The sequence below is a fragment of the Silurus meridionalis genome, chromosome 14 (assembly GCF_014805685.1).
Source record: "Silurus meridionalis isolate SWU-2019-XX chromosome 14, ASM1480568v1, whole genome shotgun sequence".
Classification (NCBI taxonomy): Eukaryota; Metazoa; Chordata; class Actinopteri; order Siluriformes; family Siluridae; genus Silurus; species Silurus meridionalis.
Genome location: NC_060897.1, coordinates 3,941,891 through 4,086,069, shown reverse-complemented (window position 1 = coordinate 4,086,069; position 144,179 = coordinate 3,941,891). Strand labels below are relative to the sequence as shown.

Genomic DNA, 144,179 nt, shown 5'->3' with positions numbered 1-144,179 from the left:
TCTTTTCCCCTTACTTTTTTTCACTCTCTAACCCTTTTTTCTTTTAAAATTCCAGCTTCTGTGGCTCTTTGTCTTTTGTTCTTTTGCACTGCCTGTCTTCCTATCAATTTCTCTCTCTCTCTCTCTCTCTCTCTCTCTCTCTCTCTCTCTCTCTCTTCTGTCTATCTCACATTATGTTCATGTCTCTCTCTTTACAATGTCTCTCTCTCTCTCGTTTTTTATCTCTGCTCCTTATTTTTTTTTTTTTCTGTACATCCTCTGTATGATTATCTTCCACTCCTCACTAGTGACTGTCCTTTCCTTCATAGAACAGGCTATGCTTACACTCAGTCCACCTAATCACCGACAAGGCTACTGTGTGTGTGTGTATGTGTGTGTGTGTGTGTGTGTGTGTGTGTGTGTGTGTGTGTGTGTGTGTGTGTGTGTGTGTGTGTGTGTGTGTGTGTTGGTTTTGTGGTTTATGTGGACATTTGACCTGATTACGTACCGACATTATGGGGACATTTGGGATTATGGGGACAGGACAGGTGTCCTCATAATTCCCGCACTGTGGCTATATATATCTATACTAGAGAAGCTGAAATTCAAAATTTCAGTCCATGTCCATTATACCACAAACACCGAAACTGACTTAACACAGTGTAACTTTGGAATTTCGTAGTGCGCCCTGTAGCCCGGAGCCGGTACTGCAATCCGTTCACACATGTGTGAAAATTTGAGCCTTCTGATTGGCTAGCGCTGATTGCCATTTTTCGTTCTGTGATTGGCTGAGACCTACGTCAATTATCCTACGTGTTCCTTTTAAGGCGGAGTTTCATTAGACTCGGTTTGCCAACACATTGAACAGCCATTATCCAGCCCTTTAAAAGCCAGGTATGATTATAAAGTTCATAAACTTAATGAGTAGACTATTGATATATTCCAAGAGCTCGGTTCCTTGTTGTAAATTAATGTTGTAAGAAATATTTCATTGGAATCTGGAGATTGGGGTGAATTTAGCCTTAAGAAGGCATAAATTAAAGCTGGCTAGTTAGCAACATTATCAATGGTTAGTTTTAAAACCTGAGTTGAATAACTAATTACTGATAAATCTTGTACCGAATGCGCACTGTATAAATTTGGGTTTAGTGCGTTTGGCCGAATTAAAATGAAGGGGAAATGTCTGTATGTTAGCATGGATGCTAGCTAATAATAGTCAGTGCTGATAGCCGCTAGCTGATAGCCGCGCGCATCCTCGCGGCTCTTTAAACGCGTTCGCTCCGGCCACAGAGCGCGTGCAGTGTTGTAAGGTGAGCTGCTGGGCATACAGCACCCGGACTGCTTATAAACTACTGAGAACTGCTTTTAATTATTTTATTTATTATAAGGCTGTATGCTATTTAATGTCGCTAGAACATCACTTCCGGTTAGCGCGTGCAGTGTTGTAAGGTGAGCTGTTGTACACACAGCACCCGGACTGCTTACAAACTACTCAGAACTGCTTTTAATTGTTATTATTTTGTTTATTATAAGGCTGTATGCTATTTAATGTCACTAGAACATCACTTCCGGTTAGCGCGTGCGACCGGAAACAGCTGAGTGCGTGCGGCGCGGGAGTTACATGGCTGAGTTTGGAGCGGTGGTGAGGGTCTGAGTGTGAGAGAGATGATGGTACAGTGTGTAAACACTGCTGTATCACTGTGAGGGTGTAAATAACCCCTGATACTCTTCACTCATAACTCAGTAATACTGTAGTCAGAAGTAAAGCAGAATGAACACATCAGAAGTCTGATATCTTTGAGTGTCAGTGTGATGGAGAGTTTAAATCCCAGCTCTCCTCAGCATTGTCCCATGCTCTATCACTGGACATGTTTTACATAAACACCACTTATATTAACAATTTAAGGTTTTAGTTTAAATAAACACTCATTTCTGTGGGGAAGAACAGCATCATTTTAACATGGCTGAGATGAAGCGCAGAAGGAGAAAAGAACATCAAAGCAGGAGACGGAGTATTACACATCTGCTGGGAAAGACAAACCTGGAAATATATAAATTCAGATAAAGGTAAGGGTCCATTCACACATGCCATCCTATGTTCCTTTTGACCTAGACTGCTTTCATTAACAGACAGGGCATTAGGATAAAACTGGTGTGAAGTTCACGACTGGATTAATATTTCATTTTTCTTATTCAGGTGTGGAGTATTCAGTTCAGTCCCTTTTGATGAGGAGACCTCTTTAACCTCGCAACAGCAGACACTCTGGCAATCATCGAACACAGTAAACAGGTAATATATATTTTTTTTACAGTTGTGAAATTATATTGAGCTCTTATTATATCTTATAAATCTGTATGTAGTGTGTATGCCTGAGACCTGTTTCATTGTATATCAGGGCTTTAGTGATTTACATGTGTTTTGTGTTTATTGGCGTGTGTATGTAACAGACATGGTTTAGCAGTACACTGGGTATATGGGGACGTTGTTGTAATGTGATAGTCAATGTACATAAGCAGCTGTGTGTATAGTGTCTGACAGAAACCTGGTCTCGAGGGACTTCACTTTATAAAGTTATTGTATGAGCACCATATACTTTATTAAATTAATTTCTCTTAAATTTGCATCTTATAGATGTAGACTTACTGACTATTGTACTTCCTCATCCCTCAGAGGTAAGGGTTTGTTACAGAAGCACCACATAGCAGATTTGTTGTACCTTGTAGTAATGTGATAGTCAATGTACATCAGCAGCTGTGTGTATAGTGTCTGACAGAAACCTGGTCTCGAGGACTTCACTATAAAGTTATTGTATGAGCACCATTAACTTTATTAAATTAATTTCTCTTAAATTTGCATCTTATAGATGTAGACTTACTGACTATTGTACTTCCTTATCCCTCAGAGGTAAGGGTTTGTTACAGAAGCACCAAATAGCAGATGTGACCTGGGTGATTGTATATCATGAGAACAAAAGTGACCCAAATATTATAGTATAGTTAAGGCAGCAATGTTCTTGCTGGGTGTAAATAATATACCATATATACAGTGTGCTTTGCTAATGTACTGTATATACAGTGCATAAAATCACCCCAAAAGCCTGACATAGACCTTATAGAGTATCTGTAAAATGCAATAGTAAAGGAAGTGGCAGATTGTTGTTGCTCTAATAAAAATAAAAGGAATATTTGTTGATTCAATCTTGGTGGAAACTACGAATTTTCACAGAAACAGTTTTATGCATAGTCATTTGTAGAACTAGCAGTTCTGCAAAACCTAGTATGTCGGACTAAATACTAAGACCTTGTTTGCGATTGTTAATAATACAATTGCTGGTGATCCAAATGCTTTTTTTAAATATTTCTAAACATACCAATCTGTTTTAAATTAAATGTTTTGTGTAAAACTTAGTTTTATGTATCTTTTGAAATTAATGTCTTGGTTTGATATGGTTGCTAATGCAGTAAAATTAATTGCATTAAAATGTGACTTAAGTATCAAATACATTCTAGGGCTACTTAATGTTTATAACAAATGTGAGAAAGATTTCTTGTTTCTGTTTTTAGAATGTAGCTGAAAACATTAGAGGTTACTGCAGTAGATGAGTTGGAGGCTGCTGATCCAGGAGAAGAGTGAGAAAAGGTAATTTATAAAAATCATATTCTGATTATTTATTCCCAAAATGTTGCAGGTACTTTGCATTGTTTTAGTATGTTTTTATCAGTACGTATTGTCTCTCTTAGTCACTGGGAGAGATTGACTGGATGGGTGAACACTATCTGTGAACCATGTCTTGAGATCAAAATGACTGAGATTTTGTGTGCAGTTTTAGGTGCTGGGGTTAGGATTGAGTTAGTCTGTGTGTATGTAGTGTGTATGGCTGAGACCTGTTTTATGAGAACACTGTGTCTAATAAGGACATGCATAGACCATCATGTAAGAGTCCTCTACCAAAGGAGTATTAGTGTGTCCGTGTGTTTGACAAATACATGGTATATCAGGGCTTTAGTGATGTACATGTTTAGTGTTTATCTGAGTGTATATGGAACAGACATGGTTTAGCAGTACACTGGGTATATGGGGACGTTGTCAATGTACATAAGCAGCTGTGTGTATAGTGTCTGACAGAAACCTGGTCTCGAGGGACTTCACTTTATAAAGTTATTTTATGAGCACCATTAACTTTATTAAATTAATTTCTCTTAAATTTGCATCTTATAGATGTAGACTTACTGACTATTGTACTTCCTTATCCCTCAGAGGTAAGGGTTTGTTACAGAAGCGCCACATAGCAGATTTGTTGTACCTTGTAGTAATGTGATAGTCAATGTACATCATCAGCTGTGTGTATAGTGTCTGACAGAAACCTGGTCTCGAGGACTTCACTATAAAGTTATTTTATGAGCACCATTAACTTTATTAAATTAATTTCTCTTAAATTTGCATCTTATAGATGTAGACTTACTGACTATTGTACTTCCTTATCCCTCAGAGGTAAGGGTTTGTTACAGAAGCACCACATAGCAGATGTGACCTGGGTGATTGTATATCATGAGAACAAAAGTGACCCAAATAGATTATAGTTAATGCATCATGCGTATTATTATATTGCTGGGTGTCAATTATATGGGTGCAAATCAATAGAGAGCCAAAAGATTATGAAAAGTAAAAAAATATTTATATATTGTTAATTATGTCCAAATGATAGTCCAAATGTGTTAACCTGGTTAAGAAGATGCTACAGCCAGGCTTACATTGTCTGATTTTTGGAATAACTCCAATATTTTACTGCTGTCTGTACATCAGATAGTCAGTGGAATGCGAGCGTAAATTTGAAACGTTAGTGAAGCTAAATGTATGTTTAAAATCAAAAATGCTTTGAGAATCTAATTGGTTTGTGTCCAGCCTAAAGGGAGGTAATAGCCATTAAAATATCCCTGGACAGGTCCATATAAAAGCATTTAGTTTTGTCTATTTTAGATTACCATTGTAAAGGGCCAATCTAAGCCTAAGAAACAGGATTCAAAAGAACTTTGTGAAAAGACAAAAAAAGTAAGGTTGCCTGATAGACATTATTTTTGTCATAAGAAATTCTGTTAAATAATTATAAACTGAGTATTTGTTTTGGTTATGTTTTTAAATATGTACTGAACAGTATCTTACAATAACAAAAACAGTTCTTGAACAAAAAGAAAATATGACAAAGGTTTATATTGATAATTTGTATATCATATTACTGTTCAGTAGAATATACAAAAACCTTGCTATTTTATCACCTCAGCTTTGAAATTAAAGGTATGCATTTAAATTGTAAAATTATGAGTCCTTGATATGTCCTGTGTAGAATTAGGCTAGTATTAAGGCATCAAGATAAATTGGTGAAAATCTTTAATGTTATGATTATTCAAATCGATGAGCTTTTAGTTACAAACGAAACATACAGTAGTATTAATTTTTGCATCTGCTTTTAAGATAAACTCAACATTGATGCTAGTGATGGAAGTGACTCTGAGAGTGGGGCTGATGCTGCAATTTGGATGCTTCCTGAAGACACCAGCACAGATCAGTAGGTTTTCTAACCTGTTCTAACCATGTTTAATATGCCATAATATGTCAGTCCACACTGCTAATGTACTCAATGATGATTTCTTTTTTACAGGGATGTGAAGCAATCGGACACCAGAAGAGGAAAATGGTTTGCGTTGCATTTTTTTAGGTTATGATTTTTCAGGATTTTTCAGGACACTTTTTTCAATATATTAATTAGCAATAAGAATTTATATTACAAAAGGTAACATTATTCACATTTATTTGCTATTTATAATCCTAAACAAACCTCTGCCATCATACCTCTTTCACTTACTGTCTGTGGTTATGTTTGCATACACTCATTGATACAATTGAGTTCTTCGATGTCCCATCTACATTTATGGCAATAGCAAACTCCCATTCCCAGGCGGCGTAGAAAAAGCTTTGGAGTTCCCATCAAGAAATGTACACACCAGGCATAACGTTATGATCTTATAACGTTATGACTAGTGATTGAATAACACTAGCTCTTTATTATGGCAGCTGATCGTGGGTGGGATTTATTAGGATTGTAATTAGCTTTACAATTTTCCTCATTTTAAATTGGTTTAAGTGTCTTTATGTAATTCATTTGTATATCTAGCTCTCTGCAAGCTTTATATAACACTGAGCATTTTGGAGATTTCACTATGCACTAAACATTCAAATATCTAAACATCTTGGTTATCAAATTTCATTTATAATGGGTTTTTGGTTAGTTTGTTTATGAATATTTTGCAGAGACTAAAAAACTCTAAAAAGAAGTCCCGAAAACTACAAGGAAAGGACTTGTTCTTTTAAGTCACTGATGTCTTGATAGTGCACCATGCTGTCAAGTCTGTGTTTGTGTGTGTCAGAGGGCCAATAAAACATGCCTGTCCCTTCAATACTGTGTGATGTCTTGTTTGTGTATTGTTAAAACCAATGTCCTGATAAAGCCCGTATGTCCTTACAAACACTATTTTTGTCAGAAGGCGGGACATTCCGAGCAGGTCCTCATATACAACCATAATGTCAGGTCTTTATATAAATTGTTTAAATTTGTGTAAAGTAATTCTGAAGTGAAATTTGTTTTCCTCAGAGCTGATTAGATTTTTTGACATTTGTAGCATCACTGTAGCACAAGGGGAAGGGTGGGTACCTTTAAACCATGGTACAACTTGTTTACCAGGCAAAGTCCACCTAATACATAAAAACCAGTATAGGGGTGTGTGTGTGTGTGTGTGTGTGTGTGTGTGCGTGACATACACACCCTGTGTTCACATCTTTCATTCCCTCTTCTGCAATCCTCCAGACTCTTTCTTTCTTTCTTTCTTTCTTTCTTTCTTTCTTTCTTTCTTTCTTTCTTTCTTTCTTTCTTTCTTTCTTTCTTTCTTTCTTTCTTTCACTCATCTGGAATCCTCCAGACTCTTTCTTTCTTTCTTTCTTTCTTTCTTTCTTTCTTTCTTTCTTTCTTTCTTTCTTTCTTTCTTTCACTCATCTGGAATCCTCCAGACTCTTTCTTTCTTTCTTTCTTTCTTTCTTTCTTTCTTTCTTTCTTTCTTTCTTTCTTTCTTTCACTTATCTGGAATCCTCCAGACTCTTTCTTTCTTTCTTTCTTTCTTTCTTTCTTTCTTTCTTTCTTTCTTTCTTTTCCACTCTTCTGCAATTCCACTGACTCTTTCTTTCTTTCTTTCTTTCTTTCTTTCTTTCTTTCTTTCTTTCTTTCTTTCTTTCTTTCTTTCTTTCTTTCCTTCTTTCTTTTCCACTCTTCTGCAATTCCACTGACTCTTTCTTTCTTTCTTTCTTTCTTTCTTTCTTTCTTTCTTTCTTTCTTTCTTTCTTTCTTTCTTTCTTTCTTTATTCCTTTCTTTCTTTCTTTCTTTTTCTTTCTTTCTTTCACTCTTCTGCAATCCCACTGACTTTCTTTCTTTCTTTCTTTCTTTCTTTCTTTCTTTCTTTCTTTCTTTCTTTCTTTCTTTCTTTCTTTCTTTCTTTCTTTCTTTCACTTTTCTGCAATCCCACTGACTTTCCTTCTTTCTTTCTTTCTTTCTTTCTTTCTTTCTTTCTTTCTTTCTTTCTTTCTTTCACTCTTCTGCAATCCCACTGACTTTCCTTCTTTCTTTCTTTCTTTCTTTCTTTCTTTCTTTCTTTCTTTCTTTCTTTCTTTCTTTCTTTCACTTTTCTGCAATCCCACACTCTTACACTTAAACTTTCTTTCTTTCTTTTTTCTTTTTTTCTATAAATGTAAAAATGTTATACATGTGTTATTATGTTGACCCTATCAGGGCCCTTAAGTGGAACATTTATTTTTTTCAGCCCCTCAAATGAAGCCCAGGCCTAAAAATGTAAGAAATCGAAACTCAAAGCCACCTGTTTGGTTTTTATGTCAGGATGCACACGCTAAACACATTCCAGTTGTACACACACACAGGCACACACACACACACACACACACACACACACACACACACACATACACACACACACACTCTCCGTTTTCCCTTCCTCGTTATCATTTAGTCACGCATCCTGCTTTTTTTCAGCCGATGTTTCCTGTGTCCGTGACCGTGAGGAGATTTGCATTCAGGACGGTGCGGCACTTTGCTGCTGTTGCTATGGGAGACGAACAATCCGGCCAATATTGCTGAGTCAGGGTGATGAAAGACAGACACATGCTTCTGTGGCTGTCTCTCATCTGTTTAACCTCATCTCTCTCTCCTTCGCTCCCTCTCTCCCTCTCCCTCTCTCTCTCTGTATCCTGATATGAAATTCATTCACACCCGTTTTCTTTACTCACTTTTACTGTTTTTTATTCCATTCTTACTTTTTCAACTCTCTCTCTCTCTCTCTCTCTCTCTCTCTCTCTCTCTCTCTCTCTCTCTCTCTCTCTCTCTCGTTCATTTTTCTCTCTTTCTCTATCTTGTGCTTTTCATTTTCTTTCTCTCTCACTCTCAGTGTTCTGTTCTCTCTCTCTCTCTCTCTCTCTCTCTTTCTCTCATATTTTCTCTCTTTCTTTCAGGTTTTTGTATTCCTGCTATTTCCTTCCTTGCTGCCTCTCTTTCACTTTACCTGCAGTTCATTTTTATTCTTTCTAACCTACTTTCTATTTTTCTTGCTTACTATCACACAAACACACGCACACACGCAAACACACCACCTTTTTTTAATTCTTAGGTTGTTTCTTTAACTAATGTTCTATCTATCTATCTATCTATCTATCTATCTATCTATCTATCTATCTATCTATCTATCTCATTCTTCTGCAATCCCTCACACTTTCTTTCTTTCTTCTTTCTTTCTTTCTTTCTTTCTTTCTTTCTTTCTTTCTTTCTTTCTTTCTTTCTTTTTTCCTTTTTCCCCTTACTTTTCACTCTCTAATCCCTTTTTATTCTTCTGATTCTTTCTGCTTTTTTCGTTTCATATTTTAGCTTCTGTGTCTCTTTGTCCCTCTCTCTCTTTTGCAGTGTCTGTCTTCATATATATTTATTTCTCTCTCTCTCTCTCTCTCTCTCTCTCTCTCTTCTGTCTATCTCACATTATGCTCATGTCTCTCTTTTACAATGTCTCTCTTTCTCTTTCTCTCTCTCTCGTTGTTTTTTTTTATCTCTGCTCCTTATTTTTTATTTTTTTTTTCTGTACATCCTCTGTATGATTATCTTCCACTCCTCACTAGTGACTGTCTTTTCCTTCATAGAACAGGCTATGCTTACACTTAGTCCACCTAATCCACGATAAGGCCACTGCGTGTGTGTGTGTGTGTGTGTGTGTGTGTGTGTGTGTGTGTGTGTGTGTGTGTGTGACATACACACCCTGTGTTCACATCGCCGACGCCTGTGCGGTTTGAGACTAATAGGAAATCCTCAAACCCCTACTGTAAGTCGTTACACAGATCAGGCGTCCCAAAGCCCTTCATCAGTGTCTGAGAGGAAGAAACAGCAGAGGGAAGAGCAGGAAAGAAAGGGGGATGGAAAGAAGAGAAGGAGGGAGAAGGAGGGGGGTGAGTGTCACGCAGAGGGCACCAAGGGGGGAAAATCAAGCCTCCTTAAACTTCTGACCCCCTTCTCCATTTCCCTCTTTGCCTGCTGCCTTTTCTCGCACCTCCTGTCATCAGCTCGCTCTTGCTATCTTTATCCTCACCTCTCCTCTCCTCTCTCCAGCTCTCCTCTCTCCTCACTTCTCTCCAGATCCATCATCCCTCGTTCTTGCTGTCTTGAATCCTCGCAAGACTCTGCGGTGCTGCATGGCTGCATGTTGCACATAGCGCAGATCCTGTTAACCCACACCTCATTTCACATACAGTTCACTCTCCCCTCACCTCCTTTCACCCCCTGTCCCTATTCCCCTCTCTCTTACCCCTGTCCCTCTTTCCCCTTTCACCCCCCATATTTAATTTCATAGTATTATACTGGCATGATTGCTTACATACACTCGTGCCAGAGTTCCAGTATAAAATAATGGATACAAAAGTATAATAAAAAGACAAAATGTAGATAAAGTAAATGTAAAATTAAAATTAATATTATTTTTGTTTTTTTACTAATTTATAATCAACTTTTTATTTTATTTTATTTTATATTGTACAGAATGAATCTCCGTCTCCCTGTTTGTCTCACTCTTTCTCTCTGTTTGTCCCCCTCACTCCTGTGTGGCTTTCTCTGTCCTTCTGTTTTTTCTATTCCTGTCTCTCTTTCTTGATGTTTTGTCTGACACACACAGATACAGAGAGACTGAGGGAGACAGAGACAGAAAGAGAGAAGAAGACAGAGACACAGAGAGAGAAGAAGACAGAGACACATAATGACAGCTATTATAAGGCAAAGGTATAAGGGTTTGAGTAGTACTGTGAATCCATCACACTCTCTCTGTCTCTCTGTCTATCTCTCTCTCTCTCTTTCTCGCACTCTATCACACACTCTCTCTCTCTCTCTCTCTCTCTCTCTCTCTATCTTTTATTCACTTCTCTCTTCACTATATATATATATAACTCACTTAAGTGTGTATATATATATATATATATATATATATATATATATATATATATATATATATATATATATAAAACACCCTGCTATTTTGCAAGTTCTCCCACTTATAAAATCATATATTGTGATTTCTGGATTTTTTTTAGATTATGTCTCTCACAGTGGACATGCACCTCGATGACAATTTCAGACCCTCCATGATTTCTAAGTGGGAGAACTTGCAAAATAGCAGGGTGTTCAAATACTTATTTTCCTCACTGTATATATAGTGCATATTGGAAACACACATTGAAAAACTCTCCAATGTGGCTAAATAAGAACACTTTGTGGGCCAAAATTCCTCCACAGCGATAGGAAAAGTGCCAAGTGCCAGTGCCAGTTATCGCAAAAGCTCGATCGCAGTTGTTGCTGCCAAGGGTGACACAGCCAGTTATTAGGTTTAGGGGCAATTACTTTTCACCAAAAACAGGCAGGTTTGGACTTTTTTCCTTAAAAAAAAAAATCATCATTTAAAAATAGCGTTTTGTATTTACTCATGTTACCTTTGTGTAATATCAAAATTTGCTTGATAATCTGAATAATTTAAGTGCAACAAAATGCATTTTTCCTAATAAATATGCAGGTCTCTGTGATCAGAGCTCCGAAAGAAAAGTTTAGGATAATGGATAAGAATCGACAGATAGATCCCTCTCTGATGATGTTTATTTCAGACTGATCAGAGTGAAATGGGTCTCTTTTCTACTCTTTCTTTTCAGGTGCTTTATTGGCAAATAATTGTGATTTTTAAATTGACCAATCAAGTATAAAGGAAAGTTAATACAAACAAACAATTAAACAAATGTATTAATTAATAAATTAAGCACAGAAATGATGTCAAATATTAATAGATTAGGTTAGATTAGGTTAAACTAAATGCAAATAATGTAACCTATGTGCATAAATTAAGAAATATAAAAATACACTACATAAACAACATGTGAAGAGAAATTATGAATAGGTAGAGAAAAAAATAAAGAAGAGCATTTCTTCTCTCTCTCTCTTTCTCGCACTCTATCACACACTCTCTCTCTCTCTCTCTCTATATATATATAAAACACCCTGCTATTTTGCAAGTTCTCCCACTTATAAAATCATATATTGTGATTTCTGGATTTTTTTTAGATTATGTCTCTCACAGTGGACATGCACCTACGATGACAATTTCAGACCCTCCATGATTTCTAAGTGGGAGAACTTGCAAAATAGCAGGGTGTTCAAATACTTATTTTCCTCACTGTATATATAGTGCATATTGGAAACACACATTGAAAAACTCTCCAATGTGGCTAAATAAGAACACTTTGTGGGCCAAAATTCCTCCACAGCGATAGGAAAAGTGCCAAGTGCCAGTGCCAGTTATCGCAAAAGCTCGATCGCAGTTGTTGCTGCCAAGGGTGACACAGCCAGTTATTAGGTTTAGGGGCAATTACTTTTCACCAAAAACAGGCAGGTTTGGACTTTTTTCCTTAAAAAAAAAAATCATCATTTAAAAATAGCGTTTTGTATTTACTCATGTTACCTTTGTGTAATATCAAAATTTGCTTGATAATCTGAATAATTTAAGTGCAACAAAAATGCATTTTTTCCCTAATAAATATGCAGGTCTCTGTGATCAGAGCTCCGAAAGAAAAAGTTTAGGATAATGGATAAGAATCGACAGATAGATCCCTCTCTGATGATGTTTATTTCAGACTGATCAGAGTGAAATGGGTCTCTTTTCTACTCTTTCTTTTCAGGTGCTTTATTGGCAAATAATTGTGATTTTTAAATTGACCAATCAAGTATAAAGGAAAGTTAATACAAACAAACAATTAAACAAATGTATTAATTAATAAATTAAGCACAGAAATGATGTCAAATATTAATAGATTAGGTTAGATTAGGTTAAACTAAATGCAAATAATGTAACCTATGTGCATAAATTAAGAAATATAAAAATACACTACATAAACAACATGTGAAGAGAAATTATGAATAGGTAGAGAAAAAAATAAAGAAGAGCATTTCTTCTCTCTCTCTCTATATATATATAACTCACTTAAGTGTGTATATATATATATAACTCACTTAAGTGTGTATATATATATATAAAACTCACTTAAGTGTGTATATATATATATAACTCACTTAAGTGTGTATAAATATATATATATATATATATATATATATAACTCACTTAAGTGTGTATATATATATATATAAAACTCACTTAAGTGTGTATATATATATATATATATATATATATATATAACTCACTTAAGTGTGTATATATATATATAAAACTCACTTAAGTGTGTATAAATATATATATATATATAACTCACTTAAGTGTGTATATATATATATAAAACTCACTTAAGTGTGTATATATATATATAACTCACTTAAGTGTGTATAAATATATATATATATATATAAAACTCACTTAAGTGTGTATAAATATATATATATATATATATATATAACTCACTTAAGTGTGTATAAATATATATATATAACTCACTTAAGTGTGTATATATATATATAACTCACTTAAGTGTGTATATATATATATAACTCACTTAAGTGTGTATAAATATATATATATATATATATATATATATATATAACTCACTTAAGTGTGTATAAATATATATATATATATATATATATATATAAAACACCCTGCTATTTTGCAAGTTCTCCCACTTATAAAATCATATATTGTGATTTCTGGATTTTTTTTAGATTATGTCTCTCACAGTGGACATGCACCTCGATGACAATTTCAGACCCTCCATGATTTCTAAGTGGGAGAACTTGCAAAATAGCAGGGTGTTCAAATACTTATTTTCCTCACTGTATATATAGTGCATATTGGAAACACACATTGAAAAACTCTCCAATGTGGCTAAATAAGAACACTTTGTGGGCCAAAATTCCTCCACAGCGATAGGAAAAGTGCCAAGTGCCAGTGCCAGTTATCGCAAAAGCTCGATCGCAGTTGTTGCTGCCAAGGGTGACACAGCCAGTTATTAGGTTTAGGGGCAATTACTTTTTCACCAAAAAAACAGGCAGGTTTGGACTTTTTTTCCCTTAAAAAAAAAAAAAATCATCATTTAAAAATAGCGTTTTGTATTTACTCATGTTACCTTTGTGTAATATCAAAATTTGCTTGATAATCTGAATAATTTAAGTGCAACAAAATGCATTTTTCCTAATAAATATGCAGGTCTCTGTGATCAGAGCTCCGAAAGAAAAGTTTAGGATAATGGATAAGAATCGACAGATAGATCCCTCTCTGATGATGTTTATTTCAGACTGATCAGAGTGAAATGGGTCTCTTTTCTACTCTTTCTTTTCGGGTGCTTTATTGGCAAATAATTGTGATTTTTAAATTGACCAATCAAGTATAAAGGAAAGTTAATACAAACAAACAATTAAACAAATGTATTAATTAATAAATTAAGCACAGAAATGATGTCAAATATTAATAGATTAGGTTAGATTAGGTTAAACTAAATGCAAATAATGTAACCTATGTGCATAAATTAAGAAATATAAAAATACACTACATAAACAACATGTGAAGAGAAATTATGAATAGGTAAAGAAAAAAATAAAGAAGAGCATTTCTTCTCTCTCTCTCTTTCTCGCACTCTATCACACACTCTCTCTCTCTCTCTCTCTATATATATATATAAAACACCCTGCTATTTTGCAAGTTCTCCCACTTATAAAATCATATATTGTGATTTCTGGATTTTTTTTAGATTATGTCTCTCACAGTGGACATGCACCTACGATGACAATTTCAGACCCTCCATGATTTCTAAGTGGGAGAACTTGCAAAATAGCAGGGTGTTCAAATACTTATTTTCCTCACTGTATATATAGTGCATATTGGAAACACACATTGAAAAACTCTCCAATGTGGCTAAATAAGAACACTTTGTGGGCCAAAATTCCTCCACAGCGATAGGAAAAGTGCCAAGTGCCAGTGCCAGTTATCGCAAAAGCTCGATCGCAGTTGTTGCTGCCAAGGGTGACACAGCCAGTTATTAGGTTTAGGGGGCAATTACTTTTTCACCAAAAAAACAGGCAGGTTTGGACTTTTTTTCCCTTAAAAAAAAAAAAAATCATCATTTAAAAATAGCGTTTTGTATTTACTCATGTTACCTTTGTGTAATATCAAAATTTGCTTGATAATCTGAATAATTTAAGTGCAACAAAAATGCATTTTTTCCCTAATAAATATGCAGGTCTCTGTGATCAGAGCTCCGAAAGAAAAAGTTTAGGATAATGGATAAGAATCGACAGATAGATCCCTCTCTGATGATGTTTATTTCAGACTGATCAGAGTGAAATGGGTCTCTTTTCTACTCTTTCTTTTCAGGTGCTTTATTGGCAAATAATTGTGATTTTTTTAAATTGACCAATCAAGTATAAAGGAAAGTTAATACAAACAAACAATTAAACAAATGTATTAATTAATAAATTAAGCACAGAAATGATGTCAAATATTAATAGATTAGGTTAGATTAGGTTAAACTAAATGCAAATAATGTAACCTATGTGCATAAATTAAGAAATATAAAAATACACTACATAAACAACATGTGAAGAGAAATTATGAATAGGTAAAGAAAAAAATAAAGAAGAGCATTTCTTCTCTCTCTCTCTATCTTTTATTCACTTCTCTTCACTATATATATATATAAAACACCCTGCTATTTTGCAAGTTCTCCCACTTATAAAATCATATATTGTGATTTCTGGATTTTTTTTTTTAGATTATGTCTCTCACAGTGGACATGCACCTACGATGACAATTTCAGACCCCTCCATGATTTCTAAGTGGGAGAACTTGCAAAATAGCAGGGTGTTCAAATACTTATTTTCCTCACTGTATATATAGTGCATATTGGAAACACACATTGAAAAACTCTCCAATGTGGCTAAATAAGAACACTTTGTGGGCCAAAATTCCTCCACAGCGATAGGAAAAGTGCCAAGTGCCAGTGCCAGTTATCGCAAAAGCTCGATCGCAGTTGTTGCTGCCAAGGGTGACACAGCCAGTTATTAGGTTTAGGGGGCAATTACTTTTTCACCAAAAAAACAGGCAGGTTTGGACTTTTTTTCCCTTAAAAAAAAAAAAAATCATCATTTAAAAATAGCGTTTTGTATTTACTCATGTTACCTTTGTGTAATATCAAAATTTGCTTGATAATCTGAATAATTTAAGTGCAACAAAATGCATTTTTCCTAATAAATATGCAGGTCTCTGTGATCAGAGCTCCGAAAGAAAAGTTTAGGATAATGGATAAGAATCGACAGATAGATCCTCTCTGATGATGTTTATTTCAGACTGATCAGAGTGAAATGGGTCTCTTTTCTACTCTTTCTTTTCAGGTGCTTTATTGGCAAATAATTGTGATTTTTTTAAATTGACCAATCAAGTATAAAGGAAAGTTAATACAAACAAACAATTAAACAAATGTATTAATTAATAAATTAAGCACAGAAATGATGTCAAATATTAATAGATTAGGTTAGATTAGGTTAAACTAAATGCAAATAATGTAACCTATGTGCATAAATTAAGAAATATAAAAATACACTACATAAACAACATGTGAAGAGAAATTATGAATAGGTAAAGAAAAAAAATAAAGAAGAGCATTTCTTCTCTCTCTCTCTCTCTCTCTCTCTCTCTCTCTCTCTCTCTCTCTCTCTCTCTCTCTCTCTCTCTCTCTATATATATATATATATATATATATATATACTGTATATTATAAAAGTAAATACGAATCTCATGATCAGGTGTCCACAAACTTTTGGCCACATCATTTAGCTGGCTAGCTCACCCTCTAGAATTAGTCCCAGATTTCTGTATGTGAATCTGTTAAGGTTTTGTGGCAATAAAGGATAAAAAAACCGTCTAGTATGACCCTCAGGGAGATTTTTGAAGCAAAGACCTGGGAAACACTTGGTGTTTTTAATGCCTGAATTGGTTTTGGATTCGAGTTCTGAGAAAAGGCTCTGTTAGAAATTGAAAGAAAAAAAAATACATCAAAAGGCAATATGGAAATTCAGCAATACTGACTCACGCGTTTATGAGTGCAGGGGAATTTAAAAGAAAAAAGAAAAAAGATCTAAGCGTCTGACTCAGAGGACGGGCAGATCGCCATCAGCTGATGAAAACCCTCCACATGAGGAGAAAACATTCTGAGAGGAATACAAATGACACTGAGACAAAACACCAGTGCTCTTATCGATATCATACATCGGGGTCGCAGCAGTAAATGAGAGGAAACACTCACACACACACACACACACACACACACACACACACACACACACACATGGACCGTGATGAAATTAGGCAGTGAGGTTGGAAAAAGGCAAAACATTGACTCAGTAGACAAGGAGAGAAAAAGATAAAGACAGTAAAAGAGACACTTGCGGACACAGACAGACTGAGGGAGACAAACAGATAGAGAAAGAGTGAAGGAAGAGGGAGACAAAGAAAGAAACAGGAGAAATAGGGGACAGAGGTGAGGTAGACAGAGACAAAAGATAGAGAGAGACACCCAGAGAGGAAGAGAGACAGAAAGATAGACAGAGACAAAAAGGAGACAGAAAGAAACAGAAAGATAGACAGCAAATCATAGAAAATGGAGAGTGACAGAGGTAGAAAGATAGACAGAGACACATGGACAGAGAGCGAGAGAGAGAGAGAGACAGAGTGAGAGAAATAGGGAGACAGAGAGAAACAGAGAGACACTAAAAAGGAGACAGACGCATCCAAGAGAGAGTGAGAGAGAGACAGAAAGAAAAACAGGGGAAGACAGACAGAAAAAGAAACACACACACACACACACACACACACACACACACACGCATGCTGAAACACACACACACACACACACGCACACGCACATGCACTCACAAACTCAGTATACTTTGTCACTTGCAGTAAACATACACATTTGTTGTTTGTAGTGTGTGTGTGCTTGTGTGTATTGAAATGTTGTGTGTGTGTGTGTGTGTGTGTGTGTGTGTGTGTGTGTTCAGAATCAGTGGGACTGTTTATTAAGGGTTAAGCAGGCGTGGGCGTCTCTATGGAGGCCTTGCTCTATTTTTAGCCTGCAGACTGTGTGAAAGTACTCTGAACTCCCAAACCGCTGCCAAACCTCTGGATCACACTGCGTGCATGCGTGCGTGAGTGTGTGTGTGTGTGTGTGTGTGTGTGTGTGTGTGTGTGTGTAAAGACAGAAACATTCAGACCGATGTTACATCACAGTTTGGATTCTGTGAATAAATTAATTCGCTCTACTAGGAAAAGTTTGGTGTATGGAGATCTTTGAACTGTGAGGGCTGTCCAGTGTGTTCTGTGGAACCCGGTGTGTGTGTATTTGTGTGTGTGTGTGTGTGTGTGTGTTTGTCTTTCACAGAGCCCCTAATTACCTTTTAGATAGAATTTCGGCATTTCTAAAGAATCTTTTGTAATTAGATAACCAGGCTGACTCAGATGGGGTGCTTACTATGGAAAACTCAGGGAAGCGATTTCAACTGGAAATATCCGGACGTCTCAGCAGAAAAAAGACATATCATGAGACAAGTGCAAATGTGGATCTAGTTTAGTGTCCTGAACGCTCAGTCTGATAGACCGGGCTGTTTTTTTTTTTTTTGATGTTGAACACAACAATTCGTTCATTCATCATTCATCATCAGTAAGCACTTTGTCCTAGTTGGAGTCTGGGGGTGAGGGGGCAACTAGAGGGAGTTGGTAATGCCACTTACATTCCATCAAAAGGCACTGTTTATACATTCATTCACACTCAGGCCACTTACTGGCATAATCCTGAGAGCTGAGAGGAAAACCGAGAATAAACCCAAAATGAGCATGGAGAGAACAGAAAGTACAAGCAGCTCCTTCCTTTTTTCCAATACACAAACGACTCTTCATTTATAAGCTACTTTAGTTATTTTCATTGTTGCACAGGGCATTTCGAATAGATTCTTCTGAAAAACAAAAATAATCATCAGGAGTCACACACTTGGGTTATGTAGAGTTTACAATTTATTTTGAACCTGTAATGGTAAAAGCTTGTTGCACACCACTCCACTGCTCCATTATAACTAATAGCAAGGGGTTCTAAACGTGCTCACATTGGTTCCAAAGAATCGCTGATGCCCCAGGGTTGCCAACTCCTAGTTCTCAAATTCCCAGAGTTATAATATTTTTGACTCCTGATTTTTCGATTTTACATTGATCATGGCGATGCAACAACATTGTCAAAATATTGTCAAATACAGGCAAACGTAGCAGCGTATGCTCCGCCTTCCACTTGCAAACCACCATTTGTCCACATGCCCACTGCTACAAACATCTAAAATAAAAGAATACTATCCCATCAACATTTTTTAAGACTTCTGGGTATGTCTCAACTTATGATATTTTCAAGTTATGTCTCCAGAGGCTACCTGTATACATCACAACATAGTAAAATTCTTTTTTCACATAACCCAGTGATGTTAGGAAGCAGGGGCCAGAGCTCAAAAACAGCCATGATACAGTGCCACTGGAGTCAAAGGGTTAAGGGCCCTGCTCAAGGGCCAAGAGTGTCAGCTTGATGATACTGAGGCTTGAAACCCCAGTCTTTTAATGAGTAACCCAGAGCCTTAACCATTGAGCTACCAGTTCCCTATACCTGTGAGCCATTTTAAATGGTCCCTTCCAATCAGACGTCGCAAAACCCCCTCAAAAATGATTACAAATGGCTGCCAACGTAATGTCACTACATTCTGCTCCACACTGGAGTTTCTCCTCATATTCACAGGTATAAGCAACTTGCTAAATCCTGCTCCAGCCTAAAACTGCTACAGAAAGTCGCAATAATAAACCCCCCCCCAGAAAAGTCCAAAGATGTCACGGCAGATGGGAGGAAAATTGTGTATGTCTGAAGACTTCTGAAGATGCGATCCAGAGGATAAGTGGATAAAGATCAGCTGAACGCTCGCTCGGAATGAAGCGGAAAGGGAAGAAAAAAGCGGAAAGAAGCATAAATCACATTGAGGGGAATAGAAAAAGCGTGGCGATCTTATCGATTTCATGCATCAGAGTGACGACAATAACCAGGAAGAAGAAAAAGAGGGAACGGTAGGCCACACACACACACACACACACACACACACACACACACACACACACACACACAGACACACACACACACAAATGTGACACAGACACAAGTCTGATATGAAGATCCAAAAGTAAGATGAAGATCCAAAAGTAATTGTGGGAACTGCCATCTCTGCTCCATACACACACACACACACACACACACACACACACACACACACACACATTAGAAATGAGGCTCTGTTTAAGGCTTTAGCTGGGTTTCAACCCGTGACCTTCAGTTAGAGCTCTCGGATTAAAGGAACACTGTGGTGCTTCTCTGATCCACAGCCGTATTGAGTTACTGCGCTGGCCACTACACAAACACAACTGATCCAGAAAGCCTCAATGTACACACTTTACACACACACACATACCCCAACACACACTCTGCACTCAACCATTCACGAACACTACACTTACATATACTCTCTCACCCACACACACACAAACAAACATATACACACATTAAACATGCACACATACACATATCAGCAGTAAACACTACACACACACACACACACACACACACACACACACACACAATATACATTTGCTCTGCTATCCTCCTACTACTTATTTAATTAAGATGTGCATGTTTCTCTCAGGGTCACTCCTCATGGCTTTGTGAGGAGATAAGGTCCCCATTTGGATATAAACACATTCCCTAACACACACATATATACAGTTCACACACCCTCTTTCTACAATCCCCCATCCTGATCTCCTGCCCACATGCCAGACGAGCCACAGAAGTTTAGTCTACATGATCATTTGTTTATGTAACAGAGTATGGAACTTCACAGTGTGTGCCAGTGCCCTGTTTCTTATGTGTGTGTGTGTGTGTGTGTGTGTGTGTGTGTGTGTGTGTGTGTGTGTGTGCGTGTGTGTATATACAGATTTCAAAACAGGATTATACATTTTGTCATGTGTCTGGTTGCACAGTTTTACACAGGTAAAGAAAGAAACACAAACAGCCATCCATTCAACTTGAAATCAACCACAACACGCATGACCATCTCCATCTTGACTGGTGAACCGTATAGCCAAAGTGCACACAACTTTCCCAGCCATATGTGGTTTTCCAAACTGTTTCCACAAACTCGGAAGCACACAAATGTATAAAATGTCTTTGCATGCTGTAGAATTAAACTTTTCCTTCACTTGAACTAAGAGACCCAAACTTGATCCAGCATGGCGATGCCCCCATGCACAAAGCCAGCTCCATGAAGATATGCTTCACATGGTTTGAAGTGGAAGATCTCTTGCTATAGAGCTCTCAACCCTATTAGACACCTGAACGCTGACTGCACCCCAGGCCTCCTCACCCCACCTACATCATCACCCGATTTTACTAACACCCTACACAAAATCTCCACAAGCACACTTTAAAATCCTGTGGAACATCTGTGGAAGATTATTATGTTGAGGTTATTATAAGAGCAAATGCAGAATAAATGTTGAATGGGATGTTTAGAAAACTCATCAATCTTGTGGTCAGGTGTCAAGATTGATACCAAATTTCAATAGCGTCATTCTGGAACAAGTTTGGGTCTCTTAGTTCAAGTGAAGGGACATTTAATTTTCTTGCATCCAAAGACATGTAGTAAAATGAAATGATGGATGAGGATGAAGGGGTTTTGAACTTTATTTCTGAGTACAAAACATGAACTAGCGCAAGCAAATTAGTGCTAGTGAGATTAGAAATACCTGAATTAAGTCGATGACCTAATTTTCTTTACACCTTAAGTCAAGGATTAAAATGTCTGTGGCCTCACCCACTGAACATGCCTGGACAAGTTCTGTTAAAATGAGGGAACACATGGCATGAATTTTGATATAAAACATGTTTCAAGGCGAGTATGACTTTGTTTTTAAGTAAAATATGTAAAAACAATGTAAAAAGTAATATTTTCAATTGTTTTAGGACAAAGCTTGATTTAGCTTATAGTGGTTTGGCTACACTGCTAAAACACTTGCTGCTAGTCACCTTTAGCAGTTTTAATTTGATCTTTCGTATGTTTATCATATAAGTAGGAATAGTTCATATGATCTGACTGTGCAGCTTGAGATGTTTTATTTTGTGCAGCGGAGTTAGTATGTAACAATTTTTACTTATTTTACTGGCTGTAAACTACTGCACTGTAATGTGATTAAATTAGCAATTTCACAATCAAGGACTTCATAGAGAGCTGGCCTGCATTTTTTGATGCAACAGATGTATCTACTAATAGGTACCAATTAATACAGTTAATCTCTTTCATGGTCCACAGATAAATAAAGAATCCAAGAAAATAATCACAGTAAGCTTTAAATCAAGTCAAGTAATGTTTATTTCTATAGCGCTTTTCACAGCGGACATTGTCTCAAAGCAGCTTTACAGAATTTTAACAGTGAAGGTGAACGATGTGTATTTATCCCTGATAAACAGCCATGGTGACTGTTATAGATGTTATAAGGAAGAAACCTTGAGAGGAACCAGACTCAAAATACTAAATCTACTTAATAGACATAAAATTTAAATCTACTTGATAGACATACAAAAGTAACAACAAATGGTGAAACTGAAAAAGCCAGAATCAGGCAGATCAAGGAAATGCTTTTTAAGGTATGAATGTTACCAAGATTAAAATAAAATACAAAAAAATAATACAATTACTTTTGCATAGACAAAAACAGAAGTCAGCAGGTGACAGAAGGTCTGAAATTAATTTATTTAGTTATTGCATTAAACCAACAAAACAATTTGCCTTGACTTTTAAAATGTCAAAAATTGCTTCATGTAAAATTTCTATTCATTGATGTTTCACGGTTTTTAGATCTTAATGGTATCAGTTTGTTAATAACCTTATAATCCCACCGTATTATTTCACTGTGAAAATTGTGGTGAATGAAAAACTGGTACTTTTCTTTTCTTTCTGTTATCATAGTTTAATCAAACAATACAGATGCTCCCCACTTTACGAGCATTCACTTTACGAACTTTCTCGTATACGAACAAACCTGTTCTCAAAATGAAATTTGTTTGGAGTCGAAAAAATTCAAAACGGAGGGGAGCCGCCGCTAGCTAGTCGTCGATTTTTTATAATTTTTTTATTACTAAATACAAACTATTGTATACAGTATTTTGATTATTTCAATTTGTTTTAGTATATTTTATTGTTTGTTTTTATAGCTCTTACATCATTAGGAGATATGCGTAGTCAATAACGAACACAGTAACAGCTTATGAACAAATTCATGCTACGAACGGTCGTTTGGAATGTAACTCGTTCGTGAGGTGGGGAGCGTCTGTATAGCTGGATTGATAAACTGAATTAAAAAGACTGACAGTTTAAAAAGCATTCTCTAGTTTAACCTAATGATCTCTTAAATACATATCTCTAAAAATACAGCTAACTTTTATTATTATTTATTTTACAAAGACATTAAAGAGTTTGAGCAAAGCCTGGATAAGCAGTGATGCAGATTGCCTTCGTCAGTGACTACACTCCCAGATATGCAGCCACTGTGGTTAAATGGGCTACAATCATGGAGAGAACAGACGTCCCAAGATGCTGTGCTCAGCTAATAGGCATAATATATATCCAAAGGAACTCAAATTTACATGTGAGGTCTTTCAGAAGCTGTTCTTTAAAATGTATAGAATAAAAACTTTTAGTTTTAAGCTTAAGTAACCGTATTTTCATAACACAATCATATAGTTTTTAAAAGTTTAAGTTTTTGGAAGATCACTGTTTGAACGTCTTTACTGTTTTTAGACAATGTTTATAAAAGACTAACATAAGAATTTTATTGGCACTGTTGTTTTAAAGCCTTAAGACTATAGCTATAGTATGTCTGAAACATGCAGGTCATGATTTTATTTGTTGTTATTGTGTCAAGATTTTACATATTGTGTATTGTAAAGGTGCTGTTTAATAAAAAAAGTTAATTGTGTTAATTGAATTACTTTATTTATTCAAGCTACATGAATGTAAAGACAATATAATGTTAATACACACACTGAAATGGAACAACTTTTTAAAATGGTGTCAACTTAAAAAAATATTTGTTTGAATTAATTGTAATTAAGCACAAAAATATTTCTTTAAATAATATTAAGAAGATATTTGGGACAACTTAATTTTATGAATCATCAAACAGAAAACATTACCTTTGTGTCATCCAATATCAAGTAGGCCACATTTTAAAATAGTGCTGACTGTATAAGAAAATCTAATACAAAATATAGTTTGCTGGTTAAAAACAAGTTGGCGGAATTCATAAAAATTAATGGAAAAGTTTGCGTAGATTTTTTTATGTTGAGCCAAAATATTACTTTTTAGAGTGTACATAGAGTTACTGGATTACTTGTACCTATTTGTCTCACCTTTCACAACCAGATCTGTCCCACGTTTGTCTTTCCATGGTGGTTGTTATTTACTCACAGCCCTTGAGTGCTTGCTCAGGTAATGGTTTCTTGTTACTTTACGTTTTGTTGGTTGCATTTGTTTTATTTACTTTGAGGTTTCTGAACTGGGAACTCATTCACACAATTATTCAGTTCTACATTAGCACATCCAGTCCACATACTGCCATGTGAAAGGAAGCTAAAGTTTTGTAAGAACTTTAGTTTGTAAAACAAAAGTATGTGTAGGAAACCAGCATTGTGGGAAAAGGTGACAATCTATACATACAGTGAGGTATAGTCTGAGGTAGGATCATCATTGAGAGACAGTAACACAGTGTCATACACTTCCTGCAATGCCACTTTGTAAAGCTATTTAATAGTTAATGCAATAGTTTTATGTAATATTAAGTAGATACTACAGAAGTCCTAAAAGGAGATGCATTATAATATATTTTTTTCAATTTCTTATTTTCTCGTAATCACAACTTAATTTTCTCACATAACAAAAATTGTTTTCCCATGATCTCAACATAACATCTTGTGATCACAGCTTAAATTTCTTTTGATCTCAACACAAGTAAAGTTGTGTTCTCATGATCATGACTTAATTGTCCCACATAACAAAAGTGATTTTCTCCTGATTTTGGCATAACATGTTTTCTTGTGATCACAACATACAGATGTGTTTATGTTATCACGACTTAATTTTCTCGTGATCTTGATATAATAGATGTTGTTGACTTTCTTGTGATCTCGGCATAAAAACAGTCTTCTTAGGACGTAATTGTAATGCGAGAAATCTCATGCCTTGTGAATGTTTCTGGTGTATAGCAGACCTGACAGCCTGCTTCTTAAGTGTCGGACATCTATGTTTAAATTGTCAATCACTAAGAGACACTATTTCATTTTGAGTGAGTCCCTGATGAAAAGTAAAACCAAATGTGACCATCCATGATGCTGCGATGCTGCTGCTATGATGCTGCCTCTAGCACATGCCAAATACATAGAAAAAATTTGTAGTGATCATAAAGAAACAATTATAGTTATGCCCTTTTAAGAACTTGAGCTGCGTTGAAACACTTTGGGAACGTTGTCCATGCGCTAAAATAATGTGTTCAATCAGTCACAAGCTGAGTTCCAGTTCCTGGGGTTTACAAATGAACCTCACAGATGGTTTGGAGATGCTTTCTCGTACCTCACATGCCGAGTCCAGCTTCGGAAGCAGGTCTTTTGGTGGTTTCTTCCCCCTTCCATGAGAGCATGCAGCTCCGCCTCTCTTCCCCTGGGGGTGCAGTTCCTCAGCAGGTCAGGCCATTGGATGTCTGCACACCATGGCAGTCTTACAGGCATACCAAGCCAACCTGCTGCGGCAGCTGGATGTGGGAAACATCATGGGTGGCCAGATACAAGAGCTCCGCCATACGGTGGACCCGGCCATGCAAACCAGAAAAGAGACCACTAAGGCCATTGGCTGGTCTATTGCCGCCCAGACAGCCGGAGCGAGACTGTGGCTCACCCTGTCCGAAATGTCTGACAGGGACAAAGCCATGCTGCTGGATGCCCCACTCTCGCCCTCAGGCCTTTTCAGAAAGGTTTCAGGAAGCGAATAAACTGTCGGCGGTGTTCCAGCGGTACCTCCCACGCCGCTCTCATTAGAGTGTTTGGCGGGCGCAGCGCTAGAGTGTCGCGACAGCTCCGGTTTAAAATGCTGACCCTCAAGCAGGTTTGTCACGGTAGATCTAAAGAATGCGTACTTTATGTACCCATCCTCCCTTCTGACAGGAAGTTCCTGAGGTTCACTTTTGGGGTCGATGCGTACCAATATCGGGTCCTTCCACCCTGCACCATTATGAATTGTGTCGATGCGGCTTTGGCTTCCCTATATAATTCAGGGCATCTGCATCCTGAATTATATAGATGTTTGGTTGATATTAGCTCGATCAGAGCAGTTAGCGGTCTGGCATCGAGATGTAGTTCTTGCTTACATGAAGGAACTGGGGTTTCGGCTGAATGCCAGGAAAAGTGTGTTTTCTCTATCACAGAGAATCACCTATCTCGGCGTCATATGGGAGCTTTCCTCAGTTACTCACTGTCAAGCAGCTTTAGAGACTTGCTCAGGCTCATAGCAACAGCATCCAATGTCATTCCACTTGGGCTCCTGTACATGAGATTCATTAGGTGGTGGCTCAGGGCCCATGGGTTCTCAGGGAAGGGCAATCCCCTCTTTATAATTAAGGTCATGCTGCAATGCCTACATGCCTAAGATGTTTGACGAGATCCTGGGTTCCTATCTCAAGGCCCCGTGTTGGGAGTCCAGGTCATTGCGTAGTTCTAACGACAGATGCGCCCCTCACGGGGCCATGAGTGGCCGCTCCATGCAAGGTCTATGGGAGAGGCCCCATCTACTATGGCATATCAATTGCCTAGAGAGCAGCTTGCATCCCAGGCCGGTTGAACAAAGCAGCCGACACCCTGTCGAGGCAGGAGTCCAGACCTGGGGAATGGTGCCTCCACCCACCATGAAATGTGGGAGAGGTTTGGCAAAACCCAAGTAGACAGTTTGCATCTAGAGAGACTTTATACTGTCTCCGCGGCTGCTGGTTGCCTTTCCCTGGGGGTTCTGGCGAGAGTTCACTAGGAGTCCATCTCCTCCTGGTAGACCCACGGTGGACCGCCCATGGAAGATTCCTTTAAAGGAGGGATATCCTCTCTCAATCAGGGGGCTCAATAGCTATGGAGCCCAGAGCTATGGAGACGGTGGTAAAGACCATTCTCCAATCCAGAGCTCCCTCCACGAGGAGGTCAAATGCCGCAAAACGGCATCTGTTCACTGTGTGGTGCGCTCATCACCAATTTGACTCAGTCCACTGCCCAGTTGGTTCAGTGCTGGAGTTCCTGCAGGAATAGTTTGCAAAAGGATTGGCTCCGTCCACCATTAAAGTTTACGCGTCCGCCCTTTCGGCATATCACGCCCCTGTGTCGGGGCATTCACTGGGCAGAAACCCACTCCTGACGTAATTTTTCTTCGCAGCACCCGGAGGCTAAGGGTGATACCAAGAGTGCCTGGGTGAGACCTGCCCCCTTGTGCTTTCTGAGCCCCCCTTCGAGCCTTTGGTCGAGACCATTTGTCTATTAAGACTGCTTTCTTGCTGGCTATTTGAGGAGAGTAGGTGATCTACAGGCCCTCTCTGTTTCCCCCTCCTTTCTGGCGTTCACTCCAGGCATGGCCTTCAGGGACTGGTCAGTGTGGCAGTATTGGACTCTCATTCCTAAAGCGTTCCGACGAAGCTCGATTCATGAAAGGGAATGTCTCTAGGTTACATATGTAGCCATAGTTCCCTGAGGGAACGAGATGCTGCATCTCTAAGCCACACCTCCGGCATCCCTTCAGCGCTTTCTGTTTTGTTACAGAAGCTGGTGCTGGCTTTACTCCATGTGTGTTTTATATTTCCTTGTTGTGATGTCACCTGGCCGGTGACAGCCTGCCTCCAATTTAGACTAATTGCACATATTATTTCAGAGCATTGACAACCGTGTCCCCAAAGATTTTGGATGCAGCATCTCGTTCCCTCAGGGAACTAGGGTTACAAACGTTGTTATGTTGAAATGACAAGAAAACAACTTTTGTTATGGTGAGAAAATAATGGCATGATCACGAGAAAATAAAAAATAGAAATTGAAGAAAATTAGCAAACTCTATGAGATGAATTGTTTGACTTGTTCCAAATGAATTAATCGTTCATGAACATCCCATCACTAAGTCATATACTAGGGAATAGCAAATCTTTTCCATGGACATCATTAAAAAATGATGTAGTTATACTTGTGTAATAATGTTCTTGAATAGATCCGATTCCTAAATCCACATAAAAGAGGCTTATTAAGCTGTGATTTTGGCTGCAGATCCGGATATGAGCTCTTTCTGGCTAACTGTTTATTTCGACAGTGAAAATTGTTGTAAAAAATGTGCTGAGTGTTCAAATGCTTGTATCCTGGACAGGATATTAAAGGCCTGAGGAAGTGTTTCAGTGCCGGCTTTGGCTTTGGCTTTGATTACTAAAATAACACACAGAGCCGGGAATTGGTTATGCTCTGGTGTGAAGTTAACCTGGTCCCTGGCCTCATCAAGAGTCAAGATTAATGACTTCAGACTTTCTAAGGAAAAAAAAATATTTGAATTTTGGTTTGAATTGACATCAGTGAGAAAGGAAATGCTTGCTCAATTTTAGTAGCTGTTGCCTTTAATATAGCAAATTTCACACCAGGGGATGCATTAAGGACTATTCTTTCTTAGAATGCAGCCAGAGATAGGTGGTGTGTGTGTGTGTGTGTGTGTGTGTGTGTGTGTGTGTGTGTGTGTGTGTATGTGTGTGTGTGGATAACAGTAGAGTCACACTTCCATGAAACGGTATGTGTTTTGTCACCAGAATTGTAATTTATAATATGTAGTGCTGTCACAATGAATTTGTTCCAGTCAAGTTGAGGAAATATGTTGAATAAAACCACAGTGTGATCTGTTCCACAGTTAAACAGGAGTAAAAAAAAAGGGTTGAGAAAATGATACTTTCATGAACATGTGTCAAAATTAGATTCACTTAAAAGTAGCCAAAAGTAATACACTATATAGTCAAAAGTTTGTGAACATCTGACTATATGATTCTAATGCTTTTTGAATGTTCCATTTCACATTTAGTCCTCATTTGCTGTTATAATAATATCGTCCACTCCTCTGGGAAGATGTTCCACTAGATTTTAGAGTGTGATTATAAAGATTTGTGATCATTCAAGGGTTTTTAGTAAAGTTAGGTACCGACGTAGGTGAGGCAAGGAGGCCTGGGGTGCAGTCAGCGTTCCAATTCATCCAAAGGTGTTCAATAGGGTTAAAGGTCAGAGCTCTGTAGCAGGAGATCTTCCACTCCAAACCCTTTAAAGCATATCTTTATTGAGCTGGCTTTGGTCTCCTAGTACTGGTAAAATGTAATTTTAACGCATCTAATTGACATCCTGTACAATTGTGTGCTACCAATTTTGTGGTAAACGTTTTCCGGAAGGCTTTACAATAATTTTGTACACATATTGTACAAGACTGAGTGAAAGAATGCCTTCTTGTTTGTATGATGATGTATGAGGAAACAGTTCCTATTCACATTCAACTCAGAAAAATCCCTTGTAGGACCAATATTTGAACATGAGAGCTGATCGATGGATCTTTATACAACAACAGTATCGAAGGCATGCTAAGTAATACGCAAATGGGGTCTAGATGTGGAATGAAATGTTAAAAAATCAGATGGTCAGATGTTCACAAACCTTTTTTCATATAGTGTAGCTTCCAAAAAACATTTTTTCAAAAAACAGGAAAATCACTCAGTCAAAGAAAAAAAGGCTCAACTGGAAAACCTGTCAAAAGGAATATATAAATAGTACACGTTTTGTTAAAAGTTTGTTTGCAATTAAATGATGAATGACTTTTTAAACTAAAGAGAACAAAATAGATGTGCAGTCTCCACTGCAGTCTATTCAACACCGGTGGGTTGTGCATTTCACACCAATGCCTTCAGGGGTGTCCTACCTGAATCAATCCACCTCTTAATACCATCTTTATAACACCATGGCTACAGAAAAAAAAAAATCAATATTATAGAGAAACGCAGTTTAACAGAGCTCTGCATCAGAGACTGGAATTTCATACAGTGTAAATTAATGTCATTTCCACAGCAACAAAACCAATGAACACAATTCAACAAGTCTCCTTTCACTGCAGCCACAACTGCACCACAAACATACTTCATCTCTAACAGAAGCATCGATATTCACCTCATCAAATGATCCTGGGTTTGCATTTTTTTCAGACACTTGGTTCTGGCAGCATTGCAACCAAAAGAAACTATATAATAAAGAGAAAAGATTATTTGGAATAATTGAGTACATATTCATGAACAAAAAATGCATTAAAACATAAGCCAGAATCACTGGCTTATGTTTTAATGCATTTTTGTTCATGAATATGAATATTGTTCCTAAAATCGATATTGTTCATGAATATTCATTATTATTATTGATTTATTCAAATTCAAAAATATTGTTATTACACTGTATCTAGCTGAGTAGTAGAAGAAAAGCATAAATGCAAAATCCTGATTGGTTAATACTGTTTCTCATTATAGCAGCTAGTATTTGCTTAACATTTAGGAATGAAATTTAGAATATGGTTCTGGGGAAACATTGATTCATTGATTGATTTACCCATGTACTGTACTGCACATGGTTGGAATGACTACTTGAATTGTTTGTAATGATTGTAATGCACAAGCTAGGGCCCAAGGTTCAAAGTTGGCCTTCCATGCCATATACATGAGAGGAAGAAAACAAGAAACCACTGACAAAAATCTTTAATGCTACTTACATATTAAATATAACATATTTGGATTTATTTTTTGAGCTGCATAAATGTACATTTTAATGAAAAGTAAAGCATATAAGTAAATTCGAAGTAGGCCAACTTGGAAAACCCTTTAGAAATAAGCAGCAGCTTTATGTCCCTCATTAGATTTCTCTGATTGCCTGAATAACGGAATTAGGCATTGACTCTCCAGTACTATATCACTCTATTGTACTATAAATAGGATTGTATCTATGTTTATATTGTACTATGTATAGGTTTTATTGAACTAGAAACTTTAAAATGTAAAACTGCATTAGTTAAGCAGATTCTAAAGTAACGCTTTATTTTTTATTTATACAAATAAGTAAAATGAATAGTAAATGTCCTGTCCTTTACATCTGCCTCTTTCAATCCATCCCTGTGCATGTCTTCCTTCACCACATCCCCTTTTCCTCCTCCTATTCCATCCTCAGCATTCTTTTATCGATATAGCCCATGTCTCTCTTCTGCACACGATCAAACCTTCTGAATCATCTCAAAAATGTCCCTACCTGCATGTTCCTCTAATAAACTCATTTCTCATTTCTCATTTCTCCGTCTCCTTTCAGTGCTACTGTCTCTAAACCATACAACATTGCAGGTCTCAGCACCATCTTATAAACTTCCCTTTCACTCTTGCACATACTCTTCTATCACTTTTGCATGAACCATGGCAACTTTTATTTTATTTTAAATTAATCAAGTTTGATTTCTGGTCCTTCTTCGTCTCTGATCTAAATAAACGTCATAAGCACATCTAAAAGCTTAAATCGTGTCTTGCAAGAGCGACATTTATTCATCTTATTTATCCACTGAGTAAATGAGGGTTAAGGGCCTTGCTCAAAGGCCCACGAGGGGGATGCTGGGTGGTGCTGGGATTTAAACTCACAACCTTACAATCAGAAGGCCAACTTCTTAACTACTGAGCTTTCCATTTGCATTGGATTGGATTCTCCACACACTAATATGGTACCGAAGAGTTTCAAGTTCTTTCCCCCCCCCATTATATTATTTCATCATGCTACTAACATTATCCTATAAAAGTGAGGCGGGTGTAAGCCTGTTTATTTGGCAAGAGATAACGCTCTTTTGAAGCCAACAAAGCATGGTTATCTTCTAATTAAAGGACCTTGAAGATTGTAAAGCTTCCCTTATTTCTGGATGAGATTTAATATTTTATCACAGGAATTCAAAATTTACATCCTGCCTCCCTCCCGCTCTCTCTCTCTCTCTCTCTCTCTCTCTCTCACACACACACACACACACACACACACACACACACACACACACACACACACACACACACACACACACCCCACTAGTAGTTGAAATGAATGACGATGACGATCTCATTACAATGGTACCTGTCGGGGGGTTGGATATATTAAGCAGTAAGTGAACAGTCTATTCTTATTATTGTGTTGGATTGGCAAACTTTGGCAAATTTTGTTCCCCAAATGTCTTTATTGGTTTAATTCATTAGAACAATGTACATAGACCAAAAAGACATAACATTCTAACATTATGAACAGTGAAGTGAAAAACACTGATTATCTCTTCATCATGGCACTTGATAGTATGTGGGATATATTTTCAACAATTGATTATTTTGTCCTCAAAGTTGATGTGTTAGAAGCAGGGAAAATGGGTGAACGTAGGGATTTCAGCGAGTTTGATGAGGCCAAATTGTGATGGTTAGACGACTGGGTCAAAGCATCTCCACCTCTGTTCCCTTTACCTACATGCCCATTAAAGTCTGCCCCAATCACCAATCGTTCCTAGGTTCACCTTCTTCCACTTCATCTAACTCACTCCAGAATTTTTACTTCTCCTTCATCTCACAGCCCACTTGTGAAACATAAGCACTAATGATATTTATCATCACCCCCTTTCAATTTCCAGTTTCATGTTCATCACCCTATCAGAAACTCCCTTCACCTCCACTACACTCATACTGTACTCTTCCTTCAGGATCACCCCTACACCATTTCTCTTTCCTTTCACACTATGATAGAACAGTTTAAACCCAACTCCAATGTTCCTGCCATTACTCCCTTTCCACTTGGTCTCCTGAACCCACAACATATCTATCTTTCTCCTCTCCATCATATCAGCTCCCTCTCTCCCTTTTCTATTCATAGTGCCAACATTTAAATTACCAACGCGAACCACCACTCTCCTACACTGCTCCTTTCCCTGCCGTCTCTGTAGACGTCTTCCTCCTCTCCTTTTCCTCCTTCAGCCAACAGCAGCCCAATTTCCACTGGTACCCTGTTGGCTAACGATATCTGTGATGGTCGTTGGTAACCTGGGCCTCGACTGATCTGGTATGAAATTCCAGTTTGTGATTTACATATTTGATTTGGCACAAGTTTTATGATTGATGTTCTTCCTAACGCAACCCTCCCCATTTATCGGGTCTTGGGACCAGCACTAAGAGTGCACTGGCTTGTGCAACCCTAATGACTGAGTTAAAAATAAATAAATAAATTTATTATAAATTACATTTATTCAAATACTTTATGAGGGCAATTTACAACTAGTTGATATTTTTACAATTGAGAACCATGCTCAGGGGTCCAGCAGTGGCAGCTTTGCAATGTTGGGATTTAAACGCACAACATTCCAGTTAAAAATACAACATTTTAAACAGACAATTACCACTTTACCATCATAAGGAGGAAAATGTACAGAATGTAGTCTGCATATTGTAGCAATAGATATTATTTTTAGACACCATGTGATTTGGTGGGCAGGAGGGTTTTGGAGAATTAGTTTGAAATTCCTTTTTACAATGCATTATTATTAACACATCATTTGACACATTCTGTTGTTTTTATATATTTTCCCAATTAATTATTTAGAATATTTATTACTAAATTCATGGTAAAAAGAAATCTGGCAGCGGTATTTTATTTACTAGTACTCTATTGTAAAAAGTATGGTTGCACTGGTTATTAAAATACACCGTGTTTATTTTGTGAAAAAGCTTTAATATACAAAAATGTAATCAATATTATTATCAATACTTTAGCAATACTTATAAACTGCAAACCATTTTTGCTGTTTTTTTTCACATTTTTTATTTCATAAAAAATAAATAAACATGGTTTATGCAAAACAAAAGGAATTACACTGCCATCACATTTATATTTATATTTCAAATATATACTGAAAATGGTGATGTCTTTGGAGTAATACAGGGCTAAAAATAGAAGGAAATCAATGCTGATTTGAGAGAAGAGGGTTCCAATAAACTAGCCGACAGCATCTAATCAGTGCCTATAATAAAGAACAGGTGGGAAAGATTACAACCATAAATCCCCTGATTGCATTCTGAATTTTTTGACTACAGCTTTACAGAAGAAGTTAAAGCCTCTGAACCGTGTTTCTGCCTATGTTTAAATTTTTTGAAAAACATGAGTATTATGAAAAAGCTTCAATCTGAACTGATTAAAAAAACCGCAGCACAAATCCTGAGCTGGATGCCTGTATTGCCTGTACTGCAACCGAGCCCATGCCATGCATGCATCTGGCCTACAAACCCACTTCTTAAAGCCAAAGCTGTTTATATAATCATGTCATGGACAAAATGTGACACTTTTTGGGTGGCTTTTTCGCTCATCACTGAAACACAGTCTGACGTGCTGTTATAGGAACATCAACTAGTATTAATATTACTATTGCTAATAAGAACATGTGCACAAGGTAAACCGGTTTTGGTCCTGGTTCTGATTGGACAGCAGGAGTTCAGTACTTCTGTGACAGTAGTGTGGGTCGTTATAAAATCTAACATCTGTGGATCTGTGGTAAGAATGTCTTGGTGATTTAGTACTGCAAATGTTCATCAGTTTGTAATAATGACGGATTACATTTCTTCAGCACAGAACAGATAGACAGACATAGAGACAGACAGACAGACATAGAGACAGACATAGAGACAGACAGACAGACAGACAGACAGACAGACAGACATATAGACAGACAGACAGACTAATTTAAAATTACATTTACATTTACATTTGTGTCCAGAGCGAGAAACAAAAGAAAGATAGATAGATAGATAGATAGATAGATAGATAGATAGATAGATAGATAGATAGATAGATAGATAGATAGATTCATTTGAATTTAGGTTGTAGTGCAGCACAGAGAGACAGACATAGAGACATAGAGACATAGAGACATAGAGACAGACAGACAGACAGACAGACAGACAGACAGACAGACAGACTAATTTAAAATTACATTTACATTTGTGTTCAGAGCGAGCAAAAAAATGCTTTGAGTCTCTAGTAATATATAAATCCACCCTTGTATGCTAAATTACAAACTTAAGATAAATAAGACTACAATTCTTGATTTTTACAAAAAAAACTTGGAAAGTGCTAATTGAAGTGTTTCAGGAAGAGGTAGGTCTTCAGTCGTCACTTGAAGATAGTCAGGGACTCCACTGTACAGACATTTATGGTAAGTTCATTCCACCACATCAGTGCCAGAACATAGAAAAGCCTTGAAGTATAGTTACCTCTCATTCTGAGAGAAGGAGGTACCAGTCGAGCAGTGCTGGAGGATCTCAGACAGCGTGGTGCAGTGCGAGATGTGATGAGGTCTCTGAGGTAAGATGGTGCTGGTCCATTTTTGGCCTTGTAGGCAAGCATCAGTGTTTTGAATCTGATACGTGCAGCTACTGGAAGCCAGTGAAGGAGCAGCAGTGGGGTGGTGTGGGAGAACTTGGGCAGACTGAACACAAGTCGTGCAGCTGCGTTTGGATCATTTGCAGTGGACGAAGGAAGGACGGAGGAAGACCTGCCAGCAGAGAGCTGCAGTGGTCCAGGCTCGAAATAACAAGAAACTGGACAAGCACCTGGGCAGCCTGTGTGGACAGAAATAATTGAATCCTTCAGATGTTGGAGCAAAGAAATAGACAAGAACAAGCCACATTAGCAACATGTGAGGAGAAGGACAATTGATTGTCCATAGTAACCCAAGGTTACGAGCAGTGGCTGAAGGGAAGAGCAGAGAGTCAAGAAGAGTTATTCTAAGATCTTGACCTGGAGATCAATCACCTGGGATGACCAGCAGTTCTGTTTTTCTGGGGTTGAGTTTTAATTGATGAGCACTCATCCACAAAGATATGTCCCATGATAGATATATCTATGATGAAATGAATTTGTAGTGCAGCATAGTCAGGTAGATAGATTAGCATTAGATGGTAGAAGACTCTCACAGATGTAAACATCACACCTCCTCAGGGCATAGAGACTAAGACACACAGTTGAGTTATACTCCAGCATTACTCAACTGTGCTCTGAAATCAGACCATTATTTGTCTGATAGATAGATAGATAGATAGATAGATAGATAGATAGATAGATAGATAGATAGATAGATAGATAGATAGATAGATAGATAGATAGATGTGTCACACACACACACACACACACACACACACACACACACACACACACACACACACACACAGCTATCTCTGCATGCCAAAAGTCCCAACCCCTTTTCATCTTTTTTTTTTTTTCATTTCTCTTTCACTTCTAGTTCACAAAAGAGCATCATCTTTCTTTCAGTTACTACAATTATTTATCCTCCCTCCCTGCGACTCATTCTCTCTCTCTCTCTCTCTCTCTCTCTCTCTCTCTCTCTCTCTCTCTTCTCTCTTTCTCTTTCTCTCTGTCCCTGTGTTTTTGTGTCCTGTCTTCATGATTTCTTTAGCCCTCACATGATAGATAGACAGTAACAGTTTATTCAGCATTAGAAGTGTTAATTCAGCTTCCAGCTCCCTGCACTTGTATTACAGTGTGATTGTGTGCGCGCTCCCGCTAAGTCGCAGCATCAGCACCGTGCGCGCGTCCGGCGGGCAGAGCACCTGGAACAGCGCGAGTTAAAGTTAGCGGAAAACGGGAGCGCGGGGAGAAAGAGGGGAGAAAGCCGGTCCTCGCTGCCCCGTTGCCTCCCACCATTACTGTTCTAATCATCGGGGGCGAGCCGTCGTGGGAATCCGACCCCAGAGCGCCGGGAGAGGAAGATGATGGAGCTCAGAAACGTGCGCTTTCTGTTTCCCGGCCTTTTGCTCTTATTCGCGCTGCATCGCTGCTCATCACGTAAGTGTCGCAAGATGCAATGCAATGCAATGCACGGGTTTGGGCGCGTGCTTAGAGGGGAGATTAAATGCTATAAAAGAGCGTAGAGTAACACACCTCTCACACATCTGTCTTCTCATTTCATACAAAAAAAAGTGTTTTAATTTTATTCTATTTATTTTTCTTTAAGATTTGATTTTCGCTTTTGAAGGAATTGGGGATTGTAACATGGCGCGAGATCAAAAGTATAAGGAGAGAGATGAAGGAGGGAGAGAGAGAGAGAGAGAGAGAGAGAGAGAGGGAGCTATCCTGCGGTGGGGCACGCGCGGGGCTCTTTTCTGCATTGCGGTGCTTTCTCGCGCCCGCACACAACTTTCCGCGGAGCGCATCCTACACCAGGAAGGACGCCGTGCACCTCCTTTCCGTGCACCGTCATAAAGTACCAGACATTAGTGTTCAGATAGAAAAGACAAACAATATACATTGGATTAACACTACAATCTGAATATATAATTGCGTTTTTAATCGCGTTTCCCCCGAACGCGCGCGCGGCGTCACCTGTACCACGAGGACGGGCTCGTGCATTGACGTGTATTGCAGAGGAATCCTCTCGCTGCAAACTTTGCAGTATGCACGGAAATGCTGAAGGATGAAAGGGTTGGACTGGTAGAAATGGCTGTAATTTAAGGCTGACATCATGCCATCTTGCATATTTAAGCATTTGAAAGTGTGTGTGTGTGGGATGGATATTATAGGGGAGTGGCGATATGACAAAAATCTACATATTTATATATATGTCATGTTCTGGCAACTTTTAGAAATGTTCCTAAGAGAGGAATAAATGTATTGCAGTGCATGACCAAGAACATTGCTGTGCTTCAAAAAAAGCACCTCTTCCTGACCAGGGTCATGGTGGAGCTCAGGAACACACCCTGACATCATGGGGCATAACGCTCATTCATACCATAGCAATTTGGAGCAGCCAGTTCACCTTTTGAGTTGTGTTTGGGAAGAAACCTCTCGGGAGCACATGCAGAGAAGAAACCTGAGGTCAGGGCTGAACCAAGTGACCTTGGACCTGTTCATATAACTCCATTGATTTTTTTTCTCCTTAACTCTGCTTCTCAAGCTAGCATTTTCTCAACCCTTATAGTAGCCTGGATCGTGCATCACGTTATACACACGTGGAAAGTGAATTGTTGTCTGGATTTTGTTGTGGACATCTAAGCAGAAGATCGATGCATGCTTCTTTTTGAACATTCTATCCCACATTTAGTCCCCATTTGCCCTTATAATAAGCTTCACTCTTCTGGGAAGATGAGTTTTTGAGATTTGTGGAGATTGCATTCGGCTACAAGGGTGTTATTAAAGTTAGGTACTGTTGAAGGTGAGGTGAGAAGGTTTGGGGTGCAGCCAGAGTTCAAATTCATTCCAAAGGGTTGAGGGTCAGAGCTTTATGGAAGGAGATCTTCCTCTTCAACCCATGTAAAGTATATCTTTGAGAGCTGGCTTTGTGCACAGGGGCATTGTCTTGCTGGAGCAGGTTTGCATCTGCTAGCTTCATGGTTCCACATTCAAATACATTCTGTACAATTGTGGGCTTTCAGGATTGTGGTAATGTCGTGGGGACGAACAACATTTGGATGGATAAGTCACTTGTTCTTATAATTGTGTCCTTGTAGTGTATATTGTTAGCTATAGACTATATGAAAAACATGAAAGAAATCAAATTTTATGCTTTTATTGCACAGGAGGATTTAATTATTATTGTCTTCTTGTCACTCAAATTGAGTCAAACAGGGTTCTCTAGAAACATGATGGTGTCCTGCCAGTGGAGAATTTAGGAATAAAAAGCAATATGGCTCCAATAAGTGGTAAAAAAATACATATAAAATATTATTATACCTGAAATGTATTTGATCGTTTGGCTTTTCTGGATACAAAAATGGGTAAATGGTTAAAAAAATCCTGAGTAACAAAATAAGAATATTGACTTATATATGCAGATTTAAAAAAATAACATGTACATTTGTCTTATTGCGAGGTGACTAAGTGCTCTGGGTTGAGTAGTTTACGTAACAGAGTGAAATGAGGTGAAACAAAAGTCCATCAGAAGATCTGTTTCGGAGACTAATGGCCTGTGGGAAGGAATGACTCACAAATTCAGTAGATTTGGCCCAAATGCTTTGCATTAAGGGTGTCTGAATCTGTGTAGCATTTTAATGCCAAGGTGGGTGTGGCTTAAAACTGACTACAAAAATATAGGCAAAAATATTGGAACACTTGTCATTTTTCAACCATTTGTGGTTCTTCTCCAAATTGTTACTGCACACTTGCACAGGGTGTTTTCAGACATTCTAGCATTGAATTTTCCCTTCACTTGAACATGCTTTACATCAGTTGGAGTGGAAGATCTTCCATTCTAAACGCTATTAAACAGATTTTGGCTGAATGTGAATGCTGACTGCACCCCAGGCCTCCTCACCTCATCTACATCAGTACCTGACTTTACTAACACCCTTATGTCTAAATTAGCGCAAACCACAAAATCTAAAAATCTTTCCAGAAGAGTGGAGGTCATTATAAGGGCAAATAGAAACTAAATATAGAATGGGATGTTCAACAATCACATAAGAACCTTATGATCAGGTGTTCACAAACATTTGTTCATATATTGTCCAAACTCGTATTATGTTGCCACTGTAAACACAAACTAACACAAATTAACTACCTGCATGTCTTCCCTCACCACATCCTTAAACCTCCTCCTTGGTCTTCCTCTTTTGCTCCTTCCTGGTGGCTCCATCTTCAGCATTCTCCTACTGATATACCCCATGTCCCTCCTCTGAACATGTCCAAACCATCTCAATCTCACCTCCCTCACTTTGTCTCCAAAATGTCCTACATGAGATGTCCCTCTATAAACTAATTTCTAATCCTGTCCATCGTCGTCACTCCCAACGAATACCTCAACATCTTCAGCTCTGCTACCTCCAGCTCCACCTCCTGTCTTTTACTCAATGCCACTCCATTTTCATTCTAAATTATGATATATACTACAATTTCTTTCACATCAAATTCGCAACAAATGTTTACTATGAGCAGGATCATGCGAGTATATGACTTTCAAACTTCACAAGATTGCGTTATATTATTACTCTTATACACTATTAATCATCATTTGAGCTACATTGTATATGTATTCAGTTTTTCCGCTATATATTGATGTACAAATATTCTGACCTGGTCAGATGATGTGCCTGAAGCTCAACTAAAGAATCTTATTAGGATCTTAGCTTCAGCCTCAGCATTATCAGCTGCTCACATCTGACAGTGTAAAGAAACAGTAATATAGTGCTGAAATGAACAGCACACACTCACACACCATTATATTTTGAGATTGAATATTTGTGAAAATAGAATAAATAAAATAAAGGGAAAATATCCTATATAATCCTATATAATTGATTGTGTCCAACTTTGTAGGAACTTTTTTGAGAAGAACCACAGTTGTTCGGAAAAATCCGGTATCCATTCGATAAGTAAATCAATAGTCAAGACATGGCCTAGCCTACCCAGGAATCTTAAAGAATGGTAACCAGTAGTACCATGGTAGAGGGCATGTGGATGAGTGCTGGTTCAAGTGTTTTCTAACATCATTGTAAGATTGAAAAATCATAAGTCGAACCATCACGTCAATGCATTACACCTCTACTACGAAGCTTCTGAAAATCTACCAAATTTCCCACAGACCACTATTCTTCACAACAGATCTCCTGATGGACTCATTTATGCAAAATACTGAACCCAAAGCACTCATTCGCTTCACACTAATACAAATGTACTACTAGTTCTGATATTGTAAATGTTCTATGCAGTAGCTATACAAGCAGGGTAAGCCCATGGGGTTTGGAGGTTACCTCTTACATATATATCTCATACTATATGGGCAAACATATGTGTACATCTGATGACTATCACACACTAGATGTAGCTTTAAGAAACACAAAATTGTCCTTGCATGCTGTAGCTTTACAATACTCCTTTCACCGGACGTGACGACGTAGTTTAAAGTAGGAGAACACAAGAACCTGGAGCTCAACCTCTTACACATTTGATATAACCTGGAACAGGATGTTCTCCAGATGTCCTCACCAGCATCAGCATCACCATCTGAGCTCAGCAATGCTTTTGCAAAAGCGTGCAAACATCCAATCCCAAAAATCTAGAGAAAATCCTTCTTAGAAGATTGGACTTATGAGTGGCAATGGGTGTGATGGTCAGGTGTCCTAAAAATCTTTGTCTTTATAATGTACCTGATGTTATTAAATATCGAGGGAGTTAAATAGGTTTTGGTTTATTTTATACTGTCATCATAGTTCTAGTAAAAAAAAATCCCAAAAGGAAATGGATGTTTGAACGTCCTGGAACATTCTAGATAACAGAGCTGCATTTATTACATGCTCTGTCAGAGAGATTTTTGGGCCATGGTGGGCTTTTATGGATAAGTGGGTGTGTGTATGTGTGTGTTTGTAAGAGATAGATAGAGACCCTTGCAGCGTGTGACAGTACGAATCACTGGCAGATTGAATGGTCTGTGTGAGAAATGAGAGTGCACCTGTGTGGATTTGTCATATCTAGAGGTTTATTTTGGGTGTTCCTGTGTCCTGTATCCTCATTGGCTGATGCCGTTCTGAATTATTCATAATTATGTGACAGATTTAAAAAGAAACTGCATAATATCCTGATATGTGAAGGGAAAGTATATACCTAAGACATCCTCCAGGGACAGAAACGCTCGGCTGAAAGACATTGTGCTGTGAGTTCATGTGAGGCAGCTAATGTGGTATGCAGACGCACACTCAGAGCAAAAGTGCTGCGTCAGCCTGGATCGGTGGGGGAGATTGCGTGTGTGTGTGTGTGTATACGTGTGTGTGTGTGTGTGTGTGTGTGTGTGTGTGTGTGTGTGTGTGTGTGTATGTGTGTGTACGTGTGAGCTTGCACATGCTTGTGGATGCAGGATCCTAGGATTCTCCTTCACAGTAATGTTATCCCCTTGGATTTGACGGTGAGGGCTAAAAAAATCACGACGACAGGACACACAACCACAAAGAGAGAGAGAGAGAGAGAGAGAGAGAGAGAGAGAGAGAGAGAGAAATAATGAGTCGCAGGGAGGGGGGATGAATAATTGTAGTAACTGAAAGAAAGATGATGCTCTTTTGTGAACTATAAGTGAAAGAGAACGATGAAAAGGGGTTGGGATTTTTGGCATGCAGAGATAGCTGTGTGTGTGTGTGTGTGTGTGTGTGTGTGTGTGTGATCTATCTATCTATCTATCTATCTATCTATCTATCTATCTATCTATCTATCTATCTATCTATCTATCTATCTATCTATCTATCTATCTATCTATTTTATTTGTCTTCTAGCTGGAAATACTGTCTGATCTGCTGTTATGGACAAATAATTGTCTGATTTCAGAGATACTTCAGGAGACTCTGCATGGAACTAGTGATTCCTAACACACCTGATATCTTCTATAAGTCACTGAAAGGTTGTTGAATAAAATCTATTGAAAAATGATTCAGCTTTATTTGTATGGTATTTAGGAGAAAAGGCTGAATATTAATATATACAGAGTTACAGAGGTCTAAAGAGTTATTCAGGATTAATGAATGAAACAGAGATGATTCCTATGAACACGCTTTCCGTATATAATCAATTCATTTTAATACAACAGAGAATCAACAGCGTGAAGAATTGGTTACCATGGGCCAGCTGTGAATCAGTGGGCCAAAGACAGACAGACAAACACACACACACACACACACACACACACACACACACACACACACACACACTCTTCTGTCCTCTATTATTGCTTCTGAATGTCAAGCACTGGCCACTCAGACCTTTGTAATTGTTTTCCACTTAAAATGACACTGAAACACATCACTGCTATTAGGTGTAGTCATTTTGTGTAGTCACTGAATGTTTGCTATCATCATCCTATTATCCATTCATTCATCCATCCATCCATCCATCCATCCATCCATCCATCTATTCATCCATCCATCCACCCATCTTATACAAAATCTGTTTTCTTTCTGTTTATTCATTGGTCTATCCATCCATCCATCCATCCATCCATCCATCCATCCATCCATCCATCCATCCATTCATCCATCCACCTATCCATCCGTCCATCCATCCGTCCATCCATCCATCCATCCATCCATCCATCCATCTACATGCCTCTTATTCCTGAATTCATAAACATGTATCCCACATGTACCACCCTTAATAGTCAGCTTTTTCTAGCAATTTCTTTGCTATCATCTGTCCATCCATTCTTCCATCTACTTTATTTACACTTGGTTTTTCTTTGAGTCATTGGTTCAGTCAATTTATCTATGCATTGGTTCCATCCATCTTATCCATCCACTCACCCAGAATGCATCCACCGACCTATATCTTCAACTGTCAGCCAATTTATCTATCTTACCCCTCTCTGTTCATCCATCCATTCTTCCATCTGTCAATCCACCCAGACAGCCAACCTTAAGCCTTCTTTCATCTATCTATTCCTTTAATCAGCTAATCATTCTTTAATAATTTGGTCTTGCTCTGTTTATTTAAATTCTCAGCTATATTGAGATTAAAGGCTGCTAAACGGCGCTGATTAGATGCTGTTTATTCATGATGGAATAAACAAATGTTCTTTATCAGACACTACTGTTTAGATTAAGCTGAATTGTGGCTGCTTCTAATGAAACCTGAGATTGATACTGTATGAGGGAGGAAGTGATGCTATGCTATGGAACAGAAACAGCATAGGATATGGTCCTGAATTACTGCATACCCATAATCCTGCACTGTTTTACAGACAAGGCAAAGATTTTGGACGTTAACATTATTGGCCTTAATACAGATGAATGAATTGAGAATGGAAATTTGACTGCCTTAGACAGATGTACAAGGATTCCTGTGGAAACGTAGGAATGATTTGTGATTAAGGTTAGATTCATTTCAGCCCATGTTATGACAAAAAAGTAGGTCGTTTACTTGAAGCGGTAATAGCAACATTTCATCACACGCAGGTTTAATGCTAAGGAGGAAGTGTCACCATGGATCTGGATCGATTTTTCTCCATAACTGTCTACTAAAAGGAAGGACATTAACATTCAGTCAGCATTAGAGAGCAGTGCAGCTAAGTGTTCTATAGCCTTTTGTATTGGACGGACACAAAAATTGACCCTCTCTCAAGTCTTAAATATTGAGCAAGACAATAGGCTGGTTATCATATATAGACAATGATATGGACCATTAGACTCATGTAATGTCTACTAGTGTTAACCCTGTAAATGCTTTATTTGGAGAAATCCAGACAAACATCAAGGATACCAGAACAAAGGCTGGAAAACTAACTTAACAAAATCATCTGAAAGATATAGTTTTGTTTGTCATCCAACTCATCTATCTCCTTACCCATCTGCTAATTTCATCTGTTTTTTACCAATTTACAGTACAATTGCATCCAGCAATCCATCAGTTATCCAGTTGACAATCACTTTCTCTGTCTGAAAAGCTGTTACTGTTCATTTCTGTTCATTTATTAGTCTATCCATCCATATTTCCATTTATTCATCCATTCCTCATTTATCTACCTGTCAATCTATGACTACATATTATATACAAACCCAATCCCGAAAAAATTGGTACATTGTGTAAAATTTACATAAAAACAGCCTGCATAAACAACCCATATATTATTCACAATAGTAAATTGAGAAAATTTACTTTTTTAAAAATTTTTTTTAGAAAAAATAAGATAATTGTGAAATTGATTGTAGCAACACGTCTCATGTTTTCCATGGTGTAGCATCCCCTCATCTTTAACAACTGTCTGTAAATGTCTGGGAAACCTGTTGCTGGCATTTTGGAGAGAAGAATATTGTCCTATTCTTGCCTGATATAGGATTCTAACAGCTCACCAGTCCTGGGTCTTCTTTGTTGTATTTTTTGTTACATGATGTACCGAACATTTTCAATTGGTGAAAGCCAAGCCACTAGAAAGCCATGCTGTTGTCATAGAATTAGTATACATCAGTATACGTATAGAATCAGTATGCAGTTTAGCATTGTCCTGCGGAAATAGGCATAGCCTTCCTTGGAAAAGTCATCACCTAGATGCAAACATTTGTTGCTCTTAAACCTGTATATATCATTGACCACTGATGGAGCCATTCCATATGAGCAAACTGCCCATTCCATAGGCACTAATGCACTCCTATACCAGCAGAGATGCAGCTTTTGAACTGAGCACTGAGAGCCAGAAGGTCCCTCTCCTCATGGGCATCCAATATTGTGTTTTGGCATTGTCCCTTGATTTCTGAGATTTCCCCAGATTTTCTAAAGCTTTTAATAATATGTACTGTAGATGATGATATATTTGAAGTCTTTGCAATTTCAGGTTGAGGAACATTGGTGAAGCTCTGACCATCTTTATTTCTGACTCGTACTCTCTAAGATGCCCTTTTTATACCCAATCATGTTACTGACGTTGCCAATTAAACTAATTAGTTGCAAAATGTTCTTCCAGCACTTCCTTGTTAGTATCACTTACATTTTAAACCTTTTCTTGTTTCTGTAACCTTTTGTTATCTTTTTTTTCAGTTTAAACATTTGATATGCTTTCTATGTTCTACTGTGAATAAAATATGGGTTTATGAGATCATTGCATTCCATTTTCATTTACATTCTACACATTGTCCCAACTTTTTGGGGGGGGTTTGTATCTCTATTCAGCTACACATTCAAACATCCATCCATCCATCCATCCATCCATTCATTACCATGTGTCTTATCCTATTGATTATTTGATTTATCTCTGTTCATCCACTAGTTTTCCATTTTTTACTTAATTTTCTAGCTGTCCATATATGTGCATTTAATCTTTATCGCTCTATTCGTTTGTCCCTCAATCTAATAACTTACCATTCATCCATTAATCCATCTAGCTTGGCTTCTATTTATGCATTCCTCCATCCGATCACATAGTTGATCCATTCAGTTTCTGTCTGGATCAGTTTAAAAATTTCATTGAGTCATGTCCCTTATTCTTATCCATGTCTGCTCGAATATGATGACTATTTATACATTTCTGAGTGACACATTATCTACTCTGTAGCCGCTGGACTGCTTTTTTAGTTAACACAGTGTGAAAGGGGTTCTCCGTTCCCTGCTAAATATTAATATGTTGTTATAATTATTTTTTAATCAAATGGAAAACCCAGAAAATCATGTCATGGTGATGTCTAAATCTATTAAAATCATAAGTAATTCTCTCTCTCTCTCTCTCTCTCTCTCTCTCTTTTCAGGACCGTGTTTAGATTCAATTATTTCACCACTCTATGCCTCCTCTTTCTGGGCCTCCTCCAGATACAATTTTCTCTACTCTGCTCATTTTGCCAAACTCCACGGTAAGCTGTCAGATCAGAGGCTAATTAAATTTCCTGTGCATATTACCAATACATTTTTGAAGCCTAAAATAAAGATTGCAAAATAAATGCATTGTTTTATGTTCATAATGTGTTCTGTAGGAAGTAGTGGCTGGTCTCCAGCCCCTGGAGATGCACAGCCATGGCTGCAGATCAATCTGGGTAGGAAGTATCGCATCGTTGCAATCGCCACACAGGGTACCTTCAACTCCTACGACTGGGTAACGAAGTACACCCTCCTCTACGGAGACCGCTTTGATGCATGGACTCCTTACGTCATGAAAGGAGGCAACATGGTAAAGCAAAGCATGTTTTAATGTTGGAGTCTTGGTCATCTTTCATAGTATCTGATGGTACTTTGTGCCTGGAGGGCTTCCTTCTAACCAAATTGAAGCATTAAGTCACTTACTTACAGTTATTACTCAGTTGCTTTGGAGCGTTTCTCAGATCAGAAATTCAATTGTTCAACCTCCACATCATGGAGTTACTTGTGCACATCATAAATCAGCAATTTCTTGTTGCTTTGAACAAATTGCGAATGCTTTGGTACTGTACATTCATTTAATTGATTGTATAAGATTGTCTGCTGTTTTCTACATCATCATTCGTTTATACTGAACACAATATACTACACCAGTTTCACCTGAATAGCCCCTAAAACATCTCATTATCACTTCATTACATGTCATTGAATGCATAATGGGTAAAACGTTTCTCATAATCTGTCATTTATCTTCATTTTCTTTGTTGTAAATATGTCTTGAATTGCTAAGTAAGGCACGAGATCAACCAATAAAAAACAGTTTAGTTTACATCAGGAAATACTGAAACTGTGTGCTGTCATAAAGATGAATTTTGAGAAACGTACAGGGTTTTGTAAGAAATCCAATGTGTTGTAATGTTTTACAAACTGATTTAAAAACGCGCTTACTGATTTACAAATATTAAGGATGATTCGAGACATGCTCCGAAGCAACTGAGAAAAACTGTAATGCTTATGTTAATTGTGACATTTTAAACCTAAGTATATTCCAGCATCCTAATGCACCTGTACAAAGCAAGCTCCAAGAAGACATGATCTGAGAAGGATGGTATACAGGAACTAGAGTGTCCTGCACAAAGTCCCCAACCTCACTGACAACATTTGGTGTAAACTGGAATCGTATTTGGTGTTTAACGAAACAAACATTCCCACAGCCACACTTCAAAGTCTTGTGCAGAAGCTTTAGAAAAGTGGAGGTTAATAGCCGAGCAAAGGGCAAGGTGTCCACAAACCTTTATATCTTATGTGTACTATTATTCCTACCGGAAACATCTACATAAGTGCACATTAAATTGCTTGTACTTGTAGAGGATGCTTTGTTTTAAATAGAAAGTTCATTAACAAATCAATAGGTTGGGATTAAAGCTAACAATCAGTCTGGATCTAGCTCTGTTTAGAGTTGAGTTTAATGGAATTCCTGCAAGTACTTTTGATACAAATGCCTGCATTGTTCAGACATCATAGATTTGTTGTAAACTCTAGGTTTGGAAATATAGGTTGTCTTCTTTCCATTATTTTCTCTCCCTTAGACTTTGCCTGGAAATTGGAACTACTACCAGGTGAAGAGAAACGTCTTTCACTATGCTTTTACTGCTAAACACTTGCGCCTCCTACCTATGGGCTGGAACACGGAAAACGGTGGAAAGATTGGCGTACGGCTCGAAGTCTATGGCTGTCCTTATGGTAAAGAGGGCTGCATGTTTATATAAGATGTATGAGATGTTGTTCAATATTTAAATGTACGAGGAGCGTTCAAGTCAAACTGGGAGTTTTCATGTTACAGGTATAAAAATGGATGCTATTGTGGCGGTACTAGACGCAGTAGTAAATGGCTAGTGTGTCCTCTTATCGATTGGCTCGCACATGTTGCGGGCTGGTCCAGCGACCATTAATCAAGATGGCAGACAACAGTGTTAGTGCGTGCATGGAACAACGTGTGGTGATGAAATTTCTTGTAAACGAAGGCGTTGAATCGTGTAAACATTTTAAAGATGGCCATAGGTCCATCAGTGACGATCCCATGGTGGTCGTGGTGGTTCCCAGCCCACAGCAGTCATTCCTGTGATCCAGAGTAACAGACCTTAAAAGAGTTTCTCAGAGGTCAGCATTTCAGCGTCTTAAGATGGTACAGGCATACTAAAAATCTTTCTATGGTGAATCTTTCTAGGTGTTAGTTAAACACTGGGATAAGTGTATAAATGTAGCAGGGGAGGACGTAAACTTTTTGGAATTTGTTCTTTATTTTATGAACTTAAAACTCCCTGTTTAACTTGTTTCACCCCTAGATTCAGATGCACTAAATTTCATTTCTGGTAATTGCATTTTTTCAAAAACATGTCTGTTTGCCTTTTTCACCTTTAACCTCCAGACTCATACGTGATGCATTTTGAGGGGGACGACATGGTGGCATACTCGTTACCCGGTGGTAGTCTAAGAACCTTGCAGGATCATTATGCTTTGAACTTTAAGACGCTTGAGAAAGATGGCGTGCTGCTGTACAGCGAGGGAATCCAGGGAGACTCGATATTGCTAGAGCTAAAGACCGGACGGCTCTACCTGCATATAAGCCTGGGTAAAAAATCATGAGGCATATGGATGTAATAAAGTTGTGAGGAAAAAAATCAATATTGTGTTGATATATCATGGTCTGATTTTACAGGAAGCAGTACAGTGCATAACGTCGACGGCATGACCACAGTGAGGCTGGGAAATCTACTAGACACACAGCACTGGCATTACGTCACCATCAAACGCTACGGCCAAGACCTCAATTTCACGCTAGACAGCCAGACAGAGAGAGTCCTCCTCAATGGCGAGTTTAACTACCTAGACCTTGACAATCAGGTGAGTTCACTAGGCAGGAGAAAATGTAAATGGCTGATATCAGAAACTAGAAAAAACAAACACCAAACAACAAGTTTAATTGTAAGTAAAAAGAAAAGTAGAGAATACAGATGAACCAGCATTGGTTAATCAGATGATGGAGACCTCCAGTGATGTGGAATTGAAATCTCAGATAAACCAATGACGCCTGGGACATTTTGTTAGAATAAGTGTCAGCTCATTCATTGGCCATTTTGTCTTCAGATATACGTAGGTGGTGTGATTGAGAAAGACTCACCTCACCTCCCAGGTAAATTCAACTTCCGTGGCTGCTTGGAGAACGTCTTCATCAATGGGGTCAACATCATTTACAAGACCCAATACCAAGATCCTGATGTCCGGTTTGCTCCCAAAAAGGTACTATTTTATATCAGTAGTCATTAATGATATACGTTAGCTGGATGCTTGATTTTGTTATCCCAACTGTGCCTCAAACCCTTTCTTCATGTCATCCCATCATAGAAAAAGATGCACTACACATGTCGTGACCTCCTTTGGAGACCCATGACTTTTGCAGGGCCCAACAACTACCTCCAGTTGCCTGGGTTTTTTCGAAAGAGCCGACTGGCAGTGAAGTTTAAGTTCCGGTCTTGGGATTACACCGGATTGCTGATGTTCACCAGGTTTGCTGATGATCTGGGCTCTTTGGAGCTTGGTTTGAGTGAAGGTCAAGTCAACATCACCCTTACACAGCCAGGGAACAAGAGACTGCGCTTTGCTGCAGGTACCACTCACATTTGACCGCTGATCCATGTAATGTCCAATGTTCATTTTATTCATTCAAAGAGTTTCTGGAAAGTCTGAGCAAGACTTTAGAAACCTCATGAGAGAAATACTGCTGGTTAGGTTGTCAATGAATAAACGACATCCTTTCATATGGGGATTTTTGTATTTGTGGGTTTGGGCCTTATGTTTCCAGAAAACATACATACAAGTTGCATTTCTAATGTTCTTGAGAAGTATTTCAGAGTTTAGGAGTAAAGCAAGGAAAAGGTTTTTCTTTGGTTGATCCTTGTGAGTAACAGCTATAATACCTCAGCTATACTGTATATCAAAGCTAAACAGTTTAAAGCAGGACATTGCAGTCCATGATGAAATTGTTGGAAACTTTGTATAGAATGAGACTGTAGTAATGTGCTTTGTCATTTATTTCCTAGTACTAATGTTATTTTATGTTCCAATAACCTCCACACTTCAGGGGAGATGTTCTACTTGATTTTGGAGTGTACTTGTGAAGAATTTCAGTCACAAGGGTGTTAATAAAGCCAGGTTCTGATGTAGGTGAGGACAAATGGGGTGCAGTTAACGTTCCAATTCATCCCAAAGGTGTTTAGTAGTAAATTCCAAACTGAAAATGTTGATCAGACAATTAGAAATTCTCTGTGCATAAAAGCTTCATAATGCTGTTTATAAATGCAATTGAAAGTGCACAATTGTATAGCCAATGCTTTCCCTTCACTAAAACCAAGAGCTTTTTAATGCTTTTTTGTGGTTGAATGTGCACAAATCCTTACAGCACCACACAAAAATCTAGTGAAAACATTTCCAGAAGAATCATATAGTGGGCATATAGTGAATATTCACGTAACTGGAGTATCAGCATGACTGTTATTTCTGATTTCTATGAATTGAAGTTACATAAATACTAAATCTAAAATCTTCAAACTTGTGTGTCTGATGTGTGTCTCATTTTGTGTGGCTTGTGTGAAGGGTATCGGTTAAATGATGGTTTCTGGCACACGGTGGATCTGGCTGCCAGAGATAATCTGCTCTCAGTCACTATTGATGAGGATGAGAGCTCACCGTTAAAGATCAGCAACCCGTTCATGGTTCGCACTGGAAACACCTACTTCTTTGGAGGTAATGACAGTAATATATATTAGGGATGGTAAGATTTACCGATTTGTATCAGTGCATTGGCATAAAATCTTTGTAATGCATTGATTTTTTACAATTTTGTACAAAGGCCTATATGTGAAAGGGCCATATATTAGAAGTCAAAAGTCACTGAATAAATGTATTATTTGTTGTCTGTCTGAACCAAAGAAATAAAAGGGAACTGTTCCAATCTGTACCATATTGAATTGCACAGCATTATATATTTTTAACATTGCATCGTAAAGCATTGAATCGTATTGTGTTAAATGAAATCGAAATCGGATCATATTTTTTGACATCGGTAGCTGCTTCATATGTAGCTTTAATGTATCGTATCATTAGCTATGCATCTCTCTCTCTCTCTCTCTCTCTCTCTCATATATATATATATATATATATATATATATATATATATATATATATATATATATATATATATATATACTGTATATAGCATGGTTGGGGGCATGGTTGTGATTAGTTTTGTTCATGTCTCAGGCTGTCCTAAGACCAACAACACTGCACGCTGCGTGACCAAGCTGGCACGCTTCCACGGCTGCATGCAGCAGATCTTTATTGATGATGAGCCTGTGGACATCGACGTGATGCTGCAGAGGAAATGGGGCCGATACACAGAGCTACTCTTGGGGACATGTGGGATCACTGACAGGTGTGTGATACTGGATATACAGTATATACACAGTATATATACACACACCCACACAGACACTGTATTACCAAAACTATGCAGTCACCTGGTCATAAGGATAGTATGCGCTTTTTGAGCATCGCATTCCACATTTGGTCAAAATTTGATCTTCCTCCCTCCACTGTTCTGGGAAGATGTTCCAATAGATTTTGGAGTGTTCCTGTGGACCTTTGTGTTTATCAGCCACAAGGGTGTTAGTAAAGACAGTGCAGTCAGTGTTCCAATTCATTCCAAATGTGTTCAGTAGGGTTGAGATCAGAGTTCTTTAGCAGGCCACTCAAGATCTTTCACTCCAAGTCATATAAAGCATATCTTCATGGAACTCGAGTTGTGCCATTGCCATACTGGAACAGCTTTGGGTTTCCAAGTTCAACTGAACACAAAATATTATTATTATGTATCCATGTACAGTTGTGTGCCTCCAGCTTTGTGATAAAAGTTTGGAGAAGAACTAAATATGACAGAAGAGGTCAGGTGTCCCTGTGTCACTGTTATTACATGTACAGTACATGACTAATATAAAGATACCTGGTAGTTCTTTGCCACTCATTATATAGATGGATTATACTTGCTGTTTTTTATATACACATGATAGAAGTCTACTCTATAATATGCGACAGGGGCCATGACATAGCCAAGCAATGTTTTCATCATTGTGCAGTAAAAGTGAAACTATAATTATGCAGGTTATGAATGCCATTGATGCTGCTGTGTCTGCGCTTTTTATTCATATTTCCACGAGGTTTTCATGGTAGCAGTTTGATTAAATGACACTGCAGGAATTAAGGTGCTACCTATGTCACTACCACGACTGGTATAAATATATATGCCTGATGGCTGAGCTGACTCATTATTCATTACTGGTAGCATATTCTGTGCACGACAGTTTCACGGATTTGTGTGTATGCATGTGTGTGTAATCTTCCAGAATTCCTAATACAAATAGTGTATTTTTTCAAAGAACTGAAAAACTTGAAAAAATTTCTTGTCGTCCTCAGTAATAATAAAAGAAAAGCTTCCATCGGCACCCTCAGAATCATGGTTATTCATCGTTTTTTACGCTTTCTTGTGGAAATACTGATTTGGTGTACAGCTCTGAAGATAAATGATTGATTTCCATGCCTTCCTGAGCTTACTGCTATTTTAGACAAAGCTGTAGTGGATGATTTATTGCTGGGTGTTTTGCAGGTGCTCACCAAACCCATGCGAACACGAGGGCAGGTGCATTCAGTCCTGGAATGACTTCCTGTGCATTTGCAACAACACGGGCTACAAAGGGGAAGTGTGCCACAACTGTACGTTTTTTTTTTTTGTCAGGTTGTACTTTTTAATGAAATGTTATTGTCATTTTCTTGTCCTCATCGCATCCTTCCCTTCTCAGCCGTCTATCGGGAGTCGTGCGAGGCGTATAGACTGAATGGAAAGTACTGGTCAGGCAACTACACCATAGACCCGGACCTGAGCGGCCCATTCAAGCCATTCACAGTCTATTGCAAGATGAAGTGTAAGACCACATTCTCTTTGTCACCATGCAGTCAGTGTTCAAAATAATTAGCATTGCAATGTCTAGACCACAATTCTAGTTACAAATATCAACTAAACAAAGCTAAACTATGTTACACAATGTAATGTAACTTTGGTTTCAAGACTTTGGGGTCCAGCATAGATTTGTGGGTCCAAAATTCAATTCTGTAGTCTGTCTACTGCCTGAGCCAAGCTGTATATTAGAAGACTGGATTGGGATTGGGATCCCACGGGTCTGACGGGACCAAACACAAATCTCAAGGGGACGGGTGGTTTTACCTTTGCGGCCGGCAGGAGTGGGCAGTCAAACAAATATGGCGCGAGTCCCGCCATCCTGCAGATCCCGCTAGTTGTCATGGTTTGTTTGAAAGATATTCTTACGTTTTTTTAAGGCTAATTAAAAAATTCACTAAAATCCCATGGTGTTTGTCAAGTGTTCAGATCAGTGTAGATCAGAGTTTTTCCACACAATTCACACATAAAACATTAACACGGATTCTTTTTTTTTTTTAAATGCTTTCAATACAAAGTTAGACCGAATCCCAAATTTGTAGCTTCATAGTCATTACACTGTACGAGGTGGTATCAAGTTTCAAGACTAGTTTTGTAACACACAAACAGATGGCAGCACAAACAGATGTTGCATGTACGGTCACAGGGAGCACCGACCTTAATAAGTCAATGTGCCAAAAGACATCGTCCTGTGTACATCGGGAGCTGTGCAACTGGTGCTATTCTGACCATGTGTGTTCCCACATCTGCGATTTCATTATGGACAGTTAGAAAAAAGAGCAAACATTAAATTCTATCTGAAATGGGGCGAATCTTCCACAGAGACATTTGACATAATTCAGCAGGTTTACGATGCTGCTGCAATTAGTTCAAGGTGTTTTGAGTGGACTTTACCCTCTTCCTGAAGATGAAGATCCAGCTCAAAGGTCACTGTTTCCAGAACATATTTCAGAGGTGGCAGCAACAGTGGGAGCACTGTATTGCTGTGTTAGGGGACTATTTTAAAGGTGATAGTGTGTATAAGCAGATAACTAAAGTTCTTTGTTGAAAACAGAGCTCGTCTCAAAACTTTTTAATACCACCTTGTACATGCTCACTAGATGGGGTGCAACCTACAATAAGAGTTATAGAACCTAGTACACAATATTAGATAATGTTGAAATCTCAATCACTATCATCCATCTTTACTCTACCCATTTGCTCTCCATTTACTTCTTTTTTTCTTAGTTCAATAATAATTTGTTGTACACTTGCATAAGTAATTTATTCACACTTTTGATATCCTGAAGATGTCTGTGCATCAAGTGTGATTTGTGCTGCGCTTTTTTATCTGTTCTTAACTAGATGAGAAAACCTTAAGCTATTTTCTGTGGAAGAGTCTGTAACGAGCTGTAATCAAATAAAGCCCAAATGGAAATCAGATAATGAGGTGCCTCAGTCCTATTGCAAACTAGATTTCAAACTTTGATTACTTTTTACTCAAACGTTTGTTTGTTTTTGGAAAATTTTACTTTTAAGAGTAATTTAAACTGGTCTCACTTGTACTCTTACTCGAGTTTCAGCTGTTACTGCTTAATAGTAAAGAACAATATGCGGTCTCACTATATACTGCAGGAGTCTTTTTGGTGTGCTCAGTTCTGAAAGATAATGGCCGATGTATTGGTAGAAGTGAGCTTGTCACCTCAGATAATTTTATATGTCAGCTATGTAAGTATTATCCATTTACGCTGACATAAAATGCTTAAGCATACTTATATTTTATTAAATATTTCAATCAAAAGCTGGAAATAAATTTCTTGACTCATTAAGTCTGTTTCTTGCTTCTCAGTAAACAAAGCCTGGACGATTATTGAGCACAACCGTCTCGAGAGAGTCAAGGTGACTGGCTCCAGCTTGAATAATCCTTATATAGGGGACGTCAAGTATGTAAACGCATCGTGGGACGAGGTCACTGCTTTAGCCAACACATCGCTATACTGCGAACAGTGGATCGAGTTCTCATGCTACAAGTCCCGCCTTCTAAACACTCCACGTAAGTATATTATAGTAGGCTGATATTGATGGAGCAGTTTAAAATTGTGACATTTATATAACTGTTTGCATTTCAGAATTACCCAAATATACCCAAATATACATAGTCACAGGCTAATCACTGATTATCTGATTGCCTCTTTCCTCAGTTTGTGCTAAATTTCAGTTACATCATTACACGTTACAGTAAAACGTGCTATCTATGCAGATTTTGGAATCAGGTCTGAATTCTAGTGAAAGAAAACTAATTAGACATCAAATTTAACACAAAGAACTGAGCAAATATTTCTCCACAAACACCACTCTGCTTCTTAACGTCCTGTTTCCTGTTTTAGATGGAAGACCTTATACTTTTTGGATTGGTCGGCACAACGAGAGTCATGAATACTGGGGCGGGTCTTTCTCTGAGAGTGGAAAATGTGGCTGTGCCATCAATCAAACCTGCACCGACTCCAAGTTCTGGTGCAACTGCGACGCCGACTATCGTCAATGGTAAAAAAGAGTGAAGGAATTAGAAGGCATGAATAGATACGTGAATGAACAAGTAAATGTAATTATATACAGAAGAATCACTTGTAGAGAGCACTTGTAGGACCATTAGACATCACTGAATTGTATTTAGAGAGGTTATTTAAAAGTAGAATACTCGCAAGGGCTTTTGAGTCATCGCACATGCTAATTACCTTTCATTTCTGTTAAACAGGTATGCAGATAAGGGCTACCTGATGTTCCGGGACCATCTACCTGTCAGGAGAATTGTAGTTGGGGACACAAACCGGCCCGGCTCAGAGGCCCAGTACAGCCTTGGACCACTGCGTTGTTCTGGAGACAGTGAGTTGTCTGCACTATGATCTACAAATATTTAAAGTATGACTATTTTAGATGTTTATTGCCTAAAAAAACCATTCACCAATTGCAACACTTCCATGTACACCAATCAGGCGTACAGTATAATATATCCCACCCCTGTTAGTGGGTGGGATATATTATTCAGCAAGTGAACATTTTGTCCTTTAAGTTGATGTGATAGAAGCAGAAAAAATAGACAAGCGAAAGGATTTGAGTGAGTTTGACAAGGGCCAAATTGTGATGTCTAGACTACTGCAGTGTTCAGCATCCATCAAAAGTGGTCCAAGGTAGGAACAGTGGTGAACTGGTGACAGGGTCATGGGCTGTAGCTCAAATTGCTAAAGAAGTTAATGCTGTTAATGCTCAACTAGTCAAGAGTTTTTGCAGCAAAAGGGGGACCCTTTTTGATCGGTGGCCCTAAAGTTAGTGTATATTGGCACACCTTGAAGAATGTACCATGCAACCAGATTCTATTGACCAGAGATAGTTTTGTGTAACATGGGTATGATCCAGAAACCTGTTAATCGACATGGTCAAGTCTGCCAGTGTATCATAATAGATATTTCAAAAGCTCAGAGATTTACAAGCTTAAATTGGTAGCTCAGTTGTTAAGGTTCTGTTACTGATCTGCAGGTCAGGATTCTAAGCCCTAGTAAAGCCAAATGGAAACTCTTGGGCCCTTGAGCAAACCCCTGTGCTCAAGGGGTGCTGTATCATGGCTGACCCCAGCTTCTGAATATTTACATTTACAATTGCGGCATTTAGCAGATGCCCTTGTCCAGAGCGACGTACAGAATATTTTTGGGATATGCAAAAAACTATTTCACTAGGCATGTGACATGTTTGAAAGCCCATTTTCCTTTAATTTGTGTTTAATCAAATGGCCACTGGGTACTTATTGTTCTTATTTAGTGACAAAGACCTTTGTGTCCTTTGTGACTTTTGTACATATTCCCATCATTATTGTCCATCACTATTGTTTATAAAACACCCAATACTTAAAATCTGTAACTATTTGATTTGTATTTTTGAACTTTGATATCCATAAACAAGCACCACTTGATTGTTTGAATGAAAAGAGAATTCATGTACTGCACATTTTACTATCATTATTGTTTACCACCAAATAATTAACACATATGACTGAATGGCCATTTAAAACAAGAGAGTGACTCTACCTTCAAGTCTGGATTTACATCTATGGTATTTGGCAAACTGCCCAGGAGTGGAAGTTTAATAAGCTCACAACTTTTGGTGCTAAAGTCCAAGGCCTTATCCACATAGCTACTTCCTCCCATGGTTGTGCCCTCAGTCAGTGGGCTATAACAAACACTCTCAAGATGCTCGTGGCATCTTTAGCTCACAGGATTTGTGCTGTTAATAGTGCAGGGGAAAGCATTAGGAAAGTAGAAGCACAATATATTAATTAATTTCTAAAAACTGTTTAGTGTTTGTGTCTTGCTTTTATAGGGAGTATCTGGAATACGGTAGCTATTACAAAGCCCACGTTTATGACCTTCCCCACCTTTAAACCCGGCACCAGCGCTGACATCACCTTCCACTTCAGGACCTATCGCACCAACGGGGTCTTCCTAGAAAACTCAGATGACCATCTGCGCAACTTCATCAGGATCGAGCTAAACTGTGAGGTTCCAAACCAAACAAAAGCCATAAAAAAAAATTAGAATTACAACAACAAAAAAGAATCACATGGCAGAAATTCACAGCTCTTGTTTGTTGTTTCATTTTTTTTCTTTTTCAGCCACCACTGAGGTAGTTTTCGTCTTTATGGTGGGCGACGGGATTCGTAACGTAACCCTGCACACCCCCAAACATCTCAATGATAACGAGTGGCACTACGTCGAGGCCGAGATCAATGTCAAAATGGCAAGGCTCAAAGTGGACTTCTATCCTCCAGCTATCCACAAGTTCCCTGAACAAACCTATATCAACATGCAGTTCACTCAACCCCTGCTCGTAGGTATGAAAACAAGTTATGAATTAGCGTCAGTATGAAGGGTATCACTTAGGAAGCTTCAGTTCCTCAGAGTAGGGGTGTTCAGTTTAGTATATGGCTGCAGGCTGTCCTTCCAACAAAGCAGATTTTATGCTTGAGCGACCTACCAGTGGACCAAAACCCCTTTCGCTGTCTCTCTCAATGCTGAACAACTAAAAAATGGCCAGGATATATTTCAAATGTTATCCAGCCATTACGTTTCTGAAGATGTATTTTCTTTGCACTCCGTGTGTGTGTTCAGGCGCAGCAAATCACACCCTGAGGCCCTTCTTGGGTTGCTTGCGTGGCCTGAGAATGAACGGCGTCCCTGTGGATCTGGAGGGGAAGGTAGATGAGCGCACTGGGATCCGGAGGAACTGCACTGGAGCTTGTCTTAATGCCTCCATCCCCTGCAGGAATGGAGGGCAGTGCATCGATGGCTACGCTTCATACACCTGCGACTGCAACAACACAGCCTTTGATGGTTATTATTGCCAGTTAGGTGCGTTTTCAGAGGTCCAGACTACTTAGGGGAACCAACTAAGAACACATTTGTCTGACTGCAATTCTGTTCCATCACTACTCTTTTGTTCACTTGCAGATATCGGGGCGTTCTTTGATGTGGGAGCTTGGCTCCGCTACGACATCCGGAAAGAGCCTATTTCGGAGGACGCCTGGTGGGCTAACTTCTGGATCGAACCGCACTGGCACAACTTCACGCTGGGCTACAACACCACCACAGATGATATCGAGTTCAGTTTCAGCACCCTGCAGACACCAGCCGTACTGCTGTACATCAGCTCCTTCCACAAAGACTACATCGCTGTGCTGCTCAAGAAAGATGGTATCCACATTCACAATGGCAAATCATGCTCGTACAAGCTTCAATCAACTATTAGGATAGCTAGTTCATTGTGGCTGCTAATGGTGTCACTTCCTGTCCAGGTACCCTCTCCCTGAGATATCGTCTGGGTTTGTTAACACATAAAATTCTGCTGACCTCCAGGAATCTGGCTGATGGCTTTCCTCATTTTGTCAACATCACCAGGCACAACTACACCGTATGGACACAGGTATGATTTTATAATGCAACACAAACATTTAACTTGAAAGGAAACAAAAAACTGAAATGTACCTGACTTTTAGGTGGATTACATGGAGCCATGGGTTGAGAGATTAACTCTTGGGGAGATTCCCAGATTTGACTCACCGAAGAGTATCTTTCTAGGGCGCGTCATGGGTAAGATGGGTCTATTTATTGACTACTCACGTTCTGCAAAATAATAAACAAATTTTGCAATATTTTCTTGCAATAATTATGTTTTTCAACCTTGTAATCAAATTGTATTATACCACAGCACTATTGCACTATGGCCCCTTAATAGATTAGATTAGATCAGATAAAATTCAACTTTATTGTGCAAAGCCAATGAAATGCAAGCAGTTGGCATTTAATCAGAAGTGCAAATAGCTATATGCATGCATGCAGACATAGTATTATATATTATGTAAGGTATGAGGTAATGAAGTATGATAAAATTTGCAAATATTAAGGTGCATTGTCCAGAGAAACAAACTAAAAATATAATAATCAGAAGACTACAGTACACAGTAAGGTATAAAGAATAATGAGGCAATAGAAAGTTATATAAGGAAGTACTAAGAGGCCATGCATTCAAATTTTTTCTTCTCATGATCTTGACAGCATCATGAATGATCGCATTTGCTTTTACTTTGATCAGAGACTTAAAGGGCATTTTTGTGGATGGTCCACAATGTTAAATGTAACTACAAATACTAAGAAACATAATGAGTCATTCATATATGAATTCAAATTCAGGCAATTTGTTGGACTATAACAGAAAGTAAACCATTGGCGATGTGCTTTTTTTGGAAAGTAATCAAACTCAAGGTAGTAATGTCATTTTTTAGGTATTTTTCTTCTTTTGGCAGATCATTCGTCTCCACACCCCCCTGTTCTCTACAGCTGTCGCTTTCAAACCCATGTCTTCCCTCACCACATCCATAAATCTTTTCCTTGGCCTATCTCAGTTTCTCCTTCCTGGTGGCTCCATCCTCAGCATTCTCCTACCCATATACCCCATGTCTCTCCTCTGCACATGACCAAACCATCTCAATCGTGCATCCCTCACCTTGTCTTCAAAATGTCCTACATGCACACCCTCTAATAAACTCGTTTCTAATTCCGTCCATCCTCTCTATGACAATCGCAGCATCTTCAACTCTGCTACTTCCAGCACTGCCTCCTGCCTTTTAGTCGAAATGATTCAATTCTTTAGGCACTAATGTATAAAGTTGCATACTGCTGTTTTAAGGGACTCATTTGTTGACTGAATTAGCAGAGAAAATGTGTGGTTTGATTTATAACACTGATTATGTTTGATAATGTGGCGGTTTTTCCTCAGAGGTTGGTGATATCGATTATGACGTTCAGAGACACAACAGTCCGGGTTTGGTGGGCTGCATATCGGGGGTCCGCTATAACATCTTTGCGCCGCTGAAGGCGTATTTTCGGCCCAACGTCACCAATCCACCCATCACCACTCAAGGCTACGTGGTGGAGTCTAACTGTGGCGCATTTCCTCCAGTCTTAGGCTACGTACCTTGGGAGGACGACCCCTGGTTCACTGGACTGTGTAAGTCTACCAATTTTGTGTTTCGCTTTGTGTTTAACAATTTTTCTCTCTGTGAATTAAATTACAAACACAAACATGCTTCTGTCTATTTTATTGAGTATTTTACAATTTTGCTGTTTGTTTTAGCGAAAAATAAAGAATACAATTAATTTTTGCAACATTTAATGTAAAATGTAAAAACCTCAATATGCTACAGTCAAATATGAGTTTGACTAATGTATATAAAAATAAATTAATGGCTTTCACTGTCTATTGGTTTAATAAATATAGACATACAAACAAACAAACAAACAAACAAACAAACAAACAAACAAACAAATTGTTAAAAAAATCCTTATATTTATTGGCAAATATAAATAACTAACCACCAAAGTATACAATAATGTATTTAAATACATTATATAATAATAATAATATTAATAATAATAATAATAATAATAGCAATAATGGTATTTTAAACTAAGTAAACAGGTTATTATTATTATATATTTATATATATATTTTATCTTTTTTCAGTCTTCTATTATATTCATGATGACGTGACTCCACCCTGGATGACATGTAAGTGTTTATAATTCCCAGAATGTTTACTAATTATTTATATGTATGTATTTTAAAATATCTCTGTCCTTTTTCATCAGTTTGCTCTCTCTCTCTCTCTCTCTCTCTCTCTCTCTCTCTCACTCTCATTTATATGTATAATTATGGTATTTGACAGATGCCCTTATCTAGAGCAACTTACAGCTGAGCAGTTGAGGGTTAAGGGCCTTGCACAAGGGCCCAGCAGTGGTAGCTTGATGGTGCCAGGATTTGAACTCTTGACTTTCCGATCTAAGGTCGAAGCCTTAACCACTGAGCTACCACATCACTAAAACTCTGCGAGTCATGCTAGTTTCTTCCTCTCGACACATACATTTATAGCATTTGTAATGATGCCCTCACCCAGACATACAGCACTGACATCTTGGTGATGCTGGGATTTAACTCACAACCTTCTGATCCAAAAGCTAACACCTAAACCACCTAAACCACTGAGCTACCACTTTTCTTTCTCCCTATTTCTCTTGTTTTTTCTTTCTCAGCCTCTCATTTGCTGATATCGGTATCCATTTATTTTAATAAAAGCTAGAAATGAGGAACACATCAAACTAACATATAGTTTAATTTCTATCAGGAATGTATAAAACAATTATTTTGACCAAAAAACTAATAAGGTTTTCAAATTGCCAATATACAGTACAATGTATGATATTTCGCTTTCCAAGCTGACAGATGACCAACATGAAAAACTCGTGGTGATGTCTTACTCAAAGACAATTTAAAGATGTTCAGTGTCAGAATTCTATGATTTATGCATATTGACTAGCCAATAAAAATACAACATAGTTTGCATCATAGTCTACAATTTAATAGGTGTGACCATCGTACAGGCTACCCACATGCCCAAGTTTATTAGAACCATTAATCTTAAAAATTGCTAAATTTACAGTCTGTCAATATTGTTAATTTGAATCTACCTGCCACTATGAAACAATTTTTATAGTAAGAAAAAAATAATATATATATTTATCACTTCAGTGATATTTTTTATTAACGGAGAATGTTATAATGTAATTTTAATAACAACAATGCTGTGTATATGTGTTTTTGTGTGTCTGTCTCCCTAGTGATTGTCACCGTGTCTCTGATGCTGCTCTTCCTCATGCTGTATGGTATGTACATTTACCTGTACAAATATAAAGGCAGCTATCATACGAACGAGCCGAAAAACCTGGAGTCGCCCAGTTCTGCTCGTCCCCTCACCGAAACACTGCGCAAAGATAAGAAGAACCTGCCGGAAATACAGGAGGAAGCGATGCGTGAATAACGCCAGCAAGAAACAGGGTCCGAGGGAAAGGGGGGTGGGACACACAAGGTGAGCGAAACATAGGGAGCGAAACATAGGGAAGAGGAAATGATGAAACGGATGGGCGAAACGGGTTACATTATGTGATTCTAAAACACATCTATATTTTTGCTTTATATTTATATTTTTCTTAATTTCTATTCTGTTTGTTTATTTTTGCCCCCTGGTGTTAATTGATGGTAATTGGGTGTTAATTCGACATCTGGTGCTTTTTTGGCTAAACTTTTGCAGGGTTCAGATCCCACATTGCAATGTTGGCCAAAGCAAGTGCCTCAGGAATCTAAATATTTGGAATTAAATCAACAGGCTTGCATGTGTGTGTGTGTATGTGTGTGTGTGTGTGTGTGTGTGTGTGTTTGCATAAACACTGTGTCGTATCCAATTTTCTTAAAAAAAAGAAGACAAAAAAAAAAAGCATTTTGCTAATGTACATGTTTACAAAGATTGTATCTATTTCTGGTAAACTATATAGGGTTGCTTGCAAATGTTTGTGCACCCCTGGCCAAATTACATACACATTGTTGATTTAATTTGACAATGAAGTCAAAATATATATTTATATATCCATCCATCCATGCATACATACATACATACATTTTATATATATATATAAAAACAATACCAGTGTAACCAAAAGTTTGGACACACCTTCTTATTCAATAGTTTTTCAATTTGGTTTCAACACAATATTAAAACATTGAAATTATGACAGAAGAAATATGGAACTATGTATATAACAATAATTGACTGAAGGAGATATAGATTAGATTACAGAATATATAATATATTACATTACATTTTCTGCAACAATGAACGCATGTTCACTTCATATGATTTATCTGCTGAATTGTTTACCCGCTCTTCCTTTCAGAATGGTTGTAGCTCTGAGATATCCTCAGGCACGTTTAAGATCTGAACACAGATTTGCAATGATGTAAGGATTCCTTTTGCAGATCATGGTAATCTTTTTAACTGGTATATACTGCTATACTTTTTTATATTTATTTAATCCTTTTTACCAAAAAAAAAATGTAAATAAAATGTATACATTTGGCCAGGAGGATCCAAACCTTTGCAATACAATAGTAAGGCTTTTAGTGGACATATTTGAAATCTTCATGAGAGCTGATGGGTTAGAAATCTATATTTGTTATATTACTTGCCTTCACCAGTGATTAGTGCTCGCATATACTGCAGGATCATATATACACTGTTTGAGCTTTAAGTGTATTAAGCACTTACAATCACTGTAATTAAAGAAATAGTATTTAGAAGTGAAACTAGGTATATATAAGGTAAATATATGTTCCCATACCGACCACAGTTTTGTTTATATATGTATAAGTATGGAGGAGAGCCATAGTGAGCTTGGTCATACCCGTGCTATATGTTCTCTCATAAGTCTTCCTGATTTTAACAAAAGTGAAATACAAACCTCAACTTTTACGAATCCTGCCCTGTGAAATAAGTATGAGAAAACTGTCCTGTGTTTCATGTGAGTAAACTTTGACTCAGGGTTGAAAGATTCCTCTCACTGTCTCCACCCAAACGTATCATACAGTCAAGACTAAAAGTCTTATTCCATTCATTTTTGAGACAATATATGACTTGACTCAACCCGATTGTTAAAAAAAACATTACTAAATACTAAATTTGAGCTGCCAGAGAAATCTCACACCATGTACTTTACCTTTCTTTATCATTTTTTTGTATCTCTTTATTGAAAGACATCACCCCCAGACATTGGTTAACAGATTTAACAGGAGTCTAAGTATAGTTGTTTTATGCATTTTTACTTAACCCTTTCTTCATGAATGGTTCTGAGATATTATGTTGTTGTATATATATATATATATATCAGTGATATTACTGTTTAATTATTTACTGTTAGCATTAAAGGGAGTTTACAGTATGTATTCCAAAGCATTCTGAGGTTGTGTTTAAATACTTTTCACTTACAAAAAAAACATTACAGGTAGTCACAGAGTTTTTCTTTTGTTTTTAACGGATTTTACGATGATGATAGCCATAAGACATAAGATTTTTTGTGCGACATTTAAATTTTTGCACGATACTGTATGTTGTCATTCTGCATGCTTTGGAATGCATACTGTAAACTCCCTTTAATGGGTTTGTTAACAGTAAATAATTAAACAGAAATATCACTGATATATTTTAATCAGTCTCTCTTTATACATTATGGATCCCTTCCTCCTAGTTTTGGAATCTATTTTCAAATACAATCTTACGGTTTTCTTAACCGAAAAGACCTTCGGACTCGACTGTAAAGTTTTCACCGACCACCATTTTTACCTGTCTTGTAATCATCCAAGCCGATTTCTATGAGCTCGGATTTCCAACAAACCTTTTAAAATTGAGTGGAAGCATTGAGAGGAATCTTTGCGATGAATTCATGCGAATTTGTGTGTTCGGATCTGAGTGCAATCTAGAACCTGATATGTATATTGTATGTGGACAAGCAATTATTATAACAGCCTACCTAAGCACCCACACACACACACACACACACACACACTATTTTGTTTAGTTATCAGGAATGGTGTCAAAATGATTTTGAAAGTTTTTCTTTCTCTCACTGCTTTTTTTTGTTGCTCGCAATGCTTCATAAAATCCATGCAGCATATCATATATTTGATCGCTAACTTTTTTTTTAATGATCTTTTTTAATCACCATTTCTTTTTAACCAAATATATAAATGAAGTAGTTGAACATTGAAGTAGAGTGTTTGCAATACAGTCATCCAGTTTGATATTGGGTTTAAAGGGAAACTCCACCATGGGCAACATTTTTATAATGAACCTGTAACTTACACAAGATTTGGTGCATTTTTTATTGAAATGATGCAGTGGTGCTTTAATGCTTAAGTCCTTCCAGCTTCCTCATGTGGAGAGGCGACAGTTCTGTGTATGGAGGCGGTAATTCAGTGGTTACTAATCAGAAGCTTGAGGGTTTAAGCCCTTGTTTCACCAAGCTGCCACTATTGGGCCTTTAAACAAGGCGCTTAACCCTCTGTGCTCCAGGGGTGCTGTATCGTGTCAGACCCCAGCTTTCTAACATCATTCTGATATGTGAAGAACGAATTTTGGCACCTTTACCTTTTACTCATCTGTACACACTGCTCAAAGTTTTGCTTTCATCCTAAAGCCACTGGCATTGAAAATCACTAACTGGTCAGACTGATTAAGTGCCATAACTCAGAATTGTATAACTGCATTGCATTCTGGTATTTTAAGTCCAGAATTTGCACCATAAATTTTACATTTATGGCATTTGGCATCCTGATGCTGGTTCATTAGTCTAAGAATAGCATCAATATTGATTGCTACAGCTATAGGACGTCAGTGGAGGGCGTACAGGGAGAGCTTTTAACAATGGACACTGTCTCAAAGCAACTTTACAGAGATGAGATGTATGAAAAAATGTTGTATAAGAATGTAAAGGTTTAGTGCCTATAAGTTTGTTCTTTATAAGTTTATCTCTAATAAGTGAGCCAGTGGTGACTGTGGCAAGGAAAAGCAAGTGAGACTTGAAAAGAATCAGATTCAAAAGAGAAGCCATCCTCATCCGGATGACACCGAATGTCCATTTATTACAGTTCCAAAACAATGCATTTCATGGTGGAGTTTTCCTTTAATCTAAGCATTAAGACTTTAGGATTTCTTTGCTGTTGCACTGAATTTGGCAAAGAAATTAAAATGCTGCTCCTTCCAGACAGCCCAGTCTCACGCCAATTTGTGATCTGTGTTCACAGACACGAATTTCCCTCTTTTTTCACGTCACTGAGGACCACTTTCTATGTAATGTATTTTAAAAGGAAGTATTTTTGGTGCCTCCGCCAAAGTTTTCTTTATCCCACTGGATAGATTTTTCTCGTTTGATATGGATCATTTAATGTTCAAGCACTATTACTCAACATTTAAGCAAATTTTATCCTTGTTTTTATTGTTTTATATTCAATAAGCTACTCGTTATTGTATCATCAGTGGTTCCTTACAGTCAAAATACGGTGAATATTTTCTCCCGGTTAATTAAGGAGACTGTGTTAATTAGAGACACACATTTATTACAGTATAACTCTTACCTTTTTTCCCTAACTATATATTTTCTGCCTTATTCTCTGATAAAAATGGAGAAAAAAGATGACCTTTGGTATTTCTGTCAGCATTAATCATGATCCTCTGCTTCCGTTGCTACGGAGACGATGCCAGACGGATTCGATAGATTAAAGTTTGCGACTATATCAGAAATGCCGTGAGAATGTATTGTTCCAGAACATGGACAATTGTTTCTACGTTTCCCAAAGTGAATAATACAGTAAGGTGAGACACTTTTTAAGATCTGAACACATAATCGTATTATTTTTATAATTGTATTAGTAATTTGTATGCTAAAAACTAGCAGCGACTCCATAATTATGTATGTTAACAGTCATTTCAACTTTAACACCATACCGATTTCTTTAATTAAGATTTAAAGATCTTAAAAATCGTGCTATTTTTCAATTCTGGTATTAGGCCACAAAATATATATACAGTACTGTACAAAAGTCCTAGGCCACCATTAGATTTCTTGTATACATAATTATTTCTCAGTCTTTTAAGTAGAAAACAACCAAGAAACTTGTATACAGTATTATAAATCAGAGACATCAGTTTCTTTAGGCGTAAGTGGGAAGTATTTGGCGGTACCTTCTATTACACTTGAGCAATAGCAGGAACCTGGTTCTCACAAACCTACATGAAATGGAACTTTAAGTAATGTCATTGCTAACATCTGTATTTGTCCTACTATTTCATGTCAAAATGAAAATGCTGTGAAAAAAATCTACCGGTCTAAACCCTTTTACCAGGGTTTGTGAAAGACATGCTTAAACTTTATATGCATTTGTTAAATGAGTTTAATCCATTGAAAGATTGGCAAAATTTGCTAATAAGATTCCATCATTCCATTCAGAATGGCACAGAGTTTTACAGACATATCATACAAATCATACTTTAGCATCAGAAAGGCCACTTAGCATAAAAGCTAGTGGTGGCTTTTGCACAGTACTGTCTTTTGTTTAGGGTTTAAATTAGTTTGTCATACGAATCATAAGTACACCTTTTTTAAATTCAGTGATTTGTTCGCAGTTTATAACAAGAAATTAAAGGACCTATGTAGGGGAAGTGGTGTTGTAGCTTCATTGATTGTAGTAGGAATTAAAGACGCTAATTAACAGACAGGTGCTGATAATAAAAGCCACATGATTGGGTAAATGGCAGGACATGTGACCACCTTTATTGTTCAGAACTGCTAATTCAGCTCTTTTTTTTACATTGTTTTACAACCAATAAATCAGCGTGAAAGGGATAATTTAGGATTACTTAAGAATTATTAACAAATTGGTAACATTCAAGCTTCCTTCCTGTCTTGTAAATTCGTCAGACCAGAAAGAAATTGTTTTTTATAATGTTGAGAAATTGCAAAAACCTCAACTTTTATACTATATATATATATATATATATATCACAGGAAGCTAATGTGATTCTAAATTGGGAATAATATGATCACTAGTCCCTTCCCAAGTTAGGATTCTAGTTAACGTTTGAACATATTGTATTTTTTTTGTACAGCGAAGGAAAAAACATAGGACGAAAAATAAGTGAACTGATCATGTGCGTGTAAACAGGGTATAACCCTGCAGTGACTCCTCACTATGCCACAGAATCCAAGGTACAATAATACTAATAACTAAAAGTAATAATAATATTAATAATAATAATAATAATAATACCACAAAATAATTTAAGGCAAGACAGAATAAACATTCAATAAATCTAATAAACAAAAGCTAAACCATAATCCAACCATGCAGATGTAAGCTAATGTTCCAACCAGCAAAACCAAAATACTGAATTTAGATAATGGACGAATTATGGAATATGAGGACTTGTTTGCAGCAGCCTTGACATGTTCACAAGTTCACGGGTACTGCATTTCTTGTGTGAATGCTCCAAATTTCTAAGTAAATTTCTCTAAATCCAGGTACAGGGTTTCAGTAATTGCAAATGATCAGTTCGCTTGTTGCTATGGTTCCATCAAACTGCTTTTTTGAATAAATGGATTCTGCGCAGAATGAGTTGATATAGAAAGATCTATTTCTGATATATAAAACTGAACCATAGAATTTAAGAAGGGTGTACTTGATTGTAAATTTATCAAATATATTTAGTTCCTTTCACTGGGTATATAAACTAGGAGCTAGAGAGGATCAACTAAGAGGTGCTACAAACCAAGTCGGAAGTAGAATAAATCTTGCAAGTAAGGTTCTTCTAGTAAACATCAGAGTCTTTGTATGAGGATTACAGGACGTAAATGCACGTTTCGAATCCGATTCATTCAAAGCCATTGTCATCACTGCTGCTGCTTTCTAGATGCTTCTGACGATCATGTTGAGGTTTAGATGATCACCACCATCACTGTATGATTCTCTCTGAGGTCTCCCTAGGAGCAGTGCTTTAATAGGAAAAAAAATAAACTCAAGTAGAACATCGTAAAGCTATGCATTCTGCATGACGGCACTTTTTATTAAAATGCAATAACAAACAAAAAAATAATAATCAGCTGCTTCCAATGCTAGTGCTAATCTCATCGCTTAAGTAGCATTAGCATATTTTTAATAAAGTTTGGAAACACAGAGTCTTTTATGTTTTTTGATACACAGGCATGTTTCTATGTAACAGTTATAAGGCAAAACACAAGGATTGGACAGTGAATGACTGGAAGAAAGTTCTATGGACAGATGAGTCTTGACATTTTTGGTTCTAACAGAACTTATATGAGACAGAGAACAGGAGAGAACATGTTAGCAGACTGTCTCACCCCCACAGTCAAACATGGACGTGAAAACTTTATGGTTTGGAGTTGTTTTGGAGCAGGAAATATTGGAGTCTTTTTCCAGGTGAAAAGAACAAACATGGCTCCCATTCCATACTTCATCACCATGTAATTCCATCTGGACTGCAGCTCATTGGAACGGACTTCACTGTACAACAAGATGATGAGCCAAAGCGACCAATACGTCTGAACTTTATAAGCATTATTTATAGAGAAAGTGAAACTTCTGTACATTTATACATCTGTTTGGTCAAAGTAATTATTTATACTGGTACCGAGTTTGTTGCTTAGAAATGAAAGGAACATGCATGTGTCTTTAAAAAAACATAAAACACTACGTGACTCCGAACTTGACAGACACTGTATACTTGTGTATTAAAATAGGCATGTGAAACTATACTGATCAGTACAAGTGTAGAGCGTGTACATGGCCGTGTTTCTTACTCTCTCTGCCATTCGTTCTTATCGTTCACGTTTCTCTCGCTTTTCGCTCACTCAGGATGAAATGACTGCCAATCGAATGTCCAGTTGAGGATGAAAAAAGTCCGAGTGAATGAGGGTTTTTGTGAATGAATGTAAAATCAGGTGACGTTTAAAGTACTGTACTAAGCACCAGGAGGTTTTGAGTTCAAATCCCAGAGATGCTGCTACTGATAATGTTTTGCGTAATGCTGCGTAATTTGTATTGCAAACTTGTAATTCCCAGTTTGAAAAAAAAACAACAACACAGTGTCTAGTTGTATGTGATTTATTGTATTCGGATTGCTGGAAGCAGGGAATGTGTGTGTGGAAAAGATGTTTTTATTGATATCCAATGCATTAGTGTTTTTTTTAAGCAGGTCCACCGACTAGCCACTGTCTAGACCATTATCTAGACCATTATAAGACTCACAAAATAATAATAACAAATAATAAAAAATATATTATATATATATATATATATATATATATATATATATATATATATATATATATATATATATATATATATAATAGTAGTAATAATAATAATAATAATAATAATGTGATCGAATTACTGTGGACTTTTCACTGTTTATTTCAGACTTTAATGCTTTTCTGCCCACCATGAATGTCAAGATTCCTTGATCATTGTCCTTCATCACCAACACACGGTTTTCAGCGAGCATTAAACCAAGACACTGTTGCATCATGTTGCAATGAAATATTTGAAAGAAATTTAGAGGAAAGATTTTCTCGTAACGTTTTTCTTGCAATTTTTTTACGATGCGCTCTTATCTTATAAGTTTAGGGTTAGATAGAGGAAGCTGAGGATCACTTAGGAGTGGAGTTTGCTTAAATAAGAAGCAGATGAATAATGTAGAGGACATGGGCATGTTCATGTCTCTTGCAATTCAAACACAATTTGGATACAAATACAGGAAAACTTCTAAAAAGTGTGCGGGGTGCAAAAGTATTGCATAAACTATTTCACTTTTAAGACTACGCACTGTATCGACTTTACAATATATGAAGCACTCACACGCCTATACTTACATTTTAAAGGCGCTTTGAGAACGTTTTATTTCCCCAAAAAATACAAGGCTTGTTATAGGTCCAGGTACATTGCGTTCATTTGTTTTTGTTGTTCAAATACTACAATAATTATGTTTTAAAACCTTCTCAAATTGTACAATATTTAAAATACGTCCCAGTTTTTTTGCCATCTTATTCTTTGATTTTGAATTATTTGGATTTGGACTGGGAGACTCGTACATGGTCTCTCATTACAGAAATGGTCTTGCATTTGAAATAAAGGCACCAGAGTGAACATTTCATCCAAGAAAAAACTCTAATTAAATTCCCTTGGACTTCCAGATAAGGATGTTAAATTGAAAAATTGTGCAGTTTAGGGCATCGATCATTTTTGGTATTGTGAGATTTCTGGACTTTTAAACAAATAGAGAAAATGTATACATACAGTATGTCATTTTCTCATTTATTTTATGTGCTCACAAACAATACAAAACTGTTTTTCTTCTTTTTATGCTTTCAATATTCAACCGAAAAAGCAATGACGGCGCCATAATTTGCGTTTTGTTTATCGATTGCGAATCAAAAAAACAAATGAACGCCTTGAATGAATGACTTTTTTCTCGATTAGTTTAAAAGCTTGTGTTTTCGAGCTCTGTGGTTTTGTCATGAGTGCAGCATGAACCTGTGCCCTACCAAAGGAATCAATGTCAATCTCAAATCTTGAGCTTCCTAATACAGAGATGTAACTACCAAGCAAATCAGAAGGCACTTAATAATCTGAGATGTTCACGTTTTCCTCCCTTTACCTCGTGATTTTCTCATGCAACACCATGTATGTGGCACTTCCAAAGTCAGTGTGGTATCTGTTATAAATAGGAATCTTGATAAAAAATAATAATTTGCGTCTGGTGAAGTTTTTGTGTGTTTGACAGGATGGTGTTCATCCGACGCCACCTTTGACTTTGCAGCCGTCAAATTCCTACTCTGCATAGACATGTGCATCGAAAACAAAGTAGTGTGCTTTCAATTTGATCAAATCCTCTGTAGATCCTGCATGAAGAAATCCAGTGGTGTACAGCAGTGAGTAACCAAAGTGAGCGGTGAGGGTCAAAGTACAGCCGAGATGGTTTAGAAAGCCAGTGATGTGGAAAAACAATCTTAAAAGGAAAATTTGCTGATTAAAAAGAAATAAATCAGTGTCCCCCAATGTCTTTGCTCACCAGAGTTGGGAAGAGTGGGTATTTGAGCTGCTTTAACCGCCTCTTTATCTTGAACCAGTCTAGGCATTAATAAGTCATTTCCATTGGCAGAAATGTCGCTGATTGGATTTTATCCCCCTTCTCTTTGCTTTATTGTACATTTATCAGAGACTGTGAGATTGAACTCAAACCCACACACTAAACAGATGTTTTTGAAATACTCAATTTAGCTAATTTTGGTCCAACAACCATTGGGTCACTGAAATCATATTTTCCCCGATGTGAACATTTCCTGAGGCTCTGGATTTCTATATGCATGATTTTTTAAAAATTTTATTCAGTGGTGGACCAAATACACAAACCATGTATTAATCCAGTAAAAGTAAAAGTGTCCCTTTAAACTTTCACTTGAGTAAAAGTACAAAAGTTTTTGCCTTCAAATGTACTTAAGTATCCAATTTACTGTGATTTATTATCTATATAATGTTGCTTTAATCATTTTTGCCGCAAGACTCTTTGTTTGAAAGACTAATACTTGACTTATAGCAAAACTCCAATCTATTCACAGAATGATATTACTGAGCCAAACACTGATTGAGATCTATTACAATTATCATGAGCCCAAAACCTTAACGTCTTAAAAAAACGGGTGTTGTGGCAAGTTAAAGTCAGAAGTTTCTTCCAGCATTTATTTCTCTCGAAATGTACTTCTTTGCTGTTGAAGAAAAACTGACGCTGAACTGTATGTTTGCAGTTATGCTAAGCAGATAGCACCCTGATTGGTAGCTCCACTCTGATCAGTAGCTCTACCCTGGTTGGTGGCTTGCTTTGTGCTTGACCAGTTACGTTTTTTATTCACTCATAAAAAAAAAAAAAAAAAAAGGAATGTGTAAGTAAATAAAAAGTACGATATTCTACTACTTTTGACTTTTCTAAAGTAAAAGTCTCCCCAAATGGAAATACTTCAGTAAGATACAGATACGCGAAAAGCTGCTTATGTACAGTAACGAATTAAATTTACTTCACTACTGGGCACCACTGATTCTGTCGCTTCTTAAGATTTCTCATTTTTGCTGATAGACTTGGTGTCACAGAAGAACTCTTATTGGTTTAATAATGTAATATACAGTACTGATACTTCTATTGGATTATAATAGTTTAAATCGGATTTTATTGTCATTCTGCAAAGTACAAGCACAGAGCCAATGGAAAACAGTACAGTAGTGTTTTTTTAACAATAAAAAAAAAAAGTGGAAATGTACAATTCAGTATCTGAGATCAGGATGAGGTCATAATGGTTACATTATAAGTCTTCTGATAATATATATATATATATATATATATATATATATATATATATATATATATATATATGTACAATGTACATACAGGTCCTGGTTACTAAACCATGCTGGACTTTGGCCCTTGAGCTCTATAACTGGTCACTCAGCCATCTTGCAGGATTTTAGAATAACGCAGTCTAATAGAAATGTATTTCTTCTGTGTCTATGAAGTGTATTTGTGATTTAAATTTTTTCATGTATTTATTTATTTTCACTTAATTTGGCTCATGCAGTCATCAAATTGACAGTGTGTGAATATCCAGTAACAACAGTCTGGGGAATGTGTGTACGTGTGTGTAATAGAATTAAACGTGTGTAAGGTCAAAGGTTATTACTTTTCATTTAGACTGGATAACTGTAGATCATTTTTCCAGTAAGAGATGAGATATTTAGTCTCTGCTTCCAGGGAGCAGGTCTGTTCAGTAACACAATTTCACTAGAATGCTAAAGTCTCTCCCCCCAACACCCCGTCTTTTTGTAACTCGTTCATTGTAATTATCACGACTGTATTAAAAAGCAAAACCAAACAGACTATTCAATAAAAGAAGCTTGAAAGGAAACATTTCTGTCTTTTTGCTATTATTATTACAGACTATATGAACCAACGTATTGTCACACCTGACTTTTCCACTTTTCTGTTGATTTCACCTCATGCTTGACTGACATTTAAACTGAAATTCGATTCATTTTTTTAATAGAAGCTTATAAAAATATATTTCCTTCTTTAAAAAATCTGCAGATGGCAGGAAAATGACTTTTACAATTATGGTCCTTCCCCAAACTGTTCCCCAAAGTTTTTCCTTCACTTGAAGTCCAAATCTGTTCCAGCATGACAAAACCCCTGTGTACAAAGTCAGCTCCATAAGGATTTGCTTTACATGAGTTGAAGTGGAAGATCTTCTGCTATAAAGCTCTGACCCTCAACCCTATTGAACACCTTTGGGATGAATTTTTCCACGCTGACTGCATCCCAGACCTTCTCACCTCACCTACATCACTACCTGACTTTACTAACACCATTGTGGTCAAATGAATCTCACACAAATCTCCACAAGCACATTCCAAAATCTAGTAAAACATCTTCTCAGAAGAGAGGAGGTCATCTTTTGGTCAGAAGAAACTGTTGTACATATTGTAGAGTCACCTTGCACCACATGCAAGGTCTCTTGTTTGTCTTCCATGGTTGTTGCATTTAAGGTTATGGTCCAGTCCAGGTATCTTCTCCTGCATCCACATCCCACCTTTCTTAGATGACACATAGCAACTACATACTGTTTTGTTTTGTATTTTTCTCTAACAGTTGATAAGAAGTCCAAAAAAAAAAAAAAAAAACAATCCATCTATAAGCTTTAGTTATGGATGGAATCCATGTCCTGATCATCTCCAAAGGGTACAACCTTTCATTCTATATACACTCATGCTGTAGAACTGTGCATCATTTTATAAACGTCCCCATTAGAAAATGTCCAAGACACAAAAACACAGACACAATTTTCAAAGTATAAATTTATTTTCCATACACTTGTTTTTTTTTTACATACATGTCTACCTTCCATGGCATTTCAGTCACCTCACAGAGCTCTCTTTATTTGATTAATTTTTTTAATAAAGAGCAGGTCAGGACAAGCATTGACGCACGCACTTAGAACGTAATAGAGAAATATTATGTAATAATATTCTCGAAAAACCTTTAGACCATGGAGATCAGTATTCGGACATAGAGAATATACTGGATGAAATGAAAACTTGAAATGTATAGAAATGGAATCAGGTCCAAAAATGAAAGGTAATTATTCATCGTTAATTAAGCGCTATGGATTCGCTGAGTCAGCGTTTCTGGTATTTTGGCACATTCGATCCAATGGGAAGACTTCTTCAGAAGATAAAGAGCATTATCTTACCATGAATAAAAAAGCAAAAGGGTACTTGAAGTGATATTTAATTGGACACAAAAAGTAAGCAGGTAGCCTTCAAAAAAATATAAAAAACAAATGGCTGTGGTTTTATTACTTCTGGAGATTTCCTAATATTTCTGCTTGCTTAAAGCGACCTCACGCTCTACCTACCAATTTTTTACTCTTTTCATTTCATCCTCTGTCTTTGCTGGGTGTATTTAGTAAGCGTTAGAAATAAGAAGCAGGAAAACTCCAAATGACACGACCACGCCAATCCCAAACAATCAGAAATTTCTGAAATTCTTCAGAAATTTGAGTGAAATGTTCCTTTCCTTCATTTGGAAGATTTGAGGAGGTCAAATAAAAATAAAGAAATTGGCAAATTTTGCGTAATTAAGAAAACTGAAATCTGTCATTAATTTCATAAAGCATATATTTTTTTCTATAGCATGCTATAGCTTCTAACAATAATAATACGACGGTTAACGTATTCGGTAAATGCCTTCTCAAATCTTCTGTATGAAAAAAAATAGAACCCACCCAAAAACTTGGCCGACGTGATGGATTTAGTTCGGGATTCGACCGATATGTAATCCATAAAACAGAACCCACTCGTGTTTAAAACAATAATAATAAAAAGACTTTGTGAAGGAATCTCTTTCCTTCATCATCATCCTCCTCATTAGTTCGAAGTGCACATTCACCCTGTCGGCTTGTATGTTTGATGAAGTTTAAAACATAACGGATTTGCAGGGTTGCCAGGTTCAGGCTTTTTTCCTGTACCTTCAGGAATTGTTTTCCTAATTTGAAACAAATAATTGTAACGGAATCAAATTTCCAGACATATGCAATTGCGAACAAAAGAGAAAAGTTCTGAGGACGGTTTATCCATGATGGACATGACAACTTCTACAGTGGTGCTTGAAAGTGGCTTTCGGATTTTCTGTATTTCTGCACAAATATGGCCTAAAACATCATTCTAAAAATAGACAACGTGAACCCAATCAAGCAAATGAGACAAAAATATTATACTTGGGTCATTTATTTCAAGAGAAAAATGATCCACTTCTACATATCTGCAGTGGTGGACAGTAACAAAGAAAATGTTATTAGTTACGGTACTTAAGTACCTTTTTTACATATCTGTACTTTACTGAAGTATTTCCATTTGGGGGGATTTCACTTTAACGTCACTACATTTCAAAGTCAAATATCTTACTATTTACTCGAGTACGTTTTGCGAAATCAGTTCCTTTTATTTATGAGGATAAAAACTTGGTCTTTGTTTTAAACTTGTTTTGATTGGCGCTTAGTGGATCTACTCATCACCAACATACAGTTCTGAATCAGTTCAACAGCAGAACAGTTTCAAAAAATTTACATACATTTTTTTTCGCCCTGAACGATTTCCTCTTACAATAATTCTCCTTGCAACCTAAGGAATATAGTCAAAATCATAGTACTCTGAGTAATGAAGTATATTTGAAGGCAAATACTTTTGTACTTTTACTCAAGTGAAAGTTTAAAGGACACTATTACTGGAGTCATATTTTATCGAGTGCATCTCTACTTTAACTCAACTACATGGTTTGTGTACTTCGTCCACCACTTCATATCTGTGAGTGGCACAAGTATGTGAGCCTCTAAGTTTAGTGCTTTAGCAACCTGTTCCAGGTTGATGACCATCAGCAACAATTTTCTGAGGTCCTTAGAAATCTCGATCGTTCGTACCTTAAAATACATCCACAAACATGTTGTGAAGGTCATACTTCCATTAATTTCTGTTCCTTAAACAAAACAATGTGCTTAGTGACACCTGATTGCCATCCCATTAATTAGAAATAGGTGGACTCTAATTGGACCTCCAAATTAGGAGCAAATTCTAGAGGTTCACATACTTGTGCCATTTACAGATAAATAATATTGGATTATTTTGCTCAATAAATAAATGACCCAAATATAATATTGTCTCATTTGCTTGATTGGGTCCAATGTTTTGGGTCATATTTATGATGAAAATTTGAATGGTACTCAATTACCAGTTTTAAATGGCTGTGGTTCCGTTTTATCCTCCATCTTTGCTACCTGTATTTAGTAATAGTTAGGAACAAGAAGCAGGAATACTAATCTGCTAATCCTAGACGTTCAAAAACTTGTGCCACCCGAATATATGTAATAATGGATTGTTTTTCTCAATACATAAATGATCAAGTATAATATTGTCTCATACGCTGGATTGGGTCCACTTTGTGACAATTTACTGGGTCATATTTATGCAGAAATCCGTTCACGTAATTTCAAGAGCCACTGTATGTTAAAATGTATTGCAAAGAAAGGCGAGAGTAACGTCTGGTCCAGGTGAGTATACAGGTATCAGTTATGGTGTATCAAAATCTATATTTATTTTTTATAGAGATTCAGTTGAGCTAGAACCTTTTGCTTCAAAACTGGCAACCCTGCAGATAGCTGTGTTCAGCTCTTACAAATAAGTATATGTTTGCTATGTAGTTAGCCACTGCAGAGATGCTTAGCGCTGGAATAACTGGATTAATAGATATTGTTTAAAGCATTGTCGATACAAAATGGCATTTTTATAGAATGTTATTTTTCTTAGTAAAAATAAACCATAAATGTCCGAGTAGCAGATGGCAAAGCTTTTGCAGATTAGCCTAACAAGCTAAGATAACGGCACACTGCATCATAGCGTTATTGCAGATGTGAAATTCGTTCGTGAAGAAACTGACCAGGACTAACAGGAACCATAAATATGTATACTACTTTGTAACTATACATTAGGTAGAGTAAATATAGATGATAAACCGCTAAAAGCTTGTGTGCGGAAAGGTTAACTGTAAAGTAAAGAACGCTGTCTGCTTCAGATTAGCCAAACGAGCAGCTTGTTGCGCTTTCTTGTCAGAAAAAAATGTGAATAATAAAACGGACACCGCTGTATTTTATTTATTGTTTTTTTTTTTTTGATTTTTTTTAACTCATCGCATCATTGCTGTCGCATAACTAAGTGGACATGAGGTAAACATATTCCCAATTTACTCCGCTAATCATTCAAATGCTAGCTCTGTACAGAGTGCTACCGTTCTTAGCTAACGATCTTCACCAATGTGAGGCTTGTTGTATTAGTAGTATAGCATACGCTGGTATTTCCTGTACAAGCCTACATGCTGCGGACCAGAAACCGATCTATAAGTTAGCACATTTAGCTATCTGTAACTTCCTAGCTGGAGATCGTTTTGCAGATTTGTTTAGCATTGCTGTGTTTTCCTTTGATTTTGCTGGGAATGTTAACGCACCACTAATTAGCACATTAGCCGGTTGATTTAAGCTAACATAAGTAACTTACTTTTTTTTTTGTATAAAACAATTAATTTTTTCCTCCCACTGTTTCATTGAGCGTTTTCTAGTCACTTGCACCAACAAACATGCTGGCTTGGATACTTCTAGCAACCCTATTGCTGCTATATTGAAAGACAGAAAAGTGAAAGTCTGTGTAACCTTTGTGTGACCTTTTTTGTTTTTGGGGTGAGCCTGCGATTCCTTGATATCATACCGTTAATTCGAAATGTTATGACATCACAGAATCCCAGATTCTTGTAAGATGTATCCAGGCGACCACATTTATAGAACCGCAGTCCTGAGGGAGCAGAGGTGAGGTGCATCATGGGCAGGAAAAGGTGGACACTGGGGGGGAATAAAATCAGACCACGTCGATCTCCCTCTCTATGCCCACGTATTTGAGAGCGTCGGCTTGACTGTACCTACGAGGGATCCAGGTATGTACTATAAGTGAATATCAATGAGTGGCAGGGTTTCAATCTAGTACAAGCTTTAACAAGTAACTAATAAATGAGTAAGTAAATAAGCAAACAAATACTAAAACAAGGCTCCTTTTTTTGATGTAACTATGTGTCAGCCAATAGAAGACATCAGGAGGCAGAGCTTCAGTCATCCCTGCTGATCCTGACTGAGATGATGGAGGCATTGATCATAGGTGTGCACAAAAAATCTATATTTAAAGATATTAGTAGGATAAAAATATAGCAAGCTATAATATAGCAAACACCTCCCGATACACAAGACAAAGTCTTTAGGCACACTGACTTATGAAGGTGGGTGCTCCCTGTGACTGTGTGTGCACCCTTGTGCTGCCATCTGTTGGCATGTTACAAAACTAGTCTTTTTTGACTACCACCCGTGTGTGTGTGTGTGTGTGTGTGTGTGTGTGTGTGTGTGTATATATATATGTACATATCCACACACAATTTGCGTTCATGTTAAAAATGGATGCTAGCATGGAGGTGTTACACTCAGTAGTAAGTGTCCAGTGTGTCCTCTTACTGAAAGGCGGCACACATGTCGCGGGCCGGTCCAGAGACCGGTAATCAAGATGGCAGACAACAGTGTTGGAACAGAAGGTGGTTATGATGTTTCTTGTGAGCGAAGGCATAAAAAACACTGATATCTACAGATGATTTCGAGCACAGTACGGTGATGAGATGCTCAGCCGCAGTAAGACATTTGAATGGTGCAAACATTTCAAAGTTGGCCATACGTGATGATCTCAGTCATGGTGTTTCCTAGCCGACACCAGTCATTCGTGTGAACGTTCGGAGTTCTTTTAAAGTCAGCATGACCTAGATTTCTATGCAGAATCTTTCCACACGTTAGTTAAACGTTGGAATAAGTGTATAAATGTAGCAGGGAAGTAAATGGGATCTTTTCATTTATAAACTCAAAAGTCCCTGGTTTGACTTGAACGACCCTTGTGTGTGCGTGTATGTGTATATATATATATATATATCCATCTGATCACGAGGGTGCATACACGCACATGGGTGCACATGCAAATTATGAGTTGCCATAATGAAATTTACTGGATCACCATGTTGATGTTTTTCTTTTTTTAGATTTTGGACTGTGATTTTGAATCCAGCCCTCAGTGAGTTGAAGATTTTGGTTTTCACGGTCACATGCTTTTGATTTCAACCAATTACACAAATGTATAGATGTAATTACTTTCAACTTGAAAAAGTTAATTCAGCAAGATTTAGTGTGCTATTCAAATGCTCGCCACACAAACAGTTTGCGATGACTATTTAGAAAGGAAACAGTTATACAACAATAAAAAAATAATAAAAATCATATTAGTATCAACCCTGTTTATAAATGTTAAGCTCCAGATCCAATCAGCTACCAGGGATACAACAATCCCTTCTCTTAGCTGGATGAGCTGGATCGGAGGTGTGTTTAGTTTAGTTTTAGAAAAAAGTGCAATGAACACAGAATAAATACAAAACCAAACACAGAACAGAGCAGGAATTTGACTTGTGGTAAGTCAGACTGGTGTTTTTCCTAAAGCCCTAATCATTACAGAATACCTGTAATCAAAAAACAGCTCCTCCCCCTGCTGTATGGCGCGTTTGGCGAAGATCCCAATGCGGTGGTCCCCGTTCACCATGACAACTGTAACGGAGTCCACCAATCAGATCTCATCTCAAAAATATATTATATTCATTATATATACATTATACATATATCATTATATATACACACACACTCAACTTAGGTGAATATTACCACTTGCCTTTAGCGTAACAGTTGGGATTGACTGAGTGGTTGGCGAAACGGATCTTGTTCCCTTTCCGTGTCGCGTCGACCACAAAGTCTAAAGAAAAACAGAGACGCAGGAAGTCTTTAAGTTCTCTCTCGTCACGTGGAGGTGCAGATGTATAAAATAAAACAAGAAAGAATGAAATAGAAAACTGAACAGATTTTATATGTACCATTGTTCAGGTTGAACAGGAAGCTGGACATGTATTTATCGTAGATTCGGCCTCTTCGGTCTGCTTCGTCCTGGGAAATAAGCTGAACACACGGAGGAGAGAAGAAAATACATTGGGATTGCTAACATAGAGTGGAAAACTGCTCAGTATAAAACCTTTTCTTACATTGTTCTAGAACGTATTTGTTGAAAATATACCCCAAGATACAAAACCACCAAAATGATCCAGTTTTATGTGGAATAGTAATGGTCTGAAATGGAAAATTCTGGCTAATAAAAGACTTTTTTTTTATTATGGAACTCTTTCTGTATACTTAAACAGCAATATGACTCCATATGGGGTCTAAAAGTCTTAGATATGATATGAAAAGTTTTTCAACAGGAGCTTGAGCACTATATTATACATTCTTGTATAGAAATTCTTCATAGCAATAAAAAAAAAAATCAGGAAAATAAACAATACAAGGAATACAAACTGAAAAACAGAAAGCAAATTGACAGTATTAATACATGGAAAATCAATTAATTATTAAAGTCAAAACTGCTGCTGCTGATATAGAAAAGAAAGAAAGCGACTGAAAGAGAGAGAGAGAGAGAAAGAGAGAGGGAAAAGAGAGACATAAGATACGCTATATGAAAAAAAGTATTGGGACACCTGACTTTTCCAGCCATATGTGGTTCTTCAAGATTGTATAGGATGTTGTAGAATTTAATTGTCCCTTTATGGAGACTGGGACACCCAAAAATCTTCCAGCATGTACACAAAACCAGCATCATGAAGATATGCTTTACATGTGTTGGAGTGGAAGGTCTTGAATGGCCTGCTATAGAGTTCTGAGTACCTCAACCCTATTGTTCACCCTTGTGGATAAATGAGCACAAATCTCAACTAAACACTCGAAAATCCAGTGGAACATCTTCCCATCAGAGTTGAGATTATTATAGCAGGACTAAATGTGGACTGTGATATTCAAAAAGCACATACCAATCCTATAGTCAGGTGTCCATATAGTGTATCTGTACAGCACTTGCCTCTCCACAGTACTCGGAGATGAACTCGTTTTTCTGAACCGGCTCCTTGATGAAAGTTCCCCATCCTGCTACATCTGAAGGGGCCAGGAGAAGGTGCTAAAAAAAGGTCAGAGATCATGAAAGTGTTAAAAATCCACATGGAAATTATTTCCACGCTTCCTTTAATGAGTGTTCTGTTTCAGTGAGCAGAAAAAGGACAGAGGATAAAAGGGTGGACAGACAAAAGCCAGAAAAGAGAGAGATAGAGACGAACACTCAGTGTACTGTGTGTGTGTGTGTGTGTGTGTGTGTGTGTGTGTGTGTGTGCGCATTAAAAAAGGACAAGTAAAGCTGGTGGTTTTGTTGCGAATTTGTGCTCTGCCTCTTATTCCTCCTACACCCACTAACAGGTGCCCTGATGAAGAGATAATCAGTGTTATTCACTTCGCCATTCATAATCTTCTAATGTCATAATGTTCTGCCTGGTCAGTATATATAAATATATAATGTTTTCAAACCAGGTAAGGATATATATACCTTTTTGAGTCCTCTCTGAATGCTGCAGTTCTTGCAGGAAACCTGTTTGCTGTCCCAGCGGTCCGAAGCTCCACAGGTCAAGCAGAGGTCGGGGTCGCACTCGCGCACGGCCAGATAACACGGACACTGCTTGGTGTTACACTGCGTCTTGCAGCGGCAGCCTGGGAAACGGTTCTGACCTGCACAAGTAAACGAAAAGAAAGCGACTTATTCAGGAATCCCGATAATGGAGGCATTTAGTCATGCGGCAAAACCTGGATGGATTACGCTCTACCCAGTTTTACATGCATGCAGGTAAATGTGCAGTGATTTCCTATTATCATAGTCAATGATTTCACATTCTAAAACCTAAAGGTCGTTCCAACCATCGCGATAAATGAACTAATGGCGATAAAACTGGTCCATTTGCAAAACTCGGACATTCTAGCCAACCCGAAATGTGTATTAAATTCTATAATCTTGACTGTCACTGCCAAAACAGTTACAATATTTACAAAGTAACAACATAATGAGTGATTTTATGATGATCTTATGTATCTGCATACATTGCTGTATAAAAATGACTTGATTTTATGATGCGAAATTACGAACAAGTATAAAAAAATAAATGCAATTAAATTGCAAAACCCTCCAGCTTACTAAAATAAAATGTAAAAAATGTTTTATAATGTTTTAGGGCCCAAGCACCTGCAAGGATCGTTTCATCAGGTGTCCAATCAATAGTTGGTAAACACCTTTAATTATTTACTTATTATAGATATATTTTTACATTAGTGGTGCAGAACCACTAGTTATGGCGCCACAGCTATAAAAACGACCAATATTACACGGTTATGCAGCATAGATGTTTTTTGTGCAAATTCTACAGGAAATAAAACGCAAAAGTATAAATGGATCATGAAAAAGCTTAACAACTGTTTTGAACGATTTCGAACAATGTCCGGATTTTTTATTTTTTTAAGTTCGTCTGGTTAATGTCCTTGTAAGTGTATCTGCGTCCAAATTAATTTCCAATCAAAGGTTGTAAAATAAATGCCAACGTGACTGGGACAAGGCCTTGGAATGTACACGTCGCAATCTGATTGGTTAAAGCAACATGAAGTGCACGACCAAAATCCGCCATGATTCTTCTGCTTCTTTATTGGCGGTTTGTATTCTTAAATCGAGCATTACCATCATTCACTGTGGTAATGGATCAGAGACTTATATCCCTATTCTCCAGACAAATCCGGCAATTAAAACCGTCCGTGTGGAAACATAGCAAAATTACGTTTTGTGTCCTGATGATTTACGTCATTTAAAACACCATAATTACTTTATCACAATAATATTTTGTCTTCATGCTCTATGGCGAGTCTGGTTTCACTAATAATAAACATACATTTGCATAAAGCACCCATAGTTGTCCAGTCGCATGTTGTTTAGAGTATTAAAAACTTGAATAGTTTAAATTTAAGGTTCATTTAGAGCAGATAAAAAAATGTGTGATTAAGTTGTGATTAATTGTGAGTTAACTCATGACAATTGTTCGCATAATCACGATTAATGTGTGTGTGTGTGTGTGTGTGTGTGTGTGTATCCACTCACACTCTTGATCACACTGGCAGAATTTCTCACAGAAGTTCTGGGTCATCACGCATGGACACGAGCTGTCGCACGGATGCTCGGGGTGGTCACATGGCTGGTAGTTGTACACCTGATTGGACGTGTTATCTAAAGCAAAACACGACCTTGTAAAGAGAATCGACCTGAAATGCTCAGTTTCACACACAGGGCCAGTCTTATAACGCTGACTCGGGAAAGATGGATGTGAATAAAGACCAGATAGACAGACGGATATTTTCCAAAAATTCCCTAATGTTTATACTAATATGATTAGATTTACTTAAACAAACAGAACTCACCTTTTTTTAACTGGATCTTGGCCCATAACCTGAATAACACAGAGACGTGATCATGATTTGTTCTGGTGCCTTATAGCACATAAAATATCAATAATGTAAAAAACAAAAGCATTGGGACACCCAACATAGTTGGAGGTAAATAACTGTAGAGGATGATCAGCATGATGATTCCCCTGTGCATAAAGCCAGCTCCATGAAGATATGCTTTGCATGGGTTTGAGTGGAAGATCTCCTGCTATAGAGCTCTCTACCCTATTTAACACCTTTGGGATGAACGTGAGCACCCAGGCCTCCTCACATCACCGACATCAGTACCTGACTTACTAACACCCTTTTTGTCTGAATTAACACAAAACTCACAAACTTTCTCTAATCTGATGGAACATCTTCCCAGAAGAGTGGAGGTTAAATATAAGAAATGGAGACTGAATATGGAAGGGGATGTCCAAAAAGCACATTGTAATCTTATATATTTTCTCAAAATGCACATACACAATTTATGGTCTGGTGTCCACAAAATTTGTTCATATAGTTTATATATTATATTTAATAATAGAGGTCACTAAAAGTGGATTTTACAGATATCGATAGCTAGGTTGAATCATGAAAATGTGCTAAATAAAAAATAAATATGAATTATATTAATACATATAATTATAAATAATTGTAATAAATAAATTATAAATAAGTGTAAAAAGAAACAGCATGCGGTGTTGGTGTTTCACCTCTAGAGGCCGCTCTTGTAACACAGTGAACCGGAAACCAGAAAAAATATCGGTATGGATTTTTTTCCAGCAATCAACTATTGTTGCCGATTAATCGGCAAAACCGATGACCTCTACTATTAACACTTAAAAAAGAGAGAAGTCTTCTGTTCTACCTGTGTTTTCTTTTCTTCTTTTGTGGTGAGATGCCTCCATCTTCCAGAGGAACTCGATGAATCAGCACTTCTTTCACTGCAAACTCGTACACCTGACACACGCGCACATGCGCACACACACACACACACACACACACACACACACACACACACACACACACACATATATAGTGTGGATATATATATATATATATATATATATATATATATATATATATATATATATATATATATATATATATGTGTGTGTGTGTGTGTGTGTGTATACCTGTTTGCAGGTCTTGGTGCCCAGCAGGCGTGCAATGGAGCAGAAGTTGTTGTAGTACGTCCCGTGCAAGACTCTGAACAGCGACTCGTCTGCACCGCTCCACTTCAGAGGAGACTCGCCTTCCTCCATCAGTTCCTCACCCTGCCTCAGCTTGGTGGGGGTTGGGCACCGAGAGTTACCCTCTAACACACATACACACACATACACACACACAGTTTCAGGATCTGTTAATGAAATATTCAACAAAGGGGTTTGAATAAAAGATAACAGAGGAAGATCCAGGCAGATTTTTGGGATTCTGTCTTGAGTAGATAATTTTATTTACATAATAAAGTACACAGATATGAAATTAATTCACTTGGACTTCAGGGGGAAAAAGGCAGGGTTATGTTTTGCTATATTTTTTCACCCTCAGACACTCCAGATGTCTTCATCTGTCTAGACAGCTGCTGCTCTTTAACACTTGCCAAGCCTCTACATAAAGGGTTGTGCACATGCTTATCACTGTGTGTATATATATATATATATATATATATATATATATATATATATATATATATATATATATATATATATATATACACACACACACACACACACACACACACACACACACACACAGTATTTCACAAAAGTGAGTGCACCCCTCACATTTCAGCAACCATTTTAGTATCTTCTCGATGGACAATACTCTAGAAATGAAACTTGGATATACTTTTTTGAGTACACCCTAATGTACCTCATGTAACCAGGCAAACCCACATGTCCTATTCATCATGGTCATGTTTGTGTCTGCTTGACAGAACCAGACAAATCAGCTTTAAATGCAATTCTCTCATACTGACCACTGGCTGTTCAACATGGTACCTCATGGTAAAGACTCTCTGAGGATTTGAGAATTAGAATTGTTGCTCTACACAAAGATGCCGAGGAAATAATACGATCAGTGCCACCCTGAATCTGAGTTACAGTACAGCGGTCAGGGTCATACAGAGGTTTTCCAAGTCGGGTTCCACTCGGAACAGGCATCACGAGGGTCCATCAAAGAAGTCGAGTCCTCGTTCTGTGCGTCAGGTGCAGAAGCTGCTTCAAAAAATAGACGCATGAATTTTGCAGCATTGCTTGAGGTTGCAGAAGCCGAAGGTCCACGAGTCAGTGCTCAGAACGTACGCTTCACACTGCAACAAGTCGGTTTGCAGGCCGTCGTCCCAGAAGGAGCCTCTTCTGAAGCTGCTCACAAGAAACCCTGAAGAACAACCTGTCCAAGAGCATGAATTACTGGAACCATGTCTCAGATCTTGTCCAGCATGTGTGGTGACACCCTGATGAGAAGTACCACAAAAATTGTGTCTTGCCTACAGTCAAGCATGGTGGTGGTAGCATCATGGTCTGGGGCTGCATGAGTGCTGCTGGTGCTGAGGAGCTGCAGGTCATTGAAGAAAACATGGATTCCTGATGTACTGTGACATTCTGAAGCAGAACACGACGTCCTCCCTTCAGAAACTGTGCCGAACGGCAGTTTTCCAACATAATAACGACCCCAAACACACCACCAAGATGACCACTGCCTTGCTGAGGAAGCTGAAGGTGAAGGTGATGAAGTGGCCAAGTATGTCTCCAGACCTGAACCCTATTGAGCACCTGTAGGCCTCCTCAAGAGTAAGATGGAGATACGGCATGTGTGTAACATCCAGTAGCTCCGTGATGTCATTATGGAGGAGTGGAAGAGGATCCCAGCAACAACCTGTGCAGCTCTGGTGAATTCCATGCCCAGGAGGATTAAGGCAGTGCTGGATAACGATGGTGCTCACACAAAAAATTATCTGAATACATTAGCGAAACATATCGGTGCAACCTGCATCGGTAACAAACTGCCAAAACTCAAATATATTCCTGTGGATTTAATAGCTGTTTTTCATTCCACAATGAAATGAAAGAGGAGAAGAAATTTAGTTGGTTGCACATACACTTACAAGACGGACTTAAAAAAAAAAAAAAGCTGGACATCGTGAGATAAAGAGTTCAAAACAGTTGTTAAGGTTTTTTATGAACCATTTTTCCGTTTGCGTTTTCTTTCCTGTAAAATTTGCACAAAAACACACAATGTGCCTTAATGTGTCTTAACAGTTTTATAGCCGTGGTGTCATGATGTTATTAAGAGGTGTATCGATTCAGGAAGAACATCACTGAAGGCCTAGGTGTGAAAAACATGACCTTTCACTGATAAAAAAAGAGAGAGAAAGAGAGAGAAAGAGAGAAATAGAGAGAGAGAGCGAGTGTGTATGTGTCGATACCAGAGGAACTTGTGGTCTCATGGTCACTCTCTCCATCTTTCCTCTCCTCAGCTGAACTTGAGGGGGCGGGGCCTGTTGTGGTTGAGGGGCGTGGCTGGCGCCTGCGCCGACGAGACCTCCGTGACCTCAGCATGTACTGATCGGCAAATTCTTTCGCTCCTTTCTACATATACTCAGAGAGAGAGAGAGAGAGAGAGAGAGAGAGAGAGAGAGAGAGAGAGAGAGAGAGAGAGAGAGAGAGAGAGAGTAAAGTCACTGTTATAATCATTGACAATGTGGGCAGAGCTTGAGTAAGGTTACTGAATGCTGATTGGTTGAACCTGTAGCAGGAAGCAATCTAATCCACAGGGTTCCGTCTCCTTCCGGATCTCTTTAGTCTTCCTCTTATACACGTTAGGAGAGGCGTGGAATGCTGCAGGTTTACACACACATACACACACACACACACACACACACACACACACACACGTATATTAACACATGATCTTTATATGATCTTTTACTGTCATGTGTTTACTCTATAACAAATATTCGAAATAGACATTTTGGATAGGGCCAAATTCCAACTACACAATTACATAATACACAAATACAACCCCTGATACACAAATACAAATGAGAGTTAAACAGAGAGAAAGTGAGACTGATGAATGCAAGATAGGAGAGAGAAACAGTGAAAGCGAGAGTAATGAAGAGTGCAAGCACGAGAGAGAACGAGAGATGAGGAGAAAGAGATTGGGAGCAATAAAGTGGGAGAGAAACAACGAGAGAGAGAGAGAGAGAGAGAGAGAGAGAGAGAGAGAGAGAGAGAGAGAGAGAGAGAGTGTAATGGAGAACACGAAAGAGAGAGCTCAGAGAGAAAGTGAGGAATGCAAGAAATTAGAGAGCGAGAAGAAGGGAGAGAGAGAGAAAAGGAGAGATAGTGAAAGTAAAGAATACAAGAAATGAGAGAGTGGAGAGATGAAATAAGAGGAAAAACGAGTGAGTCAGAAAGTGGGAGTGATGAAGAAAGCAATGGAGAAAGATGAGAGAGAAACCAAGAAAAAGAGAGTGACTGAGAGCGAGAAAGCAGAGAGTAAAATAAAGGGAAAGAGAAAGAGAGATCAGGAAAAAGAGAGCAGGAGAGAGAGAAAGAGAGAGAAAAAAAGATAGAGAGAGTGTGCTCTCACGGTGGAGGAAGCAGTCGTATTTGAAGCAGCGGCGGCAGAAGAGTGTGTGGAACGAGTGCAGACTCTGTTCTCGCTGCACGGACTTGGCGAAGGGGCCGTCGATGTTGGGGGTGCACAAGGGAGGAAGCTTCACCGCACTCGCAGGCTCCAGCAGATCCTTATACCTGACACAAGACCAGAAAATCAAACTATAGTTATATATACTTCTTTTACCTTTTTTTTATTCTTTCGTTTTTTAGATAAAACAGGAAAGAAGTGCTTACTTTTCCTTGAGCTCTTCGGTCGTGCCTTTGTAAGGGAACATAGACGCGATGGCTGTGAAGATCTTGTCATGAGGGATTTTCTTACTGAGAGACTGCTCATTGCCTGGAGGAGAGCAAAAAAACAAAAACAAAGCGCAATTCGTTTATTCGTTCATCTCGTTTTGGTCAGGAACGTCGAGACTACATACATTCACAACTATTTGGGAAGTTGGAGGAAACCGGAGAACCCGGATAAAACCTTCACACATGGGGGGACTTGTGGCACTCTGCAGAGACAGAAACCTGCTCTGGGAAGACCTTGAAAATCAGTCCCATCTGACAAATGTGTTTGTGTGTGTGTGTGTGTGTGTGTGTGTGTGTGTGTTTTATAGTGTAACACTGGTCAGTATAATCGCACACTGCAAAGACAAACAAGTTTGTTATGCTTAAACAGGAGACAGGGTCATTCTCAGTACTCACACGTGCACAGACACACACACACACACACACACACACACACACGTCCAGCTGTCAGTTAGTCAGTCAAATATCTCACTCTCAGGGACTCTCCTGCACTTCCTCTTCCTCTTAAAGCGAGTGATAAACAGAGCAAACCCACCCACACACCCACATCTCACCCTCAGCGACTCTTCTGCGCTTCCTTTTGAAACCCACAGGTCCTTCTTTGTTCTCGGCCGCGTTCTCTTCTGTGTTTTTCCTCAGACATTGCTCCTTCTCCTCCTCCTTCTCTTCCTCCTCTTCCTCCTCCTCCGTGCTCTCCCCCTCTTCCTCGTCCTGGTCCGAATACTGGCTGAGCGCCTCCACTAGCTCCTTGAAGATCTCGTCGTTAATGAAGCCTCTGTCTGCAGTCACACACACACACACACACACACACACACACACACACACACAGAACCAGACACAATGCTTTTATATCGATTCAGAGAAAAGCAACAGCAGATAACAGATTAGCTGTGTGTGTGTGTGTGTGTGTGTGTGTGTGTGTGTGTGTGTGTGTGTTGACCTCTATCTCCATGGACTCCATCATAGTTATCTATGAGCTCTTCAAGAAACGCTTCATCCTGCTCCAGTACCTCATCACCCATATAAGGGATGTTGTGCAGAAAGGTCTCGTCCTCCACCTGAGAGAGAGAGGAAAAGAGGGAGAGAGAGAGGGGGAGAGAGAGAGAGAGAGAGAGAGAGAGAGAGAGAGAGAGAGAGAGAGAGAAAATTATAAAGAAAGTGAAGGAGAAAAAGAGAGAGATAATTATGCAGTGTATAATATAATCTGTGTAGTACTTTAAAATTAACATTAACCTGGTTCTGCAGAGTGTGTAAATGAGTGTGTGTTTGTATATTTTAGGTGTGTGTGTGTGTGTGTGTGTGTGTGTGTGTGTGTGTGTGTGTATCTGTACCATAAGTGTGTGTAAGACATTTGAGGCCCCTAACAAAATCTATTTTGGAGGCCCCCCAGCATCCTTCCTTCAACATTCCAGAATAAATAACAAGCCCTTGAAACATATATAATCTCTAAGCTTTTTATTCACACAAAGCCTATCAATACTTGTATATATTTACTTAAATGCGCATATTAATCAAATTTAAAGTATAAATTTAACTAATGTCAACACAAAAATTAGCTCATCCATCTCTGCTTTATATTCTTCTTCTTTTTCCTTGGCCACGGCCACTTGTTTAAAGCAGGTAACATCATTAGCTGGGCTACATGATCAAATATTAATTGGTTTTTCGCATTAATTTAAAATGCTAACTTCAGTTAGTTTAAGATTTAGATATTCTTATAAATTACTCAAATAGACACATGGACTAAATCACCTGGGACCTTTAGTAATTTGTTCAGTAATTAATTTATAGTAACACACTGACCCACTATTCGGGATAATGAATATTTTTGCCTGTTCTGAACAGTAAAATTGGGTAATATGTAATTTTTCTAGCTGGTTATGGACATAATTTTACTCTGCTACTAAAGCAATATAGACTATAAATATAGTAATATAGATCATATTATGTATTGCATTCAAATCCCCCAAATATGCACTATATAACCAAATCAACAATGGTTTTGAAAGAGACAAACTATTAAGCAGAAACGATAGTTAGCTTCAGTTGTATTTGTACGCTTAAATTGTATTTATTCTGTAAACACAACAGGACAATTTAATTAAAAACTAAAATAATTAAGTATGAAGAAGAATATTATGATGATGTAAACATCACTGGAGTTTATTAGACATACAGAGAGTTCGGGTTCTTTTTTAAAATAATAAACAATGTTCTCGCCTAGCTGCGATTGCTGTTTCTATTTACAAACTTTAACTTTTTCTTTATTATTCCTAAAGTCGGCACGTTGCTCACGTCGTTTTCGGCAATTCAAAATGAAGAGAGCTGCGCTTTCTTTCTTTGCGTGCCTTCGGTTTCGCGCTTAGCAACCTCCAAGGGATGCATTTGTTTTGGCGCCATCAGGTTAGAATGCAGAAAAGTTGGATTTTGTTTATGACTGTACACGAACTCTTAATGCATTCAGAGGGTGGAGACCCACACCCGTGATATTAACTGTTTCCACTTCAGGTGAGTGACAGATATTTATATCCAATGGACAAAGAGCCTTGTCTTACGCTGCTGTCTTGATTGGTGAACTAGTGTATAGGTTTGTTACGGTTATGGAGGCCCCAATCCAAGCCCGAGGCCCAAGGCATTTGCCTGCTCTGCCTATAGTTATAGATATGTGGGTCAGTAAATATGTGTATATTTGAGTTGTGTGTGTGTTTTAGCTTGTAAGAAAGTGTTTTTTTTTTTAAGTGTGTATGTGAATATTTATGTGTGTGTGTGGAAGTGCATATATTTTACAATGACTGTGTAAATGGATTTATGTGCATTTGTAAATGTGTGTGTGTGTGTGTATGTGTGTAAAAGTGTTGGTGGGTGCACCTGGGAAATCCTGCCAAAGTCTAAATGGTGTGTGTGTGTGTGTGTGTGTGTGTGTGTGTGTGTGTGTGTGTGTGTGTGTGTGTTGACCTCATCTCCATGGACTCCATCATAGTTATCTATGAGCTCTTCAAGAAACGCTTCATCCTGCTCCAGTACCTCATCACCCATATAAGGGATGTTGTGCAGAAAGGTCTCGTCCTCCACCTGAGAGAGAGAGGAAAAGAGGGAGAGAGAGAGAGAGAGAGAGAGAGAGAGAGAGAGAGAGAGAGAGAGAGAGAGAGAGAGAGAGAAAATTATAAAGAAAGTGAAGGAGAAAAAGAGAGAGATAATTATGCAGTGTATAATATAATCTGTGTAGTACTTTAAAATTAACATTAACCTGGTTCTGCAGAGTGTGTAAATGAGTGTGTGTTTGTATATTTTAGGTGTGTGTGTGTGTGTGTGTGTGTGTGTGTGTGTGTGTGTGTGTGTGTGTGTATCTGTACCATAAGTGTGTGTAAAGACATTTGGAGGCCCCTAACAAAATCTATTTTGGAGGCCCCCCAGCATCCTTCCTTCAACATTCCAGAATAAATAACAAGCCCTTGAAACAAATATAATCTCTAAGCTTTTTATTCACACAAAGCCTATCAATACTTGTATATATTTACTTAAATGCGCATATTAATCAAATTTAAAGTATAAATTTAACTAATGTCAACACAAAAATTAGCTCATCCATCTCTGCTTTATATTCTTCTTCTTTTTCCTTGGCCACGGCCACTTGTTTAAAGCAGGTAACATCATTAGCTGGGCTACATGATCAAATATTAATTGGTTTTTCGCATTAATTTAAAATGCTAACTTCAGTTAGTTTAAGATTTAGATATTCTTATAAATTACTCAAATAGACACATGGACTAAATCACCCGGGACCTTTAGTAATTTGTTCAGTACTTAATTTACAGTAACACACTGACCCACTATTTGGGATAATGAATATTTTTGCCTGTTCTGAACAGTAAAATTGGTTAATATATAATTTTTCTAGCTGGTTATGGACATAATTTTACTCTGCTACTAAAGCAATATAGACTATAGATATAGTAATAAAGATCATATTGCATACAAATCCCCCAAATATGCACTATATAACCAAATCAACAGTGGAAAGAGACAAACTATTAAGCAGAAACGATAGTTAGCTTCAGTTGTATTTGTACGCTTAAATTGTATTTATTCTGTAAACACAACAGGACAATTTAATTAAAAACTAAAATAATTAAGTATGAAGAAGAATATTATGATGATGTAAACATCACTGGAGTTTATTAGACATACAGAGAGTTCGGGTTCTTTTTTAAAATAATAAACAATGTTCTCGCCTAGCTGCGATTGCTGTTTCTATTTACAAACTTTAACTTTTTCTTTATTATTCCTAAAGTCGGCACGTTGCTCACGTCGTTTTCGGCAATTCAAAAATTATCAAAATGAAGAGAGCTGCGCTTTCTTTCTTTGCGTGCCTTCGGTTTCTCGCTTAGCAACCTCCAAGGGATGCATTTGTTTTTGCGCCATCAGGTTAGGATGCAGAAAAGTTGGATTTTGTTTATGACTGTACACGAACTCTTAATGCATTCAGAGGGTGGAGACCCACACCCACACCCGTGATATTAACTGTTTCCACTTCAGGTGAGTGACAGATATTTATATCCAATGGACAAAGAGCCTTGTCTTACGCTGCTGTCTTGATTGGTGAACTAGTGTATAGGTTTGTTATGGTTATGGAGGCCCCAATCCAAGCCCGAGGCCCAAGGCATTTGCCTGCTCTGCCTATAGTTATAGATATGTGGGTCAGTAAATATGTGTATATTTGAGTTGTGTGTGTGTTTTAGCTTGTAAGAAAGTGTTTTTTTTTTTAAGTGTGTATGTGAATATTTATGTGTGTGTGTGGAAGTGCATATATTTTACAATGACTGTGTAAATGGATTTATGTGCATTTGTAAATGTGTGTGTGTGTGTGTGTATGTGTGTAAAAGTGTTGTTGGGTGCACAAGGAAATCCTTTAATAGTCTGAGTGGTCTGTGTGTGTGTGTGTGTGTGTGTGTGTGTGTGTGTGTGTGTGTGTGTGTGTGTGTATGTGTTTGTGAGAGAGTGTATGTGAGTGGAACCGTGTGTATAAAGAGACTTTATGTACATTTTAATGTGTGTGCGTGTCTGTGTGTGTGTTAGCTTGCACAATAGTGGGTGTGGGTATATATTTGAAATGTGTGTTAAGGGATTATGTGGGTCAGTAAATATGTGTATCTGTGGCATAAATGTGTGTGTAAAGGGATTATGTAGGTCAGTAAATGTGTGTGTGTGTGTGTGTGGAAGTGTATGTATTTTACCATGACTGTGTAAAGGGATTTATGGACATTTGTAAATGTGTGTGTGTGTGTGTGTGTGTGTGTGTGTGTGTGTGTTTTGAGAAGAGTGTAAAAGTGTTGGTGGGTGCACCTGGGAAATCCTGCCAAAGTCTAAATGGTGTGTGTGTGTGCACATGTGTGTATGTCTAAATCTTGAATGTGCAAAGTGATTTATGTGCATTTGCAAATGTGTGTATGTACTATAAATGTGTGTAAAGGGATTATGTGGGTCAATAAATGTGTGTGTGTGTTTTAGCTTGTAAGAAAGTGTTTTTTTTTAAGTGTGTATGTGTGTGTGTGTATATATATATATATATATATATATATATATATATATATATATATATATATATATATATGAGGTATGTGTGTGTGTGTGTGTAAATGTTCCATTAATGTGTGTAAAGGATTCTGTGGGTCATTAAATGTGTGTTTCAGCTTGCAAGAAAGTGACTTTTTGAAGTGTGTATTTAAAAATGTGTGTGTGTGTGTGTGTGTGTGTGTGTGTGTGTGTGTGTGTAAATACCATGGAGTGTGTGAAGGGATTTATGCGTCAGTGAAAGTGTGTGTGTTTCTTTTGTGCTTGTTTTAGCTTGTTAGAAAATGGGATTTGGAGTGTGCATGTGAAAGTGTATGTGTGTGTTTTAGGTGTGGGTGTTTAAAAGCTCCTTCTTTATCTGAAATCTGACCTATTTTCATACAGGACCATCTCATCTCTTTCTCTCTCTCTCTCTCCCTCTCTCTCACACACATACTCAACCCATGGACCAGGTTGGATCTGCAAAGGAGTGTGTGTGTGTGTGTGTGTGTGTGTGTGTGTATGTTTGTATTGTCACATGCCACATGCAGTACCATGAAGTTCTGCTGCAAGGGGGACCAGGAGTACATGAATGGTATCCCAGCAACGGTTGTCAGGGGTCTCATGGCAACTGCCTGACTGGGGAATGATGGAAAGCCGAACTCCACCGTGCACTGCTGAAGAGAAGGAATAGACACACACACACACACACACACACACACACACACACACACACACACACACACACACCCCAGTTCTTTAGTAGAATGTAAAGCAAACTGTATTTGTCACATGACCACATTATGGGATGTACAGAGAGTAGATGCTCACACTGCACACTGCTCCACATTTGAAGAATTTCCAAATTATAATTGTAATATTTTCCCATTTTCTTATATAATTGGGGGTTAGTTCAGTGATTTGCCCCATATGCCCTATATGGTGAAAAGTTTGTGGACATCTGACCATGAGATTCATATGTGCTCCATTCTAACATCCCATTCCATGTTTAGGCCCCATTTACTCTTATAATAACCTCCACTCTTCTGGGAAGATGCTCCACTACATTTTGGAGTGTGCTTGTGGAGATTTCTGGAGATCCATTGGACCACAAAGGTGTTAGAAAAGTCAGGCACTGAGGTTTGGATTTATACAGCTATCTGGTTTGCTTATCTCCTTTAGTTTGCATTGGACACATTAATTATGATACGATTTGATGAATCAGATGTTTGATACTCATTAGCCAGATTAGCCTTATGGCTCCAGTGACACGAGCAGCTGTGAGATTGGAGGAAGCATAAATTAGTGATTCTCACTGAACTGTTCATTTCATGTTTGAATATTGGAACTAGACGTTTGGTGTCACCCAGATGAGGATGGCTACGTTTTTCCGTCTGGTTCCTCTCAAGGTTTCTTTCTCATGAAAGTCTCATTATGTTTCTCACTGTCCCCACTGGCTCAATCATTAGGCATCAACTTCAAATTTATATCCGTAATCCAATCAGTTTTGTAAAGCTGCTTTGGGTCAATGTCTATTGATAAACGTGCCGTACAAATAAAATTGAATTAAATTCAACACTATATTGTGGTTGTTGTTATATAGTTAGTTACTAAACATCACAAACTAATTATAAATCTAACTGAAAGTACAATGAATTTAATTATATTTAAAAACGTGACCTAAAAAAGTTTTTAAAAACACTTAGCTTTTAATGGTTTTGTAAAGAACACATGCATTTTTCTACGCAACAAACTAGTTCAATTGAACAAACAAATATATAAATGTACAAATGTTCCACTTTATTTTCACTAAAAAAAATCATCGCTTAGCATGAATAACAGCTTTACATACTCCCACCATCCGGACAGTTTATTTCTCCAAAGTATCAGCTGATACTGATACTTTGCCATTCCTCTTGTAAACTCGCCAAAGATGTTCTTCACTAGTTGGAGATTTCTTTCTTGTGATCCAGTTCATCCCAGAGCAGTTCAAGAGGATTTAAGTGCATTGACTGGGCAGGACATTCCATGATAGAGATCATTGCAGACGACTTTCTGCTCCCTAAATAACGCTTACAGAGCTCAGATGTACTGTACACTTCGGCTCGTTGTCTTGTTGTGCGGTGAAGTCGGTCCAGACCGAATATGGTGTTGCACACGGGCACTTGATTTATCCTAGGTAGTTTTTTATTTATTTTTTAATTACAGGCATTCTCCTGACTTATGATGTGTTCTGAAGACCTCATCAAAAATGTATAATATTGCAAGTCCAGACATGGTCTAGCCTACCCAGGAGTCTTATAGAATGGTGATAAGTATGTGGTAGTGTACTAAAATTTGTTAATAATTAATTACAACAGTACATAATTTAACAAAACAGAGCAGTTTCCTCTACTGTAACGTATAAACTATACAGTTTGTATGTGGAAGAAAGAACGTGGTTGCCAGTTGGCAAGTGGAGGGCAGAGCATATGCTCCACGTATGCCTGCCGCACAAAATGTACTTTGTTGTTGGTTCACTATTGTCATCTTCAGATCGAAAAATCACAAGTCTAACTATCGTAACTTGAGGACCAAAGTTTCTAGTTTTTGTGTTTATTAAAATCATGTTTTTATTCTTGTGTGTAATTCTTATATTCAGAATCAGAAAAATTGTGGAGCTCAGCACCATGGCTGCCATCCACTTTTTGGAGGAAGTATAAGCCAATGGTGAAGCATGGTGGAGGGGCTGCTGGGCAAGATAAAGAATCAGGAGAAAAAGCTAAAAGAAAAAGTTTTTTAAGCTGCTTAAAACTGCACATGCTCTTTCTTTTTTTCTTTCATTCTTTCTTTCTTTCTTTCTTGGGACTGTTTTTATTTTGTGTCCATGTGTGTACTTTACCTTCTTGCTGGCCAGTGAGCTGCTTGGTGTGGACAGAGGGATGGACTGGATCCTTAGCTTAGACCACTCCTCATTTAACAGGTCGGTCCTTTCCTCGATCTTACGTCTGTTTGACAAAAACAATGCCTGTGGCATGCACGCGCACACACACACACACACACACACACACACACACACACACACACTAATGATTAGGATTTCAGCAAGACAAACTATTACATGTCCAAGCCTCTCTTGGTTTATGCACTACATGAGCAGGTGATGACGGAGAAATAACAGCTAAGACATTCCAAGCACTGAACGGTATTACAAGCTAAAGAGGGAAGCCAGATTTTTCCTAGACAGAGTAAATCCCTCTCTAAGGATCTTGACAGTAAGAGCTGCTGACTGTAGGTTTACTGTAAGTGTGTTTGGTGTATGTGTATATGTGTGTGTGAGAACGATTGCTTGCACTCGTCCTCACCTTCACCTCCTCGGCCTTGCGGAAGCGCTTCAGCTGCCTCAGCCTCATGTACTCAGACTTGACCCTCTTCCTCCACTTCATTAGGCTGCTCGGGATTTTTGTGGGACAAAAGCGAGCGTCGGACGCCTCCTCCATCTCCTCCATCGGCTACAACACCTTAAACACAGGAAATCATCAACACACAGTAATAAACTTGTTCTAAACGACAGGGATTTATGCAACTTTTTTAACACGGGAATAGAAAACAAACCATGATGCGCACAATAAACCCTCTGAGGTCGACAAACGCACCGGCGCGATTTGTGCCATTTTTTCCTGATAACGCTGAAGCGAACTTAAATTACTCTGTCTTTATTGAACGTACAGTTAAGAGCAATACATCGTTTGAATCTGTAAAGGGTCTACTTTTATTTGTATACACTCATCATAACAACAGAACGCTGAGCTTTTGTAAAATAAAGAAAACAGACAGGGGGCGCTCTCTTGTCTCAGTCATCTCTCTTCACAGACACGTACAGTAAATAAAACAAGCTGAATCTCAGTGAATACCTGCTTCACACACATAATAAATATATGAATATAAAGTATGAAATGTCTACTTTTAAATAAACCAATAATATTAATATTCCGTGATTTCCAGTTACCAGTGAAAACAGGTAGAATCAATAGCAAATATTGATTTAAGTACAAACTTCTTTAACTTGAGTAAAAAAAGTGTTGCAGTACTTCAACTTTTACCACAGTATTTAATAACATGAGTATGTGTACTTCTACTTAAGTGAAGGATGTGTGTACTTTTGCCACCTCTGCATTTATTACGGTTAATATTGATGCCTCTGCTAGAGAAGAGCATGCAGGAGGTGCAGCTGTGGCTGCACTGAAGGGCGAATTGTGAAATTGTGTTTATTAGATTTCTTGCTTTAGTAATGACATTCATTCTCGCTGTATGAAATTCCTGTCTTCATTTCTGTATAATATTGATGGTTTCTATAGCTGTGGTGTTGTAATAAAGGTATTACGAGGTGGATTGACTCAGGTAGGACACCACTGAAGGCCTAGGTGTGAAATTCATGAAACCTCAGAAAATAAATCTGCGCGTTTCTGATAAATCGCAGAATTGCGGTAGTGTAACAACCCTCAGGTTTGTATCGTTGTAAAAAAATTTGTGCATGAAATGATCTCAATGTGCAGGGCGAGTTTTCATTTACTGTTAGTTACTACAGGAGAACAAATCCAGGTACAGATAAACACCCCAGAATTGTCTTACACCCCTATGGGGACTGTGTGTTCAAGTGTGTGTAAGTGTGTGTGTGTGTGTTTTTTCTTAGTTTTCACAGTAATTTGGCAGATGTTGAGTCATCTAACAGTGAGGCAGGGGTGAAAAAGATCCCAGCCGAAGCTTTTCCCGCACTTGCAGTGACTCACCATCACTGAAACACACACACACACACACACACACACACACACACACACACACACACACACACACACAGGGGCCTCACAAATCTCACACATGACTTAAAAGTTTGTCACCAAGCAGCATCCGTGATCTATAGAACGTGCTCTCGGTCGCCCCCTGCCGTCTGCAACAAAAAAAACAAAAAAAAAAAAACAACAACCCGCAATCGACATTCAACCATTTTTAAAAGGATTTAAATCCCTTCCTCGTTTTTACGTCATTTCCGGAAAATGGACGGACGTTTGAAACGTTGTCACTGCTGAATCACGGTATTATTGTTTATTTATTTTTTTTCATCTCACCTTAGAAATAAACGGTAAGAAGGAGAAGGGGTGGGGGCGCACGTGAACACGCGGTCCGCGGGACGGGCACGCGCCGCTCGCTTTGGAAGTGGGCGTGTCCACGCGCGCTGGCGTGAACGGAGCGGAGGCCGTGGGCAACGCAGAAGTGCGTAGGTCGCCGTTTTGCGCATTTTGCAGCCTTTTCGTGTCTCCGCTCGGGCGCCGCAAAAGTCGAATAAATAAGGAAGGGTGAAAAAAAACTGTTTTTTTGTTCGGACGGCATAAAATATAACACACACACACACACACACACACAAGCTCGAGGCTTCCATACCGGAGGCGCGTGAATGAAGCACTCGCTGGCGTGCGGATGAAAAAAAAAATGCGACTTCGTCAGCGCGACAACTCCGTCACACGGCGAACGTCGGGGCTCTGCAGCGCGAGACTGCGAGAGATCGTGGGAAGCACGCGGCGCAAACGACGCGTGTGCAGAGTCGCAGTTTTATACACGCACATATACACACACGCGCACGCACACCGTTACCTACCTTCACTCCAGCGACTCACGCGCTCAACTCCGCGTTCCCCTCTCTCTCTCTCTCTCTCTCTCTACGAGGAAAAAAAACAGCAGCGAACGCGTCCCTGGTCCGTAAAAACGCAGACGACTCGCGCACGGAAGCCTTCCGGTACCGCCGAGTGCGCGCGACAACTCATCGGGCCTCCGCGAGCGCTGCCGAGGCTCCGAGTTACACAATTCGGAGCTGCGCACTTCGCCTGACTCGGACCGAGCTCGGGGTGACGTGTTTATTAGCAGCGTCGTAGAGCGCGGAGGGATAAAAAACACCCCCTACAGTACCGAATACTACACAGCCTGATTAAATAATACTCAACACGATTAAATACTACACAGCCTGATTAAATAATACTCAACACGATTAAATACTACACAGCCTGATTAAATACTATTCATGAATAAATACTACACATGATTAAATAATACTCAACATGATTAATACCACACAGCCTGATTAAATACTATTCATGAATAAATACTAAACATGATTAAATAATACTCAACATGATTAATACCACACAGCCTGATTAAATACTATTCATGAACAAATACTACACATGATTAAATAATACTCAACATGATTAAATACTACACAGTCTGATTAAATACTATTCATGAATAAATACTACACATGATTAAATAATACTCAACAAGATTAAATACTACATGATTAAATAATACTCAACACGATTAAATACTACACAGCCTGATTAAATACTATTCATGAATAAATACTACACATGATTAAATAATACTCAACATGATTAAATACTACACAGTCTGATTAAATACTATTCATGAATAAATACTACACATGATTAAATAATACTCAACAAGATTAAATACTACACATGATTAAATAATACTCAACACAATTAAATACTACACAGCCTGATTAAATACTATTCATGAATAAATACTACACATGATTGAATAATACTCAACATGATTAAATACCACACAGCCTGATTAAATACTATTCATTAATAAATACTACACATGATTAAATAATACTCAACACAATTAAATACTACACATGATTAAATAATACTCAACACGATTAAATACTACACAGCCTGATTAAATACTATTCATGAATAAATACTACACATGATTAAATAATACTCAACATGATTAAATACTACACAGCCTGATTAAATACTATTCATGAATAAATACTACACATGATTAAATAATACTCAACATGATTAAATACTACACAGTCTGATTAAATACTATTCATGAAAAAATACTACACATGATTAAATAATACTCAACACGATTAAATACTACACATCATTAAATAATACTCAACACGATTAAATACTACACAGCCTGATTAAATACTATTCATGAATAAATACTACACATGATTAAATAATACTCAACATGATTAAATACTACACAGCCTGATTAAATACTATTCATAAATAAATACTACACATGATTAAATAATACTCAACACGATTAAATACTACACATGATTAAATAATACTCAACACGATTAAATACTACACAGCCTGATTAAATACTATTAATGAATAAATACTACATGATTAAATAATACTCAACATGATTAAATACTACACAACCTGATTAAATACTATTCATGAATAAATACTACACATGATTAAATACTACACAGCCTGATTAAATACTATTCATTAATAAATACTACACATGATTAAATAATACTCAACACGATTAAATACTACACAGCCTGATTAAATACTATTCATGAATAAATACTACACATGATTAAATAACACTCAACAAGATTAAATACTACACATGATTAAATAATACTCAACATGATTAAATACTATTCATGATTAAATAATACTCAACACAATTAAATACTACACAGCCCGATTAAATAATACTCAACACGATTAAATACAATTTATGATTAAATACTATTTATGATTAAATACTATTAACGATTAAATACTACTTAAACACAGCCTGATTGAATAATACTTAACACGACTAAATACTATTAATGAATAAATAATACTCAACACGAATAAATACTATTCACGATTAAATAATACTCAACACGAACAAACACTACACATGATTAAATAATACCCAACACGGTGAAATACTACAAATGAATAAATTATACTCAACATGATTAAATAGTATTCATGATTAAATAATACTCACCACAAATAAACACTACACATGATTAAATAATACTCAACATGAATAAACACTACACATGATTAAATAATACTCAACAAGATTAAATACTACACATGATTAAATAATACTCAACATGATTAAATATTACACAGCATGATGAAATACTACACATGAATAAATACTAATGAATAAATACTACAACACATGATTAAATACTACACATGACTAAAAAACACTCAACATGATTAAATACCACACATGAATAAATACCACACATGATTAGATAATACTCATCATGATTAAATACTACACATGATTGAATAATACTCAACCTGATTAAATACTACATGTGAATAAAAACTACAAAACGATCAAATACTACACATGATTGAATAATACTCAACATGATTAAATACTACACATGATTAAATAATACCCAACATGATTAAATATTACACAACATGATAAATAAACTGCACAATAATTAATACTACTCATAAACAAAAACTTTAAACCATGATTAAATACTACACATGATAAAATTTTACACAGCATGAATAAATACTACACATAAATTCTACACATGAATAAAAACTACAAAACATGATCAAACACTACACATGATAAAATAATACATAACATGAATAAATAATACCCAACGTGATTAAATATTACACAGCATGATGAAATACTACACATGAATAAATAATTCACATAAATAAAAACTACAAATCATGATTAAATACTACACATGATTAAATAATACTCAACATGATTAAATATTACACAGCATAATAAAATACTACACGATTAAATACTACACATGAATAAAAATTACAAAACATGATTGAACACTACACATGATGAAATACACTTCAACATCATTAAATACTACACATTATTGAATATTACACAACATGATTAAATACTACACATAGTTAAATACTACACAGCATGATTAAATTATACACAAATGAAAACTACTAAACTTTAAATACTACACATGATTAAATACTGATGAAATATTACACATTATTGAATACTACACATTAATAAAAACTAAAAAAAGTATAGATAATACTCAGCATGATTAAATATTACACACCATGATGAAATACTAAATACTACACATGAATAAAAACTTCACAACATAATTAAATACTACTTAAAAGTATTAAATAGTTCACAGCATGATAGAATACTACATATGATTAAATATTACACTTGAATAAAAATTACAAAAAACATGATTAAATACTATACATAAATAAACACTACACATTAATAAACGCTACCCAGTGATTACATACTGCACATGATTATTACTACTCAACATGATCAAATATTACACAGTATGATTAAATACTACACGTGAATAAACACTACACACAATTAAATACTACTCAACATGATTAAATACTACACAACACGATTAAACAATGCCTAACATCATTAAATACTACATGATTAAATGGCAGATGATTAAATAGTACAAAACATGGTTAAATACTGCACAGCTGTTATAAATACTGCACAACATGATAAAAAGTACACAGTCTGATTAAATACCAAACAGCTGGATTAAATACTACACAACATAATTAAATACTACACATCATGATTAAATACTGCACAACATGATTAATTACTGCATAGCTCAAGCATAATACTGCACAACATGAATCAATACTGCCCAGCTGGTATAAATAAGGCACAACATGATTAAATACTACACATGAATGAAAACTACAAAACATTAAAGTACTACACATGATTAAATACTACTTAACATGATAAAATATTACACAATGTGATTAAATACTACACAGCCAAATACTATGCAACATGATTAAACAATGCATAACAGGATCAAATACTACATGAGTAAATGGCAGATAATTAAATAGTACAGAGCACGATTAAATACGGCACAGCATGATTAAAAGCTACACAACATGCAAATACATAACCTGATAGAAAACAACAAAACCTGATAAAATACTACACAGCCCCATTCTATACTACACAACCTAATAAAACCCAGCACAAACTAATAAAATAAAACATAGCATCATAAAATACAACATAACCTAAAAAAACACTACCCAACTTGATTCAATAATACACAACCTGATTTAATAATACAAAACCTAATAAAATAGAAAACAACCTGATCAAATACAACACAACCTGATTCAATACTAAACAACTGGATAAAATACTAAACAACTAGGGCTGCAACAAACGAATATAATGATAATAAATTAATCAGGCAATTGATCGATAAACAACATAAATACGGCACAACATGGTTTAATACTACATAAATGAAAACTACAAAACATTAAAATACTACACATGATTAAATACTACTTAACATGATTAAATATTACACAATGTGATTAAATACTACACATGGTTAAATACTACACAGCATAATTCAATTATAATTCTAAATAATTATAATGAAATGCTTCACAACTATTTTATACATGATACATTTTGATTAAACACCCCACCACGTTCTTATATACTACACAGTATGATGCTATATATATAGTAACAGAAAGTTGGTAAAACACTACACAGCAGTCTCATTTAGTATTTCACAACCTGATAAAATGCAACACAACCAGAACAAATACTACATAACATGATAGAAAACAACAAAACCTAATAAAATACTACACAGCCCCATTCTATACTACACAACCTAATAAAACCCAACACAAACTAATAAATTAAAAGATAGCCTCATAAAATACAACATAACCTAACAAAACACTACCTAAACTGGTAAAATACTACACAACCTGATTCAATACTACACAACCGGATAAAATACTACACAACTGGCTAAAATACTACACAAACCGATAAAATACCACACAACTAGGGCTGCAACAAACAAATATTTTAATAATTGAAAAAATCGGAAATTAAACTGATTTTTTTTTTTTTAAGAAAAAGAAAGAAAGAGAACAAAAATCTATATATTTTTTACATTTGATGTTTTGCCTATTATAACTCTATAAAACCCTACTGTGTATTGTGTATAAAAGTGTTTCTGAAAAATGCAAAAGCCACATATTGAGTTTAAATATCTCTAATTTAGACTTTTTAAAGCTTATAGTAGCCGCTTGTTCAAAAGTGCATGAGGGATTTCTCCTTTGAACAAATTGCCAGTGCTGAGTTGTTTATTTTTGTAAAAAAAAATAAAAATAAAAACAGGAAAAAAAACAGCATTTGAGTATGCAAGGTGAAACAATTTGTGTAAAAAATCTATATATAACTATAACTATAACTATAAAATCATTTTGACATTTTTTGTCATGCAGACATTTTGTTCAGTTGTGAAGATATAAGCATCTATAATATATAATTAATTTAATCTTGTATAATAATGAAATGATATATGCATTAATTAAATATACAAACATAAAAACAAGCATTTAAGCGCAGTAAATCACATTTGAAAACAGATAAGTTACTTTTGTAGCGGACAAATGCTATAAAAAGAGAATGGAACCGAGAAACAAAGCTAACATGCTTAATTAAGAAGTTTCAAACAAGCAGAGCTGCCAGTTAACCCTGTATTGTCCAACATTTTCAGCAGCCCAACTAATCGATAACGGAATTCTTTGTCAGAATTAATTTCATTATCGATTATTATCAATTTTAACCTCAACCTCATTTAATACTACACAATCTGATAAAATACAACACAACCGTATGAAATATCATTTTTTTAAATGTTTTTTAAGTTTACAAGTACACTCTTGCTTATAGTTCTCTTTTTGCGCATTGTGATGTATAACTTATTGTACAGTTGGTTTACTGGTTGACGCTGTTTTGTGTTTTGTGTGTCTGTCCTGCACTGTCTTGTATTTTCTGTTTGCACACGATGCACTTTGTGGCGAGGAAAATTACTTCACTAGAAACGTTGTCTCATTTCATGGTGTACTGCGTCAGCTATATATAGTTAAAATTACAATAAAAACTTCTAGAATTTACAACTTAATACTACACATCCTCATAAAATACTACACAACCTGTTAAAATACTACACAACCCGATTAAAGGCCACACAACCTAAATCAATACCACACAACCCGATAAAATACTAAACAAACCAATTAAACAACCGCACAACCTCATTCAATACCACACAACCCAATAAAATACAGCACAACTTAATAAAATACTACACAACCTGGTAAAATACAACAAAACCAAATAAACAGCACAACTTAATAAAATACTACACAACATTATTCAATACTACAAAATCCGATAAAATACTATACAACATACAAAACATATAATATACCATAAAACCTTATTCAGTACTACACAACCTCATCCAATAGTAAACAAACTCAAATACAAAATAATCTGTTTAAATACTATACATCAATCAATACTACACAATACAACAAAATATTACAACCTAATAAAACTCAACACACTGTAGTTTATTAGTATTATTATTATTATTGTTGTTGTTAGTATAAGGAGTATCTTAATATGTGAATAAAAAATATGTGAAATATGAATGTTTATGCATCATCACTGCTGAGATCTGGATCGTAAGATTGCCTGGGTTTACCAGCTACTGTTTCCATTCCCACACTCACTGTACTCGGTACTTAGACAACCGAACAACAATCACAGGGTGTGCTGTGAAGTACGTTCACATTTTTAATTCAATTCAATTTAATTCTATTTGTATTGCATGCACTTTTTGTAATTGACATTGTTTTAAAGCAGCTTTACACAGATATGGTTATATAAAAGAATGTGTAATTTTAATGAGAAGAGATGCATCAGTTCCCTACTGCACCTAAAGCAAACGTCTTATGACGTCACAATAGGTTCTGATTACAGAGGTTTAAATGTACCTTGCATGCCAATCTGTTAACACACTATTTACTGCCCCGAGTGCTAGTGGACTGCAATACAGAATAGGACACTTCCAAGCTTTTTCCCTTGTTTTTTTCGCTTGTGCATGTTTTTTTGCATGTACTTTTTACTCCCTTGCTTGAGATAGGGGCCTGTGTTAGATGCAAACATTCACACGTTTATTTACTGATTCGAAAAAAAATTAACTTCCACTTTGTTAGGAACACTTATACGAATGCACTTGTACACTTGCACAATAAAAAAATTAGATACAAGACAAGATCCCATCAGAATAAAGATACAATTTTCCAGCCTCATTTCCAGAGTTGTTGGTACCAGGTGGCTGGTTTGGGCTTTTCAGAAATCTCTTTGGATTTTTTTTACACACAGTATAGGTGTGAATAGTCTTGAATAGTTTACAAGAAAATGGTGCAAAAAACGAAAAACGTGCAACTATGTGGGCTTGGTGATGAGACGGCTACCTTATTCCTGAAGGTTTGAGCTTGCTTACTATGTCAACTCAAAAATCATGGTAAGCAAAATATTATATTACAACATGATCAGTTTTGAGGTGGATGAGCTACAACAGCAATAAACCCTGCATTCCTCTCCTGTCAGTCAAGAATCTAAAAGTGGGTTTTAAAAGTAAACATTAGGACCGTACCTTCGTTGAGTTAGTAGGCCTAAAAATAGGATTGATTGTGGATAAAAAGTTTGAAAAACTTTCCTTCTGCATGTTGTGGTGTGCAGGTTTCCTCCACCAGATGGCAGCATTATGTCACTTTTGTAGCTCGCCGTCTCCCCTATGCTCTAAAGTTCTGTGTTCATAATCACTTCTCATCACTTCATTTCATCGATCATTCAGAGGAAAACTGGTGACTCAAACGATTTGGAAAGACAGAATGTGCAATCATAATTCCAAAAATATTGGGACATTGTGTAAAATGTAAATAAAAACTCAATACAATCATTTACTAATTAAACAACATGATTTTAACTTGTTAACAGTCCTGGACTGTCATATTTTTTATTTCATGATGCACCAAATGTTTTCAGTTGGTGAAAGGTCTGGACTGCAGGCAGGCCAGTTCAGCACCCAGACATTTCTACAATAAAGACATGCTATCGTAATATATACAGTATGTGATTTAGCATTATCTTGCTGAAATATGCAAGGACGTGTTGTCAGGATGGTCAAGTAAAAACCGCATATACCTTTCAGCATAGGTGGTGCCTTTCTAGATGTGCAACCTGCTTATTCCATAGGCACTTATTTACCCCCATACCACCAAAATGCATGCTTTTGAACACTGCCAGATGGTCCCTCTCCTCTTTAGTCCAGAGAACTTTGCATCCATGCTTTCCAAAAAGAATTTCACATTTTCATTTGTCTGATCATTGATCAAAGTTTTTCACTTTGCCTCAGTCCGTTTTAAAAGAGCTTTGGACCAGAGAAGACGGTGGATCATGGATCATGTTAACTTTCTTCTTTGCATGATAGACCTTTGAACTGCATTTGTGGATAACATGCATTTAATGCAGTGCCGCCCGAGTGCCTGAAAATCACAGGCATCCAGTATTGATTTTTACCAGTGCACCTCTAGCTGAGGAACATTATTCTGAAATGGTTCCACAATTTGTACACAGTTTTTTGCAGACAGTTGAACCTCTGCCCATATTTACTCCTGAGATATTCTGCCTCTCTAAAATACCATTTTCATACCCAATCATTACTTACTGGTTTCCAATTAATCTAATTAGTTTTATTACTTTGATCAACATTTTATTAGTATTTTCCGCTGTGTGTTGCCCCATCCCAAATGTTTTTGAGATGTGTTGCAACCATTATTTTTTACAATTTTTGTTTATTGAAAATAAAATATAGGTTTATGTAATTTGCTAATTATTGCATTCTGTTTTTATTCACATTATAAACCTCACCCATCTCTTATGGAAATGAAGTTGCAAAATACAGCCATTAACAATTATTTGTTATCTAAAATGGCTCTTCAGTTGTCCCATTGTGCAAAACCACTAAGGTCCTACGTAGAATCCTTTCCTTAGAACATGTTATGTGACACTGTAAGCGGTGTACAATAGGATCACTTGATGCTCATGATCATGTTATGCATGGAAATTGAAAATGATGTCAATTTGATTCAATTTATCAATCAATAAATGATATTGAATAATGTGTAAGAAAAACACATTTACTTCATGGGAAAAATAAAATCCATGTAAAACTCAGCAATGGGGAAAAAAGTGTGAAATGTAACACATCTGTAAAATATAACATGGCATCAGGATTATGGCCAATATTTACATTATCCATCATCCCTGCACTTGTCACTGATCATTCACACCTGTACCTTATTTAAGTTTGCAAATTACAGCTTGTCTCACATTTGTCTTCCCATGATGGTTACTATGGACAATGTCCATGTCTTCTTTTTGTTTAATCATGAATGTCCCAAAGGTCCCAAAACTATTCCAGCGTGGCAATGCCAGCTCTAGATAAGATAACCCTATTGAATACTTTTGAGATGCATTGGAATGCTGACGGCACCCCAGGCCTCCTCACCTCACCTACATCAGTACCTGACTTTGCTAACACCCTTGTAGCTGAAGCAGCACAAATCTCCACAAGTACACTCCAAAATCTAGTGGAACATCCAACAGAAGAGTGGAGATTATTATAACATCAAATGAAGATGAAATGTGGAATATCTTTCATGGTTGTGCTACAGTTACAGGAGAGATTCATTGGGCATTAGGTCAATTATTTTGTTTCAGTCGCCTGACCCAAGTATTTTTAAGGCTGCTTCCCATGAGCCAGGTGTATTTCTCATACCAGCTCGTCCTTGAGACATACTCAGCATCTGGCTCTCCTTCTGAAAAAGTGATTTCATTCTTCCACCAGGGTTGATTGTCAGCATCCCACTCATATTTGAGGCAAATTGCTATAGTATAAGAGCAGATTATTTAGTGACCATGTTGTGTCATTAATCATTCCAGCTGCTCAACAGTCCTTGGTCTTTTTCATCATATTTTTTCATTTCATAATGCACCAAATGTTTTCAATTGGTGTACAGCACCTAGACTCTTCTATTATGACGCTATGATGTTGTAATAGATGCAGTATGCAATTCATCATTGTCTTGCTGTAAAAACACATGGCCTTTTTTTATTATTTAGTGATCGTGGTGTCGATCAATTTCGCAAACAGCACACCCACAAAGGGTTAATAAACCATTAGGTTTTACCCACAGTAATATACTAGTGATGTTACAGGTTAATAAACCATTAGGTTTTACCCACAGTAATATACTAGTGATGTTACTTTATTATAATTAGTTTAGTAGAGAATGCTAAATCATGAATGTTCCATGAGTGACCCTCTGTATACCATAATTTGTTCTCTGCTGGTTTTGCCTGAATGGAATTTTACAGATCTTTCATAAACCATCAACAAGGTGATTTTTAATAAATGTTATTTTGATGAAGAATAGGCTATGCTCCAAATGTGAAAAGTCTTGATTTTTTCTTGAGATCTCCTCGATATGTCCAATGTGAAATACAAAGCATTTGCTGTGTGGGTTCTTCTCAAGAACACTTCAACGCTTTGATACAGAAGCAACTTTAGCTTTCTTCATCTAAACAGCATACTGGCGAACACCAGGCGAGCAGGTCTCAAACCTAGGTCATGTCTAAGAATTATTTTATAAGCAATACATTCATATTTACCTTTATGGCATTTTGGCAGACCCCCTATCCAGATTAACTTGCCCCTATCTACTTTATACAACTGAGTAGTTGTGTTTAGGGGTCTTGCTCAAGGACTCAGCAATAATAATTCAGTTGAAATCAAACCTTCCGATCGGAAACCCAACATCTTAACTGCTTAGCTACCACCAAAGTACTACTATTAGTCTGTTTGCCAAATCTGAATCAAACCTAAATCAATACTGTTGGTTTTTTGTATGGTATTTGTTTGGCTTTAAATTATATATAATTGCACAGACCAAGAAGGGGACAAAAAAGGGTGTAAAGGGATTTTAAAAAAAAAGATCCGGGAAAAATAAATGAAATAAACCTTTAATGCTTATTGGTTCCTTTGTGCTTTGTTTCAGATTGTGCCTCATGTCTCTGGTTAGCAGCTGGGGTTAAAAAAATAGTTCCAACCTAAAACACATGGCACGTTTGGTTTACTTGCAGCAGCCAAGTCGATTCAGAGACGAATCCCTTTTGTAATTGCTTTAGAACTGCACTTAGTTGTTTTGGTCCGCACCTGAGTATGGTTAATGTGTTCTCACCTGACTAAAGAAATGCACAGAAGGTAGAATACACCAGAATGCTTTATTCAAACAGATTATTTTACCTTCACATCTAAGTCAAATTTCAAATTGAAGCTGCTTGAATCAAGTCAAATCAAGTCACGTTGTTCTTTTTTGTCACTTGCTCCCAACAAGTGCAGAATGCAGTAGAATCAAGTCAATCAAATCATGAATAAGTCTACAATCTATGTTTCAATCCTTCCACCCACTGTGCTGCATGTGGCTACTGATCAGGAGGACAATCCTAAGACCATCAGAATCCTAGAAATGCCAATGTTGGTTCCTGAGGCAAGAACTTTTACTATAAACCACTAAGCAACTGAGTACATATAGATGTAAAAGCAATACAGAGTGTGTAGAAAAATAGTTTTTATATTTCCAGTATGCCTTCAAACCTCTCCTGGAACCGTTCCCAATGGTTTCCCATCATTCCGAACGGCCATACGCGCTGCATAAACAACATCATGTTTCCATTTTCTGTAGCTTTCAGAAGGAGTGTGTGGGTTTGAGCGATGGGAAAATGATTTTAATCACAACTGCCTTGCTGTATAAATAGAAGATTTAATAAATTGGCTCCTCCGAGTATTTATTTGCAGATCTGTTGTGCAGATATTTATTTTGGACAGGAGTAGACCTTTGTGTGGACTTTACATTATGCAATTTTTGGGAATTGTGGATCAAACCTTGGGAGGTTTCTGTGGAAATCTTGGCTAGTTCTGTGCATGCAGGTGTTTTCGGGTCTTGGTGGGGGGGGGATTAGACTCAGAGCTTGATGATGGACGGAGGTTTAAACAGCTAATGAATCTCAAAGGCTTCTCTGTGATTTATGTCAAGTTTATCCTGGATGTTACAACAAGAGCAAGTGTAATCAGGCAGATAAGGCATAAGACAAAGAGCTTATCTTTCAGATGTTTGGTGTTTTGCGTAATGTAAACCAAGTATGTTGGCTTTGGCTGCTGGGATGGAGGATAATCTGTTAGGGCCCAAGCTAAGATATCCCTGCTCAGGCTCATGTGATATCTTTAGACTTTAGAAAAACCACAACTACATATTAAGAGAGTGCATTCAAGCCAGAAATAAAACCATAATTAGTGTCTCTACAATCTACCATACAGTACCCTCTGTACTTGGCAGTAGAATCAAAACCCTGACACATTATCTTGTTTTCAAATCGCATTAAACCTCATGCTTTGGTCTCTGTAACTCAATCTTCCATCGCATCTAGAAACAAAGCAGTGCTCGAACAAAAAGAAAAAAAAAGCATCCCGGATGAAATGTGGAAATCATTTGGCCGACATCAATACACAGGGCCCGAGCCCAGTAGAGGGAGAGCAAAGGGAATTGCTCTATGACGTATATGTCAGTGTGTGTGTGGCTTTTATTTGAGACCTTGCCCCCGAGGGAAACAACTTTTTGCTTCTTCTTGCACCATCGGCACCATGCTGTGTGTGGGTGCCAGACTTGTGCTGTACATGCGTCAATGGGGGGCCTCGCACTAAACATGCGTCAATAACAAAACGAGATGTTCCTCAAAGGGGGGAGGCTCTTCTCTTTGTCTTTTTTCTTTTTGAAACAAATGTGGCGTTCTTTTTCCAGAACCCCCAGCGTGGTCCCATCAGGTTGGAGTAGCCTCTCTCTTTTTCTCTCTCTCAGGATTATTACATAACATTCCACCTAAGTGTGTGCGAAAAGTATTTCAAGCCATTACAATCACAGAACAATGCTTGAGATACCATCCTAAATCTGAATTCGGGAAATCTTTAATAATTTTTCAAGCCATGTATTTTTTTTGTTGTTGTTCTTGTTGCTGATATACCAGTTACATTTCTGCACCAGTATCCAAAATGCTTTAAAGAATTCCCTTAAGAAGTATTCAAGCGCTTCCTCCCACCAAATCTCTATCCACTACATCTGTAGATCATACGTGATTACCGCAGGCAAGAATTTTGGAACATTTTCCTGTTCTGACCAAAGACCGAGGTCTAAGTGCGAAATACACGTTTACATTTATGGCATTGGGCAAACATCCTGTATCCAGAGCGACTTACTTAAGTCCTTCTAAAGTCTCTATCAAGAAATATATCCTCATACCGGTTCACAAGGTCAAAAACACAAATTGGCAGAAGAACATTCTTTTATAATTTCCTATTTAAAAGTAAAACCACTACCAGGTAATGTCTGTAACAAAGAAATAGGATGTTTGTATGTAGTTGAGGCAGGATGTGATGGTGTATATGACCATGTACTATGTTGAATTGAATGCATTGATCATTTCTAAGAGAAACACAGCCATGGTGTCAATGTCCATAGTCAGTTATCATAATCAAGAAAACGTGCATGTGCCTAAAGACAGAAGTAACTAGAAATATGGTGAGACAAGAGGTTAAACAAGACCAAAAACAGAATACAACAAAAATGTTTACACAAAGCACAATTACACTGGACACAATTACAATCGCATTACCTTTAAACAGGGCCCAACAGTGGTAGGTTGGAAGTACTGGGGCTTGAACCCCTGACCTTCTGACCTATTCTACTAGTTACAGGAGTAGAATACGTTTTTGCATCTAAGATTCAATTCAAACGAGCCTGGTTTGAAACTCCGTTCAAATTCCTTCGATTAAACGTACATAACATTTGTATTTCACATAAAAATTTCAAACAACTGCCAAAACATCCAATGACTACAAGACACTTTCTGGTCTCATCCCCCAATACATCAGTAATCATCTATTTATATCCCCCTATTAAATTAGTTAGGTGTTCTGATCAGCTACTTTAGAAAGTTTTTTGTTTTTTCTATAAAATCTAAGACTATTCTAGTTTTTTTGTTGAAAATGTCAAATCAGCACTCTTGAAAATCTTTTCTTTGTGTTTTCTGGCCTCAAACCTCTCAGGACATTTCTTAGTTCTTACTTTTATACTTCACTGTGGTTTTTCTGTTGTTCACTGTAAACGGATCTTGCCCTCTATAAACAAGATTTCATCCCTGTTCTGAGATTGTTGTTGCCATTTTTGATGGCAGTTTTTTTTTCATTCTTCCCATCTTTGGCAATTTGTCCTTGAACGCCTGTATCATAGATCATTGGGTTTTTGTTTTTGCTGCACCATAATCAAAACTGTTGATTTTACTATTCCCAACATCCGCATTATGGCTCTGGGTCGAATTGCCTTGTTTAAATATTGAAGCTGCAAGCAAAACCGAATCTCATACTTTCTACAATAAAGAGAGAGAGAGAGAGAGAGAGAGAGAGAGAGAGAGAGAGAGAGTTAGATTTCTGTATTAATACACTGCTTAATGCCAATCTTGTTATTGCTATAACCAGAGTAAAATCATTATGTGTAAAATCACAAAATAATGAATAATTAACAAATAATTTGGTTGTTTTGATTAATATGGATGATGAAATACCATTACTATACAATTTCAGTTATTACTTATTACAACAAAATGCTATTTAAGTGCATTATGAGATGAGATGATGGGATTTTACAGGACATCTGGCATTAAAGTCCCTACAAATTTGCATAATTGGTAAAAAAGCTTTCTTATTATTTTGTCCTCCAGTCAAGACAGAAACAGATGAAAACATTGTATACCATTAGTACAGCAAGTAATACCTCTGTGCTCGTTGGCTGCGGGACTCGTCAAAATTCGGTACGACTAAAAAAATGTTTCGCCACTCGACACTTTGACACCGACTCTCACGATGAAACTCATGATCGCATTAGTTTAGTGGTAAAACAGGTGCATGAAGAGCCTCATGTTAGCTCACAAACAGTGCCATAGAGTGCCATCCAAAGTCTAAATCATAAGCCTTAAAGTGATGAAAAATACCTTTACACATTTGTTCATTGTATTCCTCTTTATTCCTTATACAGTACAGTACTGTATAAAAAAAAAATGTTCAGTACTCGTCAGTTTCAGCACTCTTTAAGAGTTACAAAACGAATTACCGAAGTAATACGGTATATAATTTGTATACTGATGTGTATAAAGTCCTTAGACATAAAAGAAAAGACCATTGGGTGAACTCTAAGCCTCATCTTATCACCTTAATGGTTTAAAGTGTACATTTGCTGGGAAATATGCTCCAGAAATACTCTCCATAGTGAACTTTTGTCACCAAAAGTTTTGTAAAGATTGTTTCTGGCAAATACTTGTGAGGTAAAACCTTTAAATATGTATCCTGGTGTAGAGCATGGTGGCGGTAGTGCAGTGTCGTTGTCTCAAAGTCTAAAAAGAGAAAGGTTTGCAATTATTTATCTAAAACAGAACAAAATACAAAGCGGTGAAAGACATGGAAGCTTGTGTTCGAGGTTTTCTATAAAGTAATGTTCTGTTACATAACATTTCTCTCAGTTACGTTGATTGAACAATGTTGCGACTTATTATTATGAAATTTTATTACCTGACGCTGGCAGTTTTACGTATTTACCAATCCACCAGTAGATCATTCTCAGCATATCAATGACATTGTCTGGAAAGAACCGGTTTTTCAATGGTTCTCAGCTTCCCAAAATTTCCTCACAAAATATAAAAGTGTGGTGAAGGCAGACTGTTGATGAGGAAACTCGATCACACTGTAGAGCACACCAGGGAAAATGTCATAATTGCAACATAGTAACACACAAACCGGGTCTTGTGCTTTGAAAAGATTTCAAATTGTTTGAATGATGATGGTGTTTTGGGGATAAGTTGCATTTTAAAACAAAGTATGTCTGAAAGAAAATAAATGACTGCTACCAGGAAGATGTATTGAAGAATATTCAAGATGTTTCACATTCTTTTTTTCTTTTGTTTCATAAATCTAAACCTTCAGTTCAAGTTTATTTTATGAAAACAAAAACAGTGTGGTCTCAGTCTTTCAGAAGCACAAACTAAAAATAACCTTGTACATTGAATCTAGTTATGAATTCAAATGTATTGTTTGGAAATTCTAAACCATTGTTTCTTGATAAGCATACGTCCATATTGATAAATCTTTTGGCGCAGATTCACAATAGCTCCTTCACACCCATCTATTAGTTCTCAGAATCACTGACCTTCTCCAATTGAAGGCCCCCTCTTTTTACCCACCTGTAGGAGCAAGAACGTGCTAGAAGCCCACTTGAAAGACAGTTCTGAACCCATGTATTCTTATTTACCACTTTTTAGTTCCTTAGCTCTCTGCTATCCTGTGAAAGCTATTAATCAGGCGGGTTGAAGGCTAACACTTTCCTTCTGAGTCATGTGAAGCATTTATCAACTACATCCTTCAATCAGACTGCACTACAGACTTGGACCAAAGCCCTATCTACATTCTTCCTCTTTTTGTAGGCAGTGGTGGCTCAACAGTTAGGATTCTGGTTACTTATCAGAAGGTCAGGAGTTCAAATCACAGCACCACCAAGCTGTTGGGGCCTTGAGAAAAGCTCTTACCTTTCTGCTCAATGCTGTATTATGGCTTATCCTGTGCTCTGACCCTAATGTCCTCACAAGATGAGATATGTGAAGGAAATAATTTCACTGAGCTTAACATACAGTATATGTAACATCTGTGGTGGTATCAGAAAGTTTCGAGAAGAGCTCTGTTTCCAAGAAAATACTTTATTTATCTAGGTTTTCACACTATCACCTTCACAATAGCCCCCTTGCACAGCAATTCAGGGCTCCCAGCATTCCTGCCACTTCTATGTTGTATCCTGGAAGTCTTCTTTTCAAAGCATGTCAAACAGATTTGCCCAGTTTCATGCAAAATTTGACGTTTTCTCTATGTTCTATTTTGCTGTCCGTGATGAAATCACAGACGTGATAATGCATGTGGTCAGAATAGCACCATCAGTCTTGAAACGTTTTGATGCCAGTTTATATGAGCTTGCAGGGTAAAGAGTAAAGACATCCCTTTCACACAGAAAGCTAAGTTGCTCTCTTGATTGTTGGCTACGGATGGCCACAGTTAAGAACTCCCACTTCCACTAAAATAAGGTGAATACTTTTCTGTTGTTCCACTTTTCTTTGGTGGGACAAAAGACCCAGGATTTGTAATCACTCAGGTTTAAAAGCTGCGAAAATATGTCTGGGTATCATGGAAATTTAAAAGAAGACATTTCCCCACACTGGAAATTTCATCAATGCCTTGGTTCCTCAAGAAAATATTGAAGGAAAACAAGAGGAACAGCTTTGTACAGTACAAAGCTGTAAAATGAAGCTGTAAAGATCATCAGAATGATCACGCAGGAACGTTTTCCCCTTTGATGGACATTAGATTTTACGTCAAGTTGCTTTCGTTACTCTCAAAAAAAAAAAAAACGCAGCGACCTCGAAAGCAACCCAGTGGTGCTTTTCCACATACCTTCAGAAACTACTTTGTCCTTTTACTGAACCTTCGCCAGAGCGTTTTTATGAAGCAGGTGCTGACCTTAATGCTGTGACATTCCAGTCAAAATAAGCCACTTCAGTGTGGGTTTGAGGTTAGTACGACTGGTTCAGTTGGAGCAGCCGAGTGTTGGCTTTGTAGGAGATCTAAGAGAGGGAAAAGAACAAGAAAACCGAGAGACAAACAATGATAGAGTATGAGTGGTATTGAGTCATGACAGACAGAGGAACAGAATGAGAAGTGAAAGAGAGAAAAAGAGAGAGAGAGAACAAGTGTGAGCGAGAGAGGTGGTCTACATAACAGCAGCCCGCCTATCTGTGGCTTCTGTCCCATTGTGTGTGAGTCCACCACCCCTTTAAGGAAATGAGCACATCCTGTTATTTTATTCGAGTCTTCCTGCATAAAGGTTCATACATGAGATCAGTGTTCACTGAGACAAGCAAAGAGCTCGCAGTGGACTAAAGGACCATGTCTCCTCACGTGTCCTCACCTCGAATAAGGCCAATATGGAGCCCCACTTTTTGGGGTAAGTACTACCAATGCACCGCTTCCTGCCTCCGGTTATTTTTATATAACAGGATACAAATTCTTTATACAATCAAAACGCTTTGGATTTAATATATACTAAAAATCTGGATATATTTGATATAAAGGTACCAAGCTAATCTTTAGTAGATTAAGAGAAATACCACATTTTTATCACCTCGATGAAAACGTAGGCGTTTATACGAACGATCATTGAGAAGGATTGAAGACTGGTTGCAAAAGTTGTGGTTATAAAATCAACTTTGTGTGTGTGTGTGTGTGTGTGTGTGTGTGTGTGTGTGTGTGTGTGTGTGTGTGTTAAGAGTAAATGGCACCATCAGCACATTTTGTCAGTAGCTAAATCCACGGCCCTTAGGTTAGATTCTCCATATTTCCTCCTGGTGGAAAAACATTGAATTGCAAAAAAAAAAATTATTATTGGTCAATTAATATTATTTTTTGTTGAAACACGAATTCTTTGTTTATTTAGTCCACCAGATTACAAGCTTAAGAGGGCCGGATCTATCTTGGAGCCATATAATTCAATGAAATGTACTTTCACAAGGTGAAAGATACATACTATAGGTACAAAAGCTGTCTCAGTGATTGTATGGTACAGTTTAAAACGATTATTCCTGGGCATGGGGCCCATTTTGGAAATTTTTTTTGGTCTATTTGCCTGTTTCCTTTACATGCAGGTCTATATTCCGGTACCAAAATAATGGAGCTAAAACAACTCAAAACTAATGACAATTATTTTTTATTTACTAGTAACTGATTCTAACTCATGCAACTTGCACAGAATCAGGAGACACATGATGTTTTGTTTTCTTCTTTATATCCAGATATTGTAGAAACTCTAAAAAAGGCATATCAGGAAATGAGCCAGTGGAACAGGACAAAGAGAGGATGTACTCCTGCTATCACTAGTTATCTCTCTTCTCCTACCTTCCTTTGTGTGATGATTATAAGTGAGAAAAATGTGTGTGTCTAAGCATCCCTGAAGTCCTTTCTAAAGTAATCAGGAGGAGCTTTGAGAGCATTAAAAAAAAAAAAACAGAAAAGGATCTGACAAAATTCACAGGACACCAAATAAAACAGTGTACATTATAGTACATAGATAGATTGTCTTTAGTTTTTCCAATATAAGAGACACTATGGGTTCTCTGGTGGTCCCCTGAAAATTTATATGAGATCAGAAAGTATTAAACGTTTGAAGAAACCAGTTTAAGAGATCGGTTTTTATTGTATTATTACATTATCGGGTGATTCAGTGCATATGTCCGTGTTCATATATCCTGTGTTTTCTCTCTCGCAGGTGCCTGTGTGGTTTTGATGTTTGCTCGGGTGCAGGCGCTCGTTCCGAGTGAAGCCACTCCTCCAAAGCGCTCAGAAGAACAACGTGGTAAGGTCTATCTGTCTATCTATCTGTCTGTCTGTCTGTCTGTCTGTCTGTCTGTCTGTCTGTCTGTCTGTCTCTCTGCGAGGAACGTTCCATTTAAGCCCCAGCCTTAGAGAACAAATTTCAAGGATTGGAACCTGCATTTATTTTTCAACACTCTCCCCTGCTACATTTATACACGTATCCCAGAGTTCAACAAACGCCTGAAAAGATTCGGCATAGAAAGATTTGTCAGTACACCTGAACCATCCTAGTTTCACACGCTAAATGCTCACAGGAATGACTGCTGTGGGCTGGGAACCACTACGACTGGGATCGTCACTAAAGGAAGTACGGCCACCTTTAAAACATTTACACTATTCAAATGCCTTACTGCGGCTGAGAGTCTCATCACCGTACTGTGCTCGAAGTCTTCTGTAGATATCTGGGGGTTTTACTCCTTGGTTCCTAAAAAAACATTATCACACTGTTGTCTGCTATTTATTTATCTATTTAATACTTGTGCTGTCTATATTGTCTCACATTGTCTGTTTTGTCTTGTCTTGTCTGTTTTGTCTTGTTTAGTCCAAGCTAAATGTATAGTGTTATTTATGTCTGTACTTTTGAGAGTCACCAACAGCTGGAACCAAATTCCTTGTGTGTGCCAACACACTTGGCCAATAAACCTGATTCTGATTCTGATTTAAAGCTAGCTAAGTTACATTAGCACACTGTGGATTGAACTGTCCAGTGATCTATTGTATATATATTGTAATACACCACTAAGCACAATTGTTTACCGTTTTTATTTCCACCACTGACTTTCACTTTAACCCCCTGCCCTCCACATATAAATCTTTCACATTCAATTATAATAGATTAGTTACTCTGAATCAAAGTCAGGCAATGAAGGCAATGGGGACAGCAGCATTGAATGTCCCTTGCTGTAGTCATTTGTGCTTTCATTTGTTATTTATTCGTAAACCCTAAATAATACGCTCTAAACCCCTTCTAAACCCTTTAGTGAATTCAGTATATGTTCCACTGGGATTGATTCATTTGCAAAATTTCTGGCCAGTGCTTTGGTTGAAATGACAAGAAAATGTCTCCTGGGCTAGGAAATACAGAAAGAAAGAACAGAAAGCAAACAAAGAATCCATAACAACAGCCATAAGCTATTTTACATTTTTTCTTAAAAACAGCAACACAATATAGATGCATGGACAAAAGAATTTGGACACCTGACTTTTTCAGGCACATGTGGTTCTTTGGATGCTGGAGCATAACATTTTCCCTTGACTTAAACTGTGAACCTGCTCCAGCATGACAATGCCCCTGTGCACGGAGTCCGCTCCATGAAGATCTGCTTTACATGGTCTGGAGGGGATCTTGAGTGGCCTGCTATAGATCTCTGACCCTCAGCCCGAATGAACATGAATGTGAACGCTGACTGCACCTCAGGCCTCCTCACTTCACCACTCTTCAGTACTTGACTTTACTACTAACACCCTTGTGGCTGAATAAACACAAATCTCCACAACACACTCCAAAATTTTGTGAAACAAAAAGGGTGGAGGTTATTATAATGACAAATGGGGATTAAATGTGGAATGTTCTGTTTAAAAATAGTCAGGTGTCCACAAACATTTGTCCAAATAGTGTTTATCGCTACAAAGATCTTTAGCGATGGTTTAAATGTACTTAGCCAGTTTGTATAAAACGAGCATACCAGTTACTTTTATTTGTTTTGTCAGAGTTATGACTAGCTTGATTTCTTAGCTACTCAGAAAATGGTGATTACTTTGCAACCAACAACTCAAATCTCTCATTTCTTCATTTATCTTGTGTTTATTTTTTAATTTTTTGATTGTCTTTTCTTTTTGTACTTAAAAAGAAAAAGGCTTTTTGTACTTCTCTTTGTCAGCATTTGATCAGAAATATTAATACGTGGATTTTTGCACTTGGTGGACACGGAAATGTTGGACTTCTATCACCTCAGCATGACATTTAAACCATGATTTTCTCTTTGTTTCTCTCATTCTTTCTTTGTGTGTGTGTCTACTTCAGGTGTGGGCGACACCCCCCTCTTCCCAGGAGTCCTGACCACACCGTTAACCACAACAAGTAAGAGAGCCTGTAACACACAGCTGTCAAAACACACTGCGCTGTTCCGATACGACATCAAGGGCTTCAGCTCACATTCAGCCCGTCACGTCTGACTGAGTCATGCCACACTTTCTGGGCCTGGATTTTAATGCCTTTGACATGTTTCCCAGGCACAGGTCTTACACATGTTCCTTATTATTCAATGCCTAGGAAGTAAACCAAAGATACAAAAACATCATATGATAGAATAAATAACGAAGGCTTGTGAGGGCGTTAAAGAGATGATGACACAGCTGACTGGGGTCTGCAGATGTCCCAAGGGTCAGCAAATGTCCCACACTGGGGTTAATATCTTAAATTTGTTTAGGGTTCAGACCTCTGGATTTTAGTGTGTGGTGTAGTTAAATAAGATTATGGATCCTGTCTATTCAAATATTTCCTAATTGTACTTAATCAGTAATCGGATAAGCTTCATAGGAAGCGATCTTCCACTCCAAAGCATATATTCATGGAGATGGCTTTGTGCATTGTCATGATGGGACATCTTTGGGTTTCCTAGTTCAAGTATGGGGAAAATTTTTAGCTAACTGTGGTAACTTTGTGGTAACAGTTTGGGGAAGAACCACATTTAGCTGGAAAATTCAGGTGTCCCATGCGATTGTGATGTCAGTGTATGGTGTAATAGGATAAGGACATAGATTCCAGCAATTTGGAAAAGTATTTCCTTTTTGTAGTTAATCAGTAAGATCATTTTGGTAAGCGTTGTAACATAGTGACTAGATAATATTGGCTGTGCATTCAAAAGTGCTTTAATAGATCACTAGATGTGTTCGAATAGCTAGAACAGAGACTGTTCTTGCTGTGGTGTAGGGCGTCAGTGATAAAAAACAGATTTGGTCTTTGAGAGGAAACCCCTAAGCTAAAACACGCTTTATGTTACCGCCTCCACATGCTTCATGAGTTAATGTACAGTACATATGAGTTATGGGCATGAACAACAGCACACCACATTTGTGAACAGCTTTGAAATGCAAAGAACAGTGGAAAGTAAAGAGAAGACTGTAGAATGTTCTTTCTGGAAAACAAATAAAGGCCAAATGTAATGTAGCACAAAAGACAGAACACTAATTAAAATAAGAATCCATCCCATGTACAGCATATAATTTTGGAGCTGGCTTTGTGTACAGGAGCATTGTCATTCTGGAACAGGTTTTGGTCTCCTAGTTCAAATGAAGGGACAATTTCATGCTACTGCTTAAAATACATCCTTTACAATTGTGTGTCTTCAACTCAGTGGTAAGAATTGAGGGAGAAGCACATATGGCTGGAAAAGCCAAGTTCCAATACTTTTGTCAAAATAATGTAACACCAGAATGAGAACAAGCTTCAAAAAGTTGACTCTTGCTATATACAAGAAGACTAAGAAACACAAAAACATTGTCTGTTTAATGCTAGCAGCTAACAACTTAGCACGTTTTCAACTGGGTAAAGATACAAGTTGCAAAATGAGAAGAAATCACATGACTGCTGCTTCAATCATGGCTTCTGGAAAAGAACAGAAAATCTATCACTTCTGAATCCATTTTATTTCTTATAGTAATCACATTGACTGAATTTCCTCATGCGTCGTGTGTGTTCTCTTACAGTCGCCTTTTTCCTGTCAGACTTATTTTGTGCCTATAATTGGTGCGATGCCGCTTGACGTATCTGAACTGGTTTATGACACGTGTGTACAAATGTGCTGCGAGTTCGGACCCAGGCATTGAGGTAAAGTTTAGAAAAGAACATAACAGAACAGAAGAGAACAAAACAGTCTACAGCTGTGTTTGGTTAAACACATCAACTTTTTTTTCATATTCTGTAAAAAAAAAAAAAGTTTGTTAAAGGTTGGTAAACTCGACACTAAAATTTGTGAGTTTACATTCTACTACATCCTGTGGAATAGAATATGCAAGAGGTATATACTCTTATCCTAACACCTATTTATCCATCAGTCTATCTACCTAGCTAGCTAGCTACACAAAATGGACAAAAAACTTTGTGGACACCTGACAAGATTGGTTCCACATTTTGTCTCCATTTCCTAATCCAGTTCAATCCAATTAGATTTAATTTAATTGAATTTAATTTATTTGAATTTAATTGAATTTAATTTAATGTAATGTAATTGAATTAAATTGAATTGAATTGAATTCATTTTTATTTGTATAGCACTTTTAACAATGGACATTGTCTCAAAGCAGCTTCACACAGATAACGTGTTAATAAAGAATGAATAAGATTGTTCCGCAAATTTGTCCCTAATAAGCAAGCCATCGGCAACTGTGGCAAGGAAAGACTCGCTGAGATGGCATAAGGAAGTTCTATCTTATCTGAGTTGAGCAGAAGGAAGTTATCAAGCATCAACTGTCTAATGTCCTTTACACACTCCTCAACACTGTCAGCATAGCAATGGAAGCTAATATCATGTTTATGTATAATTTCACTCAGAGGCAGCAGATATAAAGAGAAAAGCAGTGGGCCTAAGGCAGATCCTTGTGGAACACCAAACTTTACCTCAGAGAGTGTGAAAAACTCACCATTTACATCAACATTCTAATAGCGATCAGTCAAATAAGACCCAAACCAGGCTCTTTATTCCAACATTTTTTAATCTTGCAATTAAGATATTATGATCAATGGTGTCAAAAGCTGCAATAAGGTCGAGCAAAACAAGAAAGAGACAAAACCCTGATCAGCAGCCAATAGCAGGTCATTTACCACTTTAACCAGCGCCGTCTCTGTGCTATAATGAGGCTTAAATCCTGACTGATACATTTCAAAATGTTATTCCTAAGTAGGTGTGAGCAGAACTGCTGAGCTACAACCTTTTCTAGAATCTTGGAGATAAAGGGGAGGTTTGAAATTGGCCTATAGTTGGACAGCTGACAGGGTCAAGGGTTTCTTAATTAGGGGGTTTATAACTGCCAGTTTGAAAGATTTAGGTACATAACCGGTGCTAACGGAAGAATTTATCATTTTAGAAAAGGTTCTAGTACTTCTGGAATTGTCTTTTTAAAGAAACTTGTAGGCAAGGAACCAAGAATACAAGTTGATGATTTTGATGAGGAAATAAATGAAGTCATTCTCTTGAATGGGTGTAAAACTGTGTAATTGATCACCTGTCATAATTACAGTGCTATTTACAGGGTTAATAGTTTGGATTTATATTAATCATCTGGATTTTTTGCCTGATATTTTCAACTTTATTATGAAAAAAAGTTGAAATCATTAAAACCTATTGTTTAGTAAATGTGTACTTATAGTGCAGTGCTTCTATTTCCTGTTCATTTTGAACCAGTACTTAATAAAAATCTGGGATTATGCTTGTTATTTTCTATGAGGGTGGAGAAATATGCTAATCAAACAACACTAAGAGCTTTTCTATAACTCAGTAGATCCCCCCTCCGGTCGAGCTCTGTGGTGTCAGACGGAGATCTCATTAATGTCGATAACTCCGGAAGATTATTGATAAAACTTGCTGCTCCAGTTGACGTAAATGTACACTTAAACTCGGTAACATGGATCTAATCTAAAACCAGCCTTCGCTCCCCACAAGCATCAATGATCCTCGGCTGCCCACGACCCTCTCACCAGTTCACCACTGTTCCTTCCTTGGAGCACTTTTGATAGACACTGACCACTGCAGACTGTGAACATCCCAACAAGAGCTACAGTTTTGGAGACGTTCTGACCCAGTCGTCTAGACGTCACAATTTAGCCATCATCACACATCATCAACCATTCAGTCAAGGGGTAGCTGAATGGTTAAGATGTTGAAATATGATTGAAAGGTTGTGTGTTTAAATCCCAGCACCAACCAGTTGCCACTTTTTGGCCCTTGAACAAGGCCCTTAACCCTCAAGTTCTGGGTTGTTTAAAAAAGATAATTTGTTCTGGATAAGCGTGTCTGCCTGATGCCACAAATGTAAATGAATTCATTACCTCTTGGGTTTTAGATTAGATACTAATTTTGTGAAGATTTTGACTAAAATGCACCATTAAATTAGTCAGTAGAGGCTCTTATAATGAATCTAATAATGTGACATGGAGAACTTATAATCACATAGTCTGTTTAAAGTTTCACCACTTTTCTTATTGGGATCATGCTTTCAAACTGGAAGACTAATAAATCAAGAGTTTGAAGAACACAAACTACACAAAAAAAACAAGCGTGTTTTTTCTTCTTTTTCTGGCACTGTTGCTTGTCCTGGGCACAGTGGGTCATCCTGCATGTAAAGCAGCTGGAGATTTGGGATAGGATCTTTTTTATTTTTATTTTTTTTTAAAAGCAGTTATTTTATTAAAGAGCACAGAACAGCTGGTGGACTTTCGTTCAGGATTCCCACCTTAATACGAGCTGTTTTATTCGTTTATCCGTTTCATCATGGTCCTAAATGTTTACTCGTGTTTCCTATTCGGCAACAGATGCGAAGTGAAATAAATCAGAGAGGCGCAGTGAAGCAGCAGTGAGTGGCCTGTGAGAAAATACAGCAGAGGACTGAGGTGGGGGGAGAAAGGGGTGTGTGTGTGTGTGTGTGTGTGTGTGTGTGTGTGTGTGTCAGAAAGGGAAAGAGAGAGAGAGAGAGAGAGAGAGAGAGAGAGAGAGAGAGAGAAAGAGATTAAATCAGCATGAAAGAGAGAGCAAAAGAGAGAGAGGACAGTGAGAGAGAAAGAGAGAGAGAGAGAGAGAGAGAGAGAGAGAGAGATTAGACAGAGAGTGAGAATCTGAGAGAGAAAGAGATAAAGAGAGACAAACAGTCGAAAGAAAAACAAGAAAGAAAGAAAGAAAGAAAGAAAGAAAGAAAGAAAGAAAGAAAGAAAGGGAGAGTGAGGGAGAGATGCATACAGTCAATCAAAAAGAAAGAAAGAAAGAAAGAAAGAAAGAAAGAAAGTATGAAAGAGTAATATTTGGAGAGGGTGAAAGGAGAGTGAGAGAGATGCAGACAGTCAAAAAGTGAAAAAAAAGAGTAAGAAGAGAGTGAAAATCAGAGAGAAAGAGAGAGAGAGAGAGGGAAAGAGAGAAAGTTAGCAAAGACGGTGGGTGTCTTATAAAGGGGCTCCCTTTGAAACATCTGGTTTATAACCGTGTCCACATCTGTGTGTCTCTCTCTCTCTCTCTCTCTCTCTCTCCCCGACCCCGGGTTACACACAGGCCGTGTCCCTATTGGATATACAGAGCCCTATGTAGCGCCTGAAAGCTCTCGCTTTTTTGCCCCTCTCTCGCGCAGTGCGCACGTGCAGACAGCAGGCAGCAGGGCGCGGTTAGGGACGGAACGCCCCCAGACCCCCCCCCCGCCCGCGTGCCCTCCTCTTCCTGCCCCGCGCGCGCACACTGCGCTTCACTCCCTCACTCACTCACTCAGTCCCTCAGACAGTCACGGTCCGCGCGCACAGCGGCGCCTCGCGCTCTCTGCTATGAGGGGACCGCTCGTGTTATTGACGCTGCTGTTCTGTGTTTCTTCTGGTAAGCCCCCCGCGCGCGCACACACGCACACACACACACACACACACCCCTGCTGTTTAATTGTGACTTATTTATTAATATATTATTTATTTTATTACATATGTATATATGATTTATTTATACTTGTATTTTATTTAAACGCTGTATGTGTGTTTTGCATGCATGTATGCATGCATGTACTGTATGCGTGTATGCATTTATGCATTTATGCATGTGTGCATGTATGTATATATGTATGTATGTTTGTATGTTTGTATGTATGTATGTATGGTGTATGTATGTATGTATGTATGTATGGTGTATGTATGTATGTATGTATGTATGTATGTATGGTGTATGTATGTATGTATGTATGTATGTATGTATGTATGTATGTATGGTGTTTGTATGTATGTATGGTGTATGGTGTGTGCACTGATTGTGTGCACTGCGAACATCTGTGACGCGTCTCTACTAATAATGAAGCTGTTGCTGTTAAATCCTTGTGCCTTGTTACAGAGGTGGTTGAACTTTCTTGTAGCTTCAAGGGTTGGAAATCCCATCTTCAGGCTGTACAGTATAGTCTGGAAAATGTTTGGAAATCTATATTAAAATTGGATTTGGAGCTGGAATTTCATATACAATATTGTATATAAAGTGTTCAACATCGTTGTGTATAAAATGCCAGCTCCAGGTCCAATTCTAATTTGGTTTCCATGTGTTACAGGACAGGAACATCTGATCCACCCTTGAATTCAGGGTGTCCTTTGTGAAAAGCGCTATAGAAATAAAATTGAATTGAATTGAACACTTTTATGCTGACATCAGCCTGTTGTTGATCCTGGTTATCTCAATTCAATGAAGTTTTATTTGTAGAGCGCTTTTAACAATGGACTTTTAGAGCAGAGCAGCTTTACAGAGATAAAGTGGTTATAAAGTTGTATAAAAGGGTGTATAAGTTTAGTGACTATAAGTTTGTAATTGTAAGTTTATCACTAATGATTGAGCCAGTGGCGACTGTTACAAGGAAAAACTCCCTGAGATGGTATGAGGAAGGAACCTTAAGAGAATCTAGACTCATTAGGGATACGGATCTTGGTGACACCACCTTTAATACAGTGGATCTTTGCACATTACCGCATAATTACTATGTAATCCCCTATCTATATCTATAATCGCTAATTCTGGGTATTTATGTATAAAAGTGTCCTTAAAAATGCAAAAGCCACATATTTATAAGAAGAGTTTAAGAGAGTTTTAACTCTTTAATTGAGACATTTTAAGTAGCTGATTGTTGAGGAGTGCATGAGGGATTTCTCCTTGAACAAATTCATTCATGCTGGGTTGTTTCTTTCTGAAAAAACAAAACAAAGCAAAAGTATTGGGTCACCTGCCTTTTCTGCTCTATGTGGTTCTTTTCCAAACTGTTACCACAAATTTGGAGGCACTCACTTGTACAGGACGTCTTTTAGATGGCGCTATAATATGATGTTTGCATTCACTTGAACTTGGAAACCCAAAACCTGTTCCAGCATGGCAATGCCCCTGTGCACAAAGTGAGCTCCTTGAAGATATGGTTTACATGCTTTGGAGAGGAAGATCTTGAGTGGCCTGCTATAGAGCTTTGATCTCATCCCTACTGAACACCTTTGGGATGAATTGGAACATTGACTTCACCCCAGGTCTCCTCACCTACATCAGTACTTGCCTTTCGTAACACCCTTCTGGTTGATAAACGCAAATATCCATAAGCACACTTTAAAATCTAGTGGAACATCTTTCCAGAAGAGTGGAGGGAATAATAAGAGTAAATTGGTACTAAATGTGGGATGCAATGCTCAAAAATCACATACCATACTTATGACCAGGTGTTTCAAGGTTTCAATCCCTTTTTGAGCTAAGTAAACTAGAAAAACCCATTTAAAAAATTGCCTCCTGATCCAGAATGTTTGTGTTTGGATGAACCTTGTGCCGGTTATCTTAGAGACATTCTGTGGGCCAGTAGATCCTGAGGGTGGAGCTTTTTAAAACCCGAGGGTGAAAAATCATTTAAAGTAGGCAAACGCACTAAACTTTTAGTTGTAAATGTATCTAACGCACCTTCGACTACATTGTTAAATGGTAAATATAAATGTAATGAGGGCGGGTTGCTGAACAAACCTTTTTCGAATGTGTTTAACTTTAATTCTGAAGAAAAAAACGGTGTGTAGTTAATTTTAAACCGCCGTTGAACTCAGTGTCTCATTAACAAGACTTTAATGATGTGTAAGGTGTGCTCAAGCAGAAAAAAACACACATCATGGAGTTGTGGGACCAAAGTGTTTTTCGACCATGGGAAAAAAAAAAAGGCACAGTCAGTTGTTTTAAGAACAACGTATAATGGATGCCAGGTTCTCATGCCATTTACTTTAAATGAGCAGCATTTCCTCAAGTTTCCGTTTGCGCCAGCTGGACTGAGTCAGCCAAGACATGTTTTTTGGTGTCTGAAGTTGCTGTTTTTTGGGTTTAGCACTGGAGCGAGGCCTGTCACGATAACTACATTTGCATTTGTCCCAGAAATCATGATAAACCATTTTACATTACATTGATGTAATAAATACGCTATATTGACAAAAGGATTAGACACCTGATTTTCTGTCAGGGGTACATGCTTTTTTCCCCCAAACAAGTGGCACATATTTGAAGCCTACAGTTGTATATGGTGTCTTTTGAAATTTTTGCCTGACCTGAACAAGGAGACCCAAACCTGTTCTGGTGCCCCCTTGCACAAAGCAAGCTCCATGAACATATGCTTTATAAGGTTTGTAGTGGAAGATCTTCAGCAATAGAGCTCTGATCCCAACCCTATAAACACCTTTGGGAAAAATGTAAACGCTGACTGCACTCCAGTCCTCTTCACCTCACCTACATCAGTATCTGACTTTACTAACACCCCCAAATCTCCAAAAGAACATTCTAAAATGTAGATTGTATATATACAGTATGTACATGCATTCAGAATGTTTGATTTGAGGAAATGACCGTAAATCATACGTTTTCTATTGTAGTTTACGATATACAGTAAAAGAATGCCTGTTACAATGCCTGTGTTCCACTTATTTGGTCAGTCAAAGACATTTTTTGTTATGAAATTGTATGACATCCAGAAATTGTCATTGACACTGTTGAGCATCATCAGTGAGTTTCCTAAGCTGGAAAAATTTTACAAATGTAATAGTAATGTAGCCCTTCATTCATTGTGTGCTTTTAAAAACACAGAAGATGTTTTTTTTTACTTTGATTGTAGGCAGATTAACTGGATTTCTCCCACTCGGAAATCTCAGTCCATAAGCTACATTTAGGTTGAAGGAGAATTTATAGAGGAACTGTTTTTCATTTTTGACCAAACTGTGCATTAAAGCCATCGGCCATGGATTGTACTGAAAAGTAGGATTTTGTTTAAAAAAAAATAACTTCACCTACACTGTTTTTAAATTCATCTCCTTAAAAAATGCAATCAAATCAAAAATATGTAATCAATTAAAAAATACGTAATCACTTTCAATTATCTCCATATATTTTCTCGGTCCAGTGGGTTTTTAAAAATGCTCCAATGCATCTGAGTGTGGACAGAAGGCTCAATCCTTCTTGATCTGGATTAATGTGTAGTTTAAACTAAATTTTTTAACCAGAATTTGACCTCCTGGTTTAAATATTTGCCTGCACACTCATGATGTTTCTTCTTTTCTTAGGTGTCAGCGTTGAAGAGAGAACAGCATGTAAGTTACATCCTGTATTGTTGCCTGAAGTGTGTATGTGTGTACATATATATATATATATATATATATATATATATATATATATATATATATATATATATATATAAGACGGGTCTCTTAAAATGAACAACTAACCTGTTTCCTTTTAAAAAAAAAGTAACTTTATTGCTAAAATTGCATACAGAAATATCTGTGAAAATGAATTACCATATTACATCTAAAAATACAAATATATAAATAAAACAATTATAAATGAAATATATAAAAATACATTTCAGATTACTAAAAAAATCCTTCAAAGCCCGTTTCCGCCACATAAAAAAGTTGCAATTCAAACTTGTTTTCTTCGCAATTGCGACTTTATTTCTGGTAAACATCCAACATTTCTGGTGCATCCACGAGTATCCATGTTGTCAGCCTGAAGTTTAAAGCTGTTGGTGTATGAACGAGGTCTCCTCTGCTTCATCTGTCTTGTTCTGTCTTCTCCAGAGCTCATAGCTAATAGAAACTCACACTACACATTTTCAGAAGTTATATCAATATCGCTGATTGTTTTAAGTGTTCTTTTATTATTGGTGTTTTTTTTTTTTTTTTTTTTTTACAGTCAACGAAACTGTTCTAATGAATTGCGTTTTTTCCTCTTTGTGTACGGGAATGAAGTAAGCCCATGTGAAGAATACTGCTCTCTGTGTGAGGAGTTTCAACTACCCAAGGTCAAGTGCTACTCTCAAATTCTGCAATTCTGCAGAACAAATTTCCAGATCGAGATGGAGACCATCAACGCCACCGAGTACTGCATGTGGGAAAGAGTGAAAAGGTTAGTGGGGTTCCTGTGATTCATTGCATCATGTGTTAAAACTGCTCAAGAGAGAGATAAAGTCTGAAAGTGATGGAACACATGGACATTTTTTTTACTCTTAGGAAACCCTGAATGGGTTTTTCTACTTAGTAGTATCTAATGGTTATTGGATGAATGTTTTTAAAATGTCGAATGCAAAAAATATATAAACACATAAATGTTTGTTATATAATGAATCATTTTTGCAACAACGAACAAGGCTAATTTACACCTCTATCATCCACCCTTAACAATATCACCACCAAAAACAACACCAATAACAACCCCAGCAACACCACCACCATTAACATTACCAGCACCAACAACACCAACACTGCCAACACCAGCAAAACCATCACCACCATTAACATAACCAGCACCAACACCACAAACACCACAAACAACCCCACAACCAACATCACCAGTAACAAAACCAGCACCATCACCCTTAACAATATCACCTCAAAAACAACACCAACAACAACATAACCACCACCATTAGCAATACCACCAGCAACAACACAATCACCACCACTAACATCACCACTAACACCACCACCACCAGCACCAACAATGCCAATAACTACAATACAACAATATTTTACTGTTTTGGATGTAGCCTGTGATTGGCTGTTGGTTTTTGTGATGTCACAAGACTCCAGTCGCACTTCATATCCACTCCTAATTTTCAAATATTTGATAAGGTTCTGAAATGTACACTCTTACTTTTATCTTTTCATCTCTCTTGCAGCCCCTATAACAGGTTCTCCGTGTGTTCGGAGGACGTCGCAGAGTGCCTGAAGCTCCCCTGGCCCAACAGACTGGTGGAGGAGATGTTTGTGGAAATTCATTCCTCCTTTTTCCAGGATTGTCCCACTGAGAACCTCAGGGATCCACCCCCTAACATCATCTTCGCCCTCGTCATGACCCCTATATGTCTTATCCCAGCCATGGTGGTGCTCGTTGTGCTAAAGACCAAGAACGGAGACAGAAGGTCATAAAGCTTGGCCCTGTCTTAACAGATTAGGTCCATCTGCCTTCTTCCTGGAAAAAAAAACTGGCACTAATGTCTTCTGCTTTTATACATGAAGATCTTTCTGTGCATCGAAAAATGTTTCCATGCACCTGCTTCAAGAATTCCAAAATATTGTGAGACAAAATGTCAACATGCAAGAATCCATGAGAAAATTGTCTCTGGATTTGAATTAATGGTGGTTAGGTTCCTGGGAACAGAAATCATATTGACAAAATGGCTTTATACATGTCAACCTTTCAATTTATGGTAGCTGGGTATTGGCTTTTGCTTAGACAAAAGTGTAAGATAAATCGAATAACTTTATTGGGTAAGATAAATTCTTGGGTCGGACCACCACTAATGATTTTTGTTGCCTGGAAACCCATCCAGTGAAGCTAAACTGTGGTATCATAACATACACTATATGGACATTATATTAGGGCACCTGACTGCAGTTTTTCACCAAACTGTTACCACAAAGTTGAAGGCACACACTTGTGTAGGACGTCTTTGAAAGCTGGAGCATTCCATTTTCCCCTTCACTTCACCAAGTAGGAGCCCCTGCACTGTTCCACCATGACAATGCTCTGTGCACAAATCCAGCTCCATGTACAGTAGATATACTTATCATAGGTTGGAGTGGAAGATCTTCTGATTTTGTGCTATAGTGGGGACTAAATGTGGAATAAGATGTTCAAAAAACATACATATTTTATAGTTTGGTGTCCACAGATATCTGTTTATATAGTGTATTTTAGGATCTCACATGTTCTGACAATTAAGAGAATCCATCTTTTTTTTTTATGTTACTTCGTTATATTCTGAAATCCTGCCCATGATGGAATTAACATTTTAATGTTGAGTGCTGGTCCACCTCTCTTATTAACACCATTATAAGCCACTGAAGCCTTACTCCATGTACTGTAAGTCTTTTTTGTTATCTTTGTAGTTCATATTTTATATATGAGTGTCAGTCGAGTGACAAAGGCCAATTTGCTGGCTCGACCGAATCGCGTTTGTATTTTTTCTTTTTTTTTTTTTTTCCTTTTTGATTTTATGACCCAAGTCATAACCAATGACTATTGTTTTTTTTTTCCTTCTACTTCTTTCTTTTATGAGTAATAGGACGACGAGAATTTCACCCATTATTTCTTTTATATTTAGACTGTAATAATCATCTATTACTGATTACAAGATGGAAAAAAAAGAAAAATAAGAAAGTGCAGTTGAAATAGTTTTATCAATACTTCCTCTACACAAATAAATACACACTGAGAACGTTCGATCAAATTCAAGAGACTTGGTGAATTGGAGGTCGCGATAAACGTAATGTTCGAGTTTCCCTCAGATTCCGGTAGCTAGACGAATGTTTCCGATCAGTTCAGAAACCTCTGCTTTAGCTTTGCTCTATTATTCTTTATGTGCATGGCTTTGGATTAGACAGTAAAAGAAAGAGCTGTTGTTTGTTTGGATTCATTTGAAAACCCTGCAAATCTCAGGGAAAAAAAAAAAGCATTGGCATTTAGTTTTATTAAACACTTGCAATAAATGTGCAAAAGAAGTGAGCTCTAGAAAGCGTCAGACTATTGATTGGGAAGGTCATAAGTTCATATCCCAGCACCACCAAGCTGCCACTGCTGGGCCCTTGATTAAGGCCCTTACTAATTAGTTGTGTAAGTAAGATAATTTTAAGCTGCTCTGGATAAGGACATGTGCCAAATGTCGCAAATGTCAGACTGGGGCTGATTTCTTTCTAGCTCAGACTGTAGATTTATCCATTCATCCAGTCAAATGACTTTCTCAATCACTGACTCTTTATGCTTGGATTGGATTCTAATTCATTGTCATAGGATTAGAAGCAAAATGGCAGAGCAACGAAAGAGAGAGAAAAAAAAAGCATGAATCCTATCAATTAGTCAATTAGTTTTAGTGCCAAATCCATGTGACGCAAATATATAGAACAAAATGGGTGGAATTTCTTTTAAGGAGCAATCGAACAGCTCAGTGTATCGATGTATGTATATATTTTATGACAATGCAATGTTCTGTCTCTCAGCAGCTAATTGAATGTTTAAAGGTTTTAAAGTTTTATTGGTTTTAGTTCAACCACAGATCCCACAACTGCCCCTTGCCAGGTTATCCAGCCAGAGGATATACCCTGACTACTCTACTCATCCCTGTGCCCAGGTTATCTCATTTCATAAGAGTTTTTGGACCTTTGGTGTAACATCCTGAGTGATTTAGCGCTGTAGAGGTGAGGGGTTAAAGGTCAGAGAGGTAGCGTGGGAGCACTGGTAAATGGAAAAGCAGCTGGAATGAAGGCTGTGTGAATCTAATGAAAATGTCTTAAATGACAGTTTTCGACTGCAAAAAAAAAAAATGCAAGAAAGGTTGTTTATGCGTATATTGTTTTACCGTTTTTGTAATGTAACAGGAAACGTATTTGTATACTTTGCACATTTAGTTGTTGTCGTCGTCGAATGACTATGAAAGTGTGTATTTTTGAGTCTGGTGGTGTTGTTGAGCTGCTCTGTCCTGTGGTATGGCCTCACTAACAATCTGTGAATCATTTTATACTGTTCCTCTGGAAGCACTTAGACATCCAATTAAACAGTGTCTTTTAAATACGATTCTGTATTATTTATTTCTTCACATCGGTGTCAGAAGATGATTTCAGTGTCTCTTGAGAGAAACCAGAACATGACGACAGTCGTATGTTAGCAATTTTGATTCCTTGTAATTCCTGCTAATTAACGGCCCGTGAGATTTTCGAAACATGAAAGCGGCCGCTTCCTTCCTGCTCAAGTGCCATGACCTTGACGAAAAGTTTTAAAGCATCATGGGAAAAACAAACAGACAAACAAACATTTGCTGTCAGCTACAATAAATAATTGACAAATCAAAACACACTGGAAAGCCAAAGATGATGTAAAGGTAAATGTTCATTCATTAGGATTGATCTAAAAGTCACAAACTAGGCTACAGTGTTAATGATAATAATAATAATAATAATAATAATAATAATAATAATAATAATAATAAATTATTAAATATATAAATCAAAAGCTTACTTGTGTCCATATAATTTTTCTTATTGCATGAATTAAAAAAAATAAAAAATTTGGGGCTTAATGTATAAAAGCTTCACTGCGTCACCTAATTTATTAAGGTTTATATCACAACATGTCACAAAGCTCAGCACTGGAAGACCTCAAACCACCATATACATACACTGTATGGTCAAAAGTATTGGGACACGTGCCTTTAAATTTGTTTTTTTAGCCCTAATGTGGTTCTTCCCCAATCTCTTAGCACATAGTTGGAGACAAACCATTGTTTATGATGACTTTGGATGTGCTTTGGTAGTTACCTAGTTAGCTTGTTAATGCTAAGTTAGCTTGTTAACTGCTAGTGACCTGTGCGTACCACAGAGGATCTGTAAGCATTTTAATGTTTTTTTTTCTAGTCAAGCCAAAATATATTACAAAAATTTCACTTTGGTCTGCTAGAATGTTAGTAACTTTTCATGAGAAGTTTTCATACATAGACACGATTGGGATTTTAGTATTGTGCTTCCAAAAAAGGTCTACACTATATAGACAAAAGTATTGGGACACTAGTCTTCTTTCCCAAACTATGGGAACTACTGTATGTTACCATTAAGTTGGAGGCACACAATTGTATACAATGTTTTTGGATGTGCTAGCATGAAATTTTCCCTCCACTCGAACTAGCAGATCCAAAACTGTTACATGACAATTCTCCTGTGCACAAATCCAGATCCATGAAGATCTGCTTTACAAGGGTTGAAGTGGAAAATCTCCTGCTACAGAGCTCTGACCCTCAACCCTATTGAACATCTTTCAGATGATTTTTTTCACACTGACTGCACCCAGGACCTCCTCACGTTTACTTTACACTCCTTTATCTGAATGAGCACAAATCTCCACAAAATGTAGTGGAACATCTTCTCAGAAAAGTGGAGGGTATTATAACTCCTGGGTTCCATTTGTAATTTGATTCATCAAAAACTTTTTAACAGATGAATATTTCACTGAAAACCACTTTTAATGAGTTACCCAACACCGTGTTAGGATTAAGTGAAACTCTATGCATCATTGAGGGCAAAAAATCCACATCGATGACACACACAAACACATCTGGACACTTCTGGGCAGCGTCACAGTTCTGTCTGTGTCTGGCAGAATGGAGTGGGAAAGACAGGGTAAGGGTGATCACCCTCCTTTCCTGTTCTCTCATGCTCACCCTCTCCTCCCTCGGCTCACATCGGCTCATATGCTTGGCTCCACCCTCCCTCGCTGACCTCCTCTAATCCTGCGTCATTTTCACAAGGCCCATGGGACAGCACACACCTCGCATGTTGAACCGAGGAGCCAATCAGAGCTCTCCAGATGCTCCACACTGCTTAGTGTGCCTGACTGGCTGATCTCCAAACATGGCTGTAACTTTTTCCCTTCATACGGCCTGAGCTTCACGAAAAAAAAAAAAAGATAGGTTTATGTTGTAAATGCAACAATGTGGACCAGGACAGTCTGGCCTGAACTGCTTTTATGCTTTGCCCGACTTGTTTGTACTTTCTCTATACTCTGGTTACAGCCACTGTTCAGGAGGTCTTTACAGTCTATTTATGCAAGGACACTGCCACACAGTGGTAACACACAGCAATAACACATCACAAGCTATAATGAAAAGAAGTTAACAGTGGACATATTAAAGTCTTGGATGGCGGCTGTGTTATAGCAGCGTATATGTCTTACATACAGTAATCCTTAATAATTAAAGAATTATTTAAAAATTTGAAATGATCATTTCCAGCAACTTTACAATCGATATACAGGGCCTGTGAAAAGTTTGGAAACACCTTGGTTTTTGAGACACATGAATCTTTGTTTTGTTTTTCAGTGAATGACTAGAAGTGAGTTGGACAAATGTGGACAAATTGGACATTTTTTTTAGCTCTAACAGAAGAACTTCTGTAAGATGGAGAACAGAAGAGAACATTCAGAACACACAGTCAAACATGGAGGTGGAAGCTTAATGATTTGAGGTTGTATTGGCGCAGGGAAGGTTAGAGACTTATTCTGGGTGAAAGGAACCAACATGGCAACCATTCCATATATTAACACCATGCAATTCTGTCTGGACTGCAGTTTATTGATACCAACTTCACCACACAACAAGACAATAAGCCCAAACGTACGTCCAAGCTTTATTAAGAAAGCAAACGGTCATCTGGAGTGTTATCTATCACGAAATGGCCTGCCCAGTCACCACACCAAAATCTTATTGAACTGCTCTGGGATGACCCGGATAACAAATTCAGAAAGAAATACTTGTACCACTACTCTGAAAAAAAAAAAACAGCTACGAAAATGTATATGGAAGGTGCAGCTGTGGCTGCAGTGAAAGGAGACGTGTTAAATTGTGTTCATTGAGTTTCTTGCTTTAGTAATGACATTCATTCTCACTGTATGAGATTCCTGTCTGTGATGCAGAGCTCTGTTATACTGCGTTTCTCTATAATATTGAAGGTTTCCATAACCGTGGTGTCATAATGATAGTAGTAAGAGGTGGATTGATTCAGGTTAGACACCACTGAAGGCCTAGGGGTAAAATGCATGGCCCGCCTCAGAGTTTGCTTTGTTTAATCTTGAAATTTGGACTCCCATATGGCTGAGAACACCTTTGTTTATTTCCAAGTTTGTCCAGTCTGAGTTCCTGTTACTTCTCTGAGGCGCTGAAAAGAAAAAGACATGAATTAAATACAATCAAAAACATAAATATTGGAGTCAGGAAATATTTGGGGATTTAATGTTTTCATACTTTTTAATATTCCTCTTTCTCTCACACAAAATCTTAAAGAAATCCCAATTTGCCAGGTTATTCCCATTTCTCATTATTAATACATGAACGAGTATTAAAACATGGATTAGCATGCAGAGCTTTTGATCATCTATTCCAAAAGTGTATTTATTTGACCTCCTTCAATTTCAGTTTCATCCACCAGGGTTTATAAATTAACTATGCTCAAATGAAATAGCATTTTTTTACTGCTTTGTTTGTACCATTTCCATTCCTGTATTCCACCCAAAACTTGAATAAACAAAATAACATATAATATAATATAATATAATATAATATAATATAATATAATATAATATAATATAATATAATATAATATAATATAATATAATATACATTAACCCAGCCATTATGGATGCACAAGCCAGTGCACTCTTAGTGCCGGTCCCAAGCCCGGGTAAATGGGGAGGGTTGCGTTAGGAAGGGCATCCAGCGTAAAAACGTGACAAATCGAACATGCGGATCATGAATCAGAATTTCATACCGGATTGGTCGAAGGCCCGGGTTACCAACGATCGCCACAGGTATCGTTAGCCAACAGGGTACCGGTGGAAATTGGGCTACTGTTGGCCGAAGGGGGAGAAGGAGAGGAGGAAGACGTCTACAGAGGCGACAGGGAAAGGAGAAATGTAGGAGAGTGGAGGTTTGGGTTGGTACATTCAATGTTGGTACTATGACGGGTAAAGGGAGAGAGGTAGCTGATATGATGGAGAGGGGAAAGGTAGATATGTTGTGTGTTCAGGAGACCAAGTGGAAATGGAGTAAGACCAGGAACATTGGAGGTGGGTTTAAACTGTTCTACTATTGTGTGGATGGAAAGAGAAATGGTGTAGGGGTGATTCTGAAGCTAGACTGCATCGGATGGTGGTCTGTGGGATGGTTTTGGAGGTGAAGAAGAAAAGGAGGAGAGTGAGGACTAAGAGAAGAATAAGATGGTGGAAACTGAAGGAGGAAGACTGTAGTGTGAGATTCAGGGAAGAGGTCAGACAGGGGCTCAGTGGTGGTAAAGAGGAGCTGGATGATTGGGAAACTACTGCAGTAGTGATAATGGAGCCAGCTAGAAAGGAACTTGGTATGATATCTGTGACATGTATGAAGACAGTGTGACAGTGATGATGTGTGAAGTAGGTATGACAGACTGGTTCAAGGTAGAGGTTGGACTGCATCAAGGACCAGCTTAGAGCCCTTTCCTGTTTGCAGTGGTGATGGACAGGTTGACGGATGAGGTCAGACAGGAGTCTCCATGGACTATGATGTTTGTGGATGATATTGTGATTTGTGGTAAGAGTATGGAGCAGGTTGAGAAGAGCCTGGAAAGGTGGAGGTATGCGCTGGAGAGAAGGGGAATGAAAGTCAGTAGAAGTAAGACAGAATACATGTGCGTAAATGAGAGGGCATGTACAGCATTTATGTACACATTAGGTGACTGTGTACAAACGTATAATCCTTTTTGAAAAACAATGCAATCTAGAGGTTGTCCAAAGTGGCAATAAACACACTGATAAACCAGAAATTTGAATATTTATTCATTTTTTCTACTGAAAATACTTTTGCGAGAATGTTTAAGTGTGGAAAAAGCATGAAACACAGAGAAATAAACGAGTCTTTACATTTCTGTAAAAAAAAGATGTAGTCTCTGTTCAGGAGAAGCTAGAATTTGAATTGGATTGTTTGTTGTATTATGTTCAACCAAGAGGGAAAATAATAGATTCTTGACATCCTGCATCAACACCTGATCCCTGATGTTTTGCTGTCTGTAAAGATGCAGAAACAATTCTGTTTCTCAGGAGAATAATTACTTTTTGGAAAGGAATGGAAATTTCATGTAAGAAATGCTGCAATTGTTGTTTGAACAACACTAAGCAGTCAACATCAGTTCAGTAAAAATGCCATTCAATGTAAAAAGCCAAAATGGCTACGAGTATAACAGCCAAAATGGCAGCCAATGTAACGGCCAAAATGGCGGCCAATGTAACAGCCAAAATGGTGACCAGTGTAACAACCAAAATAGTGGTCATTGTAACAGTTAAAATAGCATCCAGTGTAACAGCTGAAATTGAGGCCAATCTAACAGTCAAAATAGTGGATAATGTAACAGGCAAATTAGTAGCCAATGTAACTGCCAAAATTTTGACCAATGTAACAACCAAAATGGCAGCCAGTGTAACAAGCAAAATGGCAGCCAGTGTAACAGCTAAAATAGAGGCCAATGTAACATCCAAAATAGTGGCCAATGTGACAGCCAAAATAATGGTCAATGTAACATCCAATATGGCGACCAGTGTGACAGCCAAAATAGCAAGTAATGTAACAGCCAAAATGGCGGCCAGTGTAACCACCAAAATGGCGGCTGTTCGGTAAAGTTCTGTTTGTTAGCTGTTGTCATTGTCTCAAAGCAGCTTTACAGAAATTAACAGTGAAGGTGAACGGTGTGCATTTATCCCTGATGAGCAGCCGTGGTGACTGTGGCAAGGAAAAACTCCCTTAGATGTTATGAGGAAGAAACCTTGAGAGGAACCAGACTCAAAAGGGGAACCCATCCTCATTTGGGTGACATCAAGAATTTGAACATAAATCTTTCAACAATACAGAACACTGGAGAGTGAGAACTAACATGAGTACAGGAGTATACGATTATAAGTAAATGTTCTTTCTACAGTCTTTGGTATAAAAGTAGGAGCTACTGATACACATTTGTGATCATCACAGATCCAGCATCAGCTTCTCCATGCCAGAGCCTTTAAACACTCCAGGAGGTCCAATGTCAAACTCCACACATGTAGTGGGATCCAATTGGCACTGGTACGTCTCTAGATGGTTCCGGATGTTTGCGAGTTTGGCATCTACTTCTTTAAAGTCCATAATCTTCATGAGGTGGGACGTGACTGGAGCTGGCCAAACCTCAGGATGCCTCGGGATGGGGAGAGAAAGAGAAGCAGTGGAGAGGAATTAGCGTAGCTGCTGTTCATGATATTAACAACACAAGTTGATAATGTGATGTTATCAGATGTTCTGAAGCACAAGGTTATGATGTGTTGTGTGTATGTGTAGGCTTTGCTAAAAAGATATGTTTTTAATCTTCACTTAAACTGGGAGAGTGTGTCTGAACCCCGAACACTGTCAGGAAGACTATTCCAAAGTTTGGGAGCTAAATAGTGGACTTTGCTATTCTAGGAACTACTAGAAGCCCAGTTACTATTAGCTCCAAGTACACCGTACTTCAGTTTATGTAAAAAATACTATGAAAAAATAAAATTGTCTCTCAATTCATGCAGTTTTACACTGGTCTGCAAAAAGAAAATAATAAAATAAATGAACATTGCAGGAACCATTTTTGTTTGTATGTGATTTTCCTTTCAAAACGCTAGAGGGCGCGTATTGCATTCATGTTGAGAAGGTGACACTTGGTGTGCACAAAAATTTGGACTGAGACAGACTTAAATTTTTTCTTTTTCTTTTCGTTAGCATCAATTAAATGTATAAGTGCATTAAAAAAATACAGTAATAATGTTGAATTATCAAATTTGCACTGTATTAGCGACATCATTGGGTTTCCTATAAGTTTTACGGGGCGTCTCATTCTTTTTCAAATGGTTTATTATTTTAAAATGGGGCGTCTTTGGAGGAAATAACATCAAATTTTGATTTCAAATGCCGGTTATTGTTAATAATTTTACATGTGGAGCTGCATGATACATCTCAATAAGTAGTTTTGGTCAGTTATACTGTATTGTGGAAATTGAAACCTATAAAAAACACCCAAAAATATTGTCAACAGGTTAAAAAAAAATCTAAATAATACCAGCATTAGTGGTACAAACAGCTGGGTCGGGTCTTTTTCGAACATGTTCGTGTATGTGTGTGTGTGTGTGTATACAATATGTGTGTGTTGGAGTGTGTTTTCAATCAGAGTATCACAGGAGACATTAACTCTTCGGGTTGTACACAGAGATCTCAGAGGTGATTGCCTTGTGTTCGCCTCGGCTCGTTAAGCACCTTGCCACCTTCATTATGACCCCATTAGATCTCGTTATCAAATCCGCTTGGGCAAAACACACACACACACACACACACACACACACACACACACACACACACACATATAAAGGCATAGCTTTTAGCAATTTATTCACACCAACCTTGTGCAGAGACGCATGTCATATATCAGTGATGTTCAGTCTATGAAGCTCAGAACTATAAATATAAACCACATTTTGTGCATATGTGTGTGTGCATGATTTACTGTGTTCTTTACATACATAAGTGTGTTTCATAACTGGATAATCCAACTGTTGCAAAAAAAAAAAAATGCTGACTAGTGAATCACGCTTTTGTTTTATTCTATTTTTTTCAACAGCTTGCATAACCATGTGCTCTTCCAGGGTGCTCAGAAATCCTCAAACAGCCCAAACATGGACATGTACAATGGAGGAGCCAGCTAAAATGGAATTCTCCCTGGGAAACTCGCAACACAATTACGACCACATATGCTGAATCTCTGTTTGTTAATATTGTGTTCGTTATATTAATCCAATTAACTCAATCAATTAACTTACTTTACTTAATTTTTATGTTTTCTCAATCAAAATAACACAAAGTTCTTTA

General features: G+C 37.5%; 3 protein-coding genes across 3 annotated transcripts; 2 read left to right on the top strand and 1 right to left on the bottom strand.

Moving 5' to 3' along the window:
• Positions 1 to 36,175: 36,175 nt before the first annotated feature.
• Positions 36,176 to 70,332, top strand: cntnap1 (contactin associated protein 1). Its single transcript, XM_046866812.1, has 24 exons — positions 36,176 to 36,650; positions 46,010 to 46,111; positions 46,232 to 46,425; positions 47,702 to 47,855; positions 48,541 to 48,744; positions 48,832 to 49,016; positions 49,260 to 49,412; positions 49,518 to 49,779; positions 50,766 to 50,915; positions 51,432 to 51,603; positions 52,831 to 52,937; positions 53,024 to 53,146; positions 55,007 to 55,210; positions 55,545 to 55,701; positions 55,913 to 56,040; positions 57,529 to 57,702; positions 57,821 to 58,039; positions 58,317 to 58,556; positions 58,656 to 58,898; positions 59,000 to 59,127; positions 59,201 to 59,294; positions 60,481 to 60,711; positions 61,228 to 61,272; positions 62,379 to 70,332. Exons 1-24 carry the CDS (start codon positions 36,575 to 36,577, stop codon positions 62,576 to 62,578), a joined length of 3,945 nt encoding a protein of 1,314 aa, XP_046722768.1. The 5' UTR covers positions 36,176 to 36,574; the 3' UTR covers positions 62,579 to 70,332.
• Positions 70,333 to 75,042: 4,710 nt separating this feature from the next.
• On the bottom strand, positions 75,043 to 101,128 carry ezh1 (enhancer of zeste 1 polycomb repressive complex 2 subunit). The gene is made up of 20 exons (XM_046865751.1): positions 100,815 to 101,128; positions 98,527 to 98,682; positions 98,064 to 98,189; positions 95,737 to 95,859; positions 90,573 to 90,690; positions 90,187 to 90,411; positions 89,570 to 89,672; positions 89,307 to 89,470; positions 88,458 to 88,549; positions 88,138 to 88,300; positions 85,844 to 86,025; positions 85,576 to 85,667; positions 84,696 to 84,724; positions 84,379 to 84,504; positions 82,792 to 82,970; positions 82,276 to 82,371; positions 81,245 to 81,326; positions 81,046 to 81,126; positions 80,840 to 80,924; positions 75,043 to 79,219 (listed from the first exon to the last, which is right to left on the bottom strand). The coding sequence occupies exons 2-20, from the start codon at positions 98,668 to 98,670 to the stop codon at positions 79,159 to 79,161; spliced, it is 2,271 nt and encodes a 756-aa protein (XP_046721707.1). The 5' UTR covers positions 98,671 to 98,682; positions 100,815 to 101,128; the 3' UTR covers positions 75,043 to 79,158.
• Positions 101,129 to 118,925: 17,797 nt separating this feature from the next.
• ramp2 (receptor (G protein-coupled) activity modifying protein 2) lies at positions 118,926 to 136,316 on the top strand. The gene is made up of 6 exons (XM_046866113.1): positions 118,926 to 119,109; positions 120,427 to 120,513; positions 122,557 to 122,613; positions 131,812 to 131,838; positions 132,499 to 132,655; positions 133,428 to 136,316. The coding sequence occupies exons 1-6, from the start codon at positions 119,052 to 119,054 to the stop codon at positions 133,675 to 133,677; spliced, it is 636 nt and encodes a 211-aa protein (XP_046722069.1). The 5' UTR covers positions 118,926 to 119,051; the 3' UTR covers positions 133,678 to 136,316.
• The last annotated feature ends 7,863 nt before the right edge of the window (positions 136,317 to 144,179 follow it).

Bases quoted from the DNA above. Each gene is read 5' to 3' on its own strand.
- ramp2 (XM_046866113.1), top strand. From the start codon at position 119,052: ATGTCTCCTCACGTGTCCTCACCTCGAATAAGGCCAATATGGAGCCCC. The intron at 120,514-122,556 runs GTAAGGTCTATC...TGTCTACTTCAG, and splicing joins GCGCTCAGAAGAACAACGTG to GTGTGGGCGACACCCCCCTC. The intron at 122,614-131,811 runs GTAAGAGAGCCT...TTCTTTTCTTAG, and splicing joins CACACCGTTAACCACAACAA to GTGTCAGCGTTGAAGAGAGA.
- ezh1 (XM_046865751.1), bottom strand. From the start codon at position 98,670: ATGGAGGAGATGGAGGAGGCGTCCGACGCTCGCTTTTGTCCCACAAAA. The intron at 89,673-90,186 runs GTGAGATGTGGG...GCTCTCCTCCAG, and splicing joins GCGCAGAAGAGTCGCTGAGG to GCAATGAGCAGTCTCTCAGT. The intron at 85,668-85,843 runs GTATACACACAC...CGCGTGTGTCAG, and splicing joins GCACCAAGACCTGCAAACAG to GTGTACGAGTTTGCAGTGAA.
- cntnap1 (XM_046866812.1), top strand. From the start codon at position 36,575: ATGATGGAGCTCAGAAACGTGCGCTTTCTGTTTCCCGGCCTTTTGCTC. The intron at 46,426-47,701 runs GTAAAGCAAAGC...TCTCTCCCTTAG, and splicing joins TCATGAAAGGAGGCAACATG to ACTTTGCCTGGAAATTGGAA. The intron at 55,702-55,912 runs GTAAAAAAGAGT...TCTGTTAAACAG, and splicing joins GACGCCGACTATCGTCAATG to GTATGCAGATAAGGGCTACC.